Here is a 144,179-nt window from a genome sequence, read left to right on the forward strand (position 1 = left end):
TTGTCTGCATTTCTTTGTGCCACTTTTCAACGCTGCAGGATGTCCATGTTCAGGGTTGGGGGAAAGAAAGACTGGATTCGTTCAACCTTTGTGAGACAGCCACAAGTGAGGAAACAAAAAAGTGTGAACAAGAGAAACTGCCTGCTTAAAACCTAATCGATTACTGTTTAAGGCGGCACTAATCGCACGAGTAAGCCTGTGGTATTCTGTGGATATTTATAGAAAAATAATGTTTAAGCTAATATATTTGCTAATTTGCCTTTTACGCTTTTTATGTTAAAACACAATGAAATTTATTCATACCACTTCCACTACTCTTCCCCTACTCTGCATATTTTCGGAACACAACTTGTGGAAAGATTGAATCGAAGACTGTATCGACTGTTTTTCAGGTTATATTGACACTTGTCATTCAAAGAAGACGACGGAGAATTCAAACAGGCAATTAGGAAACGACGACAAAGTCCGTCTCTTGTTGACCTAACTGGTTGTCAGTGTTTCTCAGAGGCAGAGTGCCTTCTGTGTAACGTTACGTTACAAGTCTGGTGAAGGCATTGCCGGGTATTGATCCAGTCCTGCATAACCAATCTGCCACTAAGGAGCTAATTATTCCGGTACATCAGCGCCTTGGCCGCTGCCTACGTGGAGAGCCCCCTGAATTCGGACACCTTCCGCCGCTAACAGGACGACGCAGCCTCATATGGCTGTAGACCCTGGTGCAATGACATCTGATAGCAGGCTTCCCACGCACATCCTGTGTCATCAGCCGCGAACACATCCGTCTTTTAATGGCGACGTGTTCAAGAACGCCAAGGACTGGCTTGAAACCTACGAGCGAGTCGCTCGTTACAACGGGTGGACCGATAAGCGTAAGGTCCACAATCTGCACTTCGCTCTTGAAGAGTCTGTACAGACATGGTTTGAAAACCATGATGCTTCTTTTCCATCCTGGGAAGCCTTCTGTAGTGACTTGAGAGCCACTTTCTCTAGTGCGGACCGCCGGGAACGAGCAAAAGCTGCTCAACACTCGCGCAGTCAGCGCCAAAACAAGAGTTGCGTATGTTCTTTGAGGACATGAAAGGCCTCTTCAAGCGCGCAGGCCCGCAAATGCGGGAAGAGAAGAAGCAGCGAAACCTGACGCGGGGCGTTATGCAAGACCTTTTCGCGCGACTAGAGCGCTGTTCGCCGCAAACTGTGGCGGAGTTTCTCAGCGAGGCTGCCACCATGGAGACAACGCTCCAACACCGAGCCCGACAATACAACCGTGACGTAAGCAGCATTGCGTCCGACGCACTCCGTATGCATGTCGGCAGCGACATAGACTAATTACGCAACCTCATCGTTCTGTCGTGAGAGAGGAACTGTCGTGCGAGATGAAATGCAAGCCCTCCGGATGCCTTCCAACACATCTTTTCCTTCACTGGCTGAAGTCCGGGACGAGATACGTATGACAGCTTAGCAAGTGCGTGATGATCCGCATCAGTTCGACGCGAGACCCACCTACGCGTCAGTTCTACGTACGGCTCCCACGCCGGACCATCGTATCAATGCCGCCGCTCCAGCAATGGAGCCGCAGGGTTCTCGCACGGGGGACCTCACATGTAGCCGCATGCAGCCTCACTACTCTCCTCCCTCAACCTACCAGCCACCCCGTAAAGGTCCAGAATGGCGGACCCGGGAACGTGGACCCCTCTGCTAACATTGCGGTGAAGCTGGTCGCCTCTACCGAACGTGCCCATACCGCGGCGTCGACATGCGGGGTTTCACACCGGACGAACCCTGCCCTCGGAATGACGAATGGCCTACTGAGGTCGCAACAAACCTTCCTGCGCGACAGTATCCCAACACTCCCGGTTACCAAGAGCGTCAGTCTACGTCACCGACAAGCTACCGTTCGCCAAGTCTCAACTATTCCCGATGCCGCTGTCCCAGCCCTCGCCGGGAAAGCGAATACCAGCGGCCTTCGGAGGCAGGATCGCTGATGTCGAGAAATGTGAAGATCCTCCGTTATCGTCATGCCGATCCGACGAGATTGCGCTTGGGACAGGTAGCGACAGCATCCGACATACTACTTCCGATTTATGCATAACGGTTGATGGAGTGGATGTCACCACGTTACTCGACACCGTAACAATTAATAAGTAATGAGCTATGGTCTCGCTCGAGAATTGAATAAATTTTGACTCCTTGGTCCGGCCCCTAAATTCGCACGGCGGGAAGTCATTTGATTGCTCCTGCAGGCAAGTGCACAGCGCGGGTTGGCATCCGTGGTTTTGTGTATGTCGGAGAATTCGTCGTACTTCCTGAGTGTTCGAAACTCTTGATTCGTAGCCTAGACTTCCTGCACCAACGGCGCTGTGATTGACCTGAAAGAAGCGCGTGTGACCTTTTCAATGAAACGGGCCGTGGTGCGCACTGAAAACTAGAATCCGGGACTGAATGTTTTGCGCATAGTTTACGATGATATGAGAGTGCCAGCACGGGCTAGTGCGCTGGTCTTTGTGACATGACTTGTTTCAGGATTACGAGGGCATCGCAGATAGGCACCTCCCACTACTACTCAAGAAGGATCTAGCCGTTGCTCGAGGACTCGTGCAACTCTAGAACTTTTGTGCTACTGTCCTCCTGACAAATTTTGCTAAGAATTTGCGGCACCTCGCCAAGGACAGGGCTTTTGCCTTCCTTCACGATTTTACTGCCTTGCCTCATTTATGCACTGCTGGGATCAACCCTGAAGTAGGGGCCGCAACTTGTCATGCTCTCAAACCATTAAAGGCAGCCCGGATCCGAGGCCAGACCAGAGGAATCTTCCCTCGGCTTTTCTGATTGATTTCCCAGACTGCTTCGCCACGGGCTCCAAGGTCGGTCGTACTCCTTTCGCCAAGCACCACACCATCACCGATGAGACCACTCTACCGGTATGCCAGCGCAAGTACCGGGTTTCTGCCAAGGAACGGGAAGCCACTAAAACTCAAGTGGATGAAATGCTTGCGGACGACGTGACCCAGCCTTCAACGAGCCCATGGGCGTCGCCAGTGGTCCTTGTGAAAAAGAAAGATGGCACCTTGAGATTCTGTGTAGATAACCAAAAGCTAAGTAACGTAACCAAAAAGGACGTATATCCGGCGTCCAGGATTGATGATGCCCTCGACCGACTACGCAACGCCAGGTACTTTTCCTCATTATAACTCAAAAGCGGATACTGGCCAATCGAGGTGGATCAGAGACCGAGAGAATACTGCATTTGTGACGTCCGACGGCCTATACGAGTTTAAGGTGGTTCCGTTTGGCCTTTGCTCTACACCTGCCACGTTCCAACGTATATGGACACGGTTTTATCAGGTGTGAAGTGGCAGTCGTGCTTGGTGTACTTAGATGATGTTATTTTTTCACCTACTTTCGAGCAACACCTGGATCGGTTGCGCATTGTGCTTCAAGCACTCAAAGGCGCGCAACTAACGATCAAGCCTGAGAAATGCCACTTGGCTTTCAAGGAACTATGCTTTCTCGGCCACGTTGTTAGGGCACAGGGTGTTCTCCCTGATCCCAACAAGACTACGGCAGTGTGAATTTTTTCACGCTCTACCGACAAAAAGGCACTTCGGCAATTCCTGAGTCTTTGTTCTTACTACCAACGCCTCGTCCAGGATTTTTACAAGATAGCTGAACCGCTGACAGCACTAAACAGAAAAGACATATCCTTCCTGTGGGGGGGAGGGGGGCAATCAAGAACAAGTCTTCCGGGAGCTCCGACGTCGCCCCCAATACTGGCTAATTTCGATGAGGACGCCACAACCCACGTAAATACTGAAGCCACCAACGTTGGCCTCGGGCCGGAACTCATTCAGTGACAAGAGTGAATAGACCGGGCTATTGCTTACGCGTGCCGAACGCTGTCACGATCAGAGGCGAACTATTCGAGCACTGAGAAAGAGTGTCTTGCGGTAATCTGGGTGACCAGCAAGTTTCGACTATATCTGTATGGACGACCCTTCCGTATTGTCAGCGACCATCATTCGTTGTGCCGGCTGGCAATTCTTAAAGACCCGTCTGAACGTTTGGCTCGATCGAGCCTAGTTCTCTACAAGCGCATTTTTGAAAGATCAGAAGAGACATTTTTACTCGTAGTACCCACGCAACTACGGCCTAACATCTTGAGCGCTTGTCACGACGAACCGCCCTCCGACCACTTGGGAGTTAGTCGTACGCTTGCAAGAATTCGGGAGGCGTAGTATTGGCTGAAAATATTTCCTTCAGTGCGTTCTTACGTCAAAAACTGCCGTGACTGTCAACGCCGAAAAACTCCACCCGTGAAACCAGCCTTATTTCTTTAACCCATCACTCCGCCGAAAACTCCTTTCCAACAAGTGGGGATGGATCTTCTTGGTCTTTTCCCAAAGTCAACTAATAGAAAACGTTGAATTGTTGACGCGACAGACTACTTGACTCGGTATGCTGAGACCGCATCGCTCACAAATAGAACTGACAGCGAAGTGGCAGAGTTTTTTGTCCAAGACATCATACTGCGTCATGGCGCTCCGGCTATTATCATTACCGACTTTGGGGCAGCTTTTACGGCCCGCCTAACTATGGCTGTGCTGAATCTTACACACACTAGCCATAGACGGGCCACGGCAGACCACCCGCAAACTAATGGCTTGGTGTAACGGCTAAACAGAACTCTGGCCGACATGCTGTCCATGTACGGGGATATAGAGCGTAAGACCTGGGATCAAATTCTCCAATTTTCCACGTTCGTGTACAATACGGCACTTTAAAAGACGACGCGGCTCACTCCCTTCGAACTTGTCTTCGGACGTCGAGTGACCGCTCCTCTGGATACAATGCCGCCCGTATACCCCGACTACGAACATGAGCTTGACCTTGACGTTGCTAGTTTTACTCAGCGCGCGGAAGACGCGCGGCAGCCGGCAAGGCAGCGCATATACCTACAACAGAAACTAGACGCTGACGGCTACAGTCAGGGACGGTGCTTCACTGCCTACGAGCCAGGAGACTATGTTTAGATTTGGACGCCCGTTCGTCATCGCGGACTGTCCGAAAAATTGCTGCGCCGGTACTTCAGCCCATACCGTGTCCTCCACCTCATCAGCGACGTTGCTTACGAAGTTGAAACCGCGACCCAAGACCCCTCAAGCCGCAGACGACGCATATTCATTGGCGTTGTACACGTCGTCCGGATAAAACCCTACCACGGCCGCCCCGCTGACTGATCTTGAGACTGATGGCATCCCGTTTTGTGTTGTGGTGTTTTCATATCAACCTAAGTACACAATATATCAGCTCATCGCATTTCCAGCATCGAGGCGATATTGCCAAGAAGGGGGGCAATGACACATGTCATTCGAAGAAGACCACGGAGAATTGAACGGGCGATTGGGAAACGACGACGAAGTCCGTCTCGTGCTGACCTAACTGGTGGTCGGTGTTCCTTGGTGCCAGAGTGCCTTCTGTGTAACTTTACGTTACAATGTCAACCTAGACTGTTTTGAAGCTGTTGCACCTAGAGGTTCTCGGCTAGGCATTGAGAACAAAATGGGCTATTGCATTCTAGATTCTTGCTACTTTAAGGATGCAATAAATTTTCCAAGACTACCAAATTATGCATGTGTATTCATTAACAAACCTCACAGAAATCTGAAGCAATAAATCCTCCATTTGAACGGGAAGTATTGTTCTCCTCTGTGAAATCCTAAATCTTCGCAGCCTTGTGGGGGAAATAACACTATTGTAACTACTTGTCGCCGCCAGGCTGTCATTTGAACCTTTAAGTATTTGGTTCTCTCCCAGGTGCAAAATTTGATGCTTTAATATTTTGAACTCGCAGCTTAACGTGGACCGCTGATCGAGCGTTTGTCGGCGTTTGCTCAAGCTACTCAATTGGCACTAAAGCTCCCAACGTCTTTCCGAGAAATATGAAGCCAGCGGGTGTATGTGCAAGCAGCCATTCGAAGCAGATCTGCGAGGGGAGCAGTGGCGAATATGTAAAGCAGTCTTTCATTACCCTAACTAGGAACAATCTTTCAATCTTCACGGGCTTGCATCTGCATTTATTTTTGCATGATGTGGTGAAAAATGCATTCGTTTCATCGTTCAAACGCCGTATTATTTTTCAATGTACTCGACGACATGTCAACGAAGAGCTTTAAGTACAAAAGGTGCAGGTGATGTTACAAAGGCACCAGCAAGACGCTTAAATGTGGCGAAGAGGTCCAGGCGAAATAGCGCAAACGTGCGGAGGATGAAGAATTGGGACAAGGAGAAGAAGCATGTGAAACACGGAGCAACAAGCATAGTTAAGATCTTGAGCTAAGACTTCACGCAAAGCGTTAATCAATCATTTCAACAAGGCATTCATTTAAGGCACACCCGTAGTGCTTCTAATGTATGCTATCGATTGTGCTTCCCCGACAGAGTTCGTGCAACTGTAGTGCTCGAATACTGTCTGATCAAAGGGCTAATTTGATGACCTAACTTGGTTGCGGGGAAGCAATGCTTTCGCATTGTAACACGAAGGCAGTTTTTAATGCCGACACCAATATTTCTTTATTTCCAACAAATACATGTTAGAGGAAAAAATGGAGGAGAAAAAGGAAGCAATATGTGGCCCGACAAAGCTCCTTGACAAATGGTTTTCGCTAGGCCAAATGCAGGTGTCAATATAAGTGGTCAAACACATAAACATAGATTACATATTTGATTCGTATTGAACATTAAACTAAACAGCTATTAAAATAGAAGTTTTAGATGAGTATTATAGACAAGATATGGGTGGCAAGAAAACCAAAACCAAATTCTTTCCTAAGAAATCATGAAGTGAATATATATCAACGTTTACTCTGAAGGAACTTTTGTAGCGAGACGCCTTCGATAAAGGCTGTGTATATTGAATGTAGATGTATATGAGTACGCTCAGATATGTATGTATAAAATATCTTCTAAGAAAACGCATGGATGCAGCTACACGTAAGATTACATTTTTGTCACGAATGTTGCACCATGACTCAGTTCTGCTTGCCGCTTATACAGCGTCATAGTCATTAAAGCAAGCTTTACCTCTCTGACTTGGTAACCCTATGGCGTCAAGATGACAACACAAGAAAGAATAACACGCCACATGAACCAACTTTCCTCACAGGCCCTTCTTTTGTAGGTCTATGGCACATAATATTATCAATATATCCATCATACAGAGAAATGTATCTTGCAAAACATAATTTATACAAAAACATAACAGTGATTCCACACTGGCCCTTGTGGGACTACTGTAGATGCACCTACGCCAGTCTAGTACTCTATCCACATTCAGCAGTTCACTACCTAAATTAGTATACTCTTCAGTCTACTCCAATCAAATCATTTCTGTTTTGCCGTGAAATGTGTTGGCCAATGAAACATGCTAACAAGATAACTTTTTTTTTTAATTTGGGAACACACAGCGAACGAAATTTCCTTAGTAGAAAATATGTGCAACAAATTCGGTTATTTATGTAACTAAGCAAATACAAGATACACTGTTATGAAGATGGCGCCATATGGACCTCGTTACGACCGTTTATTAAGTTGACCACGATGACGACAGCGCAGAATCTCGCGCTATGAAACTGTGCAAGCGAACTTTAAAGGAAGACAGGGAGAGATAACTGCTAAAGATACAGTGCACAGGGTCTTTGCTTGCCTCGAAGTTAGGTATTTGGAATGTTTCAGTCTAGATGGAAATTGCTTTGTTCTCGTGAAAGAAATAAAATATTGTGCAAATATTTAGACAATGAATTAGCACACTCAAAAAGTAAGACTGTCGGCAATACACCAACTCCCGACTTGTCAAGACGCTTTAAAGCACCTCAATACACCGCTCATTAATAGAAAACGCTTCCATTGTCTTACCACCTAGTTCATCGAACCTGAACCTGTTTCTAGACGCAAAACTACTCCTGAGAAATAACTCCTTCATCCCCCTACCCTTCATAGCTAGGTTATCATCACTAATGGTGCTGTTTTAGTCTTTTTCATAGATAAATTGTGTAAGTTTGATGGGCTGTTCAGTGATGCGCAGTTGAGATAAAGAGTGCTTCTTCTTCATGTCTGATATAAAAAGGGGCTTTAGCGTCGATGTCTTCTGATTCATCCTTGCAATTGAATAATGCCATCTGAATGAAGACTGCTTAAGCGCACTTTAATTTCGGATGTCTGTCCCCTTTCTTTTACCCCGCCGGGGTGGCGCAGTGGTTACGGCGCTCGACTACTGTTCCCAAGGACGCGGGATCGAATCCCGGCCTCGGCGGCCGCTTTTCGGTGGAGGCGAAAAGCAAAAGCGCCCGTGTGCTGTGCGATGTCAGTGCACGTTAAAGAACCCCAGGTGGTCGAAATTTCCGGAGTCCTCCACTACGGCGTCTCTCATAGCCTGAGTTGCTTTGGGACGTTAAACCCCACAAACCAACCAACCAACCAACCTTTCTTTTGGTCATTTAAGTTTGCACTACTAGCCGCAATCACGGATTTCATCGATGTCTGTCCGAAGCCACTCACTCTCTTTTTTCGTGAACTTGAAGTGGAGAAAGAGAAGGTATCGACGCGCGTCGCGCAGTTCAGTATTGAGGAGTAGGAGCGGTCGCACAGCTGCACCAGAAGCCCCTCTCTCTTGAAGAGAAGGAAGGAAAGTGGTGACGCCCGCATCACGCTACTTAACACTGAAGGGGCGGAGCAGCCGCATAGATGCACCCAGTGAGAGAGTAAGACAGTGAGACAGGGGCGTGTCGTGAGCGTGGCGGCCATCACTGGGCAGCGTTGCACAAGTGTGTGTTACTCCGAAGTGAGCAGTCATATGTCGCTCGCGCGTCCTCAACTTTCGGCATCTCTCCCCTCGCATCAGTCACTCCTCAGCATTCACGGACAGCAGATGTAAACGCTCGGTGCATCCTGGATATCGGCTCCGAGCCGCTAGCCGCGTCGTGAAGCAGTTTGTGCACACCTCCGCGCCTTAACTGGCGCTCGCCTTCAAGCGCGTTTCCCTAGCTCTTCTCTCTTTCTCTCCCCCTAATATCCCAACCCAGACCTTTCGGCCGCAGAGCAATGCATTGTAAAGAGGTACATTGTGCCTGATTTTGTTCATTTCTCAAGATGTTGTAAGGAAAGTTAAGAACGCGGCTGAGCCGCGCATTTGCTTTGCGTCGCAATGAATAACGCCGGGCCGTCTGGCACTGCGGTGCAGGTTAGTCGTGCTCGACGTGCTGCAGTACAACGGTTACAAAAGCAGCGGGATCATGAGTCTACTCATTCTGATATTGCAGCTAAACAGAGCAAGAATCTAGCACAAAGAATCTGGAAACGTGCTGAGCGTGGTAGTAAACTGCTCAAGATACTGAGCGTCGTCGTGAAACGGATGCCGAAGCGAAGACAGGCTATGTGACGGCAAGCAGTGGAAAGGTATAGCAAGGATAGGCAGTGCACGTACATCGTATTTGATTAACTATGCAAATCGGCCGTAATTTTGTTTTCATTTATTGCTGGTTCGCCGCCATCCGAGAGAGCACATATTGATAACCAGGTAAAAATCACTAGTACGGCGTATTGCGAGGAAGCGCCCCGTTTGAAAAAGAATTCCTCTAAACCTGCACTCCCATGCCCCAAGTACAGAACAAACAGCAGCACATCTCACGTTTTATTGCACGCGTGATTCGTGAATACATAAAGCAGATCAGCGATTCAAAGATATAAAAAGTACCGTACAGTTTTGCCTATCCTACTACTTTCTGTTGTCTTCTGCTGCTGCAGTGTCTTCCTACTCAAATATCCAGCAGCTTAACGATGATGAAGTGATCTGTTTCTGTTCGTGTCATCATGCTTCTTTTTCTGTTCACAGGCTGTAGAACTTCAGCCAAGGCCCGTTCTCCGGCGAAGACACCATGGCGTAAGAATCCATCCGCATCTCGCCCTGAAAGTTAAAGGGAGTTTTGAAAAACGTACAATAAAAATAATGAATGTTCAAATGTAGGTTTAATTTCATAAGATCAGTGTTAATTCAATGTATGAGTGGTTAAATAAACACTGCCCAAACCAGGACAACGTTTCTCCCAATAGGAAACGCGTGCGATAGGCTATACTCTGACACTATATGTCAGAAGAGTGTTTCTTAGGTCTATGGAATACAAATCCTTGCAGATCTTGCAAAGCTAAAAAAGGGGGCGTAGATAAAGGAGCAGCAACGAGGCAGAACCCACTAACAGTATCCATTATTAAAGCCATCAAAAGGGCTATAAAGAAGTCCTTTCTTCTTCTCTGCGGCGAACTTTACGAATTCTGTAAAAATGAAACATTTAGGCTTCTAGCGTCACAGAAGATATCCTGAAAACGGCTACTTTTATATTAGAGGCTTACGCGAAATGTTTACACGGCAATAGTATTCAAGGGCCGCATACAGATATTCTGGACAAGTGCAAGAAAATGGCCGATACCAGCAATTTACAGACGAGGAAATAACAACCCCAAGCATGATGAATAGTATTGCCGCTTTCTTAAAACTTGACCATTTAGAATGTCTGGCTTTCATTGCTGAAAGAAAAGCAGCCTTTCAAAGAAAGAGCAGGAAACGTCTCGAATGTGTGCTGTTGATGGACTAAAAGTGCGACCTGGGTGTTTAAAGTGTTAAAAAAATAAGCACTATACTGCATTAGGACTATAAATCTGAACCCATGCAATTTGTTTTTTGAGCTCGGGCTGATTATTTCAGTTTCAGTTGAATTAAGAGGAAGCCAACAAGAGCGCAAAATATGCTGACTCTTCTAAAGAAATGCAAACCAAAACTTTAGCTGCGCTTCAGACAGTAATGTTTATGAAGGGGGTGTAAAGTTTAAGGGAAAGAAAAGTTGGGCGAGTTGCAGGTTCATGGTGGTTTGGTGGGCGCTGATAGCACACAGGCATATCTATATATATATATATATATAAAGGCACCATTCCCGTTTTATCTTCTCTTTGTCTGTGTGTTGATCAGCAAAGGCGCCAGTCCCGTGTTTTCTTCTCTTTGTGTGTTAATCAGCAAGGCGCTAGTCCCGTGTTTTCTTCTCTTTGTCTGTGTGTTAATCAGCGCCCACCAAACCGCCACGGTATAAACCTTATTTCCTGTTGTGGTTTTACAAAACGTATAGATTGTAAATCTACATTCATAGCAGCATTTGCAAAAAAGAAAAAGGGCGTCTAATCAACTGCATTAGATGTACCTCGATATTAGGGGCACAATCCGGTATGACCTTCCGGCCAATCACGAATCAATCTTGTGCTAACGCATTCAGATTCGGTCCCCAATGTTGCAGGCATATGCTCATAAAAAGTGAGCATCTAAAAGAAATTTATCAGCAACCCCCGTGTTGTCTATCGCCGTAGCAAGAACCTCAGTAATATTTTAACTTCGTCTAAAGCTAGCCCCACTGTGCCAATCGGCTGCCATCTTTGCAACTGGTCACGGTGCAAAGTTTGCTCACAATTGACTACATCGGTGAAAGCTTTCACCACTGCATCAAACACTAATGTGAAAATTCGTGGCAACTACTCATGCGATACAGACAATGTGATTTATATGCTTGAATGTTCTATCTGCTAAATTCAGTACATTGGCCAAACCGAAACACCCTTCAGATACCATTTAATATGCTCATTGTGATACACTGCCTATCCTTCCTATAACTACGCATGCAAACATTGTCAAGCTCTCCTTTTAAAAAATGCACGTAACTTTACAGGAATCAAGTTTTAGAAGCCACCATGAACGCGAAGTTCGCGAATCATTCCTTATTCACAAGCGAAACATAGTTTCTTGTGGTCTGAATGAAAACAATGGCAAGCTAACTTGTCTCTCGTCGTAGCATTTTAACTTTATAGTAGCACCTCTGGCAGCTCCTTAAAGGATATTATGTTTCATCGACATTGGCTCCATTTTGCACTGATTGCCTCTTCGCTTGCGTTCCTAGGATCACAGCCCACTGCCCCTCACAGGATGCCATGCTTTACTTGCACTGATATTATCTTCATATCCACCACATCGTTTGCTGTTTGCTAGTTTCACTCGAGCATATTGCTTTCCGCCGTAACATGGACTGATCAACACGTCGTATCTAATAACCTTTCACATAATTCCTTGTGTAATCTACACTGGTACGAACAATTAACTTCTATAACGGCTTTTCTTTGTCTCCGTCGCAATGAGAACACAACTGAATTTTTCATCATGCCGTGATTCGGGTGACTGTTCAATTTATTTCTCTTTTACCGTGCTAAACCACAGTTATACTTCCCTGTTAAATCGTACTGACGTGTTATCTGCGACAGTCGCCTACCGATGAGAATGATACTTCAGTGGATGAATCCCCCCCCCCCCCCTGAATACTGCAGGGTTAAGTGTGACGTGTACTGTACCCATTCTAGCCTCGTGACATTTTGTGTTTTGTGCGCTGAAAGTGACATCTTTTTAAGTGACTTATCTTACTTCCTTTGTGCAAACTACTAAGATGCATGACCTAAGCCCAGCAGTTGTCAACAGTTGTCATTCTAACACTCATACACTCCGCTGAGGCAGTACAATATCGCTCAGCCTCGTTCATCTTAAATAACTATCGAAGGACAGCCAGCGTTACTAATATGAAAGCATACTTACATCTCCCGCTGTTATCGACTCGAGGAAAACTATCCCGCCTCTCACGTTTTCATAAAATATACTACCATAATTCAACATTGCACTCCTTATGGGTTCAACCACCATCCTACATTTCATGTCGCCGTAACCACACTCAAAAAGTAAATTTTCCCCAGTCAAACACAGTTGCCTATTCTAACTCATTTCTTCCCCGCACCTGTAATGATTGGAATAACTTGTCTGCATCCCTAACAAGTATAACTGAAGAAGAAAATTTTAAATCCGCGCTGCAAACTTTCTTTCTTGCTTTGTAATAAAACTTTTTGCATGGTCATTGTATACTGTTTTGCGTATTCTATTTTTATATATTTTTTTACGCCTATGCCATCTTCCTAAATTACCCATGTACCTCGTTGTTCGTTTTCATGTGCTTTGTTTTTCAGAGATTTGTACGCTTATTGCATTACCTTCTGTTTTATATATATATATATATATATATATATATCCTGTATGCGCCCCTCCTCTCTGTAACGTACATCTGTACCCTGAGGGTATTTTAAATCAATCAATAAATAAATATATACCTTGCACCGCCATTACATCACGCGTGTGGAGTCTTGTTGTGATATTTTGATGTTTATTATTCGATAGTGGCTGGTCACGCGTTCTTGGATTGTGCATGTATATAAAAAATGAAGACCGACTGTTTCTTCCTGCATTCCTTGACAAAGGCCGGACCGCGGCCGAAACGTCGGATTAAAGTTTACAGTTTGACTAGCGTGGGCCATCTCCTTTAAGTTTATGCCCTACCAAACCCATTCGAGCTTCATATATATATATATATATATATATATAGGGTGTTTATTTACTGTTTACATATATAATCGGCTCGGAGGACACACGATAAGTAAATGGAGGTCAACATTACTGATTTCATTCGCCAAATTTCATTATTTTGAACTCGTCAGTTTACACTGCATGTTTCGTTCGCAATATTGAAGACTAATGATTCAAAGCTAATACAAATTGCAGCATGTCCCCAAGTGCTACAAGCATTATAATATTTGCGGTTGAAGTTTCAGCCTTTCCGGATTCGATTCGGAAACTGTACGCTATGAGAGGGCCGGAAATCCCGCCCATGATACTTGGTAAAGGTTTTGACGAAATGTTGACGACACCATGGCTGCGACAACTGTTATCACCATACTGCTTTTTCGAAGCCGCTGACGGCAAAAAACTTTCCTCCAAAGTTGAATGCCAACAATGAAAAGGAGCGCGTGCTGCTCACGGAATCAGTGGCTATGCCCTCTTCTCGAGCGCCTGCCTGTCGTAGTCGCCGTCGATGGTCATTTCGACTCTCTTGTGCGCGAAAAATTAACGAGCATTGTGTTGGCAGGCGTGGCTGGCAGCTGACCTGACCGCGTACTGAGTGAAACTAGGGTTATCTGACGTCACGTTTGGCAGGAGCTGCCAGATCGGACCTCTCCTTTTATGTGGAAGGGAAGGGTGAACCTTGGAGGAAAGTTTAGAATAAGTTTGCCAGGACTCTTGCAATAAAGTTGCCCGAGGCTTCATAGCACGTCATGCGGCTTGGTTAAAGCGGGACTTTATATGTAGGCTCGTAGCCTAACCTATCGCGTAACACCGTAAAAGCCGGAGCTTAAGTGACCGCTTGACGCAATCTTCGATCTGCAAGCAGTATGCAATGTGTTCGCCTCAAGGTGCCCAAGCGTTCCAACCACTGATACGCCGAATAATTTCACTTGTCACTTATATTATTCTTACCGAAACATACCAGCCTTTGAATGTTCCAAGGTAGCAGCAGCTATTCGTGCACTACCACCCAAAACGATCTATGTCCCTAGTTAAAATTCCCGTATCACGCCAAACGGGTTTGAACCGGTCCTTTTCTATCCCGTATTAATTTCATACCGGTGTGACCACCATGTATGAAGCTTAAACAGGTTTGCAACGGAAAGGTCATGTCCGGTATCAATCTCAATCTGGACGGTCCGGTGTGGTATGGAGATAATACAGGAGAGACAAATTCCAGTATGCAACTCTTACATGATATCCGAAACCGGTATGGATATGAAACAGGGCGAACCAGATCTGCATGGAGTTCATATAATGGACACGTCATCTCCGGTTTAACTGAAACCGGACAAACCCGAAACGACAGGAACTGATACGGGACAGTGTATATCCGCTTCTCAACACAATTCGGCGGATCGTGAAGTTAAACCAGACAGACCACTTCGGAACATGCCTGCGCCCTGAATAAGCATGAAAGCGTACATATTATACGTTACAACTTTTCTGTATATGTGGAGTACGCGTTGTTTCACAAATATCTAGAAGATATGAAGCTGTGAATGTGTACGCTAGCAAGTACATAGGCGCATCGCGTTGATTTTGCGGGTGCAACAGTCGCTGTAGCTGTGCGATCTTGCGGTGCATCTTCATATCTGCGACTAAAGATCTGCCACCTTCAACGCCAAAGTACAAGCAAGAACGTAGCGTTTCGTTAGCGAGGATAAAAATACGCTCGAGAATAAATTAAACACATCGCTAACCATCGAAATATGCACAGGTTAGCCGGACATCGAGAGTCGCTTCCTGGTGTGTTTACGTATGCAGAACACTTGGTCGGAAGTAAATTCGTTGACGTCGCTGCTCCACTGGCAGCATGTGAAGCTAAAACAAGCAGTATTACTAGTATTGGTGCACCGCATATATCTGCATGTAGCAAAAATTACATGCGTTCGAAGACGATGACAAAACACATCAACACTAGTAAATGGCGACATTCTGAGGTTTGTCTGCAAGAAAGCGACGCGTTGTAAAGATTCAGGGCACGGATAACCCTTCGTGATAGTCAGGAAAAAGATTCAGCGTGTTTAAAGGGCGATCAGTCAATTACGATCAAACATTCTACACCCTACAAATATACACAAAGTACGAAAGAGCAATATCGTCTACATAAACAGAAATATAACCACCTCAAGCGTATTCCTTCGTGGTGCAGTCTCGCTACCACGATAGAGCATGCACAGATGACATGCGAGAAAGGGCAGATAAGTGGAAAGGAACTGGCTTATCAATTTTTGCCAGAACCACAGTGTGCAACCCCTTCTTTACTTCTAGGCTGTGGCAAATGACACAAGTTTTACACTGTGCAAGATTGAGTGTGCAGAAGCTGCATAGGATATTCGCGATTTTTGTGTGGGCTTCAAAATGGGAAAGATGCAGCCGCACGAATTTATTTAGAAGTGTCAAGGATGGCGGCGTGGGCTTAGGGCATCTTTTTTTGCGGCAGATTGTCAGCAGATTTCTGTTCCTGCGTGACGTTCATGATCCATTTTTGTTCACTGTCTGCCAAGTTAGGCTTGGACGTGCACTGCCAGATTTTGTTGTGCCAACCGAATGTTACAAGGGAGGTATTTTTGGTACTTTAGAGATGTTGTTCAAAGTGTGCGATTTCTTTCTGCAAGATTTTCAAAAGAATATTTATCAATTCTGAAAAAGAAAAAGTTGGACAAAGAATTGTGCGACGTTGTTCTTCCGGAGCCCATCTATAGGGCCTAATACAGGGGAGACCCTGGCAGGAATGTACTGAAGAAGATAAATAGAATGAAAGTGCCGGTAGCGGCTAAAACTTTCTTTTTTAGGTTGCACAGTGAAACTTTGCCAGTAAAAGTGTTTTTGCAAGAAAAAGGTTTATTTCTTCCGTGGGGTGCAGATTAAGCATTATACCTAACGTATCGTACAACAATTATGTATATAAAGAGCATGCTTCGTTTCAGGAATACCTTGAATATACGTACGAAGCACTCGAAGTGTGCGCTAGTAAGCATATACGCGCATCGCGTCAATTTTGCGCGTGCAACTGTCACTGCAGCTTGTACGATCTTGCGGTGTGTCTACATATCTGCGACTGAAGATCTGCCGCCTTCAACGCAAAAGTGGAAGCACGAACGTATCGTTTCGCTAGCGATGACACATATATGCTTCAGAAAAATAAAGAAACATCGGTGACCATCGAAAGGTGCAGCGATAGCCGCACACCGGGTGACGCTTTCTCGACTGTTTACATGTAGAAACCCCTCAGCCGGAAGAATATTAATCGACATCGCTGCTCCGCTGGTAGCACGTGACGCTAAAAAGCAAAGTATTACAAGAATTAGTTCACCGGATATCTCTGTATGTAGTAAAACCTACAACCGTTTATAGACGATGAAAAACACATCAGCACTAGTAAGTTATGATATCTTCAGGTTCGCCTGCAAAAAGCGACGCATTATAAAGATACGGGACATTTGTGAACCCTCGTGATAGCCTGGAAAAAGATTCAGCGTGTTTAATGGGCGATCGGTGAATTACGGCCACAAATTCTACAGCCCGGGAAAATATACAAAGTACGAAAGAAAGAAATTAGCTACATATACTGAATCATACCCACTGTAAACGTAAAATGACAGTTACCAATCTAGGAGTTTTTCAATTTAACCATGTTTGGATGCTCACTTTCAAGACTCCACATGACATGGCAGTGTTAGGTGCTCAGGCCGAAATATTTGTCAACAATAACAGATGTCTGGTCATTAATCCCAATCAGCAGGAGAAGGATGTGAAAGTCTACTGGATCCCGCCCCAAATCCATGACGAGGTGCTAATACACCATTCTCAGCGCTTCGGTGAGGTGAAAGGGTGCGAAGCGAAAAGTGGCGCCGCCCGGGTCTGGAGCATATCGGTTCAAGCACACGAATTGTTCAGATCGTGCTACGAGAACCGACATCACTCGAGGAGATACCTCACCAGGTGACAATCTACGGCCGCCCGGTCCTGATCGGCGTGCCCGGCAGAGCACCGCTTTGTTTGAGATTTTGACAGACCGCACACCTACGCAGGCAGTGCAAAGCTCCCTGGTGTCAGGCCTGTCGCTTCATCGGACACCGCGATGAAGACTGCAAGCAGTCTTATGCAGCGAGAACGAAGCGTAGGGTTGCGAAGCAACCGTTGGATGATTTCATGGATGCATACGACATGGAAAAATTGGCGACGACCATGTAATCGCCACCAGACAGTGAAAGTCCGGCGGGTGCATTGACCGAAGCCTCCATTTTTTCCCCACAAAAAGTAGCGATCCCAACTCTCGAGGAAGCTGGGTCTCCTTCTCTCCCTGATGGTCGGGCCAGTAGCAGCACGAACTCGGAAGCGGCCGCCGCGCAGCATGAGGAGCGAACCGAGAGGCTGGACGAAGCCAGTCCAATAGATGTCACTGCGATCATGGAGGTCGACGAACCTTCAGCTCTCTCGAAGGACGTCGAGGGGTCTCGGGGATCAGAATTTGATAAGCCGGTCTCTAAACAACAGGACTTCAGACAACTTGTGAAAGAGGGAGGAGGAAATCTGGAGGGAACGACAACGGAAGGAAGGCGCACTGCGGAAAGAAACAGAGACGACAGGTCGGAAAAAACCAACACCAACCCCACCGATGCCATTGACGAACCCAATGTCAAGGAGGGGAAGAGAGAAGGCCGCCGCGCGACGAGGAAAGCCCTTGCAGCTGCCAGCCACCCTTGAGAGGTGGAGAGGGGAATTTCGGTGGGTGGTAGCGGGGGTGGCATGCCACCAGTCCGGTAAGCTTTCCCGCCAAAATGGATCCCTCCCAGCTGTCGCTTAAAGTGGCCACCATTAACTTGGTGAGCCTTATAAAAACAAAAAAGAAACGATGGCTCTTCGATTTAATTAATGAAAACAGCGTCGACTTGCTCTTTTACAAGCGACCAAAATTCTTCCTTCGTTACTTTGGAGCTCAATTCTGGTGTTTCCATACAATCACGACTTCAAGAGCAGGAGGCACAGCCATTCTCATTAGGAAAAAAACGTCGCCATTGTTGACTGCGAGCTGGGAGCAGACGGGCGCTTTTTTCTCGTTGGTGCCCTTGTGGGGAGGGAACTGACTCGCTTTGTGTGTAACTACACCCCAAATGAGACAACGGCACGGTCCGAGCTCTTTCGATCTCTCCGTCCTTCTCATCTTGTCCCCGGAATCGTATGCTTCGGAGGTTATTTTAACTGCGTACTCAACACGAGTGATAGAGCGGGCGGGGGAGGCGGTGTGGATGCGTCGGCGCGGGTGTTAAGAGAGGTCCTGTGCGATTCTGACCTAGTGGACGTGGCGCTCGGACGAACGGGGTCGACTGCGCGCTACACCCGCTGGCGCGGCACAGCGCAGGCTCTCCTCGATCGCATCTATGTCTGCGGTGAGGCGCTCCATCGCGTCCGCAGCTACGCCGTCTCTCCTGTGTCTTTCTCTGATCATGGCCTTGTCTCGTGCGTGCTGGTTGCCGGAACATGTCGAACAGGAAAAACGGTGGAAAGTCAGTGGATAATGAGCTCGACTGTCCTTTGCAATGACGAGTTCTTAGATAAAGTAAATAAGGAGATTGGTAGGCTTAAGTCTGTTTCGGTTAATGCAGTAGAGTGGGAGTTATTTAAAACAAAAGCCACAGAGATCGGAACACAAATTGCCGCGTCCGCTAAAGCTAAACTTCGGCACCTCACAAGCACCATTCAGGGCCTTGTCGAGGCCAACAAAGAGATGCCGGGAGACTTTTGTGATTACATTCGGAAAGTTAAAGAGGAACTTCGACTTCAGCTGGAACGGCGTTATTGGGGCGCACTCGTCCGCAGTCGGGAGCAAAGAGTGCAGTACGAGGCGCAGCCATCAAAACTCTTTTGTGGCTTTGAACGGGAGCAGGCTGCACGGGTTAGTATACGGGAGGTTATTCACAGCCGTACCGTTGCGCGAGGGCACGGCGAAATGGCGCAGGTCTTCGATGAATACTATCGCAAGCTTTTCCAGGCCGGAAAACCGCTGGATCTCGTACCATCCGAAGTCCTGAGCGAACTACCCAAAGCTCCTCAGGAGATTAGGGAGGCAACAAACTCCTCATTGACTGCTGATGAATTAGAGCGCGTAATTGCAAACCTCCCTAAGAATAAAGCACCCGGACTGGACGGCATAATAGCCGAATTTTACCAATTCTTTAGAAATGATCAGCCCATTACTAGCTGAAGGTTTCGCAGATATAAGGAAATGAAAACTTCTCCCTCGTTCAATACGGAGCAGCAATTTAGTCCTAAATCCTACGAAACCTTCCCCTGAATCGACCCCCGACGTAGCTGATTTCAGGCCAATCAGTCTTCTTTCCACGGACTATAAGATTCTGGTTAGAGCCCTCGCTCATCGACTCGGGACCGCCCTCAGCACCGTGGTGGGAGGGCATCAAACATGCGGCTTCAAAGGGTGCTCCATAAACACCAACTTACACCGCATGAGGACGGTCCGCGATGCGGCGGATGTAGGGCTCCTTCCTTTCGCCTTTCTCCAGATCGATTTCAGAAGGCGTTTGATCAGGTTGACCGGGCTTTCCTCTTTTCTCTCCTTCAGCAGTGCGAAGTAGGTGACGACATAATAGATTGGCTCAAAATTTGTTACACTGAAATTAGTACTTCAATCGTCCTTAACGGTATACCAGGCGCGCCGATACAGGTGAATAGATCAGTATGACAAGGGTGTCCGATATCGCCTGTTTTCTTCACCTTGTATCTGGAACCTCTATGTCGCATTGTACTTGCGTCTAAGACCATCAAGGGTTTAGATCTCGGCGGCCAAGAACAGCGCGTCATCGCATACGCGGACGACGTATCCCAGCAACAAGTGGGGAAGGTTATTCGATTTGCAAACTCCTTCTATCAATTTTCTGTAGCCGAACTAAATTTAGAAAATCGCAAGGCGCCTGGTTGGGAGACTGGAGAGGGAAGCCCCGCCGACTCTTTTGGAGTAGAATGGACGGAAAAAATTGACAAATACCTAGACGTTAATCTAGACATTGGCAAAGCGATCATGAACAGGTGGCAACCCAAACTAGCTGCCGCTGAACGGAAGCTAGACCCATGGCGGCCGAAACACATAGCCATGTTCACGAAAGCCTATGTATGCAACGCGGTGGTTTATCCGGCGGTACTATACTCAGCCAGAGTGACCACAATCGACAGGGGCTCCGTGGGAAGGCTACACAGATCATGGACAGTCTCCATTTGGCGCTCTACGGTACAGCCCATGCGCCGAAGCAATCTCTTCTGGAGAATGGAGCGAGGCGGACTGAGCTTAGTGAACGTAGAACTTAAACTTGTAGTCAAAAGGCTCATTTTGTTTCGCAACCAAAAGGATAATTCCCTTCGCGCGGCCACTCAGTGTCTAGGCTCGCCGCACTTGGCCCCTTAGTTGGCCACAACTAATCCAATATGTCACGGCATGAGAGACACAGCTTTCTACAAAGAGGCAGCGCAGTCCCTGGCGCTACTGCAAGGGCTTTTTTCGTGGGAGTACCTGCTGGCAGTAAAACCGAGAAAGCTTTACAGGGACTTGCTGGCACAATTTCTGCAACCTCCAGTATATCGGCAACCACCCATAGGGGTGGGCAAGACTGATCTCCTCAAGCGAGTCAGGAAGCTGCCCGTTCCAACAGGCTCCAAGGATTTCTTCTTCCGTTTCCCCACAGGAGGTTTGCCCGTGAAAGCTCGTCAGGAAGAGCGGGGTTTCTTCCTACCATTGGGCGCAAACTGTCTCCTGTGTGGCCGGCGGGAGATCGCTCAACATGTCTTTATGGAATGCAACTCGGCGTACATCTTCTGGGACGAAGTACAGGGATTTGTCGCCACAGATTTAGACGTCACATGGCCAGAGCTCTTGTGTCTCGATGCGCCTTGTGATTGTCCAGAGCTGCGAGACATTGGGATAGTGCTAGCGTTGCATGCCCTCTGGCGTGCGCGCGTGGATGTGGTGGAGTGTGTGCGTTGGCGGAAACCAGCGTGGCGGCACCTGGTGGACAAAATAGAGTGGACAGGAGCGCACTGGAGTCCTCTGACTCCGATGACAGCCTGCAGGAGGAACTACAGCGGGGCTGCCGCGCTGTGATGGTCTTCAAGACACGCCAGTACGAACGGTTTGGGTGCCGCTGATGGTGCACGCAGCGTTGCCCAAGTAATTTTTTTTTTCCTCTGATTTTCCCCTTGGTCGTTTAGTAGCGCACTTCAGGCTTATATGTTAAACTTTTTTTTACCCTTTCTTACCAGACCCCTCGATAAAATTCTCTATTGTGCATGAATCTCCCCTCACGTTTCTTATTGCCGACTTTAACGCGAGAAGCAATCAATGCTCTCGGCTATTGGCTGAGTTGCAGCCTGTATATATATATGTAAATAAAGGTTTTTTTTTTTTAGCGGAAAAAAAAATCCCGCTGTAGAGCAGTGGTCAAGGTGCCCGTCACGAGACCATAAAGTCCAAAGTTCGGTTCCATACTTGGCGATGAAAGTTTTTGCTTTACTTTTTTATATTTTATTTATTTATTTTAAAATTGTAGTCGTATTATTTTATATTTTTGAATGCTTTTTCCAGCCTGGCGACTCGTTTTCTTTCCTCGTAAACGAGGACCATCAACCATGGAGGCCATTCCAGTATCAGAGATCCGCGCGGTTTTATTCCAGACTTTCGAGGGCAGTACAGGCATTTCCTGATATAGCCCACAATCCTGTATCCCAGATCCTGTACAGTAAACCTGAATACGATTGCCTGTATGAATTTCATAATAGAGTTTTCAGTAGGTGGTGGTGATGAAATTTCAATGATCATAATCAAGGATTGTGTTTATTTACTAACGCTTCTCATGACACACGTTATCAACTTGTTTTTATGCACGAAAACGTCTCTTACTGCTGTAAACTAACCATGATATCGGTATACAAAAAAAAAAAAGAACCAAGGAAAGACGTCAGCAGCTATAGACCTCTCTCGCTCATCATCATCAGCCTGACTATATCCACTGCAGGACGAAGGCCTCTCCCATGTTTCTCCAAGTAACCCGGCTCTCTGCTAGCTGCATCCACTTGACCCCTGCGAACTTCTTAACCTTATCCACCCACCTAACTTTCTGCCGCCCCCTGCTACCATTTCCTTCCCTTGGAATCCAGTTTGTTGCCCTAAGCGACCATCGGTTATCCGCTCTTCGCACTACATGTCCTGCCCATGTCCATTTCTTCTTAACTTCCACTGGAATGTCGGTTACTTCAGTTATTTCTCTGACCCACTTTGCTCGCTTCCTATCTTCTAATGTTACCCCTACCATTTTTCGTTCCATAGCCCTCTGAGTAGCCCTCAAGTTAAGCAGACCCCTCTTGATTAGCCTCCTAGTTTCAGCCCCATAGGTGAGTACATGTAAGATGCAACTGTTGTATACTTTCCTCTTGAGTGATACCGGTAAGCTGCTAGTCATAACCTGCGAGTGCTTGCCAAATGCACTTCATCCCAATCTTATTATTCTTGTTATTTCCTTTTCATGGTGCGGATCTGCCATAATTACCTGTCCTAAGTAGACATATTCGCCTACTACTTCCAGTGCTTCGCTACCTAACGTAAACTGCTGTTCCTTCCCGAAGCCGTTGGATATTACCTTAGTCTTCTGCATATTGATTTTTAAGCCTACCTTTCTACTTTTTCTGTCTAGGTCATCAATCATTATTTGCTGTTCATCCCCCAAGTTACTTAGCAAGGCAATGTCATCAGCAAATCGCAGATTACTGAGGTATTCTCCATGTATAACTGCTCCCATTCCAAGTCTCTGAATACTTCCTCTAAGCAAGCTGCGAATAGTAATGGGGAGATCGTGTCTTCTTGCCTAGCACCTTTCTTTATGGAAATTTTGTTACTTTCTTTATGCAGAATTATGGTTGCTGTGCAGCCACTATATATATCTTCCAGAACTTTCACGTACGGCTCGTCTACCCCTGATTTCGCAATGCCTGCATCACCGCCGAAGTTTCAACTGAGTCAAATGCTTTTTAGTAATCAATGAATGCTATGTATAAGGGCTGGTTATATTCCGAGCATTTTTCTACCACCTGGTTGATGGTATGGATATGATCGATAGTAGAGAAACGTTTAAGAAAACCTGCTTGATCCTTTTCTTGATTGCAGTCTAAGGTTGTCCGCATTCTATTAGCGATTACCTTAGTAAATACTTTATACGTAACAGGCAGTAAGCTGATTGGCCTGTAATTTTTAAAGTCCTTAGAGTCCCCTTTCTTATGAATGAGGATAATGTTTGCATTCTTCCATGGTTCCGGTACCGTCGATGACACCAGGCACTGCGTATACAGGGTGGCCAGTTTTTCTAGCACGATGTCCCCCCGTCCTTCTCCGAATCTGTAGTTATCTGTAGTTGTCACTGGTGGAACGTATGACTGTTTTTCCCTACCGCTAATCTCATTACGTGTTAAGTGGAGAAATATGGAAGAGGCCTTCGCCCTGCAGTGGGTATAATCAGGCTGATGATGATGATGATGATGATGATGATGAATCTCATTACGGTCCTGACTACTTTGGCTACTGTAGAGATCTGTATATCGTGATGACGTTGCTCGCCTTGTCCCTTATCGCATACATCTGGTTTGTGCCTATGCCCGATTTCTTCTTTACCACTTTAAAGCTTCACCCGTTGTTTACAGTATGCTGCAATTTCTCCCTGTTATGCTTCCTTATATCGGCCACCTTGCGCTTATTGATTAGCTTTGATATCTCGGCCAATTCTATCTGGTCTATTGGATTGGAAGCTTTCATACTCTGGTGTTTTTTAATCAAATATTTCGTCTCCTTAGACAGCTTACCGGTGTCCTCTCTAACTATCCTGCCGCCTACTTCTACCGCGCACTCAGTAATGATATCTCTGAAATTATTGTTCATTGCTCTAGGGTAATGTCGCCATCCTCGGTTAGAGCTGAATATCTATTCTGTAGCGAGATCCTGAACTCTTCTGCCCCCCCTCCCTCACCGCTAATTCTTTGATGGGTTTCTTTCTTACTAATCTGTTGCGCTCCTTCTTCAGATTTAGGCTAATTCGGGACCTCACCATCCTGTGGTCACTGCATCGCACTTTCCCGATTACCTTTACATCTTGCATAATGGAGAGGGTGGCACACAGTATGAAGTCAATTTCATTTTTGTCTCCCCGTTAGGACTTTTCCATGTCCATTTCCGGTTCTTCCGTTTGCTGAAAAAGGTATTCATGATTCTTAAGTGATTGCGCTCTGCAAACTCTACTAGTAACTCACCCCTGCTATGCCTAGAACCAATGCCTTAGTCACCTAATGCCTGGTCTCCTGCATGCTTTTTCCCTACCGTCGCACTGAAGTCGACCATTAGTACATTATACTGCGTCTTTACTTTTCGCATTGCCGATTCCCCATCTTCGTAGAAGCTTTCAACTGCCTGGTCATCATACTACATGTGGGTGCATAGGCCTTTACAACCTTCAGTTTATACCGTTCATTAGGCCTAATTGCGATGCCTACCACCCTCTCATTAATACTATAAATTCATCTATATTGCCCGCTACATATTTATTGACAGGGAAACCTACTCCTAGTTATCGCCTCTCTGGTAAACCTCGATAACACAGTACATGCCTATCCTTCAGCACAGTATATTCCTCATTCGGCTTCCTTACCTCACTAAGCCCTATGACATCCCATTTCATACCCTATAGTTCCTCTAACAGCACTGCTAAACTAGCTTCACTAGCTATGGTTCTAGCGTTGAACGTTGCCAGGGTCAGTTTCCAATTGCGGCTTGTCCAGTGGAGCCAGGAATTCTTAGCACCCCCTGCTACGTCACAAGTCTGACTGCCGCCGTGGTCAGTTGTTCCGCAGCTGCTGGTGACTGGGGGCCGGGGTTTTATGGAGCTTATCATGAGAGGTTGCGGCCAATTACTGCACCAGGGAGGCCAACTCCTGTTCTGGTGAGGAGGTGCGTTGCCGGATGTGTTCACCGGAATCAGGTCACACCCCAAACCTGTTTATGCAATTCCATCGACACGCGGATTGTTTTTTTAATCAGGTGGAGAATGGCGCGGTACCGGGATTTGAGCCACGGTCGTCTTGCAAGCGAGGCGGATGTTCTACCGCTACGCCACCACTGCACTCCTTATCTCGCTACTTTCTAACAAAAATATTCAAAAATGTGTTGCACATCGATCTCCTCTTCTGTCTAAAAGGCTAAATTCATGCTGAGCAGCATGGCTTTCTTCCTGAGCGTTTTGTCGAGACAAAGCTTGCTACCTTTCTGAACTCTGTTGCTCCAAGGGTGACACTAAGAAGCCAGCTGGTTGCCATATATATTGACTGAAGCAAAGCTTTTCATCTTGTGAACCATTATATGCCGTTAGAGTGAATAATGCGACAACAGGGATTGTCACAATTTCTTTACGAATGATTTTAAAGTTAGCTTAATGATTACGTAAAGATTGTCAACTAAATGAATGCGTCTCATCTGCATATCTGTTAAACTGGTGTGCCACAGGGGTCTAATCTGTCGCCTTAACTTCATAATATAATTAATAATGGTGTTGTGGACTGCATCAGATACTCTGGCATACTAAAGTTTGCTTATGATCTGAAAATTTTTTCGATCTGTGGACGTCACCACAGATTGGAACATATGTTACAGGAAGATGTGGATTCCATATGCGGTTGGTGCGCACGAAACGGTCTCATGACCAATTGTAACAAGACGGTAGCTATCTTCTTTACGAGCAGAGAGAAACCAACGTTGTATATAACGACATTGTAGATGGTAGTTTTGTATACCACATTGATGTTCGCGACTTGGTTTACACCTTGCTTCCCAGGCCACGTTTAACATCCAGTTTAACAACCGTTACAAGGTCTATAGTTTCTGTGCTTCAAGAATCATAATACATGCAATGCCACAAGAAATTCCACGTCGAAATGCTGCCAGTTTCGCTTGTACAAATCACTTGTCTTGACGAGATTGAATTTCTGCCGTGTATCTCTAGAACCTTGACCATTACGCAGTGTGATTGGCCAAACGTGCATAGACGCGTTTTATTATAATTCTCTGCGATCGGCGCTTCGGCACGCGGTACTACTTAGACTGCAACCGCATTTTGTCGTCCTTGAAGCTTGTCTGACTTTATAGAAGGCGTGAGTTACGTGACACTGTTGTCTTACGAAAATGTTTGCATAGTATATTGGCGGTCCCATGCTGACAGCCGCACTTTATTTGAATGTGCCGAGACCAGATGCTATATGCTGTCGGTCATTAGGAATTGCTGACGCGAAGTGTATATGAGCAATGATGCGCATCCAGCACATGTTCAACAAGTCTGCCGTTCCCAAAATACCTGCTGAAGACTATTTCGTGAAAAAAATAGTTTGCTTAAATGCAAGCTTCCCTCTCTCATCTTTTATCGGGTTAATTTTTTTTTCTCTTTGGATGCTGCACAAACTTAGCCACGTATGTCCTCTAGCTTGGCATGTGTGTAAGGGTCAGGCGCAAGCTTTCTTGCACCTGATTTATGAATGCTTTATGTATCACAGTGCAGCAATCTTCAGGCAGAACTGCTGTTTGCCAGTACTTACAGTATTCAATAAATAAATAAATTTATCTTCTGGGGTGGAGGGTGATTATTTCCGGAAGTCTTTTTTTTTTTCTCTGGTGATCACGCAGGGAAAATGAAGGCTGACTACAGCAGTGAGCGTTTCACCGCGAACGATTAGGAATGAACCTATTTGCGGCCAGCGCTTCCACTATTCAGATTTGTTCTTGTCTTCAACTGCACACTGAACATTCAGAACACGTGCAAGATTTGGTGAAACGCAAGTATGAAAATACAACAATGTATAGGAAATCTTAGGTATTCCTTCTAAGATATCGCCGAAAATTTGCAATGGCGCTTTTATCCTGACAGCACCGCTCATTGAACGGCCATCCTCCCTCCTTCACTGCCATTTCTGATGTTGAAAATTTCAAGGCAACATTATCTGCTACTATTTAACGTGCATCGATTTTGTTTTCTTGCTGCTCCTTTCTTTAATGCCTTCGAGTCCGGAAATTATGTGAAAATAAATGGAGATGTACTCTGGTAGGAAACATCCTTTTCAAAGTAGAGTTTTCAAGTACGAAATGCTTTTAATCTGTTTCTCCGCTATTCAAGGAAAGACGTAGGAAAATCAAAACGCACACAAAGCTGAACTAGCGCATTTACTCAAATCTAAGCACCCTCTTTCTTCGCGATCGCGATGCCCAAAAAGAGAGGAGGAGGGTTGCTTAGATTCGAAACATCTAAAATATCCCGTTTCCTCTTTTTTCTCATCGATACCTTGACGAGAAGTTGCGCGAGAAAAAACAAACTATTTGGAAAACATGATTGCAACGCTCTTGAAGCTCAAACAATGACAGCACTCTTCAAGCTCATTCCGACCTGAGTTACGGAGGCCACACAGCTGATACCCCTCTTCCTGTCTCTGTGTTCTCCTTGCGTGGTGACTTTAATTAATTCATAACAAAGCAAATCAATGCAAACATGTCATGTCTGCGCCTTCGAAACGTACTGAGATCCGCCGAATGGCCGCCGATTGAAGTTCAATGTGTCAACACGCTGGTAGAGTAATCGAAATCGCTCTCGGCCAGCTGTTCAGTACTGCAGCGTCAGAACGCAGCACTACAATTAAGCTGGGACTGCGTCTCATCTCCGGTCTCTAACTTCTCCGGCTCGACTGAGCGCAAATAGCGCAAACCGCTTCTTTCTCTGGCCTGTTCATGGAGCATGGACCGATTTGCTCTGTTAAGCATCAGAAAAAGATCACCAAATGTAACTCACTAGTTGTGTACCAGATTCTATTGAGCAGTGGTTTGATCTACATAGGGCAAACCGGTAGGTGTCGTAATGAGCATGCCAGTGAACACTGGAGGAATGCGCGCAATCAATACGGAAGCTTCATTGCAGACCATTGCAAAGTCTGCTAAGGGTTGCGTCCGGTATTATGCAAGACACTTTTTTTAAGCCCCGTAAAGATAAAGTAGAGCGAGAATTAGTAGAGCTTATTTCATCAAGAAAGCAGGAGGTGTGTGTGTTAGCAGGCCATCCATATCGATCAGCGAAGCTGATGCGGCTTTACTTGAAGGAGTCCTGTAGATTCTATACTCACGGTTTTTTGCCTTATTCTTAATAAGCGTTCGGTTTTTAACTCCTTTAGAAACTTTTATTTCGTGTTACATTTACGCTGAGATGGTTCTCTCAGATTTTAAGCTTTCATGTCCATTTTGTTTTCGAGTTTCCATTGGTCATTATGCTTCCTCTGTCACATGTTTAAGCTTTCATGTGCCTCTTTTTTTCAATGTTTTTGTTGGTCTTTTTGTTAGTCACTGTCACCGTTTTTTGCTAATGCGGGAGAGGGGAAAAATAAAAAAGTCTCGCACTGGGCTTGTCTTGGGCACGAGCGCAGCTGTGGCATGTGGTTGACTTCATGGTCCCGATCGTTATTTGTGTTTTTATGAGCTTGAATAATCTTGGGCCTCTTTCCAGCAAGTTGCTTTTAACGCTGCCGCGCTCTGCTTGATGAAGTATATTTTTTAACTGGCGCTCTGCACTGTGATGAATTTTATCTGGCCTGTGACAAACAGCACCTGTTATCTCAATGCTGCAGGTGGATGACTATGTCATAGGCCTTTGTGATGCGGCTTATGTGCTTCTTAAAAATATAAGGGTTCGCGCGAATAAACCTCAGTTCAAAGTTGGCTCCTGTCCTGTTGGTTTGGTGTTCCTTCTTTGTCATCATTCTTTTCGCGCCGTCCTATGATTCAGAATCAGCTATGAATCAACTAGCCCGAACCAAAGTACTTCTCACGCTGTTCCTTCTTTGCACCATTATGAACCAACTTGCCAGACCTGGCTATAAATGAATCCTCACCGTGCAACAGTTAGAACAGAGATGCGAAGCCGATAACTTAAGTGGCGGTCAGTAAGTTCCTTAGCATGATACGCAGAAATGTGGCGCAACAAAGGCTATCACATGCGAAGAGACACAACACACGCGCACCACCGCGTTGGGTATTATGCAGCACCAATTTGCCCCTCAAGCTGTTACCTTTAGCATGAGCTGCAATGTCATGCGTTCCAAAATGGAATTCACTTTGACTGCTTGAAACAATTCTAGCAGTGTCCTACCACGGACAAAGAAAAATCTTTGTCGCCGTATTGATGACAGCTTACCCTGGCAACTGTAGAGCTTCGACGTGAAAGCTATTGACACCTAGTGGTTTCGAAAAATGTCTTCTCAGATATGATTTAACACGTCTTTTTTATTTCATATTCTTATTTTCCTTGCTAAGCTTGTCTGAATCGATGACCAATTCAGGTAATCTAACTACTAACTACCTTTACACTCCGATTTTACATTTCTCTCCGGCAGGTTCGGTGCCACAGTATAAATATTTCATCTTGATGCACATGATCCCAAGTTTCTGCCACAGCTTCCCTTAGAAATGTCAACCCCGCTGCACACCATTGTCTGTGCCTCCATGTAAAACCAGCGTTTGCAGGTGCTCAACGATAAGCAGCGTCACGAAGCGCGCAGTTTATGACGACGTCAATACCTTGCAGGCAGCCTGATGAGTGATGACCATAAGTGGGGTGCCTCGATGCCAGGCACTCTAACAATGAGAGATGCAGACCGCCACTCCACGAAGAAAAAAAGAACAGAACGGAAAATTGCATTCCCCACTTCAGCTCTAGGCTCCAGCTCATCCTTTTGAATGAAGATTCGTGAATGAATGAAATCCCCGTTTTTCGCCGTATGGCGGCACTCAACTAATAAATCACCCCCACAGTGACAGAGAGGGGAGAAAGGTAGCCAATGGGGGAGAGTAGGGAGAGTAGGAAAGGACAGGAGAGGCCTGTGGACGGTCTGATCGGCCACACTCTGCAGGCATTGTAATCTAGAGGAGGCGTTCGTTAATGCTACCCGTTTGGGTGGGTTGGTGGAAAGAATACTACCTTGAAGAATAAAGTCATGTTAGACGGCAATACGACCCTACTTACACGTTTAACCAAAAGCTCACCTTCTGGGATTCACCAAGCTCTACACGAAAGCGTTGTACAAGCCTGGCGAGGGTGTAGCGTATCTCCATGCGAGCCATCTGGAAACCCACGCAGTGTCGTGGCCCTATGCCGAATGGCTGAAAGGCTATCTTGTTTATTGAAGACTCGTTCTCAGCACTGAATCTGCAAAAGCAGTTGAATGACGAAAGTCAGCAGAGTCAAGTACGATCTTTTAGCTATAACATTTCTCACTACAAATATCCGTTCAGACCATTTTGGGGATATGTACTCGAGTACCAATACGGCCTTAATTTTCCAGCAGTCAATAATAAGGCAAAGCAGACCGCAGTCAGCCGAGTTCCTTAGAGGCTGCTGCGACATGAGAGAGGCTTGCAAACGTTTATACAGAGGACGTGACTTCCTCACCTCTCAGGATCAAACGTGTCCGGATCTACCCAGTAACGCGGGTCCCTGTGTAGCTGGTACGTCGGAGACATGACGCATGTTCCCGCTTTGAACTTGATGCCGTTCCACTCAAAGTCCTCCTCGGATTGCCGTGAAGTTGCCCTGAAAAGTAATTTCAGCGTGGATTACATTTTTGACGCCAGTTGATAAGGAACAAATACTATTCTATGAACATTAAAGAGGAAACCCGCGATAGTTATAATTCAGGTGTTGAATGGGGGGAGCAGGCAGCCTGGCACATCAATGTCTTTATTTTCAGCGTGCCTGCCCGGGGGGGGGGGGGGGGGGGAGGGGGATTATTTTATTATGGCATGGCTCTATCAAGTTAGGAATCTGATATTCCTATAGCTGTAAGTTATGGCTAGAGGTATATCTGAAAAATCTGGTTGCGGAGATTTGTAACGTCTCGTACCTAAACCTTCTTTGACTTCTTTACGTATGCATGATCATTTATTAATTAACGTTGTTTTGTTTTAGCTGATACGCGTTCATAATACGCGTCAAACACAAAGTTCCTTGCACAGTTAAAATTCATCGGTTTAAAAGTAGCTCAGTACCTAGCTTTCAAACTAACCATTACTTTAAGGTTTTCCTTCGAAAAAAGTTGAAATTGGGCGCTCATGCTTGCCTGCTTAGTATTCGTACCAGAACCAGTAGCAATCAACTCTAAACGTCTGTATCACCTAGCTCAATAAACCTCCTTGCGATCGATTTTTTTCTGTAAGCCTGCCACTTGAAACGTGTAAAGAAAAATGGCTTTGGTATAAAAATAGATCGGATTCATTGTCATCATAATCTGGAACTTTAGTAAACTGATTTCGAGAGGAGTGGACCTAAATGAAAATTTGTGCTATCACATGGTTGTCATTTTTTGGTACTCTTACGCTCGTGGTTCCATCTATCACTGCAGTGTATTTTGTTCTGTAAGAATGAAGAGCACCATACCTCATGACTATGTTTGAATGATTCGAGATTTATGAATCCAGCAAAACGATTTACACAACCTAGTGAATATGTACTATCAATATATTTTGTAGTACAGATATATATGGTCATTGCTAATATCGAGCTGTTTTAGTCTAAACATCACTTGCAACACTTTTTCCGAACATCCGTTTTCGGAATAATGTCAATAAAAAATAAATCATTTATAATGTTTTGCAGTGAACTATGAGAGGATATCACGAAAATGAGGATGAGAACGACGTAGTGGTGCTGCGCTGCTCAAGCTTGCTTGCATGTGCCTAGACTGGTTGTGTTTTTGTGTTGTTCGCCGTGCAGCTTACAGAGGGCTATATTTTCTTTTAAAGCAGTCAGCAAACCCACTTTTAGTTTTAACATTCAGGTATGTCTATACGTCGCAATCAATAGCGCCAATGAAGAAATCATAAAAAAAACATTATGGAATGTTTTTTGCCGAATGCTTAAAGTGCTACAACGTTCTGCCGGCTCTATGTCGCAACAGAACCTTTTGAGATTATGGAATTCGAAACTTTATAGGCAGAACAATGTTTCTTTATCTTTTGTTAAGACATCAGGCAAATATAGTAGGAGTGTTCTGGGATAGTCAGCAGTAGGCGCTGAAATGCGGCTTACACAACGGCGGGAGGGTACAGTCTAAGTCCTTCCTCTACAACCTGGACAAGGTACTTGAGTTTCTTCGTGATGGTGTCGTAGTCAAGTTCCCCCTAGAGACAGGAAAAAATGAGATGGGATTGTTAGTCCTACATGTAGAAGTGCATATCGTTAGCCTTTCATTTCTCTCTTGCATGAGACAACACATAACACATATTTGTCTACATCCTCCTTTATTGCCCAATTAGTCTTCTTTGTACCTTTAACGCTTGCATACTCCTTGTTTTTTCTTTAGAGAACATCATCTCTCGTCTGTCTCTGACACGCTTGTCGAAGGCGCTGATGTAGGCGCCGCGGGCTTGCTGCACTTGTTAACGATTTATGGGCAACTTGTTGAAAGTCTCACGTTCATGAAACGCCCACATAAGCACCGCCAAACGCAGTTAAGGTGTCGAAAGAAGCTCGTGCAACACCACTGCTAAAAAATTGGGTGGCGGAGCACGGGCGTTGATCTGAAGAGTCCACTTTCCTTCTACTTACTTTTTGTCATTTCCTACCATTCATGGTAGTAACCTACCGGGTTCCTTGCTTGTCAATCAGCCACAACATTCCCATGCCTGCACCGGCGTCACAAATCTCTCCGTCCACGACATCCACTCTTTCTGGGTTCTCCAGAGACCTTATAGCGCCTCCCTTTGTTTACTACAGGGGGAAAGAAGTTTCCTCTCGGCAGATTTTTGCCTACCAATATTTGCAGGTCGATTTCGAAAGTTTGACATATCACCGTGGATGCAAATGGATTTTCTAAATTGGAAATCCAAATCTACCACATCATAAATGTTCAGCCGCCTATACTCGGGATACCACAAAGAATCATCTCTAGACAATTCCCAAATTAGTGACACAATGGGGACCTCACGCGTGATTGGCACAGCCACTGACCTGCCACTGTACAAACCACAGGCGTGAGTGGTTGTGTATATTTGTGGTTGTGTTGCAGTGCAGTGGCTGTGGAGGTCATGTGCTACGTCATAAGGTTTGGGTTGCGACCTGCGGGTTGAATCGGCTGCATTAATATAGGCCAGCAGATGAAGGCCTAGGTACAATGACTGTTCCTGTAACACCTTTTGTATACAGTGCATAAATCTACTTCTTTTCTTTTTGGCCATTTGTTTGTGCCGAATGGGGCTTCCAAAACAACGACAGTGACGAACCAATGACGTGAAACGGGGACGTAGATAGATGAACTCAGAAAGAGGAGGAAGGAAGACAGGGATGTTAACCTAAAGGTTTCCGGTTGGCTATTCCTCAGTAGGGAGGAGATTTGAGAAGATGAAAATGGGAACAGAGAAGGAACAAGGAACACAGTCACAATTTGGCACTCATGTTATTCACTCATAAAACGTAAAATGCTAACACAGCTGGTACTCTAAAATACTCCTTCTCTAACAACCACTTTAACTGTTAAGCGTGCACACCCCTTTTCACAACTGAAGGTATCGCTCACTTACGTGTTCCCCGACGACTTTTTTTATTTCTTCTCTGAGCTTGTCCTGAACGTCTTGGTGTTTTGCCAGCAGAAAGGTCAAGTAGCACATTGCAATCGATGTCGTTTCGAACCTACAGGAATAGGGATTCAGTCAAAGTATGCATTGTACCCTTTCAATCGTTACGCGAACTACAAATGAAGTCAAAATTTACTGCTTCTCGCTTTTTTCTCTTGCGTTTTCTGGGGCCATAAAGCGAATAATCCGAGCCCCTTAGAGGTCATTTTTAGAAATATATACAAGATATTTTCAGTTTGGTGCTTGTTCTAGTGAAAAAAATTCTGAACTTCTTTAAGTTACATTATGTCAACAGATTAGAAAACTTACAACATTTGCAATTCGTTGCCTGTTGTTTTACTTTTAAGCGGCACATTTGCTTCCATGATTTTATTTTCGACAGTTGTTGCTTCAAGACGCTTCTTTAAAGTCAAAATAAAAATCGCGCTGTTTAAAGCTTCTACACTTCACAAACTGCAACTGAACTTGTCGAATGTATTTGGTGCTAACCATTTTTTATTTTTGGATTATGGAGTTTCGACGTCCTAAAGCGACTCAGGCTATGAGACACGCCATAAGGGAAGGCTACGAAAATTTCGACCACCTGGAGACCTTTAACTTCAACTGCCATCGCACAGCACACGGTGCCAGCTTTTCGTCTCCATCTAAAAGCGGCCGCAGTGGCCGGGATTTGATCCCGTATCCTTGGGTACAGTAACCGAGCGCCCTAACCACTCCACCACCATGGCATCTGATCAAAAGCATGTACCCAACCTTTTGGGACATTCAAATAGAATCGAGCGCACAAAACAGACAGGTATATTTGTTTATATTTTAACTCTTCTTCTTTGCTTAGGAACAAAGACGCAAAATAAGGAGTGCATGTATGTTTAGAAGAAAAGGCGTTTCGTGTAAGCTTGTTCGGATTCCAGTAGCTTAGCAGCACCGACCACTGGAAGTGTTGGCCGCGCTTTTTTCGAGTTACTCCAGTCAACTGTAAAGATCATTCAAACGACTTTTAGAGCAATGTTGCTATCTCGAAGTGACTTTACCATAGCGAAATCGCTTGACTTTTTAATGTGAATTGTTTATATGTACCAGGAAATTATTTAAAATGGCAATTAATATGCACATTCTCACCCTCCCATGAAGAGCAAGGTGGCGTTCATGATGACCTCCCTCGGAGACAGTGCTCGCAACCTCTTTTTGGGGCCCGTGGCTGCAAGGCACGAGTAAATGTTGGTGGTAGCGGAGCGCTCGTTAAAAAAAAAGCCATTCCTAATATCAAAAGAAACCTAGTTAACGGTAGGGTTATTCAAATTTAGAAAGGGGCCTCTTGGTACGAACTGAACAATACGTACTAATAAGCATCAACGTGGGAGTCATCTTGCGACAGGAAAAGAGAAAGAAACCTAGAAAACCTGACAGTCATTACTAGCCTTACTCAAGCATATGACGTAACTATCTAATTCAACAAGTCTAGGTAGTGCCCTCTGTACATCTGTCGTTCCTGTCTTTTTTGCACTTTAGGCTACGCCAATATCAGCGAGTATCTACTTCAGGCGGCTCCTTATACGGGCACAAATTCTGCCACAAAACGATGATTCAGTTGCTGCTTCTGCTGAAATAAAGCGACTGCAGTGGAGATAGGGCTGGCTACTCATATATCCACTAGCTGACGAGCACCTGGAAGATACATAGTTTTGCTTCTGAATGGGTGGTGTGGTGTCAAAGCTTCAGAAGATACATTTTTAGCGAGTTTTATTGCAGCGTTTTCGCCTGCCACTGCCGAATGCAAGAATCTCATGATAAATATATTCGATGAAGGTGACACGCTATACAATTCATGTGCTCTGCTTATGGTGACCAAAACGGGTATTTACTGTAACTCTTTCAAGTTATTGTGTTCAGTAAGAATGATTCTCTAACTTCCTGTGTGTTAACGTACGTAAGCTAAAAAGAAGCATTGTTGCTTGCGAAAATTCAAACTTTTACCGCTGTTGAATTTAACTTTCTTACTTCCACACCCACAACTGTTCGTTGCCCTCGCTTTAAAGTAAACGTCAGTGCAGCATAACTTTAGGATCGCCAACCGAAAGTCCTGACGGCGCACGCACTTGCGATATTGACCGACAACGCCGACTCGTGTTTTTAGTTTTTTTTATTCGCCTCGTGTAGCTTATAAAAACTTCCTGTTCAATTAGAGGGGTCCGTTTGTCACTGGAAAGCAATATCCTATCGACACTGGCCTACTTCAATTGGGCTTCAATGGCACAGGAAAGACATTTGGGCCACTACCCATATTCGCACTGTATTGTGTTCAAACCTCTTCACTCCTAATGCAGAGAGAGCAACAAAACTGTTTAATCAAAATCAGATAATTTAGCCGGCGTTTATGATTCGCTTACGTGCTATCCTGCGTAGGAATGAAAATTGGGGTGAGAAAAACGGAATGAGGAAGGTTTTGTAGTTATATGAACATAAAATTATAGGGAGAGAGAATACGCCCAATAAATGCGCAATAATGTGCATTTTCGATTCAAATTTAACCACGAAGTGATGAGATACACAGTCAAGCCATACTCCTCGAACGAACATGCTGGAGTAAATGTGGCTGCAACCATGTAACATATTGAGAGCTATTTTTGCAGAAACTTGAGGTCCTTTAAACATTTTCTTGCAGCTAGTTACTAATTTTGGCATGGCGCATCATCTCTTGTAATGTTTTCAGAAAGACAAGCTACAGCTCCCTTAAAGCGAGGATTAGATCGTCAGAGCTTTTACCAGCAAAATCAATATAAACAAAAAAATTTCGAGGGTATCTCAAATAATTATCACCACTCTTATTTGATTCGTTATTTCTTGTTCAAGAGTACGTTTCTTTTATTGCCATTGGTTATTGAAAACGCTTTATTGTAATGTTGCGAAAATATCAATGATACGAATACTCGTGTTGGTTGTCACACGTAAACCTTAGTCAATATATGTATGTTTCAACAACTTTCTACCCATCAATACCAGGTCTGTTGTTTTCTATTCGGGAATAAGCGATCATCTTTCGTTTGTTTTGCACTTTTTGGTATATGTAGAAACCAGATGTTCCTACTTGCATACGTCAAACCTATGACCAAAAGATCATTGCTCAATTTTATTTACTTATGTCTAAAACTAGTTGCATTGTTGAGGTAAAAGCACAGAGCCCCTCTGTCGCGTATAACATATTCATGGAGAGAACACCAGTTATGTTCAATAAGGCCTTTCCAGTTGTGAGAGTTAAAAATGCAGGAAGGCCAGAAAGGAACAGATCACTGGCGATCTTCTCAAGCGTGATAAATGTCTTATTTGCTTCATTTCTTAAACGTGCAATCGAGACAGTTTTCAAGATTTTAAGTAGTTTCGAAATATATAAATGAGAACATAAAGACAGCTCGCCTAAAGCTTTATTCAATGAAATACACTAAATCCCTTTGCCAAGGCATCTACACGCTTATCGGAAGAAATGCAACATGTTCTTCCTTCGAAAATGCTAATCAATGGAGATCTTTATAGCGGTGTCTCGCTTGCTAATAAACTCACTGGCCATTTTTAAGTGTAGCTCATTGTATTTCGTATACTTTTCTCCTGAGGTCCAATCACTCAATTCATTTTTGGTCCAAAATGTCAAAGTTCATTATCTTTGTCTCCGACATCTGCAGACGAAATTCTATCTATTAAGAAGTAATACGCTATACATGCTTTCCTGGTACAGATGTAACTACTGAACGTGCAATAAACCTGCTGCTACGTTTATTACCATTCCTTTCTCTCGTACATGTAATAATCTAATGCGTTTCGTTTCGTTTGGTTTCGTTTGTGGGGTCTAACGTCCCAAAGCAACTCAGGCTATGAGAGACGCCGTAGTGGAGGACTCCGGAAATTTCGACCACCTGGGGTTCTTTAACGTGCACTGACATCGCACAGCACACGGGCGCCTTGTTTTTCACCTCCATCTAATGCATCGTATAGGTGAATTTCCGGACAGGTTGAAATTCACCCGTGTGACAATAATTTTCAAATCAGGGAACTAAACGGAAAAAAAAAATTACGGTCCTATTTTATATTTCCTCGGGTTTCTAAAGTTGCGGAAGGAGTGATCTTCACGAAGGTATACAAATTTCCGCATTCTATTAATACCGTTCGTAAGGAGTAAGATACATTTCAGCCTGAAAACTCCACGCGGTGTATTTCTTCATTTCACCGAAAGCCTTCAATTCAATTAAGCACGATATTGCTTCATAAATTATGCAGCTATGGTATTTGTGGAATACGTCACATGTTACTGCAATGCTACTTATCCAATTGCACTCAGTAAACGCGACTGAACGATGACGTATCCGACTCAGAAACAATAAAATTTGGGGTTCCTCAACGATCCACACTTAGACCCCTTCGTTTTACCCTAATAGAGATGACATAGTAAATGTCTGACTTATTCTAACATATTTTTGTGCGCAGATGACGTGAATGTTTTCTTCTTGGTTTGGAGCTTTGCGAAAAAAAGCGTCGTTCCAAATTCTGGCTACCTGAACTGATGCTGTGGCTTACAGTTAACAAATTGGGATTTAGTAAAATTGATACTTTTACTCCCTAAAAGTAATAAGCCTATAGATTATCTCCTATAACTTCAGTTCACTAAAACCCTGATTGAATCTGCAAATTCTTACCAATTATAAGGGCTTATTTTTGTGCAGTGAGCTAGGCTGGGGGGGGGGGGATGACCATGTAAATCATGTTCCATTGGATGAATCTCGATGTATTGGCGTGACCAATCGCATCAGGCAACTGTTGCCCTTATCTATTCCCGACAGCACTTACAGCAATCTAGTCTTGAGTACATGCAGCATATCTGATTAGACAGTTTGTTTTGATTCTCCAGATCCTACTATGGCCGACCACCTATTGCATTTGTTTCAAATCCCTCCATTTATATTGTCTTAAATATCTTCTGTTGCATATAATTTTCAAAACATTCAGTGGGACATTACACTCTTCAGAAAAACATCTGAACAGCAATATAGACTACAATGTACTTGCTATTTCTCTCACATATACTCCAACCAACTACCACATCCAACACGTAGATAACCCAATTACTAATTTATGATGCTCTAACTAGTACTATTTTTATATTTAAAATGAAAATGAGGTTCCTATTTTCACTTGTTACCCATGACACAAATACTATAGAGACATGCAATGTTTGCCTGTCATCGTTTTTTTTTTTGCGTCACGAATTGTATAGCACTATTGATGTATTCTCTTTTTTTAGAATGGCAATGTCCTAATTACTAACTATGCCGAAACACAAACTGGTGGATTTTGGTTTGGGTTTTATAGAAATGAATTTGTCCATCCTTTCGACATTGATGTGAAACCCGGGGTGAGGCCTCGTCAGAAGTATGCTATCAGCTTCTCCCTTTTTCCTGATCTCGTGGACATGTTCTCTGTTAAATGTCCGAATAAACTAATTTAATCTACGCACCTCGGTAAACGCAGCGCTTTTATTACCTAGATGCCGGGAATCGCTTCCATGTCCGCAGTGTCAGAGCTTACAGATATGTTAAACGAGAAAGCGATATCCGTTTTTTAAATATATTTTTAAATTTTAAGCAATATTTCTAATCCTTAAAGTCGGGTGTATATATATTCATACAAAGTTCTTTTCATGCCCCCCCCCCCCCCCCTCCCTACCCACTCATTTCAGCCCAAAACGTTCTTCCAAAAAGTGAAAACATTACCCCCTTAAAAGGATCGTGTTGTATAACTATACCAGTTTCCTTGGTCTCGCTCTTCATAACAGCTTCCGACAATGCATCCTCCTCTATTTCTGCGTCCAGCAGGCTCTGCAGGATATCTGGCTTTCGTAGCTGCGTAAGAGGAAGAAAAGAAAATGCTTTCAAAAGCAAAACAAAATGTTCAAATGAACCTAAAGTCTGCCTACGTGATAAAATGCGAAAGCATTGCGAGTTCCTTGCCTACTTTCGCTATAAGTTTTGCGTTTCGTTGTTTATAATGCCCGGTCAAATTCGGACGAAGTAACAATTCGAGGGTCAAGAATTAGAATTTTGATGGTGACTTCTTCAAATTTGGAAGCCACCTTTTAGTTGATCATACTGAATTTAAGATGCACCACAATTTTGTTCGCGTCAAATTTCAGCAGTCTAGAGAGTACAAATTTTAGGGGCGGCCCACATTGGTGTGGAGGTGATTCCTGAGGTCGCCATGCTCAAATTACGTTAAACGTCGATGTTGGTAATAAAAGTTCGAATTTCAGGTATCCAAGAGGCCAAATATTAATGGCAGTCCAACCCACTTCGGAGACCACTACTGGATTTGTGATGCACAAAGTAGGTTCGACATCACTTGTCGTCCAATCGGATGATGTAAAATTTTGGGGATCTGGGATCTAGGGAGCCAAAATTTTCTTTTGGTCCAGCCCATTTAGAAGGTCACCACTGAATCAGCCATACTCGAATTACGTTAGACAACGATTTTGATCAACTTCTAAACAATTCGAATGTCGGGTATTCTGGGGGCCAATTTTGGGAGTAGCCCATTTTCATTTGAATGCCGCCACTAAATTGATCATACTTGAAATAGGTCAGTCATCAATTTTGTCAGATTCTGAGGCTGTCAATGTTTGAGGATCTTGGGGCCAAATTTTATAGATGGCCCACCCAACATTAACGGTCACAATCGACTTTGTCATACTTTTAATATATTTGATAGCGACTTTCCTGTTGTTATATTAAATACCCTTGCACTGGATTGTATACATTTCGTGCGGACGCGCCCTGATGACAGGCTCTGTCCGCACACTCCATGCACACTCTGCCTAACCGCTGTGACCATGCCACTCACGAGACAACCAAAGGCCCTAAAGGTAAGCTGGAACGTCTTTCGGAAAAAGGAGTTCGGTGCGGCCTTTTATAGTTTTGTGTCCTCTTAACAAGAGTATCATACTTATAAATGGCAGAAGTGAACGCAAAATGCAGTTTTTACAAAAAAAAAAACGAGCATCAGCAGATTTGCCCTACTAGCAAAAACCGCTGTTGTCCGTAATTGGCCGGGCCCATCAAGACGTCATGTTCGATATGCATGGCTGGCGCCGGCAGTGTTGCTTAGTGCGCGTTGTCTCAGGGGACTTGAGAGCTCGATTTAAAATGTTATTGACTATTCGAACAATGTAAAATATCTTGAACAATTACCGTACCTGTTTGAGCAGCCAGCAGATCCAAAAAAACGGCGCCATCAAAGACACTGTCGAGTTCGTCGACAGGGAAAGCGAAGTCAGCGCATTCGGAACTCGGCCCCCCGAGTGCGGAAAGGGCACGAGCTGGCCCGCTTTAACAGCTGCCCTTTACATGTTAAATCACGGTTCAGAAGCAACAAATGGAATAGGCATTGTATAGGGTGCAATCCTAGTAGACAGCGCGTTTATACATCCTTCGAGTATCGCCCAACGGCGCAACGCCAAACGCACGCGTACTGCAGCTGCTTCCCGCCCTATCTTTGCAGCTAGTTTGCGCGGTGCACTGCTCAACGCAACATCGAAAATGGTCCGCCTTCAGCCGCGTCAAGAAATCAGACAGGTTCGAAGCACCTGCACCGCCTGGTGATGTCAGTTTACCGGAACGGTGCCGGCAACGAGCAAGGCGGACAGGCGCTCTGGTCGAATCCACTCCCTGGTCGTCGCTAGGCCTATATTATTTCACATTGGCGCCACAGCACACAACGCTTGGAGGTTGAGCAGCGCTGTAGTAAATGGCAACTCATAGAACTGCCTACTATAAATCACTTTGTCTTACACTGGATTGAAAATATCATTAATTACGGCGCCGCCTTAGCAGAGTTGATAATATATACAAAGCTGAGATCGGATGAGCCGCGAAGCACCGGCGAATGCCGCTACGCAGCTGGGAAAAGAAACTTGCTTGTATCGCATTTATCACTCCTACCAGCATCTAGGTGCGCGTCACCGAGCCTCAATAAGGAATAACTTTTGACATTTCGTTAATCCTGGGCATATTATTTAAGATAATAAATTTGGGCACGCCTTCTTGACGCTAGCGCAAGGGGTCCACTGACAGCTTGCGGAAAGCGCGGCTGGTGTAGCATGTAAAGGCTGTGCTGCGTTCGGAGAAAGCTTGAGCACGCGTTTACCGCGCGAGTAGCACCACATTCCAGACACTGCGGTATAAATGACTACTGCAAATGCCGCTTCATTCTACCGATCATGCATCTCGTTTGTGGTACCTAAGTGATAATTATTAACGTAGCCGAAAATGGTGGCGAGCTGCGTAACAAGTGTGAGTCGCGCATCGCGTTTGAAGTTCGGTATCCTCGGTTGAGCGTAACGACGGTGAAGCCAGCCGTGCAACACTGTATTAACCTAATTAGGTGTGGGAGCAATGACAGAACGGCCCCTGACCACATTTGCTCTGATTAAATTGGAATCAAAAATGCACACAATCGCTGCCAAGATTCGATAATGGTTATAGGCACTAAAATAATCAATTCAAGACACACCTGACTCCAAAGGCAACATTTTTTCTTGCACATGGCAGAGACTCACTGCGCCGAGAATTTGTTACCCTCTTGGAAACAAAGGCCCCATATCGCCTGGACCACCGATGTTCGCCGAAAGGAGGGATGTTTGTTTTCTAATGGCACGAGGAAATAATTTTTGTACATTGAAAGGTGTTTATTTTACAACTGAGCAAAACGGCTCACTAGTCAGAAGGCGTCAAGCGTGCGGCGCGTCACTCCGCAACAGCTGCGTATCTGCTAATTGAACTCGTGGAGCCTTCAGCATAGAACGACCGAACATTGCGCTGATTCGTCGATAACTAAAGCGCGGGATGGAGCGAAGCAAGCCTGCAAAACGCGCTGCCGGCATTCCGAGATTGATGTCACGTTCGGCTGTTCCCCAGTATCGGCGCCCGCCCCCCGCCGCTCCCTGCAGTGACGAGAGCGTGACCGTGGGGCGATTTTCACAAATGATTGCGATATTTCGTATCGACAAAATTCTGAAATATTTGAGACACATAATTAACACAACCACTTCTTTCCAACCACCCAGTGTTATGCAATTTGAAAATAGTTTGAGATCTCCTTTAATAACCATAAAATATAGTAAGCGAACACTAAATACTATGGCTAAAAACAGTGGACTGCAAACACTGCAGGCAACTGGCTGGAAGTATTTGAGTTTGGTAGGGCTTTTTAAAGTCGAAACAAACTTATGCCGGCTCGCATTAAAAGGTACGGAGGCGAGAAAAGATTTTCAGCATTCTTTTAGAAATAAAGCATAAAAACAACGCAACATTTGCACATGATAAAACATACTTTTCAGCACGTTATATTCAGTCGAGAAATGTTACCCAACGATTTGTATTGTCTCTCTCTTTATTTAACATCTTGCTAACCTATATAGATTGACAGGGATGAGGATGCAAGGCAGGAATGTTAACCAGAAAGGCCTCGGGTTGGCTACCCTATACTGGGGAAAAGGGATAATGTGATCATAGAGGGGAAAGAAAGGGGACGTGGAAACAGTCAGAGTTTTTCACTCAAGTCGGTGTCTGTTAGGCAACTAAACAGTGCCCTGCATGCCTCTAAATCAGTCGACTGCCGTGGCCACAAACCGAGGATTTAATCCGCCGTTTTTAAATTAAGGTGCGGTAGAAATAGATGTTAAATCTGATGAAAAAGAGCAATATTTCCACTTCCTCTACCATACATTTTCCTGTGTTTCTTTGCTCTCGATATTCACATTACATTAAAAAAGTGAAGGGCAATTCAAAACAATAAAAAGAACAAGGCATAATTTTATTAGTATCGGCATCGATAAAGCTTGGGGGGTGCTTCTGGGTTCTCAAACAACAAGTCGCGACCACTGAAGCTGGACATTCTTTTCATGTGGCTGCGTGGTCAGTTTTTGGGGAACAAAATCTGTACCATGCTCAGATCTGGTCTCGTGGTCCTTGTTGGGGTATTAACCTACTTAGCCAAAATCTATCAGTTTTCGCTCTCGAGCCATTGCCTCTTCTCAGGAGAAAACAGTTTTCTGTTAATCAGCTTTGATCGTCATCTTAATTATGTCTGTTTAGCATCCTCGTTTTATTGGAGGTGCTAAGGTGGGTCACCGTTGCATGAACACCTGATTCTCCCAACGAAACTTTCGTGTGGTATAAAGGTGGCTAAGGTAAATTTTTACACAGCACTTATTTCCAACCGATTATGCATACCCTCGAAACTATTGCAATCTTCAAACCTTTCACTCAATGAAACCTTGCTCCTTTACTAAATTGCTCATTTCCCTTAAAACTAAATTGCATTATATTTCTTTAAATAACTACGAAGAGAGCTTATCGTAAGTAAAAGCAAGCAATTCCTCAGTGGACGTTTTCATTATTTGCAATCACGGTATTCATTTTACGGCCTAGATAACTAATTAAAATTAAATTGAAAGACATTAAGGTTATTTATTTATTTATTTATTTACCCTCAGGGCCCGGGGGCATTACAGAGGGGAGTGGGATACATAAAAGTATATGAAAGTACAGCAAAGTTACAGAAAAAATGCAGTACAAGTACACAAAAAACATGCGCAAAAAGAAAAAGGAAAACAAAACTTCACAATGCAGTGGGGATAAGTAAATACTATGTTCAGGAAGTAAAGGGCAAACAACATAGTAACAAGCATGGATATATTCAAAGAAAAACAATGGCTTTGCGAAATGCGTCGTTATCTGTTATACATGCGATATCATGTTGCAAAAGAGAATTCATTCATTTCCCTGTTCTGATTGTACTAAGAAACTAAAGTAATCTAAGCTGCGTATCATCAACCCTGCTACGGCAGATTAAGAACAATTGACTTGCCGCACTCTAAAGGTCTCAGCTGATCAGTTCCCCTGTTACCTGACACTGTTTTTAAGAAGATACGTTGTACCAGGAGAACTAATTCATTGTTTGGATATACCCTTTTCTCTATAATGGCGCCGTTGTCCGATTTTTGGCAGATTTCCCACAGCGGACTGGTATGAGCCATTCATGCTACACTTAGATTAGCTTTCAGCAGCAATGTAACGTGTTGTTCAAAGATGTGATCCCTAATCATACCCAAAGAAGAGCGCTAAGATGCAGGCCTCTTCAGCAAAGCTTTTCGCACAAGTAGCAGTAACGAGAAATCGTGTCATGTGTTCTGGATAGAGCAGTTGGGTCATTTGAAGTATTCGATCTTATTTATCCCTCTTATCGCTTGTTTTCGCTTTTACTTAATTACTTATACGTATTTTATTCTCGCTGCGAGGCAATGTGACACACAAACAACAACACATCAAGCATCAAGAAAACAAACGAGACCGCTACAAGCAAGCACGTGCGAGCGCGAAAAAAAAAACGCGCCTGCGCAGTCATGACTACGCCCTTGTACACGACAGAAGGAAGGAGATGCCTTACGAAACAGAAAACTTTTGTTCTTTCTGATCTGATAAAATTCGTTCACTGAAGTTTTCAAACTAATGTTATCCAAGAGCCTACAAGCGGACATTTGGCTTGGATACTGCGAGTTTGCAAAATGATGAAATTAATCGCATGATTTCGTTTTCATAACGTTGACCTAAATCTGATGCATCCCGTAATCATTAGATCCACATTTACTCGGCTCAAACCTTAAGTCGTTGTGGCCTATAAAATGCGTACCTTTATCTCAACCGCTTATTCCTGTGTTTGACTTGCGCACTATACAAACTGAACGAATTATTTTTTCCAGCTCAATTTCCTGTCACTCGTTACAGAAACATCCCTGAAAAGTATGGCGTAAATTCATACTATTTTTGGCCTCTTCTTAACTCGTAGGGCCGAGTTGACCCAGAAAAGTCCTCGCGGTGTGGATGAATGGACGAATGGGAGGAAGGTAAGAATGTGCGCGTACATTCATACAGTGCATACCTGTAAACACCTTGTCGAAGGCGTTTTCAGTTAAGCCCTTGTTTCGTTAAGATACGATTCCCAGAACCACGCGTGGTGTGCGCAAGTCCCGTTCTCACCTCCGGATGGCTTTTTCGCTCTTCGATCATCTTGGTGGTTTCCTTGGAAAAAACCTTGAAGGTCGGTGAGCCGAACTGGCTTAAGAACCAGTAGAAAGGACGCATCACTTTTCCCAAGGTCGTCGTGCTCTCTGCAAAGATGAAGATGATTGCATAAAAAAACAGTAAAATATACTTGGAAGTAAAGAAAGACGTTTCCGTAGATGTTATGCATATCTGCGATGAATTTAAATGGCTTTGTGTATTTCTCCTGTCAAGAAAAGAAAAATACCATAAGGAAATCATTGTAAAAAGAGCGATAATCGATTAAGCGGAATTAAAGTACGCACATTTCATATTTGAATTTGGGATACTATTTCAGAGATAAAGAAAACATCGTTTGACGTGATCACATATCTTTAACAGTATCCATTCCAACGTATTGTACAACTGTACAAAGAGTTCCTTTCATGCATAAAAGTGGTACAGCGGATACACTCCGCTCTCACTGCCTTACAGTAAGGAGGGTCTGTTGATCAATATACATGAAATAATATAATTCACACAAAGAACAAGAAGACAAAATAATATGGCTTACATAATAAGGGAGTAATTAGTGCTAGGGAGTAATGGCTGCACTTGGCTAGATCTCAATGAGTGATTTTCCCTTACTATTATTCTCCTCAATCTTGCGGGTTTCCCCTAAATATTCTACAAATATGGCTTTCATTTTTTACACATATATCACAAGTGAAGATTTGCGCGTTCAGACATCATTACGTGACCATTAGTTGAATAAAGCTATGGACATTGCTACCTTCTCAGAAGAAAAAATTCAGCCAGCAGCAAAACTTATTCAGGTGCTGTCACGCTTACCTTTTCCGCAGTTTTGCAATAAAGGTCCATTTCAGGCGAGCATAGGCAAATACTAATAATTTCTTGTTATGGTGGCGTTCGCGATAATAGGCGGGGAATCCCGGAACAAGCACAAGTTGAAATTCACGCTCGTAAATTTTAGCAGATAATGCTCGTAGCGGAGGTATGTGCGGGTCTATAATGAAGTAGGATTCATTATTGCGCTACCTTTTTGGCTCTAATCAATGCAATCTGCAGTGTTTTAACTCGGCCGATATAGACGACGTGTGTTTCTCTCGGCACCTATGTCTGTACGTCTCCTTAGTCGCGCCTTGTTAGAATGAATGACTGTGAAGTTATTGCCAAGTGCTGACAATGGCGGCTTGTGCCTGCTCTTGTGTGTTAAGCATGTCTACTGCTTTTAGGCACTCACGTGCGACCATGTGAGCAGGTCCTGTCATGACGCCCGGCAGCACCCGGCGTGCTGTGGTGAAAAAGATGTCGTTGAGCTCGCGCTGAAAGCATGTCTCGATGCCGAAGGCAGCCTGGCCAATGTAATCCATGGAGAGCGCCTGGAACTGTAGACGCAGGTTTACCTCCTTGCCGGTGTCCGCGTACTCGTCCAGCATGTCCATGAACACTTCAGCCGTCTCGGCGATGTGCGGAATCATCTGCAGGTCACAATACCGTTACTAACAATGTGTTTATTTTGAGGGGGGTTGTACACAAACAGCACCCAAGGGGTCGTCGGCACCATATACTCAGAGCGGAAACGCATATGCTAAAACCTTACTTTCTATACCAACTTATTTTTATAGGTGTAAGGTATATGAAGAAGTTGAAAGATTAATAGAAAAACATCAACAACCTTAGATATGCGCATGATGCCACTTTAATGGCAGAAAGTCAAGTGGAACTTAAGCGACTTCTGACGCGCGTGCTAGAAGAGAGTGAAAAGCTTGGGCTCAAACTGAACATTACAAAAAAAAAGCTCATGGCGTCTTGCCTATCAAGTCCTGGAACATACAGGGACAAGAAGTGGAAGCCGTGGCAGATTTTCTCTTCTTGGGCTCCAGGATTACCCCTAAAGGTGACTGTAGCCATAAAATTAGGACACGCCTGCTTCTGAGAAAGCGAGGCATGGCTAGCCTTGACCGCCTAGTAAAGAGCAGACACATCAGACTGCAACCCAACGTCCGTGTAACTCGTGCTATGGTCTTTTCAGTTGTGATGTATAGATGCGAGAGTTGGACTGTGAAAAAGGCTGCCCGCCGAAGAATTGATGCTTTTGAATTTTGCTGCTGGCAGAGACCATTGAGAGTTCCTTGGACTGCCAAAAGATCAAATAAGTCGATATTGTCAACTATAAACCCTGAATACTCATTGGAGGGTCAAATTCTAAAGTTACAGCCCAGCTACTTTGCTCATCTGATGGAAGAGAGGCGTCGCGGGAGAAAACTGATGCTGGGAAAGATTGAGGGTCAGAAGAGAAGGGGTAGGCAGCGAACGCGATGGTTAGATGGCATCCTCGAGGCGCTGCAGATGAAGCTATGTGATATTAGGAAGACAGTAGAAGACCGGAAATCTTGGCGTGATATGGTCCATAGGGTCATGAAGAGTCGGACATGACTGAATGACTGAATGAACTGATATGACGTTGTACAGTTTTTTTTTAAGGATCCGCCTGACCCAGACACCTGAGACAGGTGTCTTGGAGTTTGCGCTTTCCTGGGTAAATGATTTTGTGTAGTAATATTTTCCTTATGATCTGCCTGCTTTACATAGTTTTATAATATTTCATAACCCTGCGCATCGCCTGGATACATGAGGATGCTTCTCAGGCATTTTCAGTGGGCTCTTCACCGGAAGCAGAGCGGACGAATTTTACATCGCTCATCTACAAACTGACGTGTGCCCTGATGCTCTTGCAAAGGCGCCGTGTACGCTTTATAGAGAGTGTACGATATGGTGGAATTAGGCAGATCTCGCATGAGCAGTCCCTGCAGAGGTAAACAGAAATGCGTAGAAGCGCTAGAATGTAGGAGGAGGAAAGATTTTGCTTTGCAACTTTGGGCTGGTGTTTGAGATGCTGATTATATGAACGGTGTATCAATATAGCGTATGCGGGCCTCTGATAAACTACTCCGCGTTTAAGTACGTATCGTAAGGTTTCTGCACAGTATTGTCTGCATCGTCGCTATTGAGTGGCGGCTTGCACAATAGTTAGAGGGAGATAGGACAAACCCATGTATTCAACTCAGAAACTCGCTGTACAACAGAAGGATATGGTGAAAATGTCCCTCTTATGCACTTCGTGCTCAAAGAAGGGGAGACGTATTGGGTTCTTAGAGATGTCTGCACAAAATTCCAGCAGGCACTCAAGATCCCTTACTATATGGATAAGACGAAAGTCTTTGGGGCAAGTTCTACTTTAGTTGTAGCGTTTATTTGACAGAACTGTTTTTAAGACACATTTTGAACCAATTTACTTGTCTTACCGTTGTCAGATGACAAGAAGACGTGGTACCCGAAAGTGTCGCTTCCCAAGGTCACGGATAACACATACTCCCATTATCATCCATTCAAAGTCTCCGTCAAGGCTATCTCCTTCTCCCAGGTGAGGGTGGGGAAAGCATTTAGATTCGGGGCGAAGGTCCTCCCCAGGCAAGGGCCGCGAGGGTTCATGGTGCGGCCACGGTCAATGCGCTACGGCCTCCTCCTCTCACGAGGGGCACAGTTCGCTGCCATCACACCAAATGAGTAAGGTACCCCCGTAGATGATACAGGGAAGGAGGGCGGCTTCTTTGGTGCCGTATTTGCGGTCAGCAGCTTCACCCGGCGGCAAAACCGCGCGCTCGTTGCGCTACTTGGTCTTCTGAACTGCCGCAAATGGGGTGCGGCAGTTGTCGCAATAATGAAGCACGAAGCATTATGAGGGTACAAATGGTATGAAGTATTATGAGGTATTTGGAAAGGAACGTTGTTACGAGGGCTTATCTTCCCGAAAGCCATTTTGTGCTTAAAGGTAGAAGTCCAGTCCTCATTACAAATAAATCAGAGATCAGTGAGAAGATTACCACTTTGAGCTCTCGACAAAACTACAAATGCAGTACTACAGGAAGACATGGGCTTGGAGCCTTTCGAATTACGAGACCCTATCAGAAAAATATTGTGCGATAAACACCTCAGAAAAATGAGCAAGGGTAACTAGAGTATTTAAATACTTATACCGCTGATTTATTGCCTCACAGAGAAGGAAAATAACTAAAACAATTATTATGAATGTCGGGAGACAGAACGAAGAAGTAAAAAACATTTAACGAGAAGTAAAGAACACCGATATTAAAAACTAGAACATTTCAATAGATCAGAGGCCGATTCTAAACCTAAAAAGAAATAAAAGATGCAGAATACAGACGAAACATTTTATGACTACTCAATGGGCAGCGGCCTTCTCTTTGAAGCTAGTTCGGGATGTCTTAGAACGAGAAGCTAAAAAAAGAAGTTTAATCACGAAGATTAAAGTTGTGCTATTGATAGTATATGCACAGAAATAATTGAAAATCTTTTATATGAGTGCTGCAATACCCATCCAGATGTCGATGAAGAGATTCGCTCTAGCCGAGGCACTGGAGTTTAGAGGTTACAAACGAAATGTGAATGCATCGGCGGAAAACGTTAACAAGAGGCGTTTTGAAGACTGGTGGCATAAAACAGGACAGGGACGCTAGCGTGCTAAATCGGAATTAAAAACGGCATTTTAAAATATTCTAGGTAATAAATTAAGATCGTTAAAGTTTAACAGTCGCCAAAAGCAAGGCCAAGCATTGCTACGAGACACTCCACTCCGCTTCAAAGGGTATGGTCGTCCATGCATCCATCCATCCATCCATTCTAGGGCGACGGAGGGGGGCATGCGCATCGAGGCACCCTAATCAATGCGCAGATGCGGCCGGCTACTCTTCCTCCTCTCCAGTCGTCGTCGCATCCACTAGCTAACATGTCTTCTCGCTGTTAAATCCTCCACCGAAACACTGTCGCGCCCACTACGTTGCCATGGAGGTGGTAGGCTTATTAGACAAGGAGAATTCTTATCTTTTTTTATGAGCCCGGCGTGAAGTACTGGTTTGAGCGCTCGGCTAGGAATCGGAGGAATAGTGACTTTATTCCCGGCGATGGCGACTGATTTTATTTCTTTGTGTGCAGTGTGACAGACGTTTCCTAATCAGACTTTCTGTGCACCGTGCGCAACATGATCCACCAAAGGCTCTCGCCTTAAAAATGCTGGTAGTCGTCATTAGTGCTTTCAAGTAACACCTTAGGTCGCCAAATGACTCTCAAGCATTAAATCTATGTGATGTGCCTTAAGGATTACGTCAACCCTTACCAGGAATACGCAGAGGTGTCCCGGTAGTTCCCTGTAGCCTGTGGCGCTTGAATAAGAAGCGACAGGGATTTTCCCACTAACTCTTTGTACAACCGAAGGCCAGAAATGTCTCACAAAATTCAGGTTCTCAGCTGATCTTTCGGAGCACCTGAAACAACCCATCTTCGTGTGTCCAATCTAGTTTTTGTTCTCACCCAGTCTAAAGTATCAACAGTTAAGTTTGTAAAACGTCCTACATAATAAATCATTTTAGGAGAACAACGGGGTTTAGCCAGCGGAAGCAAATATAGCAGAGATTCAGCTTTTTGTTTTTAAAGCTTTTGCTCTTCAGAACAAGAAAATTTTCAATACCGATGTTTTCAGAGCAGGTTTATTTTTTCCCACATAGTGCGATAATAAGCCAACCTGACCGCATTTGTTTCTGCGCGCAATCTCTGGTCGAGTGGCCTAGGGAGGCCACTTCCGAAAGGCGACCCGTGATCCAATTTTTTTTTCGTGAGCTTTTTACTACCGATGCCAGTACGTTTTTCTCACTAATAACACGAAAGCACCATATGATCACAACAAAGGGAACTAGAAAAGATTTAATCCGATAAAATTTATGATGAATGAATGACTCCTGACAATGCCTGTCGCGAATTTTGAACACAGAATACTTTTTCACCCCAAAGTAGCAAGAGGCTCAGCCTTTGTATATGGCATGAATTGGCCAGAAGTAAGAATCGGCGCACTTACGCGAACATTTAATACGAGAGCCATTTTTATTGTTGCACATATATCAAAAAAGAAGCAAAGACAAAAAAAGAACGATTCTCTTTCTTCTGGAGGTACGTTATGCTAGATCATTCGGCTCGCCTTCAGGAGGTACAAGTTTCAATCCCTAGTGTTGGCGAATACCATCCGCTTGTAAATATATACGATATCGATATCCCCCGGCATGGGGCTTGGTTCTTCTGGGGTGAAATACTTGGGAAAGTGGTCACTGACAAAACTAAAGAGGGAGGAAGGCACGTATGGGTTTCTGCCACATAAGGCGCACTTCTGTCGTCCGATGAAGGGCGGATCCCTCACCCATCGGCACAACCTTCAAGTCAGCAAAGCGGTGGCATTGTGGCAGAGCATTCGCCTTGCCATCGGTAGGTATCAGTTTCGATCCGCAGGGTGGCCGGGTACCCACCGGTTTTTAATGGGGTCAAGCTATCATCTCGGCCTGGCGCTCCGCTCTACTGGGGTGAAATCGCCGGAAAAGAGGTAGTTCACCAAAAAAAGTGGCTTCTTACATACCAGGGAGACTTATTTTGTCCGAAGGCGGAACGAATCACTCACCCATCGGCAGTACTTTTTAAGGCACTGAAGAGGTGGCCTTGTAGTAGGTCATTCGCTTTGTTTAGGGATGCACCAGGTCCAAGCCTCGGTGCCGCCGGTTACCCACCACTTTTCAATGGTACAAGCTTTCCCTCAAGTCTGGTGCCCGGCTCTTATGAGATGAAATGCTTCGTAAAGGGGTCATGGACCAAGTTTTCCCGCTTCAGTACCAAAACGTGTTGCGCCGATGGGCTAGTATTTCATTCCGCCATCCGACAACCATAGGACCGCCTCGTGCGGCAGAAGCCCATTTGTCGTCCTATTAGTGTAACATAATTGGTGCATGACTCTTTTTTCTAAGCATTTCACCCCTGAAAATACAAGTATCAAACTGGGGGAAACCTTGTACCCATTAGAAAACTGGCTCGTTTGTCGACGGTTTTTGTGCTATCAGGCAGCAAGATGAGAGCTTAATAAGAACCGGAAAAGAGTATAAAAACATACCTTGTCTTAAATTATATACCAACGCCATGACGCAGATAAGAACCAAATAACGCATATGCATCTAAGCAGTGCTTTTGTAAGCGCCGCTTTAAGCTAGTTAGATGGGCTGTCAGGTACTAGATTCGACGCTGACTATAAAGAGCCGATCTGGTTACCGTATTACGGTGCGCTAGAATTCTATATTAGAGCACTGTAACCGTATCTATGCGATAGTGGGTTGGTTGGTTGGTTGGTTGGTTGATTGGTTTGTTCGCATGAAGGGTAAGGCGCTGTATCTGTCACACTTGCTCTGTGGCCACCTGAACCGCGCTGGAAAGAGAGAAAGAGGAGCAGCAGTGGAGGGCTGCGGAGTAAATTTGGTGGTGCCGTGGTAAGACGCCCGACACCTGTGGCGGAGTTCCTGGGTTCAAACACGAGGGAAGGAAAGAAAAACTTTATTTAACTCTATATTATTTTACAGTTTTTACTCTCCTTGTGGAATTCGTGCCAGTTTACGAACTGCCGCTTAAATGCCTGGACCCTGACCTGAAGCTCAGGCTTCCACCTGGCCTACCTGGACGCGAAGAAACTTTGCTGTGTCGCCTGTTGGTTGGTGTAGCATTCACAATCTCGTATTCTTTTATGATAGGCATGGCAAACAGCCCTGCATGTAAAACTGTGGGTTCGATGAGTCTATAGGCCACATTCTTTGTGAGGGCCGCATATATAGTGAGGAAAGACAATGTCTTGGCCATACGCTGGAGCATCTAGATAGACAACCATTGACAGAAATTAAGATTTAGGTCCTTGGCCACGGCGATCATCTGCGGTGAAGGCCTCCCAGGCACTGCTCCGCTTTATGAAAAGCACAGGCCTAATCGAAAGACTAAGTTTGCTGTTATGTTAGGCGATATGACTGTGACGTGATGGGATGTGGCATGTCTGTGAGGTGACTGTACTAACTTCGACCATCCCTCTCTCAAACCTTTTATATTCACTCACCCTCTTCCCCCAGTGCAGGGTAGCAAACCGGTTACTTTAACGGGTTAACCTCCCTGGCTTTCCTCCTCATCTTCTTTCTCCTCCTCCTTGGGACGTCTTCAGAGGTGTCTCCTTGTTGAATATCAAGAATTCTCCGTCGACCCTCGTCCACTTCTACCCAATGGTCGGTTGCCCTCAGTCCAGGGCCCGCTGCCCACTGCCGCTCGTTTAGCTCACTGTACCAGACCTTACTGGCCTTCGCAGCGGTCTCTGGACAGCAGTCTCCCATTTCACCGCACTCGGGTTTCGAATTTCGGGTCCATGTCTATGTTTTGACAGGCCCATGTGATGTGATACAGCATGGATTTTCGTCGCACCACGGACACGTGTCCGCATGCATGGTAGGATGCATTTTGTTTAGTATGTATAGGTTTGGGTATGAAACTCTCTGTAAATTTAAAGAAAAGATAGTCAATAATTTTGAGAATAAACTGTATACAATAGGAATATTTCTTTACTTTAAAAAGACTTTCGACAAAATAAAACACGGCCTCTCTCCAAATGACAGCTTCCTCTCTCTTGATAAAACTGGGCGGCGGAGGATATCGCATTTGTCTGCCTCCTTAGTTTTCTAGTATGGCCGAGTATACTTTGGGTGCTGGCAAAAGTTCCGTAGAATGAATGATTGAAAACCTTTATTTAACGAAAGGGAATTCTCCCGTCGTAAGTGGGACCCTCAGTCCAGGGCCCCAGTGGCCTTTGCCGTCTTGCGCGCTCTGTCGATCAGTTTGAGCTGGTCGTCAGGCGTCGAGCAGGACTACGCAGCCTCCCTCTGCTCCGGTGTTAATATGGTGTTTATTGGCGCTACATGTGTTTTTTGACATGCCCATGTAACATGGTAGAGTGTAGGGGGTTCCCCGCATAGTGGATATTTATTCTCGTATGTTGTGGGATGGATTTTACTGAGTACACTCAGGTTGGGCTATGTATTAGCCTGTAGCTGTCTCCACGCAACCGACTGCTCTCTATTGAGGTCTTCGTGGGGAGGTGGATAGATCCTCCTAAGGCTCTTTGATGTTCAAGGATGGCTCCATAGCGTCTAGTGACTGCGTTCAGTTCCCAATCGTAGTGCACCTCCCGGCTGGCATACGCTGGGGCATTGGTGTCTGCACGTTGGTTACCTTTGACAGTCTCATGGCCTGGTGTCCATGGACATTATGAAGCATCTTGAAAAGATGATTTTTTTTGGCTTGAGTATGCGGATGGCCACAGTGGATAAACGTCCGCTGCTATACCTTCTGAATGCTTCTCGCGAAATCGTAATTATTTCTGTAGTAGCCTTCTCACCCTAGGGGGTGATAGCGAGAGTGATTTCCGCTTGCTTGGCCTCGAGAATGCTGCTTTTGATCGAGGTGCAGTTGATTTCCCTAAGCTGGTGATCAACGACGCTGGCTACCACTCCGTATTGTTCTTTGTATGTGGTCGCGCCGACGTACAATGTTTTTTTTTTACCTTCGACAATTATTTCGTGTGCCTCCGATCTTGCCTCCTTTCTGGCCTTTTGTATTTTCAGGTGCATGTTTTTCGGAATCGGGTTGACCTTAATGATCTCTATTATCTCTTTCGGAATACTCTCCGTGCTATTTATTTCCTTGCAAGCATCTCTCGCGCCCCGTATATTCAGCATGCTCCTTCCCGTTAGCGCCTGTACGAGTCTTATTTTCTGCGCGAGAAGATGGGCCTCGATGTGCTCTTATACTGTGTTGTATATATGCCCAGTTTGGAGAATTTTTCCGTCGAGGTGTTGACCGGTAGTATAAGGGCGCATTTGTAGGCTTTCCTCAGGATTGCCTCCAGTTGTTCCTTTTCCTGTTCGAGCGCAATTTGTAGAGGACACCATATACAACGCGACTTGCAATGAGGGCCGGTACCAGCCTACATGTGTCCTCCTCGGATATTCCTCGTCTTCTAGTGGAGATTCTTGCGATCATTCGCGTGATCTGCGCTGTGGTGTTTGCTAGCTGCCTGATTGTTTGATCAGTTGCTTTGTATCCGCAGTTGCTTTGTATCTGCATGCCTAGGAATTTGATTTGCGACACTTTCGGGATCTTCTTCGCCCCTATGTAGACGTCTAGGGAGTTGTGCAGATGGTACCCTCTTCTGTGGACTCTGAGCACCTCAGATTTCTCCGGGGAACATTCAAGTCCGCAATATCGAGCGTATGCGTTGACAGTATCTGCTGCTCTCCGTAGACAGTCTTGTTTTTCTCCTAAGGATCTCCTGGTGATCCAGATCGTGATGTCATCAGCATAGATAGCATGCCTGGCGCCTTCAATTTCTTCGATTTTCTTTACTAAGCCAATTATAACAATGTTAAAGAGCATGGGGGATATCACTGAGCCTTGTAGTGTTCCCTTTTTGGGAGTGTGGAAGTTTTATGCCCTGATGCCCCATATTCCAATGATGGCTGTTCTGTTACTCAGAAAGGCTTTCATGTAGCTGTGTATTCTCTGTCCGCAATCTAAGTTGCAGAGCCCGTCTAGCACTGCCCTGTGACTGACATTGTCGAATGTCGCTTTAAGGTCGAGCGCGACCAAGATGTTTTCTCCGTATTTCGGGATAGCGTAAAGAACATCCTCCTTGATCTGCAGGCGGATGTCCTGTGCTGAGAGGTGTTTTCGGAATCCGAACATAGTGCGTGGCATGAGGTATTTGTCCTCCAGGTGGGTCTGCAACCTCTGAAGCATAATTCTTCCGTATACCTTTCCCAAACATGACGTTAATAAAATGGGTCGTAGATTTTCCAGGCTTGGAGTTTTTCCGGATTTAGGAATAAATAATATTTCCGCATGAGACCGGCCTTTCGGGATGGTCCCCTGCGCCCAAGGTGTGTTGATAAATTCAGTAAATCTGTTGATTGAATTCTCGTACAAGTTCCTTATCATGGTGCTGGTAATGCCATCCTTGACTGGGGTGGTGTGTTTTGTGGCAGACAAAACAGCGTGTCTGACTTCTTCTATAGTAACGGGTTCGTCGACAGCGGGACTTTCTTCCCCCGTGTATGGCGAGCTGTAGTCGGCGTCCGTTTCGTCGCCGATGTATCGCTGCTTGATGTTCTCTAGCAGTTCCCGGTTTGTACCTTGGAATTGGTGCGTTATCCTTTGAATCGTCTTATGGTTCCCACATTTGGTCTTACTTGAGTCTATGAGAGCCCTTAGCAAGGCCCACATCTTGGCCGATCCTAGGGTCCCTTGTAGATCGTTACATTTCTGGTCCCAGACCCGTTTTGAGAGCTCCGTCGCATATTCTTCGGCTTGTTTTGTGAACTCGGCGATCTAAAGCGGGAGCTTTCTATTGTGCTTCTGGCTTTTCCATCTCTTTAGCAACCCTCGTCTAGCATCCCAGAGGTGTAAGAGATGTTTATCCACGTTGGACGTCTTGGTGGTGAGAGCGACTTTTCTAGTCACTTTTTCCCAGTCCGATTTGATACCCGCGACCAAGTTCCTAATGTCCGTGATATCTGTACCTTCGGACTCCGCCCTAGTGTTTCTCTAGGCTTCCCAGTGTGTGAGTCTAGCCTGGCCATATTTTTTCCTGATCGAGAGGGTTTCTATCTGTATGCGCAACTCGTCAGATGCTCGGAAAGTAGTGTATGTTCGAGCTATCTTGTCGGCCTCTTGGTTCTTTGCCACCACCATGTGCCCGGGTCGCGTATTGCCAAACCATATCCCGTAGGCGCACTGGAGCAGATGACGCTCTGAGCGAGTTAAATGGCGATTGTTGCTGAAATGTCTTTCGGAACGCAACCTAAAGGTAACATAACTCACTGTAAACAGCGATTCTTGCTAAAAGATGTCTCTGAACGCAACCTAAAGGTAACATACACTCACTGAGGCAGGAAATTATAATGGGGAATGTAATTGGTTAGTGTAACTGTTGTCTTGTCGATTGTTGCTGAAAGACTCTCTGAACGCGACCTAAAGGTAACATACACTCACTAAAGGCAGAATATAATCGTGGTGCAAAAAAAAAAATATTCAAAAAAAAATTACAACACAGGAGTCGAACATATGTTTCACGGCATCAGTGCATAGATGGCTTATGTTAATCCATTGCGCCACAAAAACGACGGGAACGGCGGTGTTTAAAGGCGTCTTTATTCGTTTTAGACAATATCTCTACACTATTTGTTGCCAGGTGGCGCTGCTCAGAGCCAAAGCGTCGTCTGCTGAAGTACTCCTACGGGATATGGTTTGCTAATGCGCGCCCGGGTCCCCACAAATTGTGTGCGTGGTCTTGTTTTCTTTGTAGTTTTTAATTTTGTCGCTCGCTTCGTGGAGTATACGGAGCGCATGACGACCTATCCTACCCTTCATTTAATTTCGACAAGCTGTTTGACAGTCCGTAAATATCGTTAGCGACCGCCCGGTTCTATTGCTCTCCGCCACCGCCAGAGCAATGGCTACTTCCTCGGCTTCTGCTACCGTGCAGTGTCTCATAGAGGCGCTAGTCACTTCGCGTAGAGACGAAACGACCACCGTGGCCACTGCAATTTTGCTGTGTCCTCCTCTCGAGGACGCGTATTGTTGTTGTGGCTGTAGGAAGAAGGAAAAGAAAATGCACAGGCCTGCTACTGGCTCTGTAGCTCACTCAGCCACTTCCGCTGCCTCGTGCGAACAGAGAAGAAAATATAGAAGAAATAAAAAGAAGAGGGAGAGAAAGACGCACGCCACAGCAGCCGTCGTCCATAGCCGAAGCAATGGCGGGTGCAATGATGGCCTACAGCAGATAAAAATTCGGTGGCAGGGCAGCCCCCGCCGCAAGGGGAGGTGGCCTACCTATCCCAGTTCCATCAGGGCCAGGAGCAGCCACCTCGATTCTCAAAGACGCGTCTGCATACATGATTGTGTCTTGAGGAGCCCACGGCGGCTGGGGTTTGATGGAGGCTAAACGAAGCGGCGTCCGTGTGCTGTGCGATATCATCGCACGTTAAAGATCCGATTGTGGGACCTGAAGCGCAGATTGAGACGCGGACTAACATCTAAGCTAAAAGCATGTTTTTACATCGGTCCGATAGAAATACCACTCGCCTACCAGTGTAAAGCTGCTGGCATCTTTCTCAGGCGCACTCCTTGCGGCTCCTTTTTGTCCAAAGGGCACGAGAACAAAATGAATTGATAGAGCGATTAGACAAATAATTGATTAAAAATAAAGGACTGCATTTAACTACACATTTATTTACATTATATACAAGCTTCGTGAATGATACACTAATTTTAGCAGATTTTATATACCCCCACCTACAATTTCTTTCTTAAAATAATGATAACCTGACACCTCATCCGCGCCAAAGAGGGAGGTAGGAAGGTAGAAGTGAAAGAGAAAAGAGACAAACAAGAGTCGTCGGGAGGGCTGCAGAGTAATTTTGATCACCTGGGCATCTTTAACATGCACTGACATTGCACAGAACACGGACGCCTTTTCATTTCGCCTACATCGAAACGCAGCCGCCGGCGATCGGGATCGACACCGGGAACTCCGGCACAGTAGTCGGGCGTCTTACCACTGTACAAATGGGGTGGGGCAATTTTCTTAGACTGCTGGATTTATACTTAGGTACATGAAGTATAATTCTTTGCAATTATATTTATTCACTTCAAATACATTTTTTTAAATAAATTTATTAACATCATATATACTTTTTCAGCGCACTAGAGAAAAAGCCTTTCGCTGATAGAAATTTTCTCCTGTGGCACAGGGCTAAATTGGTTGTACTCATGATGATGATATCTACGTAAAGGCAGCAGGCGGCGTCGGTGGTTCAGTAAGCAAGTACTCCTCTCACGCACCCAAATCGACATCAAGTACGAGCCATCCTGGCTTTCGATCTGTGCGGTGCCTTCGATAACGTTACCCATAGCAGCATTCTTTCCAGCCTGAACTCCACCAACTGTGGTTCTCGTACATACAATAATATACAAGCTTTTCTAACCAATATGAAAATCAAACTTAATGTGGACAGAGCTACTTCCACACCTATCAGTCTGGGCCCTAGGGGCACACCTCAAGGCGTGATACTTTCACCAATGTTTTTCAACCTCATTATGAAGGACCTTCACAATATGCTCAACAGCCTTCCGGGAGTTGGACACGCCATCTACGCGGACGATGTGACCATTTCGACTGCCCATGGTAATGAAGGCGATATTCAAGACCACCTCCATGCGGCGACAGACCTGGTAAGTGCTTATGCCGCTTCTTGTGGCCTTGCCTGTGCCCTTGAGAAATCATAAATTCTTATTATTGACCGCCGGCGACATCCCCCTTGCAGTGCCACCTCGCCAACTGAGGTCATCCTGGACGGCCAAATGACAAAAGTGAAGCCATAGATCAAGATCCTCGGCCTCGTTATTCCTAACGGCCACTGCCATTCCTCTACTCTCAATCATTTAGTCAACACTACCGATCAAATTATAGGAATACTTCAACGAGTTAAACATCGAAACTAGGCATTAGGGAGCGAGGCGAACTGCAGCTGGTCAACGCATTCCTTATCGCCCGCATTACCTACGGCAGGCCATACCTTCCGCTGCGTAAGCAGGAGCTCAATCGGTTGAACACTCTTGTCAGAAAAGCGGTCAAGACCACCCTGGGGCTTCCCCAATGCACGTCTACTGACCGCTTACTCCAACTTGGCGTTTATAACACCATTGAAGAGTTGCATGAAGCACATCGCCTGGCGCAACTTGTCCGCTTAGTGGCCTCGTCCACTGGAAGACATGTGCTTCAAACTCTCAATATTGCCCCGCGTCGTATGCCACCTAAACCCGCGAAGATCTGCCACAGAATATCCGCCGAGCCATTACCGTCAAACCTCTCCCGAAGCACATGCATGCAGAATATCATCAAGACCGCCGACAAGCAAGAGCCACTCACCTCTCTTGAATATGGGACAGCCGACTAAATACTCGGCCCGTAGATGCTGATGTCCCTGTTAACAGACACATGGCCATTACCGTGACATCTCCAGTGGGCCCTCTCCTCAACTATGCCTCTCTTCGCACCACCGAACCGAGTATTGCCGAAGAAGTAGCCATCGCTCTGGCCGCAGCTACTAATGCACAAGCTACCATCACGTCAGATTCCCGCACGGCCTGCCGTAACTATCTTCGCGGACGCATCGGTGCCGCCGATGCGTCCGCGAAGATGTTTTGTCCTCCTCCTCCTCCTCCTGTCATAGTTTACCGAATGATGGCAGCGTGGAACGCCCACTGAAAAAGGGTCTTCGGGATGCTTCGAGCAACAACGAACAAGTGAGCAACACAAAGGAATCCCCATGGAATGCGACTGAAACAATAGCCGTGACTTAGCTCAGCTAGCAAAGGATATACGTAGAGAAAGCTTGTGTGCCTGGCGGTGGGCTGCCTGCTGCTCTCCAATCCAATCTAATCCCATCCAATCCAGTGTAATGCAACCCATTCCAGTCTAATCTATTTCAATCCAAACCAATCCAATCTAATCAAATTCAATCCGGTCAAGTACAGTTCATTCCAGTGAAATACAATCCAACCAATCCTGTCCAATTCAATCCAAACCCGTCAATTCCAAACCATTTCAATGGTGTCCAATCCGATCGTCTAATCTAATTTAGTTCAATTGAATTCTTAGCAATGCTGAGTGCACACTTGCCTGAAATGCACCGCTGCATAGGTTGTTATCATCACTACTGTCATCCTCACGTTAGGGAAGGAGGAACAGGATTCGCTACTTACTATGTCTAGCTGTCTAGTTATGTTGTTGCTGCATTAAAGACGAGACATCCTCTTTTGATTGCTTCTTGAATGCCAAATGGCTCGGCAAGCGCGCGGCGTCCGCTAGCTGCGGCGGTTGTTAGGTAATGGCTCTGTACCTCCCGCCACGCGAAACTTCTCGTTCGTGGCCAATGTAGCGTTCGCTACAAAAGGCCTCTAGGACGCTTCGAGCTACGACGAACGAGTAGGCAACACAAAGGAATGAGTGTGGAACGCCATTGAAAAAGGCCTGTGGGACGCTTCGAGCAACGACAAACAAGTGGGCCACACAAAAAAACCAGCGAGGAATGCCACTGAAAAAGGTTTGTGAGAAGCTTTGAGCAACGATGAACGAGTGGGTGACACAAATGAACCAAGCGGGTGAGTACTGCATTTTCCTTTCTGTAACAGTATGTAGCACGTAGGAACAATAACAGAGTTCGAACCCAAATCACAAAACATTGAATCGTGTTTTGAAAGATTTCAGCAGTTTCTGGTAGCGAACGGCATAAGAAGCACCGAAAAGAAGCTGCCTATATTTTAACACTGATAGGCCAGAAGCGTATAATGCGCCGTTCATGGTGCCGTTGTCGCCTGGCGAAAGACTCTTACTTCGAGATCACAAAGCTGCTGAAAAATTATTACTACCACAAGAGCTCAGAGATAGTGGAGTGCTGTAAATTTAACTGGCGTGTTCAGAAAGAACATGAAAGTGTCAGACTTAATAGTAGAGCTAAAGCATTTGGCGAGGAAGTGCGAATACGGAGACTTTTTGCAAGATGCCCTGCGTGACAGGCCAGTGACAGGCATACGCAATGAAGAGTCATCGTGCCCTAATCGCCACCGCGAACCTGACTTTTAAAGCTGCTTGCGAGATTGCACTCGATAGAGAACTAACGCAACTGAGCTAATGCAAGCATGGAGACAAGGAGGCTTCGCTGAACGCTGTCAGGCGACAGACGCCAAGGAGGCCTAAAGACGTGAAACGGGACCTCGAATAGACGAAAAACAAATGCGGAAAGTGTAGCAGGGGACATTCGACCGGCGCGTGTTGGTACGAAATCATTGTTTTCCCGAAATGTTCGAGAGAAAAGCTTCAAAAAATGTACTCGAACGCGAAAACTCGTTAGAGGACAACGAATGCGCTAGAATGTTCTGACGACGAGAAGAAGCAACAAGTGTCTCCAAACTCGAAACATTCGTGTTACGAAATGAATGCGCAAGTTGAGGGTAAACACGTACGCATGCAGACTGGCGGCTGCTACAATTACGCCCGAGAGTGCGTACGAGACCCTTTTCCCGCATGTAAAATGCGAACCCTCCAAAATGTTTCTCCGCACGCACACTGGAGATCACAGGCGTCTTAAAGGTCAGTGTGAGGTATCTAGGAAGTACTAAATAGTCACTATACCATCGATAGCTGTCGAGGATAACAGCCAGTTACTTTCATTGCTTCTGGTGCGGAATTGGCTAGAATGCCTAAACCTTGATTGGCTCGAAATTGGCCAAATTATGGCTGAAGATTGTGTGCGAGCACTGCAAAGAGCTACTTTTCAGTATTTACCGACGAACTAGGGATCATACAGAAGTTCGAAGCGCAGATAGTGCTGAAAGCTGGTTGTGCCGCAGTTTTTTTTGCCGTGCTAGACCTGTTTGATTTGCTTTTCGACAGCAGGTAACAGACTAACTGAGCGGCATGGTAAAAAATAGAATTTTTCACCAGTTCTCGTACAGTGACTGCGCAACGCCATTAGTGGTTGTTCCGAAAAACAGCGGTAGTCTCAGGTCGTGTGACGATTACAAAATCACTGTAAACCCAGTCATGCAAACCGGTAATTATCGCTTACCCAAACCAGAGGACTTGTATTCAATAGTCGCTTGATACAAGGTGTTTGTGTCCTTGACCTATCTGCCGCCTATCAACAGGTGCCTTTTACACCCATGTCACGGCCATTTGGGTCATGAATACAAAATTGGGGCTCTAAGTTTTGAGCGCCTCCCCTGCGGTGGGGTCAGTGCCCCAGCAATTTTTCAGTTGAAGATGGATGTGATGGTAGGAGGCATCCCGCGCGTTGGATGCTACGTTAATGGAGTAATCTTGGAGGCCTCTGACAAACAGACTGCTAAAAGACAAACGAACGGGTCTTGAACAGGTTGCGTGAGCATGGTATTGCGCTAAAAACAGCCAAGTGTCGTTTCTTTCAAAACCGCGTGACATACTTGGGCCACATTGTGACCGCCGAAGGAATTTATCCCACGAAGGCTTAGAAGATTACAATTTTGAAAGCGCAAGAGCCCACCACAGTGACGGAAATGAGGGCCTAATTGGCTATACTGAACTTATAAGTTTTTAATTAATGGTTCTACCATTTAAGAACCGCTGCATCGGCTTGCAAAGAGGATCAAAAATGGTCATGGACGCCGAAATGCTGTCAAGCTTTTACCGCGACAAAACAGCTGCTGGTTAGGAGCTGAGTACTGATATTTTGCGATATAGATAAGCCGATAGCAATGCTTTGTGACGCGTCAACGTGTGACATGGGGGCTGTTAATTATCTTCCATCAAACGGCTGACGGTGAAGACCGGACGTGTTTGCGTTCAGAACGCTCACAGCAACTGAGAAAAAGTATGCGCAGTGTGAGTGCGAAGCATTTCATTTGATTTTTGGGCTTAAAAAGTTTCATCGCTATCTGTATGGTAGAATTTGCACTATCTTCGCAGACAATCAGGCGCTACTAGGCATTCTTGAACAAGAGAAACCAACGTCCACGTTAGCCGCAGCACGAATGCAGCAGTGAGCTGTGATACTGGACGCGTACCAGTACCGTCTCAAGTACCGCCGTGGAAAACATGTTCAAGTGGCCGACGCCCTTTTCAGATTACCGCAACCGTTCACTGCTGAGGAAGTTCCATAGGAGTGTCTCGCGTTGTTCCAATGCATTCCGCTAACTTCCAATGAGAATGCGAAGGCGACAAGGTGAAACAGGACCCCTTGTCTTGTTGCAGAGTTCCTTTTGTTGGCCTAGATAACACACAGAACTCGGAGCCTATTACAGGCGTCACGACGAGCTTTTACTGGAACAGGGGTGCGTAACCTGGGGTATTGGAGTGGTGGTGATTCTGGAAAAATGATTGATGGCGTACTAAAATTGCGTACTAACATCCAGGCTCCAGTCGCATGAAGATGCTGGCTAGGAGTTTCGTATGGGGACTGATATTGATCTGGCAATTGAGCAACGCGTAATAACGTGCAGAATATGCAAAGCGGTTCAGCTAGCCACCCAGTCCGCACCACTGTGTCCTAGTAACTATCTAGAAGAATATTGGTCATGCGTGCATGAAGATTTGGCCTCCAAGGGTTCTGATGTGTTTGTAGTTTTAGTAGATTCATTTTCTAAATTGAGTCAAGTGGGGCTGATGTGGTCCGACATCCACCTCCAAAATAGTTGAGAAACTCCGCAACAGTTTTCAACTTATGGCTTACCTCAGGTTGTAGTGAGCGATAACGGACCTCAGTTAACGTCCTCGCTTTTTGCCGAATTCTTGTCTCGGAATGTAAACACGCACATTCGTTCCCCACCTTATCATGCAGCCTCAAATCGCGCAGCAGAACGCACGGTGCAAACACTATAGAAAGTATTGCTCAAGCCGGTGCTTGAAAGTCAAGTTTCTGAGCTTCCGTGTTCCATCCAGGAGTGTCTTGACATTTTCTAATTGCATACCGCAACACTCCAAGTAGCGTGACTGGACGACACCCGCAGAGTTCTTCCTAAAGCGACGTCCCCGCACGAAAGAGCCGCTACTCAAGCCCGGCTTCTTCAATTCCATGCAACCATGTGTTTGACGTGGAGGACCATGAGTTCGTGAAAACGGTGTGCGATGACCCACATGGTGAAAGCATGTAATCAGCTTCGCTTTGTATACGCCAACCGCTTACGGTCTCGGCAAGCTGGTCCCATTGCAAGTCCTGCTTGTCCATTGCTGCAAGCGAACACAGGTGTCCCTGTGCAGGCGCCGTCAACCGTGACTGCGCCGCCAAATATACCGAGCCACTGCAACACTCGACGGGTGTAACGCCGAACACAGAAGCGGCGGCTCCTACGGCGGACTTGACTTACAAGTCGCCACAATCTACCGAGACGGCACTCCGCCAGCCACAACAGCGGAAAATCAACCGCTTCGGCGAAGCTTTCGTCTGCGAAAACCCCCGGACCGTCTTAAGCAGGCGGGACTTCATGAAATAAAGTTTTGCTTGTGGAAATTAGGGAAATTTTACATGTTATCGTGTGACGTCACCTTCTGCTATGAATAAACCGCTTTCTGTTGCCAGAATGCCATCTTGTTAAGTTACTTCACCTTCTTTCTGAAATATTCTAGCTATGGACCCGCAATTAGAAACTTAGAACAGCTAGACAACTAACCCAACTAGAGGAAAAAACATTTCGAGTACTTTATGAAAGCATAAATAAATACAGTCGTAAAACACGTATCATATCAAAACATACCGGGCCCAACCAACGCCTCCTAAACTATACGGCCTGCGCCCCGTCTAGTAACGTCACCATCCGTCGGCCTACCAGATGCATTCTGCAGAACGCGCACTGAGGCTCATCACATTTCAAAAAGAAGCGTCCGAACGGCGGAGTTCAATTGTGCTTCTAATTTTTTTCTCACTTGCTGCACCTTGACAGTTTGTCGAGACAGTCACTTCCGCACGCGCTGTTTTTCACGCGCGCGTTCTGCGGCATGCAGGCTTCAACACGCGAAACAAGTGCTGTGTGCCTGTGTGCGCAAGCAACTACAAGACGAGGAAAAGGTTACAGTGTTTTCGTTCGCAAATAATAAGGAGCTCTGCAAGAAGACGCTTTCTGTGGTCTCCCAAATGAATTTGGTGTCTACTGCTAAGAATAAGGTACGAATCAAATTTCTCTGCTGTCGCCACAAATGTACGGTGTGTAAGGGAGCCACAACAAAAATAAACGCTCCTTCGATATCAAGTAGTATTGCGTATAGGTAATATAGTGCGTAGCATTTTTGCTATTGTAGCGCCGGTATGCGCCTTAAACTTCCTTGCATCCTTCCTTGAGCATATACCTCATCGTACACCGATCCCCAGAACTGAGAGGTGCCCGAAGTCCCACTGAATGTGCGGTGTCCACATCTCAAATCAGTGCCATCATAATTCTCTGGCTGCACCTCGTGTTTCTAGAACATAGATGCCCTGGCAGCGATCGACGAGCCCAGATGAGAAAGAAATGAGCAAGGCGGCCTGTCTTGCTCGTCTTATATAAGTGTCTGCAGGCAGCTGTCAAAAGGAATAAATGCAGTGTAAATGTCCATAAACTGCATGAAATGATGCATCGGCTAAATATGAAATGTGTTCTAGTTCAATGCACTGTTAGCAAACACTCAGACCTTACCATGTTCCTCAACATTGTAAATGAAAGCGTGTCGGCTCTACAGCCCGCTGTAATTGTTTTCGCAGATCTCCGTATCACTGTCTGTTTCACGGCAACTCAGTGAAACGTTTACGAGATTCGAATATGCCGGACGAGGTCAATGATATCAATATCCTTCTTGATATATTAAATAGGTTGCGGCAGATTCCATATGAAAAAGGTCCATCTGATGCCTCTACTGACCTTAAGCAAACTTCCTAATATTAAAGATCAAGCAAACCGTCCGCGAAAACTGAAATGACACTGTTAATGTTTTGTTTGAACAAGAGGGAACGTAACAGCGCGGCTGATGTTGCAAATACCGACGCGAAAGAGCGCAAATTGAAGACCTTGACTTCAAAGTGATGTTATCACTATTACTATCATTTATGTATTGCTCAAATGTAATCTAATTGCCTAAATATGAATAAATTCACGCCACCAAATGTATGGGGCAGCACTTTACCGCAATCAAAGCTTGTTTCCTCCCCTAGCAGCGCTTCCAACAAGCAGCAGCATATATTAAAATTAACTATTGGAAAATTTCGATAACCGACGCGCAAGCTTTCGACACAGAATGCAGCAGACTTGCTGAGTAGATATGTTCGAAGCAGCGCGGCTGCATCGACTGGCCAATGAAGACGTGGCTGACGTGATGGCACGTTATGCGCCGGCCTGATGTCTAGGATGCGTTGACCCAACCCATTCTGAAGGATTCTATACGAGCCGCAGAGCCGGATGTTCACCACTTGCTGTGGACGTGAGCAGAGACAGGAGCCTCAAGGACACGAACTCTACATGGAATCAGACTGATGTGCACAAAGAAATATTTCTCCAAATGGGTGAAGGAAAATAACAGAAGCACGAGCCTGCTCTGATTCTACCACGGTAATAGCCTACACGATTTTCTATAATCCTCATTCTTCCCTAGATCAGATGTTCGAAACAAAACGTACTGCTAACAGTAAATTTTGCAGCAGTTGCGTGAGTGGAGGTGCTCAGTCAGGCAAAACTCACCGGACAACAGATATGCTCAAGTTCTTATCTGTGAAAAGGCATGCAAATGCAACCATTCTGAAGGTGAGCATCCTACATTCTCTGGACAGGATAGCGACGCTGAAATCATACCCTCAGCAATAGTTTACTTCGCCATTTGTGCGTACTAGTCCGGCACACGGCGCTCCCGATAACGGTGACTGCGAAAGTATTTTTTACAACATTCCACTCAGGAGCAGCGCCTACCTTGTGTCTCCGATTATGATCACAGTTTAGAATATATCTACCGTACTAAAACATATTTTAAATAACAACGTTCGCTGCATTTGTTACCTGTAGCGGCGTTCAGGGAAATACCCCACATGTATGAATTGTGATATCTCATAAACATGCAAAGTCCCTTATTCTCTCAAATGTGCGCTTACGTGTGTCGGTTGCGCTGTCATGAGAGCTAATATGTGATACACTGACTAGCATCTTTTTAAGGCTACTTTGACCGTTATCAGTAAAGACTAGCGCCACTTCAAAAAGAATACGGAAGAAAGTTTTCATCAAGGTTGACGACTGGGCAAGTTGGTAAGGGTTCATATTTAACCAGCCAAAGGACGAGACACAGGGAAGAAGAGGACAGGACAAGGCTGGACTAGCAACTGAATGTTTATTGAACAGAAAAAAAACCACAAAGACTCCTTCCGAAAACACGCGCACAACCCAATCGCTGAAATGGCAGGAGATTGAGAAGATGAAGAAAATTCAAAGTCAAATCAAAGTCAAGGCCTACCTAGCGAATTTTCTAATAGAGCGAATTCCTTACAATGAAGGCTAACCGATGCCTTAGCCACACACTTGTCCTCAGCCTTAGCAATGTAATATGCTTCAACCAACTCTCGACAGAATTGTTTACCATTGCTGTAAACTACACCCGTATTACTGAAATCAGGTGTACAAAAAAGACGGGTCATCCTCCGACTTGCACTCACGGGATTGCACATGTAGCGCCAGATTTGAACTCGCCTTCCCTCCCGGAGAACTAGAGTGCTCCATCAGGCGCACATTTAGACATCTGCCTGTCTGCCCGTAGTAGCACCGGCTACAATTGAGCGGAATGCGATAAACCACATTCTTTCTGCAGGTGGTGAACCTTTTCTTATGTGACACTGTGCAACGGAAACTATCACGAACTACATTGTCGAGCCCCTTTCTAACTCTGGCGCACAAGCCTCCTATCTTGTTTTTCGCTGTAAATACAACGTCAACGTCGTACCTTGCCGCAAGTTTCTTGAGTCGGTGCGAAACGCCATGGAGGTAATGTATAGCAGCCACCTTCTTTCACCGTGTCGCCACACCAACATCCACCTGCCTCGTTTTGCTCTTCTTCGACCGTGTTAAAAACACGTTCTGACAGACGAGCGAGATGGACAGTTGGAAAGCCTGCCGCCAAGAACTTCAAAATTTGCTTTGAAAATGCATCTTCAACACGGTGATGGCAAGATTTGCGTAATGCGGACTTGGTGCATGCGACCGCCAACCCATCCTTTACCAACCTCGAGTGGTCCGATTCAAAGCTAAGCAGAGGCTTCCCTGACCTGGGGCTGTTTCAAGGGCATCACACGTGCTTCCGTGACTAATACGCGTATATTATTCTCCTTGGCTGCGCCGCGATAGTGTATGGCTTAAAGGTCGGTAAGCTGTGTTTAAAAAGTACAATTATATTTTCAGGCTACAAATTATTGACATTCATCTGTACCTTATCTACATCACCAAAAAACTTATTTGAGATTAGCATTGCAGTTATGAACTACCTGCATTCCGGTTTTACGACTACCAGAGCGCGTACAATCTTTAGGTCTCGCAAAATTTTCTTTTAATGCATCGCCCCCTAAGTATTAACCTCTACAACGTGTTTGAACCTAGAAATTTCTAGAACGAAATGTTTTCATTCACTGCACGATTTTGAAAACGTATTCCCTATAAATGTGCAGGTTTTTACTTGCCCTCCAATGCTTGCTTTCGTGTTTGGGTTTGTTTTTCTTTTAGAATTTTAATAGTACCTTGAGCTACGAAACGTTATCTCTGAATTATTAAAATCCGGCTGTTAGGTGATGCCTTTTTTGGTCCCCTTAGGCAATCTAAACAAATTATAAAATAAATATAGCAATCGCTATTTGTATCTACTTTAGGATGCTGCTAGACAATATCCCATTCCTTCATGTATTTTAGGCCATATAGAACTCTTGTCAAAATGTTTGCACGTGACTGGTCTTGTCTTTCACTGATATCTAGCTTAGGGAGACATTGAGACGGTTGAAAACTCTAGCGGGTCAGCAAGTCTAAAGCAATCGTTTTTTTTTTTTTTAATCTCAGATATGCAACCTCAATAAGTCGAATTTATCGAAGTGATTACCAACTTCTCATCCTGCTTCTCTTCCAGCGTGATACAGATAATTTTGTTTTCTTGCATTCCCTGCTAGAGTACGCAATAAAGACTTCGTAAAGGTTCTTGCTAATAGCCTGCGCCATACCTGCTTCAACTTGTTGTTCGTGAATCCGGATACGACACAACTGCGCATTCTTCTCCACTCGTCTCCACGCACGTGAATCACCATTTTGCCGACGACTGGGTGCATCTGGTCTGTCCGCATTGTCACCTGTTGTTAACAAATAGAGCGCCAAATTTTTCACGGCGGGCAGCAATTGCCGATACTGAGAGGAAATTTAACTTTAGCAAATGCATTCAAAGCATACAACTTTCAGAGCCTTTTATCTCCTGGCCTGTCATTACTAATGGAACTGGTCGAGTGCGCTTTGGTAATGTCCTCTAGCGATTTCCAGAGTGTCAAAATTAATCAAGAGACCTCTACTACGCGGCCTATAGATAAAGCCCGAGATCAAATCTGTCACATTTTTTTAAGCGAGTTAATTGAAAGGAAGAAAGTTTGATGCAGTTATCCAAGCACCACACAACGTTAGAAAGACGGAAAAATAATAAATGGTTGCAGCTGTAATAATGTATAATAAAAGTATTTTGTTGCGAAAGTGTTAAGGGCATCACACAAGTCACAACTACCCACTATATTTGCGAAGACCCTGTTATCTGGTGCCTGGCCGGTAGCAATGGCGGCATTCTAATCACCTACCTAGGGGTTGGTATAGGAAACAGCTACCTGTCACATGCCGCCAGTGACGCGGAGAAAGATGGGAACAGAAACATCTGCCCTTTCTCTTGTTGAAGAGATGTGTGAAACAAAAGGGGCAACTCTCGGATATAAGAATAATTTGGACATAACGAAATACTAGTATATAGCAAAAATTTCAATTAGCCTCATTACTGCCAAAGCCGAGGCGTAAAGGTGTTCGTATTTTTTTATCTTTCCACATGAGTAAATTGATCACAATAAATTTTTCTCTATCGATTTTCTCATGCGGTAATCCCCAGAAACGGGGTTAATAATACTTGGTTCACCGGAAGGGAAAGGCGCACTATCTGTCGCATTTCTTCTGTGGACACCTGGACCGCGCCGTAAGGGAAGGGATGAAGGTGGGAGTTAAAGAGGAAAGAGGGAAATGGGAGCCGTAGTGGAGGGCTGCGGAGTAATTTCGACCACCTGGGAATCTTTAACGTGTGCTGACATCGCACAGCACACGGACGCCACTTCGTTTCGCCTCCATCGAAACAGAGCCGCCGTGGTTGGGTTCGAACCCGGGAACTCCGGCACAGTAGTCGGGCGTCTTACCACTGCACCACCCCGGCCAGAAACAGGGTTTGTACTCAGATACTCAACTATTATTAGCGCTACATATAAATTTTAAGTGCTATCCTTTCAGTGTAGTCGCACGCGAAGTTCTGTTTGCTAAAATGTCTTGCTGGCGATACTGAATTCTTCAACATTTCTATGTTCTTATAGTGCTGCCTTGGTTTCTCCTGTAGGCCAAATCCCGTATTTAATTTATTCTGCTTACCATAGATATTCAGGGGCGCTGCCGGCGCTTGCAATAAATAAATAAACAGATAGGATTCACAAATTAATACGAATGTCCCCTTGTACAAGGGTAAGTACACCACATTTCTCTCCAGGCCTCATCAGCGCTCATGACGTTCGACAACTACGCAGCTGTTGATGACGGCAATAACGGTGCAATGCACTGGTTGTATATTTCTTCGGATGAAAGACACGCAGCCACTACGTTCTTTTTTATATTGAACAACAGCAGAAGAACTGGTAATTTGATTTCGACGCGTATATTGTGTTAGAAATACGGTCCTCTGAGAGCAGATCGCCCAAGGCGCGATTCTACCGTCTCGGGATGAAACGGGCTATTATGCAGAAAGTGATCCATTTCTAAGCAACAGACTACTTTGCAGAATGTTTGCATCGATCAATAAAAAAAAAAAACATTTTGCACCAAGGCACTGCGAAATTTGCGCGAATCTCCCGGCGCATGTACAACTGCCGTCAAATTTATGAAAGAAGATACGAGCAGGGGAGTCGCTTTAAATACTGTGAACAAAAAAAGAGAAAAGAGAATTTCATGATAACGAGCAGAAAGAAATTACACGGCACTTACACCTGTGGTAACCAGGACGGTGTGTGCCATCAGGTTCAGACTTCGCGCTTGCAATTTTCGCCTTTTGTTTGAATGCTGTATCACGGCTGAGTGCGTGGCAATTGTGCTTATGTTTAGACTTCGTTTTTACGAAAGCTTCATCATCATCAACAACTGCATTACACCCACTGAAAGGCGAAGGCCTGTCCCATAGTACTCCAAGAAACCCTAGCTGCTTCCTCAGGCTGCTACTACGAAGGCTGACAAGATGATTTACCGTCCAGACATCGAAGGGTCGTATCCTCAGCATTAAGGAGTTCGCAAGTATTATGGTCGCTATAACCCCCTTCAGTCCACGGCTTCGTGCACTTTGTCACCTCGCTGCCACGGGCATTGTATGACACGAATACCACTACGGCTTTCCTACAGCTTCCATCAACAGCTGGCGTTCCAAAATTGTTGTCTGAATTATATTTTCGAAAAACAAAGTTGCGAACTATGCATAGACACTTTAACTGAGACGAGTGGCAGCTGTAATACAGTAGATAAAATACGGACCTTTTGTTAAAGTGCAAAAATAGACAAGGAAAGAATTGAGCAACATGTCTTACTCCGCGGGCCGTGAAGTTCTGGAAGTTTTTGAAGTAAACAAGCTCCAGGAAGTCGAGGTCTTTTATGATGAGAAAAGGAACATCGCCATTGTAGAACCTAGTGGTGCGAGGTGGAAAGTAAACCAAGGCCACAAAGAAGATGCAAAATTGGAACTAGTCAAATTGCTCGGTGCGTATATTTCACGTGACACAAATCTGACATACCATGATAAATATTACATTCTGCTAACCGTGACCTTGAGCTGAAGTACATATTGTGTTTTTTTTTTTACCCATGTCACAATAACCTTAGTAGCGGCCTCGATTCAGTTCAAAACAGAGCAACAGATTCATATTGCGCAACAATTAATATTATTAGAGCATCTTAGCGCTAAAAGTATGAATACACCTACCTTATAGCCTCACGACGTAGAATAGCAAGTTTAAACTCTTTTTTTAGATATTTGTTGCTTCTTTATTTTCCGACAACCCCTACATAAAAGAGCTCACTGCAATGAGCCTCCAGTCACTTTAATGCACTTTAACCGCCCCAAGTACACTACACTAGCTTTAATCTGTCATTTTTTTCTGCGCACAGCACGAGATTAAAATGGCATGTCTGCCTAATTCGCAACCATCAATTACCCCTTAACACAGAAGCGGCTCATCGTAAACATTTCCTCCCGATTTTCACAGTACTTGTTAGCCACGCCCACTGTCTCGTATATTTGCTAACCGGAGGCCCTTGAAGAATTAAACTTTTAAATAAAATAAAATTTATATAGTACACAACGTGAAAAACGTCCTTTTACGCATGCTATTCATACGCAGAAAACACGCGAGAATAATAAACACACGCCGATAAAACTGGATGCATATATGTAGATTGAAGACTAGGCTTTACGGCCGTGTCCAATGTCGTTATAAAATTTCTTATGAGATGAGTGAAGAAACCTCGATGCAGGTATTTTTTGCAAAGTAAAACAAACGGTTCTCTGGTTACGGCTGCGTTATTTGAGATTATCCCGGATGTAAAGTACGCATTTATTTACAAAATAAAACCGGCTTGTAGGTTTTCCAACCAGTTGTGTTCAACTCGTGATGGTAGCAGAGAAGAGGAAGGGTACCTTTGAGATCCGCCTGAAAAATCGGTCTCCACGCTCACATTTCTTCTGCAAAATCTAGCACATTTCTTTCCGATACCCTAATTTTATTTAGTGCTTTTCTAAATTACCAAAGCTAACCTTTTTGTGAACTCGGTTAGAGGTGCCTTTGCGACAAAAATGAGGAATTATGTTGATAAGAGACCTCTATTTTCCCTGAGCGTTCTTTGTGCAAGAATGAAGAAAGAGTACCGCGTCTGTTTGAACGCGCGCCACCTTCCCTCAAAGATGTGATTTGCACTCCAAAGCTTTCGGCAGACTATACAGCGTGCAGTATGCCAGTATGCGCATGACAGTAATCTTCCACTACATGGTAAATTACGAAGAAAAGCTTTGCACATCGGTCGCAAAGAATACTGTGTTTGCAGAGTGACGTTGAGAAAGTAGAGCGGAGAAATGTTTCGCGTGATCAGATTACTTCGATGACGCATCAGTAGGCTGCCGCATCCTGTGCCTTTCTCAAGGCAGGCCTTCTTACCCGCAGATGTCACCGTACTCCCTGCACCACTTGTCCAGTGCTTTGTACAGCCCCTGCGAAGAAGATGAAATGCGATAAGGAACTGAAAATCTGGCAGGTCAATCTAAAATATATAGGACGTGTGCCCGCTGGGTATTCTTTTATCCTCCTCTTTGTTTGAGCAAGATATGAACGCATAAGAATCAGAGGTACAGAACTTGCACGAAGTTTAACATCCGACGCTTGACCTCGTTTTCCTAGAGGATTAAAAAACAACCGCATACTATCTGGTAGAAATATAGGTGCGGTATCATCAGGGAGAACAGAGAGCGAATAGTTTCTGCATGCTAGCATAAATTTAACAAGTTGTGGACTGTGTACGAAGATCACATCACGTGAGAGCATTCAAGTTAGCTTTCTCAGTGGACGTGCAACTCAGCAAATTTAGAAAGGAATGTGCCCCTCCACCGTCACATATTCGAATAGGCTTCCATTGCACGCAATACTATCTGGAACTGCAAAATTAAGATATGCTGATGATACCTTATGTACGACAGCAGAAAGCTATATTCGACTTAGCTGCCGGTAGTGTGACGGTGTTTTTTTTTTTTTTTATCCAGACCTCTTCTTGCGTGCAATAAAATATCAAGTACTGTTATTTTCGCACTATAGCGGTAAACCCCTACATCTGTATCATGCAGCTTTTAATCTCCACGTGCATAGATAACATCAAAGCAGTTGAAAAATTGCCTAATATAGTTATTATGATAAATTGTGTAGGTTCAGGCGAATTTGATACTAAACTGTGCAGTCTTAAACTGTACAGTATAGAGCCCAGAGGGCCTGCTTCTGAGCCAGTTCGTGCGGCTTGTATTGCATGTATTGCATTGTATTGCATTGCATTGTATTGCATTGTATTGTATTGCATTGTACTGTATTGCATTGCCAATCTTTTGGTAGTAAGATTTCTTTGTTCTTTTCTTTCCAATGCGAAGGATTTTCACTAATTCTGAATCAGAGCCACTATACGGCTCCGAAGCAGACCTCTTGGCCTCTACACTTTTGACAAAGGCTGTACATCTAGAGAAGAAATTGGGTCATCTTTTTATTCTATTGCACACAAATGTGTTCAAGGTTGCATGAGCTTTAACGTCTCAAAGCGCCTCGGGCTTTAAGGAATGTTTAGTAGATGTTTCCGGATACTGTCAAGCACTTAGGTGTCTTTACCGTGCACTGTCGTTAAAAGTACAGAGAAGCTTTCCATTTCTCCTCCACGAAGGGCGGCCACTACTGCCGGGATCGAACAAGAGTCCCCATCTCATTAGTGAAGCTCCCAAAACACTGAGCCACCGCGGCGATGGCAATAATATAGCGCTGAAGAAGAGCAAGTAAGGTGTTTAAGGTGAGCAACAGTATAGTCTGATAGGGGCGTCCTCAGCAGTGTTTGGAATTACTGACATGGATGTTCAGACACGAATAGACGTTATTCATAGCAGTATTCGCGAAACACAAGGCTGCTAAAAAGATGTTCACCATGGCTGTCAAGGCGGCTAACAGAAGTTAATGGCTTTGCGGAGTTGCGTGAAATACCAGTAGAGGCGCTCTGGCGTTCATAAGTAGCAAAACTGGGAAAGGCAGGGCTGACATGTGGAATTTGAGTGGCAGTAACACGATTCCCTTCATCAGCAAATTTAAATCGGGAGTTTAGTTCATACACTCGAGTTGTTATTAGTATACTTTGTGAATAATCCTCGTAGACAAAAGTGCGAGAACCGCACCTGCTCCTTATCCTTCGCATTTATTTTTTTTTCATTGTCTAACGTGAACGGCATCAAAGGCTCTTGTCAACTATTCGTACTTGTTGTTTAATGAATAAGCACATTTCTTGGTGCGAACCTCGAAAAGTAATTATGTTAGTGCTCATGAATAACAGAATGAATGCATCGGTTAATTACCTACGTCAAGCTTGGAGTAAAATTTCTCAGCTATAATATATATCTTCCAGGTTACAATGATAGACCTATGCGTGCTGGAATGAATTACGATGCGAATTATCATAGGCTTTAAGAAATAGGGACTGAGCGAGGTTTGTTTGTTAACTCAAGTCTGCAGCCATGTAAATTAAGCCACGCTTTATCAAGCACCACAACAATGTGCACTATATATTTGTTTGTTTTTTCACACAGAATACTTGAATGCGACGTCAAGCGTGTAGCTGAAAACCAAAGTCTTGTGTGCGTACATACGCATCACAGTCTAAGAGTGGACACTTATTTTGGTCGGCACGTGCGTAACACAATTATGTGCGAACCTGCATTAAAAAAGAAACAATTAACAACAATATTAAAGTTCCGAAAATATTTTGACATGAATACTCACTATGATGATCATCATTTTCTTCTAACTCATATCCACAGCCTGATTATCCCTGATTATTATTGTCCCACACCAGCGGCGGCAACTGTATAAAAGTAAACTTGCATAATAGCATGTCTATACGTCACTTCCGGCCAAATCTGTTATGAGTTGGCCTTTCCTTGGAATCCACTTTGTTACCCTTTGAAGGAAACGGAGGAAAAATTAACATTTGAAGGAAACAGTAAAACTTTAATCAGGCCCCAACCGACCGACTACAACATTCCGCATATACAGAGACTGTTTTTTTTTTGCAAAGGGAAGCATTTTTAGCTAACAAATAAAGAAAACGTGCGTCGTTAACATCAGCGGAATTATTTTCGCACTTTGATCCAGAGGCTAGACTACAGTGCTGTTCATGTCGAAACAGTTATCATTGAGTTCTGTTCGGTGAAGACGTGCGTCGTCACTGCATTTCACTACTATTAAAGCTTGGGCGAGCTGGTGGTGGGTCAGCGTTAACATAGCGCAATTGACGCGGGCGGGGACCGAGACACACACATATGGGTCTTGCATGCAGTGTCGAAAACTTTACATATTTTATTCACGACAACTAAGATTTTTGTTGCTGGGCGAATATTAATACAGCCATAATGATTCGTAGAAGTTATCTTCATTGACAGTAACAATAGGACTCGTTGCGAAGCATGCACACGTGCTTATCTTGCTGAGATACAAGCCAGGCCACATGTTATCGGCTGAAGCTGCGGTGAAGTGGCAAGCCTCTTAAGTCGCTTAAGCCGATACTAACACTTAAAAAAGCTTGCTCATTCTTAGCCAACCACTTGTCGATTCACTTCAGAACTGGATGCTTGTCATCCCCAGTCACCTTGCAACCGGCAATCATCTATTTCCTCTGCCCAATATATGTGCCCTGCCCACCACCGTTTCTTCTTTTAATCCGAGTTGAGAATAAAGTGAATCAAATTGTTTCTGAAATAGCACAGCTTTTCATCTCTCAGTTAACCCCCTCTCCTTTTTCTCTCTTTTTAGCACGTTGTGCGGCCCTTAGAACAGCACTGCAAAAAATGTATTTAATTTCTATTCTTTGTAGGTCACCTATGCTGAGGCTGCTCCTCACTTGGATTTTCTTGCTACAAATGACGCATTTATTGCCGAACAACTTGTATTAAATAACAACTTTCCACCCCCCGGATGGAAACTCTCTATGTTGAATCTGAAAACAACTCTATAATTTGTTTAGGAGTGAACAGCACTGTAGCCTAGCCTCAGTGATTCTCTCCGTAGATGCAAAAAAAGAAAACTCTATTTATACTATACTGAATGCTTACGAAAACATCAGACAGATTTTGATGATGCTTGGGTATCAATTTTTTTTAATATACAGCACACATAAGCGCTGTCATTAATAAAAGCGGTGCTTCTTTCGTTGGAATGCGGTACTTTATAGGCAGCAGCCAGCTTGAGTGCGTCCTCAATGTGGCTTTTTTTTTTATAGGCAAGGTTGATATTTGCTTTGGTGTTTTGGCTCCTTAAATAAATAAAAAAATGCACTCCATTAAACAGGCACGCTTATGTAACCTTCGTGTTCAAGCTCTGTTTCGTTTAAGTCAAGCTCCATATAATTTTCCCTGATACTAGTTTAAGTGAAATGCGGGTTCATGACACGTACGAGGGTGTGGTACTCCCAAAGGTTCCCCCACAGCAAGTTCGGCTCTGGTCCAGGAATTCCGAGGTCCTTGAAATAGGAGAACTTCTTTTTCCGCCATCTGTATTGGTGGAAAATGATGCAAAAATAAGATTAAGTGCCTCGTAGAAGATTCCTGCGGGTCAAGAACGAGGTGGTAGATAAGATGCACATATGGCAGCCCCGAAAAGAAGTGTCGCAATTGTTTGTTTAGACACAGAAAAACACGTCTAAACAAATAACATTCCAGGTGGAAAGGAGCTTTATATAATTATTTGCAAAGTCTGGTTGGGCATGCAAGCGAAGCCTTGTACCTACAAGCGAAGTAACAAACAATACTAGTGGTAAGAAAGAACACCCGACTGTAACCATTCCAGATTCTGTGCATCAATAAATAGCACATGTCGGATAAAATGCAGATCGAAATGATAACATTTCTGCGAGATTTATTTTTGCCTATACGCCATAAAACGCAACAGAACACAACATTTCGGCGAGATTGTACACTGGTTGCTATACTGAAACAACTGCTAAAAGAAATGATTAGCTGAAATATTAATGCATAAGGTGGGATTTCGCGGAAGTCTGTAGGGCGTTTATTGCACGAATAACAATATAATTATAAGGTCGCAGATAATATTGGTAAACTGAGTGCGCGTAGAATTTATACGCATTGCCAGAATTTACTAGTTGCAATGGACTTCTAAAACTTGCGCAGTCAAATATAGAAGCATAGCCTCGATCAATACGGCGTTTCTGGCGAGATCAGCAAATGTCTTGCGGGCATCAGATACGCATAACGAGCGTCTTGTATTCAGAAAGTTTTATGATTTAGTTCTTTGAGTGATATTCTGATAATGAATGGGAATAAATATGTCGTTTCTACCACTGGTGGTAAAAATGACATTAGCCTTCACCTTCACACCGGAGAGTACTGGAATTAAATGTCATCACAATGTGGTCAAAAACTATAGCTGTTTTTTCTTACTTCACGGGACGTAGAAGGCGTGCTCTGGTCAGTAATACATCGTCGTAAATTAAACAGTAAGGCTATTAAAGGCTAAAAGCAAGGCCCTAAAATTTCAACTGCTTATTTGCATGTTGTTTCCTGAATCTTGCTCCCCGACTACTGTGTCGGAGTACCCTGGTTCGATCCCCACCGCGGCGGCTGCGTTTCGATGGAGGCGAAACGAAAGGGCATCCGTGGGCTGTGCGATGTAAGCGAAAGTTAAAGATCCCCAGGTGGTCAAAATTATTCCGTAGCCCTTCACTACCAGCTCCTCTTTCTCTCTTTCCACTTTCAATCCAACCTTCCTCCCTTCCCTTCCGGCGGGGTTCAGGTGTCCACAGAAACAAATGTGACAGATTCTATGGCTTTCCCTTCCTGCGAACCAATTAATATATTTATTATGGAAAGGCATATAATAAAGTAGTTTAATTTGAAACCTAAGTGCTACTGTCTATCGTGACTAGACATGAGAGGGCCATGTTTACATACTTTGTTCATTACTGATGTACGTCGCGTGAGAGGCTTTTATATACCCAGAGAACTATTCAACTCCTTGAAACATGTCGAGGTAAAGTTTGTTGTAAGGCGCACGTGAAACTTGGTTGGCGGAATTCTACAAAGAATTGCTCTCCCATACCGGCGCTTATAAAACATTGAAGGTTGGTCATTTACGGCGCACACTTTCGAAGCAGCAATCCTCTGCCACTGATCGCACAACAACCCAGCAAACTCTCCAGTGACTGCCATGCCCCTGTGTCAACAAGTGCACTCCCCTTAAGGCATTCTAGAAGAAACGAGGGAGGCACCACCCAGACTGCCTGGTTCTCACAAGGTTAATTGAACACACGCAAGATTGCGGCAACAATTAAATATACTTCCTGGATTCCCGACTGTAGCTTATATATAGGGTTCTGATGTCCTAGAATATGAATTTATTTCTATAAATTTGCCTCTATAGTGGAGCACTAAAAAACGCTAAGTAAAATTTGTTTTCTCTCAGACAAACTTCCGTCTAAAGAAAGATGAAAAGATTGGCAGAGGTTTAACATGGCTGAACCTAGAATGACGCCCAATCCAATAGTTTGGCCTAATACATCATAACAGATTATAGACATATTTCCCCTTGCCGCTGGCATCTTCCCATCTCCCCATCACGTACCAGAGGTATACGCTCGTGCGGAGGACAGCGATATATGTTTCCTAAGTTGCCAGGAGAGATATAGATATCTATATCGTCACACCGTACGAACACACCGGCGTTGCCTAGTGACAGCGCGTCTATGCGAGGCTGCAGTGGTCTTGTAAGATGCGATTCTGGTCTCGCACTCCCATCCTAGTCAAGAAGCGCGAGTTTGCGGCACCTACCATTTCAAAGACGCAGTGAATTGTGAGCCCGTTGGACATCGTGAAATAACGCTTTCGCAATAACTGATGGCATCCTCCCTTATATCTCAAGCGTTTGTCAAAAACAAGCAGCCGATGGGGTTTGCTTCTAACTTATATAGGAAATCTTGTGCAATATCCACAGAAGTCCAAATCCTCGGAGGGGTGAGGACGCGATTTCCACCCTTAGCATACAATATGGAACTCTGACGATGGATTACGTACACAAAAAGGTCAAGAAACACACTGTGTGGCTGTATATATAATAAGACGAAAGCCTTTTATAGGATCTCGCGCAAGATTTGTGCGCGAGATCTGGCACATTCCGCGAGATTCTACGAGATGTGTTCTTGTCTAGCATTCCTGCCTTCTGCAATCCCACACTTGAACGCGCTCCAAGGAACGCCGCGCGACAGGAGCGATGGTGTACCGTCTGAACTCACACTTCCCAGAGAAAGTGTAACAGATACTGTGCATTTCCTTTCCTGTAAACAAATTATAATTATATGTAGCACTGCAACGAACGCCGATAAGAGGCAAACAATACGAGGCAATGATAGGAGAGGAAGGGTAGGTTTTCGTCATTCTCCTCTTAAGAGACATCTAAGAGACCAGCTAGCACAGGACCGGGTTAATTGGAGAAATATGGGAGAGGCCTTCGCCCTGCAGTAGGTATTGTCAGGCTGATGATGAAGAGACCCTCTATTTTTTTACGAATGATTAGCACAGTTAAAATGAACTCCTAAAATCACGCAAGGTACAGTAATCAGAAAGAACAAAGTGGGGCTTTTTCATGCTGCTTACCGAAAGAATAGTACCAGTGCAGCTACGATGAACACGGAAGTGATCCAGAGCCCCATAGCAGCTTGCCTATCTTCGCTTCACCGCGAAGCGTGGTACCTGCCGCTCTGGTAGCACAGCAAAAACTGTGCTAGGATTTTCGCTGGCCTACTTTTTCTTATTTGGAAGCAGCGCTACGCATCGCAATCTCAGTCCTTGGCGTCAATGCCGACCGTTATCTCTCGTGTTTCATGCATCAATCTCGAGTGCCCAGTGAAACACGCGAACAATTCCCCTTCAGAGTGTCTTGATTTGGCCACCGCGCCTCACTATCAGTGTCCTTGCATACCTTGCGGTGAACGCTGGCGAAAACATAGCTTGAGATGCGGAAAACGAGGGACAGTTACGGCATACATTTCGGCAGCGCAAAATCGAGCATTGCTGGAGCATCCGGGCCCTCATTACCGCACGTTTGTTTCTTGCGCAAACGAAAGATTGTGCAAAGTCCCTATTAAATCCTGCATACGCGTATGACCTTAAGAACGAAGCGACAAGAGCTCCTCAAAGGTAGAGTTCCACCTAATAGCCTTGGCCTACACACATGAAGTCCCTGTGAGCCCCCCTTGCTCCTGTTACAGCCGCTAGCAAGTCTGACCGGAATATGGGTGCAAGGCACGCAACCGCGAAGTCATAAAATAGTTATGGAAATGTGCAGCTCAAAGAAAGACAAGGACAAAATGAAGACACGTGGGACACACACGAGCGCTCACTTGCAACAGTTTATTTCGAGCCAATAGGCTGAAGCCATCGGATAGACGTCCTCATTTGAGTAGCATTTACTACCTTGCTCTGAGGTCTATGCGAATGCAGTTTACTTCCTTCAAGGTCCATGGGATCCCTCTTTTTCGAAGTTTCTCTTACCGAGCGCATATATACATACTACTGTCCCCTCCCCAGTTCAGTTACACCTAATGTCTCCGAATCCATCGACCTTCCGGCAATGTATTTGGCTCAGGTCCGCACCACCAGAAAGCCACATATACTTTAGCTACTTTTTCCAAGATTCCTTCACCTACCGAATGAAGAAGCATTCCATGGTGCAGTTAATATTCCACATATTTCATGGCGTCTTTTACGGCCTTTACTTTTGTTATGGACAGTAGGTCTACTTCCGAAATTCAGAAATGCACTAGACATCTGCAGGCTGAATTTAAGTAGGCTTAGCTACTATGATGGCGTTAGACTCACAAATGCTTGCCTCTAGATTCAAAACGCAAAGGGGAAATGGTAACATACCCTAACAAAGGGTCTGTTACAAGTTGACAGAGTGCGACAGCAACAAAAGAGTTGAAAAAGAAACCGAGTCAAAGGGTCGGAGCTGCGGTACCATGATAGAGATACACAAACGGCCAACACAAAGCACCACCGCGAGGAAAAAACACGAGATAATGAGGCTTCTGCAAACCACTGCATATGCAAATAAGCACCTAAAATGTGACAATCCTAGGCGTTTAGAGGACACAGACCGAGTGTGTTCAGGCATTAGCCCTGAATAAAACCATTGTTTGAGGCTCTCGGTCATGCTCTTTTTGTCCGGGGCTGACACACTGCAACGATGTACCTATCACAAGCAGCCTCCTAGCTCCGTTTGTGAGGTAAGGTACGATAGCGTCTTTGGTAACACCCTCGATGTCAGACTAGGCAAGCATTGTAAGTTAGAAGCTTTCTATCTGATTAATAAACACGCCCATGGCCACTTGTAAACCACCTCCTGGTCTATACACATGAACCGTGCCGTCATAAACTTAGTAGTTAGTATTGAAAGGGTCAGGAATAGTGAGCAACAAAGACTAAGTAAAGGCAGTATAGCTAAAGTGATGAGCAGAAACGTTAAACACAAATGACCGAGTTCTGATGGGGAAGGAAAAATTACTAGACTTCCTTGGATACATTGAGTGCCTGCTGACGCCCTCCCCTAAACTGGGGTATTCACACAGCTTTGCACTCTCGTTATTGTCCTGCTCGTGTACCGCGGCACAATGTGTTCCTATTCTGGCGACATTGCCATTTATGACATGAGAAAATATTTTCCACTCTTTCCTTAAAGCCTTGGCATAACGATTTCAGGCAGCCTTTGAGCGAAAATAGGAAACTTTGTCAGTTTGTCACATTCCAGTTTAAAGAGGCGTGATTTCAAGAACTGTATTTCTCTTTCGGATATTTTTACCTTCAGGTTTATCGTAACTGTAATAAATTATTATTTCTTATTTAATAAATTGAGCCGGCACTGATCATTATCAGCTGACTTACTGAATCTCCGAACTCTGTAACCGAACCTTTGGCAACATGCCTTCCAAGTAAGCCTTCTCCGATCACTACGATTACGATCTGATCCTTTCATATGTAACGTACGCGTACAATGCCACTACAGATTCAGCTACCGGTTTCTTTTCGTTCTATCTTCATTACGGCTGTCATCCTTCGGCTCCACTAGATGCCATTCTTCCGTGCCCTCCATACGCATCTGGATATAGCCCTGCTTCTGAAGCAGCCCGACACGCAGAAGAATGTCGCCAGACCGCCTGGTCTCTCACGATTTGCAAACAACCCCATCACAAATCCCGCTACAAACATAATACGACACTGCGATTCTTATCTGGAAGTCCTCTATGGCTCTAGATTCCATCAGGTACTCCTGCACACTCCTCGAAATTTGCTGCCAAGTATAACGGTCCCTATCATGTCCTGGAGCGCCTCTCCTGTCAATTATAATGTGGAACCCCTGACGCCCTCTCCTGATCGCCGCCGAAGCGTCCGAGAGACTGTCCACGTCCAGCGCCTTAAGAAATACTACGAACCAGCCATCTTGGCAATGCCTAAAACGGCTAGGGGAGCTCCTCTTCACCCCGGGGCTCTTGTAACGATGAATAATATCACTGCAAGATAAAAACGATTGTGCGCGCTTTGTTTAGTGGTATCGCTATAGGTTCGTTTGTGTGACCTGTCGGTCAATGGACTTCACACCGCTGCTTCGCGAATCCCAGTGCCTCTAACAGAGCTTCATTCTACAATTTGTTTATGGCTACCCTCGGGGCAGAAACATACAGAGGGGTGTGAATGCAGTATCATATTGTAAAATATGAACAGCATAAAGAAGCATCATCAACATCAGCCAGACTATACCCACTGCAGGGCGGAGGCCTGTCCCATATTCCTCCACTAAACCCGGTTCTGTGCTAGCTGCATCCACTTAACCCACGCGAACTTCTTAACATCATCCACCCACCTAACTTTTTGCCGCCCCTGCTACGCTTCCCTTCCCTTGGAAACCAGTTTGTTACCCTAAGCGACCATCGGCTATCCTCTCTTTGCACTAAATGTCCTGCCCAGGCCCATTTCTTCTTCTTCATTTCCCCTAGAACGTCAATAACTTGAGTTATTTCTCTGCCCAACTCTACATGCTTCCTACATCTTAAAAGTACCCCCATCATTTTTCCTTCCAAAGCCCTCTGCGTTGTACCTAATCCCAACCCCCTTCGTTAGCCTGCACGTTTCAGCCTCATAGGTGAGTAAAAGTAAGATGCAACGGTTGTATACGTTTTACTGGAGTGGTATCGGTAAAATGCATCATAATATGCGAGATCTTGCCAAATGTACTCCATCCCAATCTTATTCTGCTTGTTCCGGAACTGTTGTTACTACCTGTCCTAAGAAGACATATTCGCCTACACTTCCAGTGCTTTACTATCTAACATAAACTGCACTTCCCAAGGAGGTTGAACATTACCGTAGTCTTCTGCATATTGAGTTTCAGGCCTACCCTTCTGTTTTTCCGGTCTAGATCACTCAATCATTCTGTGCAGTTCCTCCCCTCATTTACTAAGCAAGGCATCAGCATCAGCAAGTCGTAGATTACTGAAGTATTCTCCATATACCCTTATCCATTACTGCTCATATTACAAGTCGGAATACTTCCTCTAAGCAAGCCTCCGTCTGTGCATTTTAAGTGTTAGTGTGAATTTCTCTGTATCATCTCTTGCTGTGTATAAACGTTTTTCTTTGTTTGTTACTTTTGACTCCGACCCTTATCCTGGCTTGAACCGGCGAAAGCTGGGCCCCAAAGGGCCACCCCCTTCTTTGACTACAAGTTAGTTAATTTCCGGCTTTAGCTTGCCACTCAAGTCGAGGGCATCTCTTTGAGAACGGGACAGCTACACCCACTCAATCTAAGGGTGTTTGGGAATGTGCTCCCCTTTAGTAATGCATCGTAATTAACATATAAACATTAACGGCTGGAAATTATTCTTGCGTCCGCTACAGGACGTTTTGGTGGAATCAAGCTCAGTGGACGGAGAACGAATTGGACCTGTTCCCGAGCAGGTCGTAAACAGTGTAGCAGCATTGCGATAGCGAGAAGTACCGCGCTGAAGAGGTTGTGAAGGTCCATTGAGCAGTGCTATCTACTAGCATTTTGGCAGTTGAGACTCAAGATGAATCTCAAGGAGATAATTGCGTTGGGCCTAGAGAATGATCTCAAAGGAGCTGGACTGCGAGAATGGATGGACTGAAAAGAAAAAAGAAGTTAAAGCAGAACGAGAGGCAACAAGAAGAAAGGGAGAAGAATGGCAGAGGAAGCGAGAAGAGGCAGAAAGGCAAAGAGAAGAACGAGAGAGAAAATGTAACAAGCGTAGGTTAGAGAGGGTAAGAGAATTCTTGAAAGAGAGAGATATTCCTCTGATTAAGCGAGCCACCAGTGCTGTGGAAACTAGCTCCAGAAGTCAGAGTACGTTTGCGGAGCCGGCCGTTCCTGCAACAGAAATTTCAGAAAGAGAGGACCTAACTGGACTTGAGATTTCTCTGGAAAGTGAGAATATGGCCTCCGAGACGACAGGTTCCACAGAAACTGCGAAGGCAGTTGTCGAGCGAGAAGGCACATGCATGTGCTCTTCGCCTGACGACGAAGAAGGGCAGGATTGTAGCTGCTTATTGAATTTCACCATGTCTGGGTGCATGACTGAGCGAAATGAGGAATGGTCAACAGGGAGCACGAAAGCTCTGATGGAGCGAAACTGAGGACAGCACTCTTACATAAATTCAAGAATCGGTTTCGAGGGACTTCTCGACGACCCTTTATGTTCTTCATGTTGGGGAAGGCGAGAAAACCTATTTCTCAGAGGAGAGCGGCGTAATTCAAAAATGGAGGAAAGTGATGATCGCACTGCAGTGGAAGAGTTCAAGGAAAATTATAAGATAGAAAAGGTATATAAAAATGAGGAGAATGAGTCTCTAGTGCAGAATTAGCCCTGCTATAAAAAGGTAGGACTTAAGATAGCAAAGAAAAGTAAGAAAATTGAACGAATTCATCATCATCATCATCAGTCTGACTACACCCACTGCAGGGCGAAGCGCTCTACCATATTTCTCCAATTAATCAGGCTCTTTGCTAGCTGCATTCACTTGACCCCTGCGAACTTCTTTACCTCATCCGCCCACCTAACTTTCTGCCGCCCCCTGCTAGGCTTTCCTTCCCTTGGATTCAGTTTGTTACTCTAAGCGACCATCGGTTATCCTCTCTTCGCACTACATGTCCTGCCCATCTCCATTTCTTCTTCTTAATTTCCGCTATAGAATATCGGGAACTTGAGTTGTTTCTCTGACCCACTTTCCACGCTTCCTATCTTCTAACGTTACCCCTACCATTTTTCGTTCCATAGCCCTCTGAGTAGTCCTCAAATTAAGTAGACCCCTCTTGGTTAGCCTCCACGTTTCAGCCCCATAGGTGAGTACAGGTAAAATGCAACTGTTGTATACTTTCCTCTTGAGCGATACCGGTAAGCTGCTAGTCATAATCTGCGAGTGCTTGCCGAATGCGCTCCATCCCAATCTTATTTTTCTTGTTATTTCCTTTCCATGGTCTGGATCTGCCATTACTACCTGTCCTAAGTAGACATATTCGCCTACTACTTCCAGTGCTTCGCTACCTAACGTAAACTGCTCTTCCTTCCCGGAGCCGTTGAACATTACCTTAGTCTTTTGCATATTGATTTTTAAGCCTACCTTTCTACTTTTTCTGTCTAGGTCATCAATCATTATTTGCAGTTCATCCCCCAAGTTACTTAGCAAGGCAATGTCATCAGCAAATCGCAGATTACTGAGGTATTCTCAAATCAAATCAAATCAAATCAGATTTATTTTTCCAACAAGTGGATGGTCGCCTGGGCTAAAAGCTGTCAGAGGCCCAGGAAACCGGTAAACAACAGGGCAGGAGCAAACAGCAGATTCCAAAAGTTCGTTAACAATATGTTCATCCCCCAAGTTACTTAGCAAGGCAATGTCATCAGCAAATCGCAGATTACTGAGGTATTCTCAAATCAAATCAAATCAAATCAGATTTATTTTTCCAACAAGTGGATGGTCGCCTGGGCTAAAAGCTGTCAGAGGCCCAGGAAACCGGTAAACAACAGGGCAGGAGCAAACAGCAGATTCCAAAAGTTCGTTAACAATATGACCATGACATCAAAAGTATTATACAATGTATATCTTTGCAGCACGATATGAAAACAAAACAAAAAAGTTGATCAATGATGAAAACAATGGCACAAGCTCAATGCAGAAAGTTCGTAAAGGTGATTATGATATTTAAAGAACACATGCGTGAATAGATTATATATGCACGAAGTATTTTCTTAACTACTTAGGACTAAAACCAACTGTGTTTTATGTTTGTTGGGAAAAACGGGAAGATTATGAGCCAAGGATTGTACTTTGTAATTTGTTCTAAAATGTGGTAGAGACCACGTGTCAGTGCATCTAGCGTTTACTATTGCAGTGCGGTGTTCAAGAGATGCACGTTTTACCAAGAGATTACCCATACCTGTCGAAACTGCCAAGTTTCGCACCATCTTCCCTTATCCCTAACTGCTCCCATTCCAAGTCTGAATACTTCCTCTAAGCAAGTTGTGAATAGTAATGGGGAGATCGTGTCTTCTTGCCTAACACCTTTCTTTATGGGGATTTTGTTACTTTCTTTATGCAGAACTATGGTTACTGTGCAGCCACTATATATATCTTCCAGCACCTTCACGTACGGCTCGTCTACCCCTGATTTCGCAATGCCTGCATCACCGCCGAAGTTTCAACTGAGTCAAATGCTTTTTAGTAATCAATGAATGCTATGTATAAGGGCTGGTTATATTCCGAGCATTTTTCTATCACCTGGTTGATGGTATGGATATGATCGATAGCAGAGAAACGTTTCAGAAAACCTGCTTGATCCTTTTCTTGATTGCAGTCTAAGGTTGTCCCACTTCTATTAGCGATTACCTTAGTAAATACCTTATACGTAACAGGCAGTAAGCTGATTGGTCTGTAATTTTTAAGGTCCTTAGAGTCCTTTCTTATGAATGAGGATAATGTTTGCATTCTTGCATGGTTCCAGTGCCGTCAGTGACACCAGGCACTGCGTATAGAGGGTGGCCAGGTTTTCTAGCAGGATATCCCCCCGTGTCGTCTTCCCAGCGCAGGTGTCGTCTTCTTCCTTGTCCTTTGTCTCTGCGCTGTTATTCCTTAAAAATATGTACCAACTAGCTCAACTTTCCGTGTTATCCCCCCGTCTTTTAGCAAATTTGTTGTTATCTGATCCTCTCCAGCTGATTTCCCCCTTTTCATATTTTCTAATGTTTTATTGACCTCGTCCTTCATCACTGGTGGAACGCCTGACTGTTTTTCCCTACCTCCAATCTCATTACGGTCCTGACTACTTTGGCTGCTGTAGAGATCTGTATAGAACTCCTCGGTTACTTTGACTATCTTGTCCATATTTGTGATGACGTTGCCCGCCTTGTCCCTTATCGCATACATCTGGTTTTTGCCTATGCCCAATTTCTTCTTTACCGCTTTAAGGCTTCCCCCGTTCTTTACAGCATGCTCAATTTTCTCCGTGTTATACTTCCTTATATCGGCCACCTTGCGCTTATTGATTAGCTTTGATATCTCGGCCAATTCTATCTGTTCTGTTCATTTCATTTTATTTCATTTTTATTTCCTTAAATACTTCCTTGAGGGGCATTGCATAAGGGGCGGATACAAGTTTTGGATGAGATGGTACAAAGTCTTGTGTTATGATGATAAATAGATGTAAGCTTTTCGTGCGAATATTATTGGAAAGGTTGTTACAATCTCTTCCGGAAGGCCATTCCAGTCCGCAGCAGCGCATGAAAAAAAAATGAGTTCGCGAAGGTGACGGTCCGTGCTCGTGGACGGCTGATCTGGAGGTGGTTTAGTGGGGTGAAATATGCGTGCCGATGGGACCATATAGGGAGCAGTTTGTAGATGGCTGTAAAAAAACTTGTGAAATAGTGAAAGACTGGCTATGCGGCGGCGTATCTCGAGTGGCTGTAAACCTGAAAGAGATTTCAGATATGATACACTGGTGCTGTAATGGTATGACGAATGAATAAATCTGGCGGCGAGGTTCTGCAAAAGTTCTAGTGCACTGCTGAGGTAAGCTTGATGTGGGTGCCAAACGGGTGATGCATATTCTAGTTTTGATTTCACAAGTGATTCGTAAGCTAGTAACTTGACGTGCACGGGAGCATCGCGAAGATGGCGTCTTAGGAAACCAAGCGATTTGTTAGCTGAAGAAGTGATGTTAGTTATATGACTGTTCCTGGACAAATCAGCACCACAGAGTTACTCCTAAATATTTGTATGATAGCACTGGAAGCACGGAAATGGAGGCAATTTGTTAAAGGGATACGAGTGGGTTGCGCCGGCGATAAAAAGACAGTACATTGCATTTGTGAGGGTTTAGTTCCATTTGCCAAGTTTCGCACCCATCCTGAATCTTGTTAAGGTCGTTTTGGACGTATAATTGAGCAAAGGTGTTATTAACTGTTTGATAAGGAACACAGTCATCAGCAAACATGCGGATTTTACAGGAAAATTGAAAGGGTAAATCATTTATGTATATTAAAAACAGAAGGGGACCTAGTACAGAACTTTGAGGGACGCCATATGTTACAGGAAGGGAGCTGGAATTATATTCATTTATGAAAACGGATTGAGTGCGGTTAGTTAGAAATTCGGTAATCCATATAACCACATTTGGCTCGAGGTTAATGTGAGATAACTTGTGTAACAGGCGTTTTGAGGAACTTTATCGAAAGCTTTTTTAAAATCAAGAACGATAGCGTCAGTTTGCAGATTAAGGTCTAGGTTGGTATGCAGGTCATGTATAAAAAGTGGTAGTCGAGTGTCACAAGAAAAGCCTTTCCGGAACCCATGCTGCGTAGAATGAAAAAAAAAAAATATTAGAATCCAGAAAGGCAAAGATATGGGAGATTATGACGTGTTCCATGATCTTACAAGGCACACTTGTTGAAGAAATGGGCCGATAATTTAACGGAGAATTAGTGTTACCGGATTTCAAGACTGGAATGACCGTCCAAACTATCCAGTCATGAGGAAGTTGCCCTGTAGAAAGTGATTGCTAAATAGCAAGCGTAAATATGTGGCACTGATGGGTTTAGTACTCTTAAGGAATTTAGCTTTGATGTTATCAAAGACGGCTGAGGATGAAAGTTTCATTTTATCAATCAGCGATAGAATCTCAGAGGCCTTAAATTCCACAGGTGACATAATATTATCAAAAAAGTTGCCTAGCACAGGAAATGGCACAGCGGATTTGTTAGTGAACACTGATTGAAATGCAATATTAAACATGTGAGCACAATCTGCCTGACTAAGAACTTCTCCCGCTTCATTTGTGATAGTGACATCATTTTTGTGTTTAGGGTTGATGATCTCGCAGAATTTTCGAGGATTGGTATTAAGTATTTTGGGCAAGTCCTTGTTAAAAAAAGAATGCTTGGCCTTCCGAGCGGTTAACTTATACGCCTTTTCGGCAGCATAGTATTTATCCCAGGCTGTTTGGTTAGTTTGTGCTTTGGCTGCGCGAAAAAGACGTTTCTTTCGATTTTCCAAACGTTTTAGTGTTTTAGTGAACCATGGTTTCTGCGAATTCTCTCGAAAGGTGAACTTAGGGCTAAACTGATAAGTTAGTTCGGTGATTTTATTCTTGAACATAGTCCAATTTTTTTCAATAAACTGCTTATGAAAATGAGTTTGGAAAGATAGAGAGAAAGCGTCCAGTTCACGACTAATCTCTGTATAGTTGCCTTGCCGTACAAACGGATGTTTTTTTTTTGTTGTTTTTTTTTAAGCTTTGGGTTCGAAGCGAAGTTAGAGCTATATCGGCATGAAGTACTTTGTGATCACTTATTCTAGGAAGGATCGTAACTGATTTAACACTTTCGGGGTGGCTGGCAACTAATAGGTCTAAGATGTTTGCGCTCGTTTGTGTTATTCCGGTTGGGGTCAAAATAACTTGTGTAAGACCAAGGTTCAGACAGACTTCTATGAAATTTTTCCCTTACAATGGTCCTGATGCTGTAATAGTGTTAGTAGTCCAGTCAATTTCCGGAAAGTTAAAATCGCCAAAGAGAAGTATATGCGACTTTCTATATTTAGCAGTAAGTTTACACAGCAAGTTATTAAGCTTCTCTGAGAAGTTCGGGTTGTTATGCGGGGGCCTGTAACAAACACCAAGGAGTACCGACTGGGGAGCACAACGGCTGAAAAGGCACATTATTTCAAGAACAGCATGAACCAAAATTATTGAAAATGGTAAATAATCAGAAAAGGCAATGAGCACTCCTCCGCCACGGGACCCTTGACGATCATTACGAAAAAGCCTAAAGTTCGGTAAGTCTATCAGAACCTCACTGTCATTAAATTCACTAGTTAGCCACGTTTCTGTTAATACGAGAATGTTGCTGTTGGATGACCGAATCAGACTGGAGATTTCTTCTCGCTTGGAACTAAAACTGTGGATGCTAGTGAAAAGTATTGAAAAACAAAGAGTAGGCGAAGGTGTGCGTCAAGGCGCGGGCCTGGAGTGATGTTGTGGGATGCTATTGCTAGGCAGCTGCTATATGATTTCCGTAACAGTGTGCGAGGATTCGTCATAAATGTACCGTGTGCGGCCGATAAGCAAGGTTTTATAACTCAGCTTATAAGCTGTAGATTTGCTTTTTGCAAATGCTATAAGCTGTTTCCGTGCCTTCCTAACCGCATACGAGAAATCTTCAGCGGCGCTGTATTCAGTATCTTTGAATTTTTTTACTTTAGAAAGGATGTCCAGCTTCGTTTTGTGGGAGAAGAATTTTACAAATATCGGTCTCGTTTTTTCAGGTGCGTGACGTCAGAGACGATGCCCGCGCTCAATATCATTTGGATCGACCGTTATATCTAACATTTCGGAGCAAAGGCGGGTTACAGCTTCTTCAGACTGTGTGTAAGTTTCACTAGGATCATTGTCAGGTATTCCATAAAACAGTACATTGTTCCGACGTGAATTGTTCTCAGCGTCGTCAAAACGAGCTTCAAGGTTTTTTATATGAGCCGACATCTGCGCTGTCGCTGTCTCCAGCGAGTCCAGTCGCGACCACATTTCAGTAATTATTTGGTTTTGTGATTCAAGGATGCACATGCGTGTAGTTAAGTCTACTATTGCAGTGTCAGTAGCCGTAAGTTGTTTTTTTCATGTCTTGGATCTCAGATAGAAGTGTTGATGGCCCGGTAGATAGTTTCTTTAGCTCAGCAAGCACGGCGTCAGATCCAGGTCCCGGGTTAGTTTCGATATCCCCGGTGAAAAGCAACAAGGTTCGCACAACCAGAACACGTTCTACACCAATACAAATACAGCTCTGTGGGCTCGGTAGCTGTACGAAAAAAATATTGCTAGTTTTCTTTGCGAATAGGCTGCAGGAATTACCAACCTGCATTAGAAGCTTTCATACTCTGGTGTTTATTAATCAAATCTTTCGCCTCCCGAGAAAGCTTACCGGTATCGTCTCTAACTATCCTACCGCTTACTTCTACAGCGCACTCAGTAATGATCTGTGTCTCCCCGCTCTTCACGTCTTTTCAGCCTTTTCTTTATCGCCACCTATTTCGACCGGCACCACCCCTGTCACCCCCCTTCCCCCTCCCTTTCGAAAAAAATGGAAGGGACGGTATCACTCAGGTCATCACGGGATATCGTGCAGCAGCAAGACGTTTTGACAGGATTGTGTTTGCTTTATCTCAATTAAATAATCGTTATTTTGCTGTGTTAATCAGGCGGCCATGCTTCGAGACCACACATTACTTGTGCTTCAGAGAGACGGTCTAATTAAAGTAACGTTTTTTTTGCAATGGCGTTGGATACGAATCGCACTTTGTAAAATAGTTTAATAATAATAATAATAATAATAATAATAATAATAATAATAATAATAATAGTAATAACAGTTTGGCAAACACCATTTCGTGGTCAGTGAAGCAGGCCAAATAGAGGTGGATGTGTTGCTGACTTAATAATTGGTTGTCAGATAATGCGCAATATCTGTCACGCTTTCTGTGAACACCCGAAATCGGCTTCAGACATCGAGTTTTTTGGAGAATGCAGGTAGTAATGCTGAAGCAGAAAAGCATCTGGCTACGCCACTGGCTTATGTGTATACGCCTATACGCTAGTATATGCGAGCTCAAATTAAGACTTCAGTGGTTAAGCAAGTAAAAATTTGCGTGTACGCGAAAGGGGATGCTCAAGAGGAACGATTGATGCTGTTACTTCATACCCACGAAAACGAAACTCAGCCTCCATCCCCCCCCCCCCCCCCCAATTTTTCATCGGGTTGATTTACGCTGGCCAGCCACCAAGGTTGTCCGACTGCTATTTCAACAGAACCTACACTCGCGTGACCTGGCGACAAGCACGGCTGGGTCTCTGGGCTACTCGCGCTGGAGAAAGCCAGCAAGGAAAGGCCGACATCATTAGGCCAATGCTTAATGATACACCGGTGGGTGGAAAGTCCCTTTTTTTTCGAAGCGCACCGAACCTAGCACAGCCTTTGCAGGCGACACAGCCTCTCCAATAAAATTATCGGAAGGAGTTAGGAAGTACGCCGATGACCCAATACCGGTTGAGAGTTTTAGTAAAGCATCGACTAATACCGGAACGGCGTACGCTTCACGGTGTGGCGCCAGCTGCGGCACGGAACTGCCACTGGCCATGCGCAGCGGAATGCATCCGTTGGCCCAAGCGTGCGCCCACGCCTCTGCTGCTTCGCTATGCTTAAATCACCTGGGGCCCTATTCTCGACACACATGGCTGCCGTTCGGCGCCATTTTTTTTCTCTGATTGGTTCTGAGAACAGTCACCTGTTTCAAACTTTTGGCGCGAAATTTCGGCGTGTCGAAATGGCTTTTTGCGGTGACGTAAAAATGACGTGAGCGTGAAAACGGATTTTTAGGAGGGGTATTTATGATGCATGGAGGGTATATATAAGTACCGGTGGAGGGAAAACAGAGGTATATATGATAGAAAGGGAAGCACTTACGCTCGAATTACGAATGGGCTGAAATGAACCGCCCACTGTCAAGAGCCGACTCCTGAAATCTGATTGGCTGACGTTGTGTGACGGGAAATACGTCATGCATAAGCATTTAATGATGACGTCAAAATAACGTTTCATTACGTAAAGGATGTTCTGCCATTACTGTAAATGACCTAAGTTGGGCGCCGCATTTTGAACCACTTGCAGCCGCTGTACAGCCGCAAAAAAAACGTGGCGAATTCGACGTGCAATGAAGGCGGCTGTTAGCTCACCGCAGTTTGGTACAGAGTTTGGTGGGTTTTGAAGTAAGCTGACACATCTTGTAATTGCAGAAAGCATTAAAATGACTTTATAAGGGAATTTATCAGCTGCGTCATCTTTTAGAGGATTAATAATGAAGAAGCAGATTTACAGCCGCACGAGGGTCGTACCTACCCTCCCGTTGCAAATGCTTCGCTCTCATAGAGAAACCATCGATCCGCGCCGTCGTTGCCAAGCGCAGCAATGCGGCCCGCTTATACAAGCGCTCGATCTGCGCGAGACGAGGCATTTTAGAGCGCAAAAGAAAAGGTAGTTGGGCGAGTTGTAGGTTGTTCATGATGGTTTCGTGGGCGCTCTTTAACAGAGAGACAAAAATAGAGAAATAAAGGCACCAGTTCTGTGTTTTCTTCTCTTTGTCTCTGCATTAAACATCGTCCACCAACCCATCACGCATTTCAAAGAGCACCGCAATGCTTTCTAATTATCTCTCTGATTGGTTCGTGAGTACAACCTGTGGGGATACACGTATATCCCACTGTCCTTTCAAACCAGCGACGAGCGCGGCTGAGTCACGAGACGACGCGCGCTCGCCAGGAGAGGGTGGCGGAGAAGGCATTTAGCGTTTCCCTCGCTCCCCATACAATTCTGCGACACCACAGCATTGCACTGGTAACCTAGAAAAGGGTAACGTTCAAAACGCGAGGAGGAACAACTTGCTTCTCTTGTCTGGTGCCGAGAAGCAACCGATTACGTCTCGGTATGCAATACTGAGAGGGATAAAACCGCGGTGCCCAGGAGAGGAAGGTTCCTTGCCTCGCCTGCACCCGTAGACCCTGGACGGATAACCTTGACCCTCACTACCAGTGGACGACTACGACGACCCGGTGAGCCACCCGAACTCTTATGCTATCGGATAGAACATTCTTCCGCAGTGTGTATTGTTGCCTTGCGTTAGGCTTAATAAATTGTTACCTAGCGTACCCAGTTCGTTGCCTATTTCGTCCGGACCTGCTGTGGCTGCGACTTTGCGCCACGGGTTGTGGACACGTGTCGTGTACGAGTAACGCCTGCGTGCAGTTGGTACGGGAGCTCGCCTACCCCGCTGGCTGTGCGTATTTGTGACCCCATAAACCTGAGGGGTCATATATTTCGATGGTCGTGCAGGAACTTCGCGCGACAGGCAGTGAGGGATCACCAAAGACTTTCTTAAATGTTGCCCTAAACACTCCCTTTTTTTGCCTTGCACTATGCACTCAGAGCAATGAATTGAACAGCCTTTCCACGATGGGCAAAGCAAGCAAAATTCTCACAGCTTTTATTTTAATAAAGGAATGTATGTTTCATGTACATGGCACTTGTTTGCTTGCCACATGTGATGTGTTTTATATATAAAGTTTTTTTTTAATATGCATGCGGGCTCACCATTTGCTTATTTAGAAAGAAATAAGTTCTCCGGAGCACGATACGACGGTACGCTCTAATTATATGATGTAGTTGAGTGACATTTTGTGTTGATTCCTTTTAATGCAGCCTGAAAATAATCTCCCTTTATTGATTTGCATGTTACCGTTTCGACAGTAAGGAATACGAGCGCCCGGCGCCGCCCTAGCTTCATACCATGATTTCCTCAGCCATCTTTCGCTTTCTTTCCTTATTGTCCGTTTATCCCCCTCTGCACGTGTACAGCAAGCTGAGAATCGCCTAATTAGCCTTCCTGTTATGTATGACTGATCCGCCATGGTTTTGATGAAACAATTATCAGTTATACTTCAATGCTACAAACAGTCTTTTGATGAAAGGATTTCGGAAATTAGGTGCCCCAGTCAAAAAACATACCTAGGTTAGACATTTACCAAGCCTTGTTTTGGAACCATGCAGCTGGATGAGGAAGCGGTGTTTTGTGCCTACTTTTAAGAGCCATTCAGGCCCAAGTTAAATTTTTGCTTATTATATCTATATTTTATGAAACTTTTTCTATTCGCGTGAGCAGTATAATATTTAACGAGATAGCATTAAAAGTCCCGTTCGCAAAAGAACCAGGGTCGTTGTCGTCGTCGTAGTTATTGTGAGCGAAAAAATTACGGTTCACATTTAAGCTCCGTCTTTAAGGGCATAACGCGATAGCGCCACCAACCCCCATATGAAGCCCCGCTATTATCACAGGCATTTTCTTGTAATGTGTTCTTTCATTAGGCGCGACACCGCCCTAAACTCTGCGCAAAGAACGGTTGTGGCACGTGCGTATTGTTAGTTTTTTTTTTTTTTTGCGAAACTTCTTTCTCTATTTTGGGTTACGTTGACGCCTTTTCTACCGAATGAGCTGAATAGGTTATCACGTAAAGCTGCTTTACCCGTAATGCCCAAAGAGACGCCAGTGTCTGTATCTTCCGAGCGTTTGCGCCGATAAGAGGTTCGCGCGCTCGTGCCTTCTTCGGGGCACTTCTCGCGCAAGTCCTGGATAGCACAGCTAACACCCTCGGGACTGCTGTGTTTAGAGCAATGTTCTCGTAAATTAGCCAAAACAAACGCCCTTGTGATAGCGGGAGACTTTAATGCCAAAAGTCCAAACTGGGGATACCCAACGTCTGACCGAAAAGGCCAAAGCATCAGGGACACTGCGGCAGGCCAGGGCTTCGAACTAGTAACGGACGAAGACCAACCCACAAGAACGGGCAACAGCGTAAGTGCAGACACAAGTCCAGACCTCACTTTCGTAAAGGGTACAAATCAAACAGAGTGGGAAAACACCCTAGAGAATCTAGGAAGCGACCACTACATAGTCCAGCTCACAATGACGGCAGAGTCCACCAGACGGAAGCTTGGGAAAGCCCGCCTCACAGACTGGGACGCATTCAGACAAGGGAGCAGGGACCTAACAGGACAGATTACGAGCATCCAAGAATGGTGCCAGCAGCTCAAACAAATACAGGAAACGTATACGAAGGAAGTAGACAGAACTGAGCGAGCACCAGAGGTGGACAAGCGCCTGCTTAGGCTATGGGAGGCAAGGCGCAGTCTCACCAAGCGATGGCGGAAACAAAAGCTAAACAGAAAGCTAAAGAAAAAGATTGCAGAAATCACAGCCAAGGCAGAAGAATACGCCACACGACTAGCAAGGCAAAACTGGCAGGAATTCAGCAACTCGCTAAACGGCACACTGAGCACGGCTAAGACATGGCGTATCCTGAAAGCCATGATGGATCCGGGAAAAACGAGGACCGAAAGCAACAAGACAATACAAAGACTAATCCACCAGTACGAAGGAACCGAGGACCAAATGATTGAGGACCTAAAGGCCAAATGTTACGGGAAAGAAAGCCCAGAAGAATACAAAGGAAGTTATCAGGGTAAAGAGAATCCTGAGATGGACAGGCCGATCACGCTGGCAGAAGTGCACGAGGCGATGGGGGCCCTCACTAAAAACACGGCAGCCGGGGGAGATAAGATACGAAACTCCCTCATACGCAACCTCAGCGAGGGGGCAGTAAACCAGCTGACAAACTACCTCAACCAACTCTGGGCCGAGGGCGCAATCCCAGCCGAATGGAAACATGCAGAGGTGGTAATGATTCCCAAACCGGGCAAAAAATGGCAAATCGAGAATCTGCGGCCAATCTCCCTTACCTCATGCTTGGGAAAGCTGTATGAAAGAATAATTACGAAAAGAATCCAGCGGTGGATGGAACGAGAGCAAATCTATCCACACAGCATGTTTGGATTCAGGTCTAAGCTATCTACGCAGGACGTTCTCCTACAACTCAAGGAGGACATCCTAACCAACATCCCAAAAACAGGGGAAAACGTGGTCATGGCCCTAGACATCAAAGGGGCCTTTGACAACGTCAGCCACCCGGCCATAATGGAGGGACTCCAAAATACAAACTGCGGGGAAAGAACTCACAACTATGTAAGAGCCTTTCTAGCAGGCAGAACAGCCGCCATAGGGCTGGGGGAGGTGAGAAGTCAGCCTTCCAGCACCTCCCACAAGTGAACCCCACAGGGGTCGGTGATCTCGCCCGTGCTCTTTAACCTAGCCATGATTGGCTTGGCCAAAAGACTGGAAGAAATCGAAGACATACAGCATGCCATGTATGCGGACGACATCACGGTATGGACCAACCGGGGCACGCTAGAAGAGAAGCAGGAAAGCCTACAGAGAGCCGCAACATGCGTAGAAGAATACGTAAGGGCAAGAGGCCTAGCGTGTTCAACAGACAAGTCGGAGCTACTCAGGGTGGCGAAGAAACCTACGAAGGCGAAGCTGGAAATCAAGCTCGAAGGCCAAAACATACCGAAAAAAAACGTCATAAGGATATTAGGCATGTGGCTGCAGAGTAGCGGAAAGTGCAGCCATACGATCAGCCTACTGCAAAAATCAACCGAACAAGTCAGCAGAATGATTAAAAGAGTCTCCAATAGAAGGCATGGCATGAAGGAAGACGACACCCTTAAACTAGTCAGAAGCCTGGTAGTCAGCAGGGTGACATACTCCCTTCCCTACCACCCGGCAATCAAGAAAGAAAAAGAACAGGCCGAAGCTCTGATAAGGAAAGCCTACAAAACGGCTCTAAACCTACCAAGAAACACCCCAAACAACAAGCTACTAGAACTGGGAGTTCACAACACCTTTGAGGAGCTGGCGACGGCCCAACTGGAAGCACAGCTAGAAAGGCTAGAACTCACGGAAACAGGCAGAAGACTACTGAGAAGACTAGGCTACCAGGCGGAAAACACGCCAGACCCAAACGAAAACATTCCAGACGAAATCCGGCGACCCCTCAGAATTCGCCCGATACCACGAAATATGGATCCCAACCTACACGCGACCAGAAGACAGGCAAGAGCAGAATACGTGGAGAACCAGTTAGCTAAAAAGGCATATACAGTATATACAGACGCAGGGCTATACCCGAGAGACAGATACAGCACCAACACGAGGATAGCAGCAGCGGTGGTTGACTGCTCAGGCAACACGATCAGCTGCGCATCCGCGAGAGGAAGATCGGTAGTAGACGGAGAGGAGATCGCTGTGGCACTCGCAGCGGCCGAGGGCTATCGAAGAAACGAATCACAGGTTATAATAACAGACTCCAAGACAGCCTGCAGAAGGTTCCAACAAGGAAGAATCTGCAGGGAGGCCCTACGCATTCTCCTCGGCGCAGGAGCCTCGGGCTATAAAGCAACACAAGTAGTTTTCTGGGCACCGGCGCACACCAACATAGAGGGCACATGAGGGCAGACAGCCTGGTTCGCGAAATCACGCACCGAGCCTTGCTGACAGAAGACCTCGTGGACCCCGTGATGGTGGACCCGACGTACGCAGATATTTTAAATCACTACAGAGGCACCAGGTTAAAATACCCTCCGCCCCACAAGCGACTCACACAAGAAGAAGCGACCAGCTGGAGAAGACTGGCACCTTCCACAACTTATACATTCTAAACAAACTGTTTCCCACTCAGTATAGAGATAGCTGCCCCTGGTGCGGAGACAGTCCGACCCTATACCACGTCACATGGGAATGTAAACACAACTACACTTTCCACAAACAAACTAACCCGAGTGCGGAGCAATGGGACGGCCTGCTAACCAGCTGCGAGCTCACCGCCCAAAGGGCATTGGTGCAGCACGCATGCGAGGTAGCCAGGACCAGTGGAGCCCTGGAATGAGGGAACCACCCGTGCTAAGGAGTCTCCAACGGTGGCGAAGAAGCGGCTGCAGGAAGACTCTCCGAGACTAACCAAAAGACCTCAATAAAGTTTTTTCACTCACTCACTCACTCGTTGTTTGCATTTATCTCTATGCAGCCTAATTTGATTCAGTGCAGGCACACACCGTGACGTCAAGTACCTGTTGTAAAATTTCACTTCGTTCGCTGTGCAGAGAACAGCTCGGGTACTCTGTTAAGTATCTACTTTGCGACGTGAAAACTCCAAAAGCCTTTACCAGCGGCATGGCACGAATTGTAGTGGAAGACGGCTTCCATTGTTGCTTTCTCAAATTTCTAGGCGTGAAAGGGTAGTGAAGTTCATACAAAATATTGATATGGCCTGCTATGAAAACTTACCTTCATTTGCCGTCGAATTATGTCCACCTGCTCGCCTAATAATAATAATAATAATAATAATTGGTTAAGAGGAAGGAGAACGCGCAGTATCTGTCACACTTGTTTCTGTGGACACCTGACCCGCGCTGTAAAGGAAGGGAGGAAGGTGGGAGAAAAAGAGGAGCCATAGTGGAGGGCTGCGGTGTAATTTCACCACCTGGGGATCTTTATCGTGCGCTGAAATCGCACAGCACACGGCCGCCTGCTCGTTTCGCCTCCATCGAAACGCATCCGCCGCGGTCGGGATCGAACCTGGGTACTCCGCGGCGGGGTGATTGCATCGCCTATATTTTTTCTTCTTGTCGACTGGCGTTTTCTCGAAAACACTCGTCTGTCGTACACCCTCGCCCCGTTTCTTCACTTGAATTTTTCCTTTTATTCATGAGACAGTTAAATTGGTTCACAGGAAGGGAAAGGCGCAGTAACTGTCACACTTGCTCTGTGGACACCCGAACCGCGCCGTAAGGGAAGGGAGGAAGGTGGGAATGAAAGTGGAAAGAGAGAAAGAGGAGCCGTAGTGGAGGGCTACGGAGTAATTTCGACCACCTGGGGATCTTTAACGTGCGCTGACATCGCACAGCACACGGACGCCACTTCGTTTCGCCTCCATCGAAACGCAGCCGCCGAGGCCGGGATTCGATCCCGGGAACTCCGGCACAGTAGTCGGGCGTCTTACCACTGCACTATTCATGAGACAGTGAAACACAAAAGTTTGAAGAGGGGCGCTGCGAGCAGTCGGGAAGGACGGCCGTGTGTTACATCGGCTCCGCCGAATTTATGCTCCTTTCCCGGACAAGGATTTCCAAAGCGCTTCAAAAGCAGCAGGACTTGTTCCCGGGCACTTCAGAACAACGAGGAGACCACCGTTTCTCAGGTGGGACCATTTTCAACGAGGATTTCAAGTTCAAGCGGATCGAGCGAGTAGCTAAGCCTAACAGATAGGCCTCGAGTCAGCTGCCCGCCGCGGCTCCGCGGGCAAACTCTGCCGCAAATCATGACAACCTTGACGGGGTACGACCCGGATGGAATGCGTATCGTCACCATTCCGCAGGCGAAAACGCCAGTTTTCGACAAAGTAACAGAAGCCAACATCCAACGCAAGATAGAAGAGTGGGAACGCGCATCAGCCCGTAACAACCGCTCGGCACGGCAGAAAGGACGAACGCCAGATGGCCACTTCACCGCCGCAGCTGATACGCCGCTGCAGGAGACGCCACGCACGCAAGTCAAGCGTTGGAAGCCTCCTCCGCAGCCGCGTCTCGACAAGCAAGATGCAGTCATCATAATCAAACCTAGAGGAACGCTGGATCTCAGCAAATTCAGGGGAAGCAACACTCTCGGAAGCTCCTTGCACATGGCAGCAGGCATTAATAACACATCAGCAGCGCTCAGCGTTTGGCCCATTTGGGAACAAAACATCATCGTCGTCGGCGTACGAGATGCCGAAATAATCAGAAAGATCCTCGCAATTCAAGAACTTAAACTAGGGGACACAGCACACGCAGTGTACTCCTACCTCCGGCCTTCTGACGACACATGTAAAGGAGTAATACAGGTGGACCCTAGGGTTTCCAACGAAGACATCACGGAAGCGCTTCGCTCCCCGGACGCACCAGTGGTGAGCGTGAGAAAACTAGGTTCCTCCAACAAAGCGGCCGTCACTTTCGAAGGAAGAAAGGTCCCTTTTCACGTCTTTTACTACGGAGAGGCGCTTCCCGTGCGCCTGTACAAGAAAACAACACCAGCCTGTTTGCTGTGCGGGAAACTTGGACACCGGGCGGATGTCTGCCCTTGCCCTGCGCAGTCACGATGTCCGCAGTGTGGCCAGGACGACATTCAAGAAGCCCATGACTGCCAACCCAAGTGCACAGTGTGCGAAGGCCCACATCCCATGGGGTCGAATCAATGCAAGTTCAAGTACCGAACATCACAACCAGCCAAATCCAAGACAGGTCAAGACAGTCACCAGTCCAGGGCCAAGTTTCGGGACCGGTCCAGCCGCAGAGGCACATCTAACAGCGGGGACCGACTGACCCAACGGGCCCAGTCCAACAGCAGCAACTCAGGACCACGCGGCTCCCGGTCATCAAGCAAAGGACGTGACACTAGCGACAAGGCGTCGCACCCCACCGGCAGTCGTCCAGCTGAGAAAACAACAGGACCCCATTACAAGGACCAGCGCAACGACGGCAAGGTGAGCTGGGCAGATGTAGCTGCCTCCTCCCCCGAAGCGTTGGCTTACAAACAACTTAAAGCAGAGATCGAGAAACTAAAGTCAGAAAATAGGAAATTAAAAGAGCAATTAGGCGTCGCAGCCAACCCGAAGAACACATTACCTCCATTGACACAACAGGCATGTCCGATGGAGGAGGACAAGGAAGAGGTACACCCTCCGTACCCACAGGAGCTAAATACTAGCACTATCGACAGGCAAACTGCACTAGAGACGCCACAGCAGGCGCCAATGCCGCAGGTACCACAACCGCAGGCAGCAGCACCGCAGGCACCCATGCCGCAATTTATTGAGAACACCGAAACACAGGACCGCATTACCCGCTTGGAAAACACAGTCCAAGATCTCATGGCCAATAAATTACAAATTATGATCGAGACGACAATCAAAAGCATGTTAGAATCAGTCATCAAGCCCATGATGGAAAAACTTGAACCAGTTCTAATCAGGATGCAAGCGCAGGAGATTAGAATTGACCGAAAAATTCAGGAATATTCGGATGTTTCTCACAACAAGGGCACAAAACTACAGGGCAAAATGGGAAATCGTCGCCTAGTCATCCCTGAACTTGATAAAGAACCTGAAGATCCACCACAGGATCCGACACACATTTCTAATCCTCAACATGGCGCCACAACCAAGACCTAAACTCACCATCCTACAATGGAACTGCAGGGGACTAAAGCGCAAGAGGGAAACATTACAACAATACATAGACTCTTATTCTCATGCGCCGCAAATAATAGCCCTGCAAGAAGTAAATATGGAGGCTAAGATCAGAGGATACTCAACACATCAAACAAACCCCTCGACATGTATTTTGGTCCACAAATCATGCACAGCAACCACTGTAGACCTTGACCTACACAGCGACATTGAATATACCTTCATAAAGTTGCTACCACAACACCGTAACAGCAAGGGCACCTATATACTCAATATATATAGTCGCCCCAAACAGCGCCGCGCAGCCTTTGACGCTATCTTTATCAAAGCACTAAGAGAAGCTCACACAGCTCCCCTAGCTATAGTCGGCGACTTTAACGCTTCTAGCCCATTATGGGGATATCCAAAGGAAGACACTAAAGGCAGGAAACTAGCTTCCGCCATCGCTGACATGGCACTCACCTTACTTACTGACCCGCAGCATCCGACTCGAGTCGGTACCAGCATAACTCGGGATACCTCCCCCGACCTGACGCTCGTCCGCAACGCCCGCAACTATGAGTGGCTCAATACGGGAGAGACCTTAGGCAGCGATCACTACATGCTGCAGACCATCTTTGAAAGCAACAAGCACAGCAAACCTCGTGGGCAAGCCAGAATGACAGACTGGGAGAAATTCAGGAAGGATACTAAACTAGTTACATCGGAACAAATAACTAGTTACGAAGAGTGGGCGGCATCTATTCTCGACCTTAAAGAAAACCTCACAAAAACCCTTGCCACCACGGAGGACCACCCAGCTGTTGACAACCATCTTCTACACCTTTGGGAAGCTAGGCGTAGTCTCATAAAACGGTGGAAGAAACAAAGGCACAATCGAAAACTCAGAATTCGAATAGCGAAGCTAACTACTCAAGCAGACCAATACGCATGGGACCTCGCTCGCACCAATTGGCTAAAAAGGTGCGAATCCCTCAAAGGTCGCCTAGACAGCAAGACTACGTGGAACCTTCTCCGATGCCTAATTGATCCACCGAAATCGAAGAGTGAACAACGTAGAAATTTGCATCGAGCCTTACACAACTTTCAAGGCACGGATGATGAACTCATGGATGAACTCACGCGTCGCTATATCTGCACTTCGAGAGACGCAGAACCCTCAAATCCAGAATACCGGGGGGAACCGAACGAAGACCTAGATAAAGACTTCACTTTAGAAGAAATCATAGCAGCACTAGCAGATATGCGCCGAGGTACAGCCCCGGGACAAGACAAAATTACGGTCGGACTTCTAACCAACCTCGGCACGGAAGCACTGCAGCAACTTACGGATTACGTTAACGAATGCTGGCGCATCGGCACCATTCCACAGGCATGGAAAACAGCCAATGTACACTTTATCCCCAAACCCGGCAAGAAAATCAGCATTGAAAACCTACGCCCCATATCCCTCACGTCGTGCGCAGGCAAACTCATGGAAAAGGCAGTCCACGCACGTCTCTCCAACTATCTAGAGAACAACGAGCTACTGCCACACACGATGTTTGGATTCAGAGCACATCTGTCCACCCATGATGTGCTTCTGCAACTCAAACGCGAAGTCATTGATCCAGCACGCAGAAACAGTGACCGAGCACTTCTATCCCTCGACCTCAAAGGAGCGTTTGACAATGTCAAACATTCCACAATCCTCCAAAATCTCCAGACCACCAACTGTGGCCAGCGAGTCTACTCATACATCTATGATTTCCTTAAAGACAGAACAGTCAACATCAGCATCGGCACTAAACAAACAACGCAAGTGAAGATGGGCACGAGAGGCACTCCGCAAGGGGCAGTATTATCCCCACTTCTGTTCAATATTGCACTCCGCAATCTTCCACCTCTTCTAAATCAGATACAGGGCATACGACACGCCCTGTACGCTGACGATATAACCATCTGGAAAACTAGGGGTAGTATGGGAATGATGGAAGAACAACTACAAACAGCGGCAACAACAGTTCAGAATTATGCACGAGCGTGTGGACTAACCTGCTCTCCCGAAAAATGTGAACTCCTAGTCTTCCGCCAGCACAAAAATCAGGCCACGATCGACATCCACGTTGACAACTCACCCATAAAGGAAGTTCAGACCGTTAAGATACTGGGTCTATGCATCAATAACAAGGGCAACAACCACCTCGCCATCCAGAAACTCCGCCTCGTGAGCGAGCAAGTCGGCAGGATGATCGCCAGAATAACGACGCGGAAATCAGGGATGCGCGAAGAAGATACTCTCCGACTGGTGCAGGCCTTCGTCGTGAGCCGCATCGTCTATGCGGCACCCTACCTTCGTCTCAAGAAGTTTGACATCAAGAACCTCGACGTCATAATCAGAACAGCCTACAAGAAGGCCCTGGGCCTCCCTCTTACGACATCGACGGACCGGCTTTTACGACTGGGCGTCCACAACACGGTAGACGAGCTGATTGAGGCACACCTCACGGCGCAGGTGGTACGACTCTCCACGACTCTGACTGGCCGACAAGTCTTGAACGATTTGAACATCAATTGCCCCGAACAGCTAGACCCTAAAAGCGACATCCCAGCCTCATGGAGAGGACAATTCAAGGGAACTCCATTACCGAGGAATATGCACCCCGACTTTCACCAGCCAAGAAGACAAGCACGAGCGGAAGCTATAAAAAGGCACTACGGCGGGCGCGAGGGCGTGTTCTATGTCGATGCTGCGGGTCCTGAACAGGGAATGGCGGCCGTTGCGGTAGTACACCAAGATAAAACAGTGGATGGACTAATATTACACAGCCATGACACACTGGCTGCGGAGGAAGTGGCAATTGCCCTAGCTGCGACACACACTACCTCAGAATACATTCTTACAGATTCACAGACAGCATATCGCAATTACCTCAGGGGCAGGATTGCACCGCTAGCAGCTAAAATCCTGCAAGATAGTTACACCCGTGGCTACCAACCCATGGATAAACACTTAGTATGGGTACCAGGTCACCAGGGCATCCCAGGGAACGAGAGCGCACACGCCTCAGCCCGAGCATTTCTCCCCCGGGCACCCAATACGGATCTCGTGGAACCTCCTATCCCATTGCTAACTTACACCGAAATACTTCAGCACTTAAGATTATCTCGCCGGGTCTACCCTCCACCGGCAAAGACACTAGACAAAGGGGAGGAGATACACCTCCGCAAGCTACAGACCAACACTTTTAACAATCCACGCAGACTACACGCAATAGATCCAGAGTCATTTGACTCACAATGCAAATTCTGCGGGGAGAAGGCGGACCTATACCATATGGTGTGGGCATGCCAGCGAAATCAGACTGTCACTATTAATAACCAGCCAACGCAGGAGGGGTGGGAGGCAGCTCTGACCAGCTCGGACGCAAGGGTTCAAAAAGAACTCATCGGAAGAGCGCGGACAGCAGCCTACGCCAATGGGGTTCCGGACTGAGGACTCCAACCGCCGCTACAACCTCCTAATCATTTTCATTAAAATATTTTTACCACCACCAAAAGTTTGAAACAAACAAGCGCCAGTGCGCAATGTTTTAGAAAAAAAATGCCGACACTTTAATTGCGGGATTTTTCGAGCGTTACGGATGACTCACGGCTACAGGTAAATTAATCTGCCAGGAATAATTAGAAAAAATGGAGGAGGGGGCAATTAAGCTCCGTCATTAAAGGTATGACTACAGTGAACTAGAATATTCTATTTCACTGTATTATGACAGGACATCGTTTCAAACACACGGAACAATTTTAATTTTTTTTTATATTGTACGCTACTACTTGGCGTCAACAAACGTTGGCTTTCAGCTCGGAGAAGTTTAACACCTGTGAGCGCATATGTAATTGCTTTCGTATGATTTCTAATAATTATTATCTGAATTACACCCGTTTTCGTAAATAAGCATCATCAAGCCCAAAGCTGGGTTCTCTTCGGCTTTTCCGACTGCTTGAGGCGCAAAAAGCAGAGCTGCCGATCTTTCCTTATTGCTGCGACGCTCCCGGGAGATCATCCGAAAGTACTCGATACCGGCGCGAATCTGGCCAGCCAGTGTTCCGTCAATGGGATATCTAGGGGTGCGGGCGCAGCGTACATTGCTCGTAGATCTCCACTATTTCCACACGAAGATTATAACAACGACAGCGCCGACAAAGCCCTAGAAAAGGAGCTACCAAACGATTCCGAGTACGGGCGCTCTGCGTTGAAAAACAGCCTGTAATACAAGACATGCGAGTGGCGGATGGGGCCGTGCGGGCGAGGTGGGCTGCTGGCGCCGGTATTTCTTCGAAGAGAGACAAAGGAAGCGAACTGAGTTTGGCCTGTGTCGATAGGATATACTCCGTTCTGGTGGCACAAAGGGACCTGCCCTCAAAACGCAGCCTGTTAAGGAACGCTGAAAAAAACGAGACGTATCAACACCGCGTACAAGCAATATATAAGTAATAGTTGAAGTAAACATTCTTTGTTGAGAAATACGTGTTATTATGCAAGCATTGACTCAAATGAAAAAAATATTAACTATATATAATTAAACAATATGTAACCTCCAATTACGCGGCAAGGTTTTAAATGCATGATACTGTGAAAGGGATTCATAAAAATTCATACAAAGCCTATACAGTACTAAGGGAAATTTGCATCCTCTACACTGCGCACGGCAGATTGGATAAAGAAACATTAGTGATAGCTGCAATAGGAGAGGGTAAACGATTCCAGTCTTTAGATGCGCGGGGTATGAATGAGTTAGAGACGCTTCTACTATTGCATTGAGTTATACTAATTTTGTGAATGTGGCCTATATTCGAGGTGGTAATACGAAGGCGGTATGAGCAATTTATTGTCTAGGTCATCGTGATACAATTTCTTATGAACGAGGCATATACGTGCGAGCTTTCCATGAGTTGCGATAGATGACAGATTAAGATTAGAGTCCATCGTGGATACGCCCGCAGTGCGGCAAGAGTTAGAGAAGATGAAACTAGTTTCTCTCAATCATTTCTAGCTGGCTAATGAGCTCAATAGTGCCTTGTGTCCCAAACTCACTACGCATATTCGAGTTGTGAACTAACTTTTGTTTTGTAGAAGAAATGCGTTAGCAAGGGCTGTGTGAAAATTCTGTTGTAAGTAGGTGGTTAGCTTTGTAGACAATTTGTCGCGAGTTTTCCAGCGTAGGTTAGATATAATGTGAATACCTAGGTACTTGCATGACGTAACTGATTGGATAACAAACTGTTAAGGTGTAATGTAGGTGAATTGCCAGAAGACCTTGACTCTCGCAAGGATTTACATTTGTTAACGTTTAGTCTTATTTTCTATGATTGCACCAGGACGAGATATTGTTAATATCAGTTTGGACTTCGCGTACGTCATCGTCAGTTATTTCGCGGAAAATTACAAAATCAACTGCAAATGAATGAATTGATCAGCTTAGGCAGGGTTAGGCTAGAATTGATGAATATTAGAAAGAGTGAGGTCTCTAGCATGGTACCTTGCGGAACACTGGAAAGGGAGGGGTGTAAGCATCTGTTAGTGTGATTATCTGCTACGAACTGCTCACGTTCTGCCAGTGTTTTTTGTCAGAAGGTACATTAGTATCAAGTACTATCATGCGCACAGTTAATAGCAAAAGCCGCTGAGTGGCAACACCCGGTGGCAAACATTATCAAACGCCTTTCGCAAAATCTGTAAAGATCCAATCTGCAGTTTTATGATGATCTAGAATTGTATGCAACCTCTAAGTAAAAAGGACAAGTTGTGTTTTGCGCAAATATGACTTCCAAAACCATTTTTACATGATGAAAAAAACGAGTTGTAGTCGAAAAAGTGTGAATCAAGGGCGTGTTCGAGAATCTTACAGGGGATACTGGTGATTGAAATGCGGTGATAGTTATGAGGTGAGTGCTTGTTTCCAGATTTATGTACTGGAATACCTTTCTCCGTCGTCCAATATCCCGGTGTCGTACTACTTTCCAGAGATTGCTCACTCTTTAGACAGAGTAATCGAGGAATATAGGTTTGTGTTTTTTGAAAACGGAGTTCAGGCCGTCAGTGCCACCAGCTGAAAAATGTTTCAGACCGTCAATAATTTTGGCGATTCCATCTGGGTTGATAGTAGTAGGCTACGTTGGTAGATAATTATAAGTGCTACAATACGGTGTTTGAAAAGGGTTTGATGAAGAAACTGGAGAAAACATTGAACCTGATGGGCATTTTTTGTCAGAAATAGGTTGGTTGTCAGTGCTTGTTAGAGTGAATTTAGACTTGCCTGGTGGAATAATAATTTTCCAAAATTTTCTAGAATTTTCTTGCAGCATATTCAGTAAAGCCTGTGTGAGAAGCACTTTCTAGAATTCTGAACGGCTGAAGTAAAACCATCATTTGCGGCGAGATATGATCACTGTGTGAGGGTTTATGAAGCCTGGCCTGAGTGAGCATTTATTCCGGTTACTTAAGTACATCATGCATGGCGTCTTTGGATTATATGAGATATTTCAAACAGGAATAAATAATCTCGGTCACCTTGTTCTCGAATAATAAGCTCAAGTCCTTCTAAGAGCTTCGTTAAAAAGAGGCTTAGCTCATGGTTTATTTGGGTAACATCGTCGCAATGGTAATTGCGCTGTGTTTTAGCTGTGTTCAATATTTTCTGTTTCCTGGTGGTAATGAAAAACTTTTATATAAAATAATTGCTCACACCTGGAAAGAATGTTATTTCTGAACACATTTTAGGGCGTGAACAAACTATATCTATTATATTAGGTGCAGTGTCTGTTAGCTTGTATGCTGTGTAACAATCTGCGTGAAGCTAAACACGAACGCAAGCCATAATTCTGTACAAATAGAGGAACTGGAATTAATAGGATTCGCGCTGTCGAATCAGTGAGTTCCAGGGAGTTTAAAATTGCCCATTAAAAATACAGGTGTTTGTCTGGAAAAGCGTCGTTACGATTTTAGTGGCGACATGAAGCTCTGAGACAAAATGCGGTGATGAGTTCGGAGCGCGATAACAAGCCCCTAATATAGCTTGGCGGTGGGTTAGTTTCAGATGCACCCATGAAATGACCGAACACGCAGTGTTGTTAAGAGCGAAATATTCCATGTGTTTGTTAACGACTATGAGGGCGACGATGCCTGGCATTCGCATGGAGAGAATTGAAATTTGGTATGTGAGTCAAGAATCTCACAGTCGCGAACGTGCCCATGTTTCACTTAGTACTAAAATATCAGCGGATTAAGAATCAAGAAGAGATGATGAAAACACAGTGCATTTTTTGACGGCATTTCATATGTTAGTGAACAGGACAGACACGTGAGATGGTGGGGAGCTGCAGCCACTACCCCTCTGATAACGTTAATCGGACGGGGCTGCATTTTATTTCTCGGAAGAAGGCGACAGCGCTCGACTAGTAAGCGGGCTACGAGCGACAATTTGATATGAGGCAGTGTGGGTAACTCCGTTATGTTTCCTCTAATAAGATCGTATGTAAAACACTTGTTGCCGATGGCTAACTTATTGTTTAAGCTTCAAGAATGGCGAACCGGGCAGGGGTTCGCCATATTTGATTAGCTTCTTTCTGGGTTGACGCGTGGCTGGTGAAAAGGGCTCGGTTATGCTAATTTTGTTATATTTTAGTTTCGATATTGTTCGCAAATCTTTGTTTGGTCTTGTAACAAGTGAACTATAAGGGGGTGGTTTTTGGAAAGGTTGTGTTTTTGATGTTATGCGCGCGCTGAAGGTTACATGAAGCTATCAGATTATCGCGCAAGTTCAGCCCTTTTGCATTGTTCATCTCCCATATTTCGTTTTCATTGCAAAAACGCCATTTGCATGCTAAGATTGCTTATTGTGGGTTCCTGCTTTCTTTAAGGCTGTCTATGGCTCCCACGTCACGTTCAACGTCCGCAAGCCAACTGCCTATGTCCCCGAGACCCAATTCAATACTTTCCTGGACTTGGCGAAATCCTTCAATACTTTTTTTAGTTCCTGATTGCTGGCGGTCATTGAAGCCACCTCCTTCTGTAGAAGGCGGGGATGTGCAGCATCTTGTCGCTTTGAGAATTTATTCCTTCAGTTTTAACCACGCATTGTTCTACTTCTTCGGCAGAGCCATCGGTTGCGATAGGGGATGCTTTACTTTGAGCACTGCCTGTTAAGGAACGGGATTTTCTTCGACATCTCCCGACTTCAATACCAAAACACAGTTATTTAAGCACTCTGATAATATTTCAATGAAAACTCTTTGGGTACGGGAGCAGCAACAGGCAGCTATTACTCTTCTTTTTTGCCTGTATTGAAAGACAATAACGCACCTGGAGTAGTAGAAGTGTATGTCTATCAGACATGGCTGAAGTGGTGCTGTCCATGTGCCCATTGAAGGGCGCGGGGCGTTTCTATACTTCGTCTCACTAGATACCCGCCGCACTGCGAAAGGCAGAGCAGCCCTTGTAACTGCGCTCCTTGTGCCTCTCCCCCATGCGCACTTTAATAGAGAATTGTGCTCCAACTGTAACCCCCACCAATTTGGGGGGCGAGAGGCACGTAGGAGCACAATTGCCTATTGTTGCGCGTAATCCTGATTGGACCGGGGTGCCTCTTTAGAGACCGTTTTTTTTTTTACCCTCGCACGCAAGGTAGGCTGGTAGCGCGCTTCTACTCGAGACACCAGGCGGAATCTGTCGAGTGCGCGCGGCCAGGCGTCTGCATGAAGGCGGGTCACGCAGGCGCCTCGCGTTGAATACGTGTTCGTGACCAATCGTTCTGCAATCCTGTCATTTACGCGCTCGGGAACTTATGCATGTAGATGTGTGCTATGCATCGCTGCTCCCATTTGTCCCTGTTCCAGAGAGTACTACAGCCTTTTGAAGCGTACTGTTCTCTCTGTCACGCAGTATACGAAGGTAGACTACCATGCAGGTTGCGAACTGTAAATAGCAGTTTATGCGTTGTGGTGGCGTCCCTTTTTTGCTGGGACTGCCTTTCACATGTAATAAGTGTACACATTTTTCCTTCTACTTCTTTTATTCTGCGCATGAGAATGTAGAATTTTGGACCGGACTTCATGGTGCGAGATGTAACCAGATCGGCGAGCTTCGTGCTGAAGGTTGCTTAGGCAAAACGTGTTATTGGTCAGCAGTGGTTCGTCTTTGGGTTTCGTTTGCCGTTTCTTAACGGGAACGTAAGTTCGGCTATAGCAAACGTTTGGGCAAATTGGGAACCCATGAGTGCAGACAACACAAAAAAAAAGATGGGGACCTATGTCCCCGTTTTTGTTTTTTGTTTTGTTTTGAGCTGTCTGCACTCCGACTAAACGCAGTGTAAATTGTTATTTCCTTATTTCCGAGATAAGTCGGCGTGCAAAACGATTCAGCGTAGCAGCTTTTTGTTACTTCTGACTGAGAATCTACAATAACAATTTCATTACATGCTATGACCTGGCCCGAACGGGTAAACATGTTTCACACACACCAAAAGCATCGAAATAGAATATACTCGTATTCAGCCGCTACTGTGTTAATATTCGTTCAAAACTTAGAAGAAATATACAAACGGTTATGCCCTCAAGTGGTGGCTCCGTAGATAGGGTTCTTGACTGCTGGTCCGGAAGACATGGGTTCGATCACGGTAGCTATGGGCGCTCTTCGATGAAGACGAAGCTGAAGACGCATGTGTAGTGTGCGATGTCAGCGCACGTTAAAGTATCCCAGATATTTGTTCAATTTCCGGAGTACCTCACTAGGGCGTACCTTAATCCCTGTGCCACTTTTAGACGCTTAAATCCATATACCGCATCAAAACTGTGTTGTCATGTTCCAGCTAGCATTTCTTTGCTGCTGTTTCTTCCTTTGGTATGTACGACAATGTACAGGGTCGTCCACTTCTAGCTATAACACGGTCACTGCTTTCAAAGCAACATTGCGCCCGACGTAGGCATATATCGATGCAAAGCGATGCGAGCACAGAAGGACCCGGGCGTGTTGCTTCACATGGCCTGCCACTAAGCTATATTTCTTGGCCGAGTCGGACGCAATGACGCTTTGAAAGCAGTGACCGTGTTATAGCTAGAAGTGGACGAGGCTGTACATGGTGGTACACACTAAGTACGAACAGGGCTCAGCGTGGCCGCGCTCCGCGGAGCGTCAGCGCATCTGGCGCGGCCGCGCATCGAAACAAAGTGGCGCAGGCGCCCAGTGGCGCCTGCTCAGAAGATACTCAGAAGTCTTGAAAAAAGGAAGAAGGAAGAATGACAATCCCAGAGAGAAGGGCACAGATAGGAGAAAGCAGGAGCCAACAGTTGGGAGAGGGAGAGAGAATGCCCAAGTGCTTATCGCCGGAGATTCTAACACGAGCAGGTGCAAGCAAGATATCCTGGACCGTGTAAAGGGTGATAAGCGAGTGTTGCATCCTTTCCAGGGAGGACAATGAGGGCAGTGTTGAAAGAGAGTAAAGATAGGTTGTTGAAAACTTCCGCAGAGCGCAGTATGGTGATAGTAGCCGCGGGGCTAAACATTGTCCTAAATGGTGACGCTGCAGGAGTGGTGGAAAGTTTAGCTAAGGGAGTTGACGATATCAGGGAGATGACGCTGCAAGCGCAGATAGTTGTATGCACAGCACCGGAGGCGCTAGGATAGAACGAAAAGCTGGAAAAGGACGTGGTGACAGTTAATCAGGACATAAGAAAGTTAAGCCTGGAGAAGCGTTTCGAAGTGGTTGAGGCAAACAGGGAGGTGCATAAAGCAGGTTTTGGTAGGACTTTTCATCGAGATGGCATTCATTTTAACAGAAGGGTGGGAGCAGAGACCGGCTGGCGCCTGGCAGGCAGGGCTGTAGCTTTTTTAGGGGGTCCGCAAGGACTCCATGCACAGAGGTAGTTAGAAGGGAAGCAAAAGAAAGTGTAATAACGGAGGCTGAGCCCCAAAAAATACCAAGGAGGAGGTCGAGAAAGAAAATTACAAAAAAGAAATTTAGCACTACGATCAGCTACATAAACATGGAAGGAGGTAGAAAAAGAGCGAAATGGCTAGAGATAGAACAGCACTTGAAGGATGACAAAATAGGTGTGTATACGCTCTATGCGAGACTCATCTCGGGGATCTAGAAGATCCGCCGTTTATAGAAGGCTACGTCTGGGAAGGGTGCAACAGACCGAGAACGGAAAAAAAAGGTGGAGGGTTAGGTATGTTGATACACCAGGGAACAAATTGGCAAAGAATAAAATCATCTTGTAAAGCACATCTGGGTGTCAGGAACAATTGCCGGTATAAGGACATGGATAGGGGTAGTTTATTTAGGAACAGGATACCAATGTAGGCAAGAAAAAAATGGATCTTGTTGAATGTCTCAGTGCCAATATAAGCCAGTTTGGAGACGGTGCCGATATTATTCTCCTGGGGACATGAACGGCCACATCGACGATCTGGATGGATACACGGATTGTAATGGGAAGCTAATGCTAGATTTCTGTGAGTGACACGATCTAGTTATAGTAAATAGAGAATCAAAATGTTAAGGCCAAATCACGTGGGAACTCCGCAACAGGCAGACGACCATTGACTATTGTCTAATGTCGCAGGGGAATTTATAGCAAGGTGACAAAAATGGAAATAGAAGGGGAGTGTAGTCTCGGAAGTGATCATAAACGTATTAGTCTGCAGATGGGGCCCTTGATGAAAAGAGAAATGGAACTTAGACAAAACGTAAATGCAAAATTAAACGACGATCAAATCGCGCAATTAGCAGCAGAGATAGAGGAAGCAATAGAGAAAAGCCCCGAGGAATGCTGGGATTATGAACAGGTAGAACTACTCATAAGGAGGAATATGAAGGAGGTTAAAGTAGCAAATCGCTGGAAGGGCAGGAAGCCATGGAGCTGGTGGAATAAGGAAATCAGGGAAGCTATTGAACAAACACGGGCTCCTTCAAGGGAACACCGAGTGGAAAAGAAAGCACAGATAGCTCAGGAGAAAATCAACCAAAAATGGGAATCATATCGACAAAAGAAACTTGAGGTACAGGCTCTCGTCCAAAGTAAAATAAAGCAGTCCACCGATCGCTGGATGGCTGACATACACGATGCCTCTAGAGGCGGAGCAAGAAATTTCTGAAACCATATAAGCTGGCTAGGGAGAAGTAATAAAGAAAGCAGGATCGTATACAAGATAACGAGGGAAATTGTTTAAAGGGAGTCAACGCAGTGAACTACATTACATGAGTTATAGCCGAGTCATTTAAGAGCGACGATAGGTTAATCTCCGCAAATCAGGAAGCAGCACAAGGTAGCAGAATACAAAGCAGCTTAGAACTGGCCAACCTAAACTGGAAAAAGGCAGAAAAAAAATATTCCTAAAACACGTCTACAGGAATAGATGGAATTCCGATCCAGTTGATTAATGAACTTGGTCCAAAAAGTAAGGGAACGTTGTTAGAAGCTTTGGAAACAATCATAACGAATATTCGAATTCCTGACAGCTGGCGGCTGAGTAAAATGAATTTGATTTATAAAGGGAAAGGAGAAAGGATGCACATAAAATCCTACAGGCCGATTACCATAACATCTGTTAAGTACAAGTTGGCCATGCAGGCGGTGAAATTAAAGGTGCAAGCATGGGTAGAAAGTAACAAGATACCCGGAGAACTTCAGAACGGCTTTAGAAATGGTAGAAGCTTAGATAGCCTGTTCGTGCTTACCCAATGCATCGAAATATCTAGAGTGGAAAATATGCCTTTGTATTTGGCCTTCCTGGACATAAATGACAACTTAAACAGGGAACTCCTATGGAACATATTAAAAGAAGAAGGTATCGGTTATGAGATAATAGAGTTCCTACAGGAAATATACCGAGATAACAAAGTAGGAATTACATGGGAAGGGATAAGAAGTACGGAAGACGCCAAAGTATGCAAAGGATTAAGACAAGGCTGTCCTCTATCACCGCTGCTGTTCATGCTTTATATGATAATACTAGAACGGAGGATACAAGAAAGTAACCTAGGATTTAACCTGTCATATACATAAGCTGGAAAGGCGGTAGAGCAGCACCTCCCCGGTTTAATGTTTACAGACGATATTGTGCTGCTAGCTGAGAGTCTGGAAGAATTGCAAACTCTAGTTAAGTATAGCGGAGACGAAGGGGACGCTCTAGGCTTCACTTTCAGCGCAGATAAGTCGGGTCTGATAATTTTTAACGGCTCAACTGATCAGGGTCTTAAAATACAAGGCCTTGAAATACCTAGAGTAGCAGAATATAAATATCTGGGGGTATTGGTAAGCGAAGGATTGGCATACATAGGAAAGCATGAGCATTCACTTACGGCCAAAAGGCGAAGAAATGCCGGAATAATGAAGAATAGGGCATTGTGGGGATACAATAGCTATGATGTTTTGAGGGATATTTGGAAAGGAATTATGGTATCCGGACTTACTTTCGGAAATGCGGTTTCGTGCCTACAATCAGAGGTACAGTCGACATTAGAATTAAATCAGAGAGCCGTTGGACGATTAGCACTAGGTGCCCACGGCAAAACCACAAATGAGGCGGTACAGGGAGATATGGACTGGGCATCTTTCGAAGTACGGGAAGCTCACAGTAAAATATTATATGAGGAACGCCTGAGGAAATTGGACAGTAACAGATGCGCAGCTAAAGTATTTATATATCAATACTTAAAAAGCGTTGACTCACAATGGAGCAAAAGAACTAGGAAACTGACTAGTAAGTATGCTAGTCACAAAGACGGAGAAATACATAGCGTTAAGCAACAGGTGAAAAACACAGAAGGTAAAAATTGGATAAATTTGATGGAAAAGAGAGTGTGAAATTATACCGAAAGTGGAAAAGGCAGATCAGGAAGGAAGTTTTTTTGATAACTCAAGAGGCAGTGCCCTACTTTTTGAAGTTAGATCAGGGTGCCTTAGAACACGCAGCTACAAAAAGAAATTTAACAATGAAGATGACGCATGTACTGTATATGGTAACTCCTGTGAAACAATTGACCATATTATACTCGAATGTAATGGTATCCATCCGGAAGTCGATGCAGGCGCAGTCACTGTTCCTGAAGCTCTGGGGTTTAGAAATGCCAGTGGCCGGGTGAATAAACTGGCGGTGGAAGCTAGCAAAAACGACTGGAAGATTGGTGGCTTAAAAGCAGAGTTGTGGCATAATGGTAGTAATGTAGAAACAAAAATTTAATAAATAGAATGATGGTATAGTTAACCAATATAAAACAATAATTAAGATATAGGGAGAAATATGAGCGTGATAGCTACTGCTACCACCCCGTTTCAAAGGGGCCGCTCCTTATTCCATCCCATCCATCCATACTGTAGGCTGTGCTTCGTGTCGTATGCTACAGCGTCAAAGCGCACTATGCTTTCTTCATTGAACAGAGCATCCAACTATGTACTAAAGTGGACCAATGGGCAGAGATGACGTTATCGCACTTCGCTCACTGCAGCGTGCTCTAAATCTTGTGGAAGGTTATCAACTAGCGGACCATGCTAGCTTGGGCACGGCAATCTGTTATACGAAGGCGAGGCTGATAAGCTCCTGCAAACAAATTCTGAGCTAAGCAGCTGGTCTGTCCTAAGGAGTGATTCTCTGATGATATATGAAATCCTGATTAATTCGGATTTTATTAAATAATACAGCCTTTATCGCCTCATCGTTGTCATTATCAAAGGGTCCCACTTTTGTGGCGGCTTTGATTTGTCGACACGTGATGACGTCATGGAAGTCTCGAACAATCGGAGAGCACCCCCACAGTGTGCGTGAATGCGTGCCTTATATAGCTATATGCAAATAAATGATCGGTTACTAATTAATAACAAATTGAATGATTACTAATTAGCTAAAATTGCGTAATTATCTACTAATTATTGCTGCGAACTTTACATGTTGATATGGCAATCAGTTATCAATTACTAATCAATAAATAATTATTTCATCAATGGTTAGCTAAACAATTACTAATTATATAATTGTTTGGTAATTACTAATTGTTGTCTGTTTTGTAATTACTTAATTACTATATATTGTCGCACACCTGGTAAAATCAACCACACAACAGTAAACGTAGAACAACTGCGAAAATACAAGGAGCATCAATGCACTCGCAGAATATGAAAGAGCAGAATGTGAATGAGTAGCCGCTCGCTTTATTCGTAGCAGCATTTATCGCTACATGCGCAACAGTCGCGTAGCAGAATGCAGCACTCAGGATTTCACCTTTATTCACTTTAGTCGCCAAAGCTTTCTCGAATTTTTTGTTCGTCGTCTTAGAAACAACGCGCTAACAATTTTAGGAGAAGCGATGCCAAAGTTTGTTATTAATATTTGTTATGCTGCCTCAGTGAAAAACCCGCTGCAACAGTGCAAGCACGGTGTGCTTCAGACTTGTAGCACACGACACGAAGCACCGCCTCCAGGCCTCTGTGGGCCTGCGCCACTATGCTTCTATGAGCGACCGCGCCGGACGGAGCGCGGCCACGCTGAGTCGTGATCGCACTTTGAGTGTACCACCGTGTATACGTGCAAGATTAGAAAAAATGTATCATTCTTGACATGCAGGCGCTATGTCTGACAGGCGCTAGATTTTCCAGCGGTAAAAAGAAACTACCCTAATGCGGCAGTGTTTATAAATAAAGCTCAAAAACAACTTTCCTGCTGTTAGCTTGTCGATTCTGATGAGCACACAGCGGTAATTTGTTGGTGTTTCTGGCACACACCACGCCAGCGACAACACAGCCTAAGTGGTTAGGATTGAAATGGCTAGCATGAAAGAGATCTAATTAGGAATAGAATTATATGCGAGTCGTACGCAAGAGCACTGCTTGCCATTGTTCACAAAACATTTCTCGTCAGTAAGGCACCGAAACGGAAGCATTAGAGCGCGGCTGCGTGCCGAACATCAACACAGTTGACGTGAACGTCAAACTAAAACATCCCATCCTTAACGAGTCGATTTTAACGGCACGACAATGCAAATAAACTTGCCCAACACAACCGTGCGGTGAAAATATTTTTCGCAATATTCTCTAGCACCTGGACGCTAGCTAAAAGTGGCTACCGGGCAGGAGCCGCCGCGCGGCTATACCGCGGCCCTGCAGTCCCCAAAGAAGCGCCTGCGCGGCGGCACGCAAATCGGCAAAAATGGCCGCGCCCCGGAGACGCTAAAAATTTGGTCTAGATCAGGCGCTGCTGTACATGTCGATGATTACGCGGTTCCGCACGCAATACAAGAGACACAGGCTATTTCTATTTCTATTTCTAGGCTATTTAGGCAGCGCCTCCGTCTCTTTAGCAGGACTTTTTGACGAGTTTGTATGTTAGAAAGAGAAGTTATTGAGGCTTTTTACATTCATCACAGAAACGACAAGTGCGTTAGCACGCCCTTTATACTCCTTTCTAAAGACGAACTCTCCCTTTTGGAAGGATATGTGTAGTTCTTTTCAACTTTTTTTTTTTTTCAATGATTTTAGGCGCCTTTTACACGCTGCCGTCCACCTTTTGAATGTTATGCTTTTATCTTTGACTTCTCTCTGATCACTCTTCTTCGGTTTTTTGAGCTCTTGTAGTTGCTCGCTTTTATTATTAGCTTGTCTTAATCCAAGCGACCTGCCTTTCACCCATGTGTTTTGCATGATGGAACTGGTTCAATCCCGCCTAGTGTTTTTTTTTCTTTCTTCTTCTTCTTCTTCTTCTTCTTCTTCTTCTTCTTCTTCTTCTTCTTCTTCTTCTTCTTCTTCTTCTTCTTCTTCTTCTTCTTCTTCTTCTTCTTCTTCTTCTTCTTCTTCTTCTTCTTCTTCTTCTTCTTCTTCACTTTTTTCCTTTTTTTTTCTTTTCGTTTTGGTTTTCTTGATTTAGTGTGGTGGTTATCGTACATTCATACAGACCAGAGGTTAAAAAAGAGTGCCTCTTTTCTGCTCAGTACAGTTGGAAGTGGGGTCACATATGTGTCTTTCTTCCTGTGGTGTTTCTTCTGCGCTATAAAAATCAAGCTCCGTCTCTTTGGGCAGCGCAGGGGTGTCGGCTTTCAGTGGAGCGGGGCAAGCTAGGATTTTTTGCCAGCCGAGCTGCGTTGCTTGTCGACCGCACCTCACAGCGGTGTTATTAGCGTCGCCATGGCAAGCTATTACTGCTGGAGTGATTCACGTAAGTTTCCCTTGTATATTTGTATCGTTCGTATACTGAAACACCCATTACAGCATCTTTTTTGCACGAAGTTAAATCCCGCCAGCGTCTAGCGGCCTTGAAACCTCGCTCATGTTGCTGTACTGCATTTCTCAAACCAATATAGCGTTATTAATGAAACCGAGACTGCCCTGAAACTTTAATAGTACTCTTCGGGAGGAATGAATGCGAACAATATTTAAGCCGGCTGCCAAAACCTATGTCTCCGACACCGGCCAAAAGACCGTCGTTCTGATGAAAAAATTATTAATGACACTTAATCTCCGCCTTTGAGGGTATGACACGATGGCGTAGACAACCAGCTCAAATATAAAGCCCCGCTTTTACCAAGTCGTATGAATGCGCCTGCGTGCTTGGGAGTAGCGTGAATGCAAGGGTCCTGACAGGCGTATTCGGATACCAGCCTCCCATATGACAATACAGACACTATTTCACAGCTCCTGTCGAACGTAAACGTACGTCAGTCAACCCTGCGTCCTGTCAGTGCGCGCCCATATAAGCTGGTAGCTACGAACTGCCAGCGCCATCGCAGAAATTTTTCGCTCATAACGCCAACGCCGGCAAGGGCGGACGGCCGCCGACGCCGGCCACCATCGCCGGACTTTTATTGAACGGGACCTTAGACAATATTCAATTTTACTTGGTTACTGCCAGAAAGACTCAGACAAACCAGCGCGGAACGTTGCTAAATGAAACAAGGCACATTTAACAGCAGCAAGTTTCTCTAGTCGGCTATATGTGCCTAGAAGAGAGACGTTACCTCGCCCGTATTTCAACCTTAATGAGGGCACGTTTTACATTATTGTGTTTTCTCAGTAAAACTTTCTGGTGTTATTGTTTCGAATAATATTGTTACCAAACGGCAAGCCGATGAAAACAGGAGAACAGAGGACAGAAAGAAAATGCTGTATGACCGTGAGATGACGTTTAATGAAGGGTTGGCGGGCCGAGCGCGAGCGCTCCTGCCCACGCCACTGCCCGCTTCCTCCTCCTTGTGCGTCCGCAACATATCCCGGGGCCACCGAGCGGCGTATTGCCATTCCCTGAAAACTGCAGCAACAGAAGTGCCGGGTAACGTTACTTAAATAAACCCCCCCAAAAAAAAGGAAATCAGTAAAGATATATGTTTTTTTTTTAGTATACATTGCAGTGTATAAACTGAAATGCATACACAATAAAATAGTTTGCATGAATAAAATTGCTTGCAGTAATCCTCTGATCATGCAAGTTGCGTCCGTCGCGCCATCTTGAGTACGTTTAATGAAAACGATAAGAGCGCATTTAAAGGCCGCATTTCACGTCGCTTCTGTACGTGCGGCATAAGAGGTCGCAGCATCGCCACAAATATACATGTGGCACGAACCGTACTGGAATGTGTAGACACGCTTGAAAGTCAGGTTGCCATGATTCAGCTGGATTTGGAAAAAGCGTTCGATCGCGTATCACACGACATCCTTTTCTCCATTCTAGAGCATTGTAACCTGGGCTCGGTAATCGTGGAGGGAGTGAGAATGGCGTACGCAAACTGCTCGACGCGTATTATAGTGAATGGCGATCTCACTGACAGTCTCGCAGTGCGTTCTTCGGTGAGGCAAGGATGCCCACTCTCTCCTCTGCTTTTTTCAGCCTATCTCGCGCCATTATGCTTGGCCATTCTCAATAATGAATGCATCTCGGGTTTCAAGCTTCAGTCGGCGCACGTGAAGCTACTTGCATACGCCGACGACATTGCAGTATTTTGTAAAAACAGAGAGAGCATTTGTGAAGTGGTTAACGTTGTTGAAAAGTTTTGTGACCAGACTGGATGTCGGGTTAACTGGGAAAAAAGCTCCGGATTTTGGCACGGCTTATGGGAGGCTTAACGGGCTTCTTTCTCCCGATTGCAATGGTCTTCCTTGCCAATGCAGTATCTGGGTGTGCCTCTACAATGTTATCGCGATCCTAGCTTACACTGGAAGGAAGAAACAGAGTGCGAGAGAAAGCGGAAGCATGGCAGGGAAGGAAACTGTCAATCTTTTCACGCGCGTTCATCTTCAATGTGTTTTTGATTTCAAAGATATGGTATGTAATGAATGTTCTATGTGCGTCACGAACTGCCATTAAAAAAATTCATCGTGTGTTTGCGGTTTTTCTTTGGACTTCGACCTGGGAAAAGACGAGGAGAACGAATTTATTTATTTCTTTAAAAAACGGAGGAGTCGGTTTGATTCATTTGTTTCTGCGCCAGGTGGTATCGCGCTTTTTTTTTCTTCGCGACCAAAATGACACCTTTTTAAGAACAGTCATGCAAGTGCGGCTGAAAAGGCTGTTACCCGGATTTGTTGTCTCCTCAAGTGAAAACATGCGTGGTGCTGTCACAGGATATTTGCGCGAGGTAGTTCTCTCTTACAAGTTGTTAGAAGTGCGTTTTTCCCTTGAATATTTGTACAGTGTTGGCAAGAAAAAGCTGTATAAGGACCTAGTGGAAATCATGCTGCCGGCACCTTTGTATCGGGAGCCTTACCGTGGAGGCCCAGGGCAGGATATTTTAAAACGAGTGAAGAGGATGCCAGTTCGACCGGCTGCCAAAACGTTCTTTTTTAAGTTGCACTCGAACACTCTACCCGTCAAAACCTAGCTTCACGAAAAAGGAATTTATGTCCCTTGGACGACAAACTGCCAGCTTTGCAAGAAGCCAGAGACAATCGAACACATATTCTTTGACTGCTGGGATGCAGTATTTGATCGGGACGTGCTACAAAGAAGAATTAAAAAAGAGCTGCCACTAAACCCTTATGGCATCTGGTTTTTACCGGTGGAGAACGAAGACGTACCCTATGAATTATTAATGCTTCTGGGCCTCCACAGCTTGTGGAAAACACGAATGCAAGTAAGGCATGAAGAGATTAACATTCGCAGTGTACGTGAAAATTTTGTTGAAAGTGATGTTTATCTACGGGAATGTATCTGCGCGCTCCCTGACCCGCCACAGTGGGCAGAAGTTCTGGATGACCTGGTAAAATTGAAGAAATTTTAACCTCACACGCGTCAGCTCAAGGGCAGCTGAAGTGTTTTATTAAGTGTGACCATTTGTTGTTCATGTATACTTCGGAAATAAAGAAAAAAAATTCTGTGGCGCAATGGATCCACACCACACCACGTATCTGATTGCAAGATATGTGTTCGATTCTGTAGGTACAGTTTTCAGTTTTTTAAATTCACAACATTTAAATAAATTACTACCATATTTCTTGTGGTACGTTCCCCTTTAGGTTGCGTAATACCAAGTTTTTGTTCCTAAAAGCAGCAAAACCAGCCGCGAACGCAGTCAGGGTGTCACAGTATGACAACAGTTACACTGTACAATTACGTTCACCGTAATCAATTCCTGACTTCAGTGAGTGCATGTTACCTTTAGGTTGCGTTCAGAGACAGCTCTCGGCAACAATCGTCTTTTAACATGCTGTGAAAGAAGGCCAGGTCCAGACGGCAAGGTCGTGAAGGCAAGGCAAGGTATGCCGTGTCAGCGTTTATTCTGATGGAGAAAACCCAGGCGCGCGCCGCAGCCGGCGCCGCGGGACGATGATGATGGTATGTACAAGAGGAAGAAGAAGATCATGGTATGTACAAATGAAAGAAGATCAGTGGAGGGCTCACACAATGGCGGGCCGAGCGCTAGCGCTTCTGCCCGCGCCACTGCCCGCATCTTCCTCCTTGCGCGGCCGTAACAATACTTATAGCGAACCAGATGACCCCCATCGTATGGTTCTGATTGAATTGCCTAACTGGGATTTGCGACGAGATAGCAACGGGCACGAAGTCACGAGAACACGCCGTAAAACTTGACGACTACTTGCTTTGTCACGTGTGACCAAAACTGACTCACGCGCTTCAGAACCCCTTGCCGCACATGGGCTAATATGAACCACACAGGCCTGAGGTTCCTTCCGCAGAGTCAGCGCGAACTTAGGCCCCTTGCCGCAAGAACTATAGCGCCTCACACAGCGGGAAAGACCTCCGTCAGCTCACCAATAGTGATCTGTGTGCAACTAATGAATTACGGCATGTTTAGTGCAGAAACTCAGGACATTCTGCTCATTAGCAAGCACAGCTACGGGCCCGAAGCTCTCTAGTCGTGCCATCGCAGGCTAGCACGTAATATATGGAAGGAACAAACACTTCACGCAATGCTCTATAGAAGAATAAAACCTCAATTGTAGAAGGATACAGAAAAAGGGTATACAAAAAAGAAGGGTGCAGTCAAATAACCTTTCGACGTAAACAGTTCGAAAAGTGAGCAAAGATGTGATTCCTGAATTTCAGCAACATATGAGGACGCATTTTGTTCTCGGATCTCGTTAACTTTGTTGACTGCTGGACCACAACAGGCAATAGAATTTGGTGTATTTCGGGAACTCTAGAAACAACGCCAGGGGCCGGGTTAGAGGTATCGGTATTGAGGCCACTGCTGTATGACCGCAGGAGTAAGGGCAGCACTTACCCGCATTCTCCGAAGCGCAATTTCCTTTTCACACATAAGACAGCTGTGAAGCTTTACCGCAAACTCAGGATCGAGAGCATGAGTATGCCGTCGGAAGTTTTCCTTTCTTTTTGGAGGAAGGGTGCCATTTTCCCCATTCAGAAGCCGAGGAAATGAGAGGGTAGCGTCGCCAGACGGGTTGCACAACCTGCACAGATTTTAGAATTCAGGTCATGTAGGATCCACACAATTCGCATCAGTTGTTAGGTGCCAGCCGCCAGATGTGTTTTCTGACAAATATCCGGCTGCGAATTTCGCGTCGGGGAAGCTGCGGTGCTTGCAGGGTGTCAGTGAAGATAACAATCGGAGCAGCAGGAAGCATGGCAATGGGGTCCACAGGGTGAAGTGCCTCTGGACTGCAACCAGCTCAGTACAGTTGCATGTACTGAAACCTGGGCGTTTTATTAAGTGCAGGATCGCAGGTAAAGTAAACTCCACTTGCTTTGCTGCTCTGGATGCTTGAATCTGTATAAGCGACGATAGAGCCACGGGAAACATCGGCATCTTCTTCCATGGTTCCCTTAAGAAGAGATCCTGTAGCATGAGAAGAAGTTGATAGACGAATACCAGTATCAGTATATTAGTTGTCAAGTTGTCGCTCAGCTCCAAGCAGGAGGAACTGGCGGTGCCATCGACAGTTGGCTTACGGTGTAAAATAAGTGCTCGCGATGAGTTCGAAACGCTGGGTTAGGGGGGTGGTTCTCCTTACCATATTTTGCACTTGCACGTTCCTAATCTTACAGCCTTCTAATACATGAATTAGTCAATGGTTTAATAATATAATAATAATAATATCAATAATAAAAAAATAATATTCCTTTATTTGCGTCATACGACATGACACGGGAGACCTGCCGTAAAAGCTTCTTTCCCTTTGGACATGTCGACAAGGCCGCCGGCCCCCTATATACTTCACCGCAAGGCATGACACATCCCTCGAAGAGAAAAGAAACTGCCGAAACCAAGGAACTGCATGCAAATACCTACATAAAAGATATGCCTTTTACACAAGAATGTATGACTGATTTCTTTTTCTGATTATAAATCACCCTGGTTTTTCTAGAGCAGTCCACGTGTCTCATCCAGGAGAAATGTATCGATGCAGGCGCCAGCAGTGCAGAGGGAGCAAGAAACCTTGTTCAATAAGAGGATTATTGCGGCATTGGTTGGTTCAGGCGCTGACCCAAAAGGCGAAGACCCCTGCGAAAGACAATGCAGGCTGTGCGCGCTATCGAGGAGCCGATATAAGCCGTCAATTCATGCAGGAATCTGCTGGACTCGGAGATATCACTTTTCGTTTTCGCCTTAGGAAGATATTAAAATCAGAAGTAACACTATTCCAATGGGAAGCTTGAAGAATGTCCCTATTTCCTGTCTGATAAGTCCCGGCAAACAGTGAGCTAGATACCCCTATCCCTTGGGAATGACTGAAAAAGAAGCGTGTAGTTATCATGCCAGCGCGTGGTGCACATGCAAATCATGTTACAGTTTGAAGGTCACGTTGCATTTCAGCGACTGCCGCTTAATGCCAGGCAACAGCTGATGTAAAGCTAACTTCATATCGGCGCCCACAAAAAGGTCCTTTGGCTTTGATACAATGGGCGAGACCTGCATATCTCATTCATTATCAATGCCTGGCGCTATCTCTGCTGTCGAGAAAACTAAACGAGCGTAAAATTTGCGGAAATGCAAGCAAGACGACCTCGGGTACAAAGCCTGGCCAACACAACTAGTGCGAAAGCATTTTTGGCCTAATCTCATGGCCTCCATCGGCATAAACTTGGAGGTCGACACCTGTGTAACACAGACCATTGTTGGCACCCTAATCTCCGGCCAACAATAGAGGCTGTCCGCAGCGAAATTCCCTACGTTTCGCACGTCTACTGCCGAAGTTAGAAGACGGAAATGGTGGCGAAGAGCAATTGAAGTACAATGCTCTTTAACGAGCGTTAGAGGAACCATTTTGCATAAAATACTGCATTACCGTTATTGTCAAGGCGGCAGGTGGTAGCTTGTCGGTGACATTTTCTGGGTTCTGATTATTCGATGGGCGGTGCGATATATGGGACTTCATAACGCGACAGGAGCTGCCAGCTCTTTCTTTTACAGTTGGGTGATGAAATGGGACAAGGCTGCATACTGTGCATCATGATGCATCAGTTTATCATGAGGAAGGCCGGTCTGAACAAGCATTCAGCTGGAGTCTTCAGCTGGAAAATCGATCAACAACCTTAGATGCCTGGATGATACCACTTTAATGGCAGAAAGTGAAGTGGAACTCAAGAGACTTCTGACGCACACGCAAGCAGAGAGTGAGAAGTTTGAACTTAAACTGAACATTAAAAAGACAAAGATCCTAGCCTCTTGCCCTACCAAGTCCTGGAACACCCAGGAAAAAGAAGTGGAAGCCGTGACAGATTTTCTCTTCTTGGGCTCCAAGATTACCCCACGCAGCCATGAAATTAGAAGATCCCTTTCCTGGGAAAGAGAGCCATGGCTAGCCTTGACCACCTAGTAAAGAGCAGAGACATCATACTGCCAACCAAGATCCGTATAACTCCAGCTATTGTCTTTATAGTTGTGATATATGGATGCGAGAGTTGGACTGTGAAGAAGGCTGACCGCTGAAGTATGGACGCGTTTGAATTGTGGTATTGGCGGAGACTCTTGAGAGTTCCTTGAACTGCCACAAGATCAAATCACTCGATATTGTCGATCATAAACCCTGACTGCTCATCGGAAGATCAAATTCTAAAGTTAAAGCTAAGCTACTTTGGTCATCTGATGAGAAGAGAGGAGTCGCTGGAGAAACCTGATGCTGGGAAAGATTGAGGGTCACCGGAGAAGGGGTAGGCAGTGAAAGCGATGGTTAGATGGCATCCTCGAGGCGCTGCAGATGAAGCTATGGGATGTTAGGAAGACAGTACGAGACCGGAAAGCGTGGGGTGATGTGGTCCGCAGAGTCGCGAAGAGTCGGACACGACTGAACGACTGAACTGATTTGATGAAATGAGAATGGAGCCTTCTATAATTCATGGGTAATGAATAAGACGCGCCACTTCTAGGCCACGTAGGGGTGTCTGTATTGCTTGGTTAAAGTGAGGTATCTATGTCAGGAGGTATTTTGGATAACTTTTAGCTAATGACTGTATGCTAATGATAATGTGCAAAATAACAGTCACTGGTTAAATGATTAGTGATTAAGCGCGTAGCAAGGTTTATATAGGAGAAAAAATATCCTCATAAGGCACCTCCGGTAGGAGGTATTAACACCATCAAGTGATACCCTTAAAAGCACAGCTTAAGGGCCGCCTCAATCCCCCCCAGCCCCCGTGCGTGGTTCTTGTGATCTGGCTTGGTCTTTGTGTGTTAAGAAAGCACGTCTGAAACATTTGATAACAAAAGAAACTTTGAGGTCCTTTAAGCTTCGTTTTATGAGTGAACAGCGATAAAGTCAGTTTCTTAATTTCCCAGTTTATTCGACGCCACCCTACACTCCAACATACTGCAACGTCACCTACAGCATAATGCTTCCTCTAGGCCCTCCTTCACGCTTGGACCAACGAGTTTTCGTGGCCTGAGCGGAATCATTGGCTCCGATGGAGTGGCATTTGCCCGCCGTATCAGCTAATCCTGTCTGAAATGATAACCGGACGCATTGTTCATAACACCGTGAACCTGCACTGCAGCGTGAGAAGGCATTACATATGTGAATATTTAGGATATTCTCTCGCCCCCGCTCGGTTTCTACCGGATGGGTTGGTCATGAAAGGCTATCAGGTTACCTTTACCTAAGCAGCCACCCCTGACTGAACCGAGGTATCAAAGCAGACGTTTGCCATGAAGTACCTAACGATTAAAAAGCGTCGCTATGTCATCATAGATTCTTATGACCAGTCCCCGAGGCTGAGGCTTCACTGACTGTAGCATGAATTTGTAGCGGGCAGTACTTGCGCACTTTGGTACTGCAATGGATATTAGGTGAAGGCACTGGCAAGTGCATGTTGTTAGGCCTACACAAGAGATCTACGACGAGGTAGGGCAAAGAAATGGAGTATCAGAAAGGGCGTTTTGTACCCCTGGGTGTTCACCGCACAATACAAAAGAAACGTGAAACGGTTGAGCAAGTGGTTCTCGAATGTTGGAATGTCATATTGTCATGGGACGAGCTAAAGAGGGCGCTTAACACGAGCTGCCTTTGAGCCCACCTTATCCTGATTTTTGCCCGTTGAGAGCAATGATGACATCCGGTAGATCTGTTAATGTTCCCTTCCATTGATAGCATACCGCTGCAATTTTAAATACTTACTGGCGCCGCCATGAGGTAGAGCTTGGGAGAACGGCACGCGCTCATATTCTGTCTGGAAGGTTGTTAGCGAGTCAGCCCAGCCGTGCCATTAAATCTACTTCCTTAGCTCTACCGGCTTCTATGACATTTTGGTGGAGCTTTTTGCTCCACTAAAATTGCATTGCATTGCAGCATTGCTAGAAACGAGATGACAGAACAGCCTCTACAATAGAGAGATTTAGCTTACCGGAGACGTATTACGTCTCCTGGAGACGTACAGACGTAGACGTATCGGACGCCTACTGCGCATGCGTGAAAATTGATGTAGACGTATTCGGCTGACACCGGGCAAAACACATTTTAGCTGTACGTATCGCCCATACGTAAGACGTATCGCTAGACGTACATGCAGATGATGATGATGGCTATCCAATAAAAAAAATGGAAGTTATTTGTAATAAATACTTCAAATAATATCACAAAAATGTCACATGCAGATCCCCCGAAGTCATCATGTTGACGTGTTAGCTGTGTTTCGAATAATTATTAATTTGAGCTCACTTTTAACCACTTTGCCACCTGCAGCAAGCCTGAACAATTCAAGCCTAGTTGCATTAAATCCGTTTGTTTTGGTGCTCGCATGGAGGAAGGAAACAACTGCTCGTGTTTGCTGGTGTTCGGTCGTGTGCTAGAATTTGCTCCTGCTATCGGTGCAACCTGCCCACGTTACGTTACATCATGCCGACAGCATCCTTCACCCTTCACGACAGGCAGCTTTTAAGCACCCTATCATGGGATGAAATTGAAGACATGCATAGATTTCAACGGGAGCGCGATATTCCAAAGCCTCGAAGGAACTTACGTGAGCGTGGTACCCTTCAACATCGGTGCCAACAACAACGCAGTGTTCAACAGGATTTTTAGATTCTAGAAAGAGGATTTCGGAGAGCTGCAGTTAGCCCTCCTAATTCCAAATGAGGTCATCAGTGCGCAGCGTGTCAGTCTCTGGCTCCGAGGCACCTTGGCACAGCTCGACTTTTACTTCGGTCATCTACTCTACGATATGACAAGTGGCTTGATCTGCAAGCTCTTCAGCGATTCTCCGAGGTAAGTAGCGCATGGTGTGGTGTCAGTGGTGGCTTGACGGTTACAAGCCAAATTATTGATAGCAGTGCTTTCTGTGTCAAATAAATATGCCCGCCGAAACATGTAAAGCAAAGCTGACTGGCTGTGGTGTTTCAGTAGTCATCTTTGAATGCGAATTAGCGCTAATCCTGAGGTTCAGAGCTTGTCAAAACAGTCTAACACTTGTGCGACCGCTTATAGCGCTTTCAAGCGGATTTAAAGCGATAAATTCCTTGTGAGAAGCGGGGCGGGATGTCGTATCATTCCGCGTGCACACTGCTACGCACTCTCGCGCTACTCATTGCACATCATCCCCATCAGCTTCCATGTGTGCATGAACGCTACCGAGCCTTCTACTCGATATAACTACGTCAAAACCCTACCATTTTGTAGTCGAAAGGCACCAGCGCTCATGCTCCTAGGGATGATGGCATGGGGCCAATGCTCTCTGGCGCGTAACCGCGTTGTGTCGTTTCTAGCAGGCGAGCAGTTTTGGCTACTGTAAAACATAATATACATTAACGATTGCAGTTGACTCGTGCCCAGTCACCGAACGTCTGCTGTAATCATTTTCTTTTTACGTCAATTAACTTAGGCACACTTGTGCAAAGGCATATATATATATATATATATATATATATATATATATATATATATATATATATATATATATATATATATATACCCCTGCTCTCCAACTCGGTTGTAGAGCTTTGGAAAGGTGCTCTCTTGTCGACATCGAATTTAGTGAAACTGTTTAACGTCCCGAATGCAACCAGTGCTATGCTGCTTTTCGATTTGCCTATTAGCACAGCATAAGGTCATCAACATAAACACTAGCATACTTACAAGTCAATATTTTTTTTTTATTAAATTAGGGAAGTCCACGGAAACACAAACTGAGAAATACGCAAAAGGTTGTTATCAGCACAAGTTATTTTTTAATTTGCTTCATGTGTTAGAAATACTCAACACAGAAATTTCATAAAATTTTATGCAATAATTTAAACAATGTAAGCAATTTTGGATTTGACCCTTATCGATATGAAAATCTATATTTGACCCTACTTTGACTGAATGAAATTTTTTTCAGAGTCGTTTCTAGTCTCTTTGTGAAAATAATACCTGTAAATGATCATACTGTGAATACAGCTGATGAAGAGTTGTAATATTCATTGTCACACAATCAGCAGCACTGATTTGCTCTAAAGTAAGCAAATAAATGCTTAGTGAGCTTCTGCTTCAAGCAAAGACGTGAGGCTATTTTCTATCGGTAGAAATTAGTTGGAATGTGTTTAATGAAGAGCTATTTTAATTCAGTGCACCATTGTATTGCCGGAGAATGGTAGATGCACATAGGATGCAAAGCGACAAGACAGCGGCAAATATTGTCGTTTCTTGCCAGTTTCGGCTATTTGCTTATGTTGCTAAATGCACAAAGCCGCTGCCAACAGGCTAAACTGAATGTAGTCTTTTATAAGTTATTTTGCGAGCTTTATGCACAAACTGCTTCGTCTGCTGCAGGCCTATGTTCCCAGTGTTTTTATCGTCTGGCTTCAGATTTTCCTGTGATCTCTTCGTATCCTAAACAGTGATAAGGAAGTAGCTATGGAGAAGCAATAATTGAATTTACACTCGCAGTAGTCCACCCTATCATGCTAAAGCTGAGAAAGAAAGCTGTCAAGAATAAAATAGATTTGGCTCATTTCTATCTGCACATCAGTAGAATCTGGCTCATTTTTGATTTGGCACATGATTTCTGTGAAATTCCTGGTCTTTATTTACATCCTTACTGTCTCAAACCGTTTGCAAAAGTGAGATGTATATATCATCTTTCAATTACAAAAAAAAAAAAAAGAAGAAGAAGAAAATAACTAATGTAGTTTCTGAATTTCGCTTGCTTTGAAAAAAAAAATCAAGTGTCGATGATAGTGTTGAAAAAATCCGAGAGCACTGCGGAATCTACACTGCAGAAATGTGAAAATCTAAGCGTTGCTGGTGCACATGATGCATGACGTTTGCTCTCATCATTATCAATTAAATGCACCGTCATTATCTTTGCTAATGTCATCACTGCTAATTCCAACTTCATTGTCATCGCTACTGTAGACAAGGAGAATTTTGATGTGTGTTTCACGATCCCGAGCGTTGCACAGTTGGCTAAAGCGCTCGGATGGGGATGCGAGGGATAGAGGTTCGGCTCTCAGCGGAAACAGGATTTCAATTTTTTCTGATGGCATCATCATGACGTCATTTGATTGACAGCTATAGTGTGACCAAACAAACGAATGCCGACAGTATGAGCCATTAAAGATTTTCACCCTAAAATTGATGGGCCTGTACGAGGTAACGCTAGTGAACTCTTCCAAAAGCAATGCAATAAGTATTATGCTACGGCACAGTAAAGAAGGTGCACACTGAAAGATTATTTTCTCATGACCACTTTATAGGGACTCTATAAGCGATCGTTTCTTGCAGCTGCTTCAATTTTTCCTCCTCAGGCGGTGCATGCAAAGGAAGGCCCCCGTACTCAACAGCTGGGGTTTCATCATGGCACAGCAAGGCAAATTTGTCGACCGTCTGTGGCTCAGGAGGAGGACTTCTCTGGGCACAGGTGGAGCCTGTGCAGAAATATCAGGCACTAATGTGTACCAATGCCATAGCCTGCCAGTGGGCCATTTAAAGGCAGGCGTCACGATGCAGGTAAGCCTGTTCAGTCATGTCTTCATTGCAGTAACTAGCTGTAATATGTTTTTCATATTCAGGGGAGTGCATTTCCAAATTAAAGCCTAACATCTCTGCTGCGAAAATTCCACAAGTACTTTTATATTTTTTGAGTTGGTTTTTGGGAAAGGGTACTCAATGACCCACCTCATGAAAAACAGCTTTTCATCTGTAAAGAAACGTGGCACTTAAGTATGGGATGCAAGATTGTGTTAGCATGTGGCATTTTATAAATTTGTAGGAAAAAATTGTATCTAAAAACTTGCAACTGTAATTACATCTCATTATACAGAAAGAACAGAGGCACCTGTGTAGACCCACATTGGTTATATTTTTAATTCTTGCTATCTTTTAGGGATCCTCAAGGAGACGGTGCACTTTTAGAACCTGCAGAAGATCACCATGGGTCATAAATATGTGATCTATAGTGATGCAGCCTACCCCCAATGGCCTCTACTCTACAAGCTGTTTGGAGGTGCCGTACTGCAGCCTCATCATGTTGCCTTCAACAAGGCAATGAGCAGCGTTAGGAAAGCTGTAGAGGAAGGGTTTGGCAGCTTAGCACGGGATTTTGCTTTTATTGACTATTTAAAGAACCAAACTTTGAGATGGTAACAGGTAGGGCGCATGTATAAAGTTGCGCAATGAACTGCCGAACATCTTTGTACAGCTGTCATGTGTCTATGTACTTTGTCTTGTGTCTGCCTCAGTTAGTACCTTGTGCCTTTTCAGACATAAGTGTCGGCCTACGTCCTGCGGTCAAAAAATTTGGAACATTTTTTTTTTTTTTTAGGCTGCCTTTCTCAGTAAAATATAGACAAGCATGGCAAGCAGTGACCTTCATAGTTGAGACATTTGTCAACAGTCGCAGAATTCATCTCTGTATTCCTTACAGCAATAATTGCAGCATGCAGTGGTGCATATCTTGTAAATAGGGTAAGTGCACTAGGAAACTTGGACATCAGAAACAAGTGGACAGGAGGCTTGCAGACTCACAACTGGATTTACTAAGTAAAGATGACACATATAAAGTGCACAAAACCGCATGCTCAACGCTATACTTTTGCTTGCTGTATATATGTCCTCTTTCGGTTAGTAAAATACAGTTGTGAGCCTATGTACGTCCATGTCCACTTCTGTTTCTGTTGTCCGTGTTTTCTAGAACAGTTACTCCATTTCCAAGATGAGCATCACTGAATGCAACAATGCTACCCAAAGATTTATGCTGTTCATTTGTTGACGCTGTTATGCCGAGATGCAGCTTTATGAATTTTTTTTTTTATGCGAGATGCAGCATTATTTATCTCGATTGATTGCAGCAGTGCATGACTACTTTCTCGTTGTTCTCGTCTCACAGTGTTCAACATGACATGGTGTGTGCGTGGTGGCGTTTAGGGTGGCGTGTGATAGTGTTCGTGTTCAAATGCAGGGGTTTTTGCCTGAGTGTTGTGTGCAGCGATATGACAGCTTCGGTTTGCCATCTCGCTACTTGGCGAACTGAAAGGACGCGATGACTGGTTCGGCGTTGTCTCCCATGCTCCTTTGACTGCGTGACCGTCTACCGGTGAACACCCGACAGCTGCGCTCCGGACCAACGGCTTCACTTGTTCCCAACGCTAACTTCGAACTGTTAGTGGCACGAGATGCTTGTGACCGCAAATATGTACTAGACCACCAGTCTGAACGCTGTACTTGAGTTGTGCTGCGTGGGCCGTCTCTAGTGTTTCACCCGAACGGTTGTGTGTGCATTTGTGTATTGTCTAGATTAAGGAAAGGTGGCATCTGAGTTATAAAAGTGTCTGTATGTGTGAAGTGCCATCTGCTTTGGCGAACCACCACAGCTTGTCTTTGTCAGGCTGTCTGACGGCTTCAGTGAGAACCTGTGCTACCAGATGCAAAAAGTGATGATGCCATTTTATGGTTTTTCACTTCATGCCGCTAATTCACAGCTCATATATTCATTGATCGCATGTGCTGCTAGAGTCATTATTCAGAGTTTTCTGTACACTACTGAATTAATTGTACTCTCATTGAGCTGTCATGTTGTCATCATGCCCGAGACGCTTTGCATTGTAGCCCCATCCGGTAGTACAGCCAGAACTAGAGTTTTACCATAGTTGGCATCAACGAATGCCGCAGATGCCCTCTCCCTCTGTTTCCGCACTCTTTTTTTTTTCATAAACTAAAGTCGCCTTTGAATCTCCTAGATTTTAACCTTGCAAAACTGTGTCTAGTCTGGCCAAAGCTATCACGCATATCTTTCTTTTCTTTTTTTTTGCAGCTGTGGGTTTCGTGGACCCTGAAAATCACTTCGTGAGCCCTTATTTGAGAAACACTGACCTATGATATGCTTTTAGCAATTACCACTATGTGACGGGACATTTTGAATTTCTTTTGGTGAAGTGGTGACCACAGGCCACTAACAGTGTTTTCAGCGTTGTAGCTGAGGCTCACTTGAGAGAGGTTGTGCACATATTTTTTTTTTTCGAGTCATTGCATATGTTTACAATTCTAACAATGCAAATATTTCTTAAAATATGCAATTTAAAATTAGTGTAATGCCCTTTGCAGATAATTTTGGACCTGTATTTGCGAAACTGTAGCCTTAGCTACTTATGCACCATAAAATGCAAAAACAGAAACACACCGACAGCATTTGTGTTGCAAAAATGTATTTGGGATTTATTTGGCAAAGTGAACATGGTAGAGAGAGTTTTGGAGAAAATAAACTGGTGCTATCTGCAATGTGATATAGTGCCAACATAAATAACTTTCATTCTTTCATCAGCGCAATCAGCATCTTGTCAACTGATTGCCAAGATTTCACCAGCTGATCTTCACATGTCCATCTTCACACGGGGCAGTGTTCTTCACCATGTGCTGCATAAAAAATCCGTGTTGTATTCTTCTACCTTCCTGGAATGAAAAGGTGCAGTGTTCACAGAAATTACTGTAAAATTAAAGCTGTTATGAGAAAGCTGGAGGTTGTTTAATATTGCTCTCCAGCTGGTATTGCAGTGAATAACTACGCACATGATTATTCATGAAATGTCTGGGCATATGGCATACCCCTATATCATGGCACAGAAGTGCAGCAGTCTCCTCTTGTGAATGCACCTATCGGGGGTGGAATTGCCGCTCCATTTGCTCCATTCTGCTCCCAAACTGCTTTTTCTGCTCTATCCTGCTCCAAAATGCAATATTGCTCCAAAACTGCTCCAAACTGGCTGTTTTAATGTTCTACCATCAAATTTAGTGCAACACGCAAACAATGTCTTTGCACCAGTGGCAAAGATATAACGCATCTAGCACTGGGCTTAATACAAACGAAATTTTTGTAAGGGAAGGAAGCATTTGGCATAATAAATATTTGTTTGCAAGTAAATTTAATATGAGTCACTGGCGATTGGAGATAATTGCAAAAAAAATGCACTGTGCATGTGCCGTAGCACCTCCTCTCAGCCTTTTGAATCGCCGGTGAAGGGAGAAGCAAGAGCAGCAAGCGAAGCAGATAGGCGCAAACTACTGTGAGTCGTTCGGAAGGAAACTTGTCCGACTGGAAAAACCACATGAGTTATTCTAATGGTTGTGGTCTAAGAACAAGCAGGCACTTATCGAGCCTCTTTTTCAGTAACAAGCTTGTCGGGCCTACGGCAGACAAAATCATACTTGAATCGTTATGGGTTGGTACTCCAAAGATGTCACTCACTAGGAAGCGTCTCAAGAGTGTTGGAAAGCCATACAGGACCTATTGCCAAGATTTAAAAAATGAGCCCCAGCATTGCTCAAGCAAAGAATGATAAAACTATTGGAAGGAGGTAGTGAAGTAAAAATGCTGAAGAATGAAAAGGCTACCCTTCAGTGCCATCTACATTTCCTGAAGGCACTACTGACCACTGCTCAGGAATTTATCAGCACAGGCATAGGATCAAAAAGGGATATGCACAAGATAGAGAGCAGAAATGTCATGTCCATTAATCTGAGCTCCAAATTAGTGGCATTGCTTGAGTGCATTGAAGTGGTAAACTCGACATTTGAATCTGTCAAGTCAGAATAGGCAACTGCGTTAGGTCACAAGGTCACACTAGGTGTTCAGTTATAAAGCACACCAGCAAGCATTTTGTTTGCTGCTAGTCTGTTCCAAGTTGTTGGCCGTTGTCTTGCCAGAAACGAGTGCGAAGTTGGACAGGCATTGAACTTGCATAAAAAGGAAGAGCTCATCTTTTTCTGTCAAAGAAAAAAAACAATTACTACAATTATCAGAGGCATTTGACCTTAGGAACCTGCTCCAAAACATAATTCAAATGCTCCAAAACTCTTGTCTCGCAGCTCCCAAAGCTGCTTCAAAATGCTTGAGCCTGCTTCCACCCCTGACCTATGTATCAGACCCATTGATGACTGTCTTTAGTGGTAATGGCACATACCCGCGGCGGGGAATAGGCCATGGTATATAGCAAGTACAAAAGGTTCATGGACAAGCAATTGAGTATTTTGATAATTACGAATCTTAAACTAGAATTTCATGAAAAAAGAAAGGAAAAGAAAAGGCAGTGAATTCTCATTGTAGCAATCTACCTGGTGTGATTATATAGTTGTGAACAGAATTGCACACAGGTTGTAAGGTATATCCCTTGGCACTTGCCCCGAAGGAGAGGAGAATAAACACAAATAGCATGCCTGAGTAATCACCATTTGAACGATCTAACAGTCACTAACAGTGTTTCACAAGGAAGCCTGCTTTGGCCACTGTTGTTGAAAGTGTTCATCAAAGACATTGCCCACATCGACATATCCATTAAATTTGTCGTACATATATAGGGTGGATCTGGTACATATGATATGGGCGTGTCCAGAAATCTAAAATATAAATCGAGAGACAAAAAATAATTTTGGGAAACTACTGTCGAGCTCACGCCCTGAAACTCTGCTAGGTCTAATCCGACTAGCTGACGTCGCCCATGTCAAGGACTCCAGGCCGTCATCTTTGCGGATAAGTTGACACCTATCTTGCGCCTGTTGGATATTTATTAGTTTTGCCACCACCACATGCAGATGACTGTTCTATTATGACCGGCACAGATGCAGACACGTTGACAAAGCAAAGCAAAGCCTTCCTGTTAACATTATTGTTGTGGCTTCAATCAAACTTAATATAAATTGTTCAAAGACAACGCTAATTATTTTCCCAGAAAGAAATTTTCTTTTTAATCGTGCTGTCAGCAATGAGAGTCGGAACATTACAATTGTAGGCTCGCAGAGAATACTAAGTGTCACGTTCAACAGCAATCTATACTAGGACTTGCCTGTTGCTGGCATATGCAAAAGATTTTCCATGGTATTTGATGTTATTTTATGTCAGTGAACGCTCCTTCTGATGCACATTGAAAACAAATTGAATCATTTTTTCACATCAACCAATGCATTAAGACCACAGTGGAGGGTGGAGTAAACAATAATATAATTTTGCCATCCTTTTCTTGAGGATAAATAAAATTCACCAAATGGGTAATTGCGGTAGAAATGTCTCTATAAAATATTACTTCTGAGCTTTTGCATTGATTATGCACATTATGCTCTTAGGTCATGGTGCAATGACCTAAGAGCTGGAAATGCATCACGCGTCCAGGCAAACATCACACAAAAGTGTGAAGCCACAAAAAGAAAAAGCATGTGGGAACTTCCCACGCTTTGCCCGATGATGAATACATTCTGGAGAGGGATGCCTGAGGGCACACCGCACAGGAAGATACGGTGGCTGTTTGGGAGAAGGGACATGGCCATAAAACCATTACACTGATCCATTAGGAGTTGAGTTCTACAGATGCTGTTTTGATCCGCTGTATGTGACATCAGACAACCCTGTGTTTTTCTGGCACACACACTCCTTGTTCGACTATTGCAACGCTATCGAAGTGAAAATGGAAGTTTCTATGTCTCCTCGCTTGTTCCCAAGGTATGACTGCAGGAACATTGCTTACCAATACTGTTTGATTGACTGGCTGATTGACCCGGAGAGATGTGCCGTGTTTTATTGGCCAAAGTTCCGTGAGAGGGCTGGATTGATTGTTTAAAGGCTTCTTGTGGAGTAAAAAAATACCGGCCCTGGGCAAGAGGCTCAATAGTCTATCATTGCTATGAACTTGCTTTTGACCTTTTGCTGTTAAGACCTTTGAAGTATGTACATAAGTCTGCAGAAGTGCAATCAAATTTCATTGTTTTTGTTCTCTCATCTTCGAAACGTCATTCTTCTCTCAAACCGAAGACTCAGTCATGCCACCAAATGGAGTGTAGGTTCAAAACAGTGAGACAAGCATAACAATACACAAAGCATTGCGATGGTCTCGTGAGTGTGCACCATGAACATGAAAATTTGTGAATAAGTTGTTTTCCTACTCATTTATTTCATTTATCGCTGCTTTCATAGGCCATTGCATTTTGTATAATGCACTGTTGCTGCTGCTGGTCCGTGCATAGATTTGGCATGAATGCAAAAGCTAACAACTAGGTTCTAGTGCAGTTGTACTAAGCAGTCTTGAGTTTTAAACTATAGTAAGTTGCTAAGGCATTGAGATAAATAAAACTTTTTACAAATTGGTGCTGCTCAAAATAACGTAAATATGTCCTCACCCCTCAGGGGCACTGACTGCAGGCTTGGTGTTGACGGCAGCGGCTCCACACTGTGCAGACTTGTGGCTGTGCCATGGAAGCAAACAAACAAATGAAAGAAATAATTATTTCTGCAGCCATGAGATCTTGGGCTGTTTTCCGGTGCATAACAACACTTACGAGCTTACTTTAGCACTCTGGCTAGACCTTGTACACAGCAGTAAGAGAATCAAGACTGAACATTGCAGTGCTTTGTAAGTAGCTGTAACATGTTCAACATAAGAAGTGTTGTCGCTTACTATTCCGGGAGTTGTCATGATTGCTTTCATCATCATGAGTCTCTCTGGGCACCATGTCATTCAGGCACTTGCAGGCTCATTTTCATCTGAAAGGGAATAACCATATGAGACACAGATGATTGGTAATTAACTTGCCAACATAATACAGGATCTAATTGTGCAGCTGAAAGTTGCGCCAGGACACTAGAAAAGTGCCACGACGCAGACACTGTTGCCTTCATTCAATGCAATGGTCCTTAACAAGGATCCTTTTTTAAGTTTCAGGTGTTTTTATAACACAATGAGCAAACCAGTTCAGCCTCTGCGACTTGTAAATGCTAATAGGACTTCCAGTGTCTGAATGTTTTGTCCAACAGCATAAAATATTGGCGCACTTCATTTCACGTGCTGACACAGGGACACAAGTTCATAAGCTTGGGGAAAAAAAATAATAAAATAAATGACCTCTTGCAATATTTGGCTTTGGCACTGCATTCAGCATGTGCTGTTAGCTAATGGTGCCAGACAATTGTCTGAGAACATAAAGTAAATCATCTTGCAAACAATTTTCATTTATTGTGGCTCCTGGTGGCTGTGCACATTTACATGCACATGTAAACAAAAGCAGCTACACGACGTGTATTATATTATGCAACTCGAGCCATGCTTAGCAAAAATGCTGGAATATCATGTATCTAATTCGCACAACGTAAGTGGCTTTTTACTTTGCGCTGCTATTCCCCAGCAATCGACTAGGCGGTATTCAGACGGGCGGGCCGTATGTATCGTGGGAAAGCATCATCCACCACCACTCCTACTCGGAGCGCACGCGATCGGCAGGCGCCGAGTCACTGCCATTCCGAGCTACTCGAAAGTGCCGTTTTCGTCACATATGATAACTCATTGTTCCGCTCGGACAGTCCGCTGTCCAGTCCGATCGTCTGAACAGAGAAGGTAGTGAGTAGTGACTTACCAGAATCATTTTTTTTTTTTCTGACGCTGGATGGCTTGCAAAGGCCTTTGCGAACGCCTTCATTGCGCAGCGGAGCGAGCGCTCGTTCGCCGTCGGCGGATCCCTAGAAATCGTTGCAACTTCTTTCGACGGCGCCTTCTCCCTGCGCTGTACTGTGTATGTACAGGATGGTGGCGATCTCGAGCTACTTGCTGGTCGTCCGCCGCACTGAAACGCTTGCGCATGATGTTTTCTTGGCACGGCCGGGGCAAGGGTATTACAGCATTTGATGACGCCAATGTGAAAACGGAAGAACTATGTGGCCCGTTGCGCACAGCAGCACTCTACAAGCACTCGTAGCACCATCCCATCGGCGCTTGGCTTAGCTTGGCGGCTTGGCTCCATGGCTGCTGAAATCTCGTGAGATCTCGCGAGATTACGGTAAGCTGGACGTCACGCGGCATACGTCTCCGGAGTACGTCTCCAGCGCCTGTACGTATCGGCAGTTTTCACGCATGCGCAGTAGGCGTCCGATACGTCTACGTCTGTACGTCTCCGGGGGACGTAATACGTCTCCGGTAAGCTAAATCTCTCTAATGTCGAGCGCTGCAGCCTAATGAGAGCGTCGCCTTGCTCGTGGAAGTGATGAATTGGTTTTTTCTTCGCGCAGTTCCGGCCATGTCGGAGGAAAATAAAGAACGCCATTTTATGAGAGGCATCAAGCAGCAGCTGTTCGCTGGCCTTCTACGTGACCCTCTGTATACTGTGGCTGATTTTACGAGGGAAGATCGAAAAACATGGAGCGTGCACTGCAGCAACGACTTGTGTATATTTATCGTCCTGAGAACTTGACTGCTGCGGACTTTCGTGAATTTATCCGCAGTATCATGCGCAAGGCGCTGCAAAAGCAGCCCACTCTCGAGTAGCACCCGCCTGTTAGAGCTATCTCGAATGTTGTGCGTGAAGAATACCGCCAAGCAGTTACAGCAGCCCTGAAGCCGCTCCACCTTACATCATGACCAACTGCGACGTGTTGCGCACCCTTGAGCCAATCCGCCGGCATCCTGCAGCCGCGCTCCTCTCGCTCCTGCCGCACCTCTGTACCGAATCCGGTTTCGACTGGTGTGCACGACACTGGACCGTCCATTAGGAAAGCACACGTATTTTCGCATACCGATCTTACCCCTGTGCTCCCATTGCGGCGAAGCTGGTCAAGTACTGCGCCACTGCCCGTACTCACGGATGGACTACGCGGATTTATA

The 144,179-nt window shown here is 45.0% G+C and overlaps 1 protein-coding gene and 1 long non-coding RNA gene across 3 annotated transcripts; both read right to left on the minus strand.

Moving 5' to 3' along the window:
- Positions 1–9,539: 9,539 nt before the first annotated feature.
- Positions 9,540–82,576, minus strand: LOC146188146 (cytochrome P450 3A14-like). Its single transcript, XM_084605000.1, has 14 exons — positions 82,521–82,576; positions 79,310–79,406; positions 75,283–75,335; positions 73,663–73,759; positions 71,029–71,154; positions 47,559–47,796; positions 46,292–46,422; positions 40,006–40,102; positions 35,337–35,415; positions 34,164–34,272; positions 32,674–32,765; positions 31,039–31,179; positions 30,633–30,795; positions 9,540–9,955 (listed from the first exon to the last, which is right to left on the minus strand). Exons 1-14 carry the CDS (start codon positions 82,574–82,576, stop codon positions 9,878–9,880), a joined length of 1,557 nt encoding a protein of 518 aa, XP_084461126.1. The 3' UTR covers positions 9,540–9,877.
- Positions 82,577–137,793: 55,217 nt separating this feature from the next.
- On the minus strand, positions 137,794–143,361 carry LOC146188147 (uncharacterized). 2 transcript variants are annotated; one of them, XR_014707486.1, is made up of 4 exons: positions 142,939–143,361; positions 141,987–142,072; positions 141,709–141,774; positions 137,794–137,997 (listed from the first exon to the last, which is right to left on the minus strand). It is a non-coding gene; the product is annotated as an uncharacterized LOC146188147 (long non-coding RNA). The 2 variants fall into 2 exon arrangements; XR_014707485.1 differs by lacking the exon at positions 142,939–143,361 and having other exon boundaries at positions 141,987–142,312.
- Positions 143,362–144,179: the final 818 nt, after the last annotated feature.

Source organism: Amblyomma maculatum, chromosome 5, assembly GCF_055883805.1.
Source record: "Amblyomma maculatum isolate TAMU_Amacu chromosome 5, ASM5588380v1, whole genome shotgun sequence".
Lineage (NCBI taxonomy): Eukaryota > Metazoa > Arthropoda > Arachnida > Ixodida > Ixodidae > Amblyomma > Amblyomma maculatum.

What these genes read in the sequence shown, in the direction of transcription:
- LOC146188146 (XM_084605000.1), bottom strand. Translation starts at nt 82,576, where the DNA reads ATGGGGCTCTGGATCACTTCCGTGTTCATCGTAGCTGCACTGGTACTA. An exon ending in CGAACAACAAGTTGAAGCAG is followed by an intron (nt 47,797 to 71,028) that starts GTATGGCGCAGG and finishes TGTGACCTGCAG; the next exon opens with ATGATTCCGCACATCGCCGA. An exon ending in GAGCGAGACCAAGGAAACTG is followed by an intron (nt 35,416 to 40,005) that starts GTATAGTTATAC and finishes CGTGCCTTGCAG; the next exon opens with CCACGGGCCCCAAAAAGAGG.